This window comes from Peromyscus maniculatus, chromosome 2, assembly GCF_049852395.1.
Source record: "Peromyscus maniculatus bairdii isolate BWxNUB_F1_BW_parent chromosome 2, HU_Pman_BW_mat_3.1, whole genome shotgun sequence".
NCBI lineage: Eukaryota > Metazoa > Chordata > Mammalia > Rodentia > Cricetidae > Peromyscus > Peromyscus maniculatus.
Genome location: NC_134853.1, coordinates 158,354,578 through 158,496,847, shown reverse-complemented (window position 1 = coordinate 158,496,847; position 142,270 = coordinate 158,354,578). Strand labels below are relative to the sequence as shown.

General features: G+C 53.3%; 3 protein-coding genes across 4 annotated transcripts; all 3 read right to left on the bottom strand.

Annotated features, from left to right (window-relative positions):
• Window positions 1-47,170: 47,170 nt before the first annotated feature.
• Tas1r2 (taste 1 receptor member 2) lies at window positions 47,171-62,967 on the bottom strand. Its single transcript, XM_006980918.3, has 6 exons — window positions 62,777-62,967; window positions 60,218-60,518; window positions 56,251-57,027; window positions 54,671-54,880; window positions 49,447-49,570; window positions 47,171-48,099 (listed from the first exon to the last, which is right to left on the bottom strand). The coding sequence occupies exons 1-6, from the start codon at window positions 62,965-62,967 to the stop codon at window positions 47,171-47,173; spliced, it is 2,532 nt and encodes an 843-aa protein (XP_006980980.3).
• Window positions 62,968-68,964: 5,997 nt separating this feature from the next.
• On the bottom strand, window positions 68,965-95,276 carry Aldh4a1 (aldehyde dehydrogenase 4 family member A1). Its single transcript, XM_006980917.4, has 15 exons — window positions 94,930-95,276; window positions 84,382-84,475; window positions 84,199-84,291; window positions 83,345-83,392; window positions 81,837-81,992; window positions 80,312-80,461; window positions 80,160-80,234; window positions 78,952-79,139; window positions 76,634-76,707; window positions 74,983-75,179; window positions 74,719-74,766; window positions 73,748-73,900; window positions 73,038-73,159; window positions 72,414-72,532; window positions 68,965-70,054 (listed from the first exon to the last, which is right to left on the bottom strand). Exons 1-15 carry the CDS (start codon window positions 94,986-94,988, stop codon window positions 69,942-69,944), a joined length of 1,689 nt encoding a protein of 562 aa, XP_006980979.1. The 5' UTR covers window positions 94,989-95,276; the 3' UTR covers window positions 68,965-69,941.
• Window positions 95,277-97,643: 2,367 nt separating this feature from the next.
• On the bottom strand, window positions 97,644-142,009 carry Iffo2 (intermediate filament family orphan 2). 2 transcript variants are annotated; one of them, XM_006980916.4, is made up of 9 exons: window positions 141,066-142,009; window positions 112,394-112,454; window positions 110,557-110,652; window positions 109,205-109,345; window positions 107,834-107,973; window positions 104,483-104,603; window positions 104,276-104,368; window positions 103,287-103,417; window positions 97,644-101,733 (listed from the first exon to the last, which is right to left on the bottom strand). In XM_006980916.4, the coding sequence occupies exons 1-9, from the start codon at window positions 141,713-141,715 to the stop codon at window positions 101,628-101,630; spliced, it is 1,539 nt and encodes a 512-aa protein (XP_006980978.2). In that variant the 5' UTR covers window positions 141,716-142,009; the 3' UTR covers window positions 97,644-101,627. The 2 variants fall into 2 exon arrangements, with proteins under 2 accessions (XP_006980978.2, XP_015854844.2); XM_015999358.3 differs by lacking the exon at window positions 109,205-109,345 and having other exon boundaries at window positions 100,981-101,733; window positions 141,066-141,843.
• Between the last annotated feature and the right edge of the window lie 261 nt (window positions 142,010-142,270).

The window sequence follows — 142,270 nt, the reverse complement described above, 5'->3', positions numbered from 1 at the left end:
TGTCTCTGACCTTGTGTACCGTGGCACACACAACACCCCCACCCCATACACCACACACATCACACAACCGTTACAAGAGCAATCTTGTGACCCACACTACAGAAGGGACAGTGAGAGACGCCCTCAGCCTTCAGAGTTTTGAATCATGAACATAGATGGAATTTTACAAGTTTAAAACAGTTAGGGAAGGCAAAGAATGGACAACCATTGGAAGTACAGCCCTGGAGAGATGGATGGCGCCGTAGTTTAGAACACTTCTTGCTCTTGCAGAGGACCTGGGTTTGATCCCCAATACTCACATGGTGGCTCACAACCATCCCTAAGTTCAGTTCCAGGGGATCAGACACCCCCTTCTGACCTCCACGGGCACAAGGCACACACGGGGTGTGGACAGACAGACATACATGCAGACAAAACATTCAGACACATAAAATAAAAATCCATTTTTGAAATGTTTTTGAATTATAACCCTCTGGGAGTGTGCCAGCTGTGCAAACAGGAGAACAGCCTCCGAGCCATCTCCCTCCATGGTTCTCAGGTATTGCGCCCTCACACCCAGGGCTCTGCTCTGTCAGGATCTGAGAATGGCTGGTTTCCACCATCAGATGGCCTCTTCAGGAAGTCCAAGTTAGTGAGGAGCCTGGAACACTGGGTGGGGAGAGAGAGGCAACATGGATTTTACTGACTCAACAAACCAATGCAAGGCCCTGCGTATTCCAGAGTCGTAACACCGAATGACATAGTCAGTCTCCATCTCAGAGAGCAAACCACCAAACAATAAATACTGAAAGTAGCGACTGCAGCCCAAGCTCAGTCAGGCAAAGAAGTGAAAGACATAAGAAGGGACAGCAAAGCTACCCTGTGTGCCCCCAAGAAGCCTGTGCTCACGTGACAAACTGATGCAAAAGCAGCCACTCCCTAAATTCTCTAAAGAAATTGCGCTGGGCGGTGGTGGTGCACGCCTTTAATCCCAGCACTCGGAGGGGGGGGGGGGTCAGAGGCAGGCAGATCTCTGTGAGTTCGAGGCCAGCCTGGTCTCCAAAGCGAGTTCCAGAAAGGCGCAAAGCTACACAGAGAAACCCTGTCTCGAAAAACCAAAAAAAAAAAAAAAAAAAAAAAGGAATTGCAGACAGAGTAACAGTATGTGCAAAGGTCCTGAGGTGGACTCTCCCAGATGTGAGCTGTGGGGACATTGACAGAGAAGGATCTCAGCAAACCATTTGCTTCCTCAGTCCTTAAATTTCAGCCTGGAAATAGGACAATGGTGGCTACCAAGTCCTGAGGCTCCCGGGGGATCAGGCACCATGCTGAGCCCTTATGAGCCTGCTCATCACTGTTAGTCCATCAGCAATCCTCAAAGTGGTCCCCACCAGTGACGATGGCATTACCTTACAATTGTGTGTCACCCAGTACCCCCAGACTCATTAAATGGGCCACTTTGACTGTGGAGTCCCCCGCTGCCTCCTGGTAACTCTTGTCTCAATTTCAAAGGGAAGAACTAGATATCACTCGGTGATGGCAAGAACCGACCTTAGGCATGGGAACACACACTCAAGGGAGAAAAGGGCTTCACCACCTTGTCTTATTAGAACTGTAATCAAAAGGATGGATTGACGGGAGAGCAATGCTCAGTAAAAGCTCCTCACCCCGCCGCCTGTCGTCTCCTGTGATCTGTGGGCAGCGGACCATTCTCCATCAGCTCCATACCTTCACCGTAGGTAGGGCCTGCAGCCTGAGTCCCTGGCCTCCATCCCTGCCTGCTGACTGTGACCCTGGCTGGGGAGCAGGCTCATTTCTCAAGGGTCTAGCAAGAAGAGCTATCAGACCAAGGAATATCATGGCCACTCGAGAGGACTACAGGGGAGGGAAGGGGACAGTGTGTGTGGGTAGAAGGGAGAATTTACTAAATGACATCCAATAAGCATTTATGTAGTGTTTTCTGTGTTCTGAGAATTTGGGACTCTAAAGAGCTTCAGGTGGGAAACTGAGGTCCAGATAAAGGCTGGCAGATAGAGGAGTAAACCTGGGTTTCTGCCCTCCACACTCTCATGGGAGTGGGGCTCACAGGCTCTGGAGGGGAGCCCTTCCTTCCTCCCTGGAGCCCTCAAGAATAGGTCTCAGTATCCAAATTTTCTAAGTGAGCAGGCTGAGATGACCCACCCAAGCCTGTCTGATGAAGCTCTGCTCTGTGCCCCCTGTGACAAAGGAGACCTCCACAGCTGGACCAGAATTAGCAGTGTGAAGCCTTAGCTGGTTCAGCAGGTGAGGTAAACCTGCCCTCAACCAAGTGCACCTGGCCTTGCCCCCCCCCCGGGGGAGGATAGGCAGTGGCTTCTTGGGCAGGACTACTGACCCTGTACCTCCCATCCGAGTCTGTCCCCCATCCCAGCAACCCCTGTGCTTCCCCTGCCCCCATGGCCCCCGACTGTCACGGATTATCCAGGGGACCCTGGGGACGGGGAAAGGACATCTGGATCCAGTTATGGGGCCTAGCTGGGGGTCGGGGGGGTGGGGTTGCTAAGCCAACAGTGTAGCGGACCTAAATGAGTTTCAGAGCCGCGGCTGTGGCAGCCTGGTGCTGGCGGGTGAGGGGCCCAGGGCCTCAGATCCTGGCGGGCAGGAAGGTGGATAGGGCAAGCACGGGGCCTTCCTGAGCTGCTGGGCCAGGCCGGCTGAAGCAGGATTAGGAAATTAGTTCAGGTGGCCGCACTGGGCAGGGGCTGGTAAAGGTGGCCCCAGGCGGTGGCCCAGCCTGGCTCGGCCTCCACCTCCCTGGGGACACTGGGCACCTGAGGTTAGCAGGAATATGGTTTGGTTTAGGGGCTGACCCCACAGAACAGGACAAATCAAATTCAGCTAGACATTCCAGGCCAGTCGTGCAGCCTAGGTGAGGGCCAAAGACCAGTGTCTCTGGGTAGGTGGATGGGATCTGTTCAGGGCATGTGGGTCCTCACCAAGGGGGCATTTGGGGACTTCATAATATTTAGATTGCTACCCAGAATGTCCTGTAAGGATGGGGGGGCCCCACATGACCCAGCTAGGCTGTCTTTACTCTGTAAGGACACAGGGCAAGAGGAGTGGACAGCAACAGAGTTTTGGGGATTAGACCAGCCTCCTGTGTTCTGAGAATATCTGCTGAAATAGATACTACACAGAGTGGGCACAGGGAGCCTGGAGGAGGGGCTGAGGGTGGAGAGAGGAGGAAGGAGGTGACCTGAGCTGAGGACCTAGAGGATCAGCGGCACCAATGAAGCAGACAGACCATACACTGGGTGGCCACCGGAAGCGGAGGGTTCGCCGGATTCAGAAGGAATAGTCTTTGGATGTCAGGATAAATGGCTCACAATTCATCTCACAGACAGTCCCAAGCCACTTGAGTCTTAGGAGTGGCACTGGTGTGAACCGATTGGGTGTTAGAAGATGGCCAAAGTGACTCTCACAAAATGGGGTGAAGAAGAGATGGAGACAGCTAGCTTAGCAGAGCCCTGGATGAGGAGGACCATGTGAAGGGAAGGGAGGTGAAGTTCTGTAATTACAGACAGCATTTACTGCTGAAAACTTCCAAAGGCCCAGCCTTGTGCTCTCCTCCCTCTCCCCTCATGTGTGTGTGTGTGTGTGTGTGTGTGTGTGTGTGTGTGTGTGTGTGTGTGTGTCTGTGTGTAGTCTCTTTCTGTGTCTCTCTTTCTCTGTGTGTGTGTTCACATGTATGTTGAATGCTCATGACTGCATGTATGTGGGGGGTTGCAGCTGTGTGCTCCCATGTCTGAGGACAGAAGACAACCTCTGGTGTCTTCCTCAGTCACATCTTCACCTTATGTTTTGAGGCAAGGTCTCCCACTGAACCTGCAGCTCACCTAGTAGGACAGCCAGCTAGCCCTGTGATCTCAGCCCCCAGGGTTGGGATTAACAAGCATGTGCTACCATGCCTGGCTTTTTTATGTAGGTTCTGGGGATCCAACTCGGGTCTTCATGCTTGCAAGGCACCATCTCCAAGGCCCCCCAGCCTAGTTCTGAGCATGGGCAGTGTTGCACAGGAAGCGGCATTATTATCCCAAGTAATCAACAGTTTGTTTGTTTGCTTGCTTGCTTGCTTGCTTGCTTGCTTGAGACCAGGTCTCACACTGTAGCCTAGGTTGGACTGGAACTCATTATGTAGCCCAGGCTGACCCCCCAACTTGTGTGTGATCCTTCCTCTTCAGCCACCTGAATGCTGGGATTACAGCTGTAAAACACTACAGCTGGCTAGGAAGAATGTTACAAAGAGATGCCATCTCTCTGAAAACATGGCTCGAATTCTAAACCCATATTACACTAGATGTGTCTATGAAGAAACTAACTACTCAAAAGTATACTCAGGGGCCTTGGAGTTGGAGAGATCCAGGCTCTAACTCAGACCTGCTGTGTGGCCTTAAGCATATAACTTAACCTTCCTGAGCCCCACTTTCTTTATCTACAAAATAGAAATTATATCTTCTCTGGAATACTGTGAGCACTGTATGAAGTAATAAAGGTCTTAGTCCCAAGACTAACACATAGTAGGTGCTCAATACACAATCCTTAGGTTAGAGTCTGGAGACTGACTGGGCGATCAAGTGACATCATGAGGAGCCAGTCAGATCTGAGCTCCTTGGGAGCAGTGTTCCTGTGGATTGGGGTGGTGTTGGCACACCCTCCCGAGGCAGGTGTGGGCCTTCGCTTGTGGGCCTTCACCTCCCCGGACGGCTCCAGATGCTCCAGATGCTCATGCCTTACTCTCTTCAGACTGAGACGAACATTGAAATGATAGTGGTGGTGCCGGGACAGTGACCAGGAGGCTTAGGGAGATGAGAGCCGTGGTGGCCAGTAAGAAGAGAAGACAAGCTAGTCTCATATGACAGTGCACACATGGAAGGTAGAAGCAGGAATCCAAGGCCATCCTCAGCTGAATAGTGAGTTCTAGGCCAGCCTGAGCTACAAGAGACTGTGACCAAAAGTAAACAAACAAAAAAACAGTTGCGGACAGGGGTGAGTCCTCAACTTGAGTTCCCTATACTCATGGCCCATACCGTGTGAAAAGCCCTTTTCTCACACTCTGCTCTAAATCTCAGATGAGTTGCTCTGTTTGCTGCCGCCTGCCCCTGGATGACAGACAAAGATGATGAGGCCCAGAGATACCCAGTGGCTTCACTGAGGACCCTTAGCTATCAGAAGCGCACCCAACTCCAGCCAGCTCCCGCCTGGCTCCAGATTACCTGCCTGTCCCCTAAAGCTACCTCCCAGGTCCCTCTGCTGATGCAGTGGTGCACACCCACCCTGCACTGACCGGGGTAAAATTGTGTGTATTCTGTGGATTTCTAGAAAGACAGGCTGGTAGGCACTGGGCAGAGGACCCCAGGACACCTCTGGCTCGGTAAAGCCCAGGAGGCAGAGGTCTGGACTTTGAGAACTTGCCTCCAAAAGCCTCCCATTTTTGTTTCTTGCTGTGTGTCCTTGGGCAGGTGGCTCAGTTTCTCTGCGTCTCTGGTCCTTTGCCTGGGAGACAGGCTCATGGCTGAGCTACCTCCTAGAGCTCAAGGACAAGTGTTTCAGTGTCACTTAGCATTTGCTGTATGCATTTGATCCGAGGGTCCCTGGCTAGCACCTGGCCTCAGAGTGGACTTCCATGCTGAGGGCCATAAGGCTCTGAAAGGTGGAGGTTCCTAGCTAGGGTAGCAATGTCAGAGTCCGACAACACAGGACCCCAGCCAGGGCCATGGGGTCTTTCTAGGAGTTTCATATGCCCTACCAAGTGCAGCTTCACTGCCTCAGACACTCCACCAAACAGCCCAGGGAGCCCAGAAGCCAAGCTGCGTACTCACTCCAAGCTCCAGACACTAATCTGGCTTACCAGGCACCTTCATTCCCCTGGAGTGTCTGTAACCATGTATGGGTATCCCCTGGGTATTTGCTGAGCTCCTACTGTGTACCAGGCATTGTCCACAGGCCTGGAGATCCATCTGCAAAGTGTCTGCTCAAGGTACCCACAACCCAGGGCAGGGACCAGTGAGAAATGACATGGAGACAAGAGATGTCCCAACACAGCAAGGGGACATGGTGAGGGCCACAAAAAGTCCTAAAAGATCATAGACACCCAGGTTTCAGGGGACAATGATGAAAACTGAACACTGTGGCCTTCAAGCAAGCATGCACTCATCATTCAACAGAGCTGAGCAGAGTCGCAAAGGCAGAGAGGAAATCTGTGGGCGGGAAGTATGTAGAGCTGGCAACTGGGCACATGCCACTCCCAAGACCCATCCACAAAGGGCTGCCAGCTGGGGAGGAGCAGGCATATGCGTGCATACATGCATGCATGTGTGTACATACATGCACATGTGCGCACATGCATAAGCATGGGCATGTGACCAGCCCTGCACTGCGGAGCCTCAGTTTCTTGTTGTAAAGTGGGTCCCAAGTTCCTCATGGGGTAGCTGGCTAAGTCCAAGGAGATGTTCAGTGCAGCCTTGCACCAACCCACTTGGTTGACCACCTGCTGTGTACATGGCTAGATGTACCTACTGGATACATTGTCAAGTGCTAGACACATTGTAAGTGCCTACTGGATACATTGTACAATACCTGCTGGATACACTGTTGAGTGCCTGCTGGTTGCATACTAAAGGCTTACTGAATATACTGCTGAGTGCTTACTGCATACACCAGGGCAGGAACTGGGGACCCTGTCTTTCCCTGACTTTACCATTTCCTCACCATCCTGGGCATCAAGAGTGCCCAGCCCTTGGCCAGCCTAGCAGCCTCAGGGCAGGAAAGGGCAGCGGCTCCTTTAAGGCAGGCCCCAGCTGGGCTGCCTGGATATTGGAGCGGGACCTAGATTAGGTGGCAGAGGCGCAGGGCCCAGGCCAGATGCGCCTGAGCGGGGCCTCATTATGTATTCATGAGCTGTGAGGAAAAGAAATAAAAGGATTCATTATCGCCCAAACTGTTACTAATGACATGTACCTGGAGCCCTCGCACCTCTGGAAATCCAATACGACACAGTCCGAGAGAAAATGCATTCCTGCCCTGGTGCACCGCCACTGCCGGGTCCCCTCCCTGCCCTGCTCATTGCCATTCACTGGGGCGACATTTACAATTCTCCTACCATTATGTCCGACCAGGGCCTCTGAGCCTCTGTCACGACCTGCACATTAGCTGAAAATTGGAAATTCTACAGCGTGGCTGTGGCCATGGAGGGCCGGGGACACAGTGGGGAGCGGGAACCCGGAGGTACACAAGTCGAAGCAAAGGATGAGCATGGGGACCAGAGGAGGAGGGCGACTGTCATCCCCGGCCCACCCCTGGTTAGGTCACCTGCCTCACCAAGTCCATCCTTCCCCCTCCAGGAGAGTCCTCCTCCTGGGGGACTATTTGGGTCCTTTGTTCCCTTCAGAGCTCAGTGGGAATGTTGGCAATAAGCACCACCAGCCTGTCCTGTTTGAGACCCCGGGTGCTTGCAGGTGCATTTAAAAGCACCGTCTCTACCATGCTAGCCGGTTGACCCAGGGGACTCCTTTGCCCAAGGTCAGCTGCAGAACTGGACTTGACCTCGAGCTGCAGTGATTTAAGACCTTCCCAGCCTAAGTGAGGTGTGGTAACTCCAAGCACAGGCCAGGGCCCTCCACAGGGCCACCTTAGCCGCCTCTACCGTGTGTCAATGACAATTTTTCAGTGTAAATAATGTCGCCAAAGTCAGCTTTGTCGGATCAACCAGATAGTCTTTGTAGTTGCTGAATTTGCCAGTCTGAGCTTTATGACTGTCCAAGACACCCCACTGTGGGCCTGGCTCACCTGGGTGAGAAGGGCTGGCGCTCCAGACCAGGGGTTCCTAAGCCCTTAATAATTTGCCTAGCTCTTCCATTCTTTAGATCTTCTTGCAGCCAGATGAGATCATATGACTAAGTCCTGGCCAGTGGAGTGTGAGTAGAAGTGTAAGAAACTCTTACAAGTAATGCTAAAAAAAAAAAAAAAAAAAAAAAAAAAAAAAAAAAAATCACTTCATGTTAGCTGGGTTTTGGGTGAGATGGCAGGAGCTGCTGCAGCCATTTTGAGAGAGAACACACACTGAGAAATGTATAGCTATCACTAGTAGGCCTGGACCTCTGAAGTGGTACTTGGGGATAACAGAACCGAATCAATTAAACCTTCCAGTTCGGGTAAGCCAATGTGTTGTTGGGGTTACTCATTCCAGTAGTTTAGGCTCTACCTTGACTAATGTGTTTCCCATCACCAGCCCCTAGGAAGCTAGGATTTGGCCTCACTGTATCAATACCATCATGTGTTGCCAAGTAGATCTGCAACAAACACTTGTTCAAAATGAATGAGTCGCTCACAGTGGGAGATCCGTTGGTAGTCATTGTTAAGATCAGTTGAAGGCTCCTGAGTTACTGTTATAAGTGTTTACACCTCCATGAGGAGCAGCCATTCACAGCTACTCTTTTTTGTTTTCTTTCTGGTGTCCTGCTCTGCCCTTCTCCCCCAGACAGGGTCTCATAATGGAGCTCTGGCTGCTCTTGAACTCACTATATAGACCAGGCTGGCCTCGAACTCCCAGGGATCCATCTGCCCCTGCCTCCTAAGCATTGGGATTAAATGCATGTATTACTACGACCTGCTTTTATTTGGTGTTTTAAAACAGGGTCTTATGTAGCTCAAGGTGGCCTTGAACTTGCTTTATAACAAGGATGACCTTGAACTCATGCTCCTGCCTCTGACTCCTGAGTGCTGCTGGGCTGACAGGTGTGCAGTGCTGGGATCACACCCAGAGCTTCATGCACACCAGGCAGGCTCTCTCTCAACCGAGCCGCATCCCCGCCCCCTGCTTTCAGATGGGAAATGTCTGCCCGTTCAGAGCTGGTAGGAGGGGCAGGTCTAGATCCTAGATCGCAGCCTGACCCGGGGCCTCTCTCTCGCTCCCTTCTGACAGAGAGACCAGCAACATAGTCCACAGAGCCCATGTCAAGGGTGTTTTAGAAACTGGGGCCTCATCCAGGAGCAAGACAAGCAGAAGCCTGGACCTGTGGGGCCTCCATTCCAGTGTGAGGGAGTCAGGAGTGGACAGCCAGGTGCAATCTCTAGTGATGATAACAGGAGACTGTGGTAGGTTGAGTGTAACTGGCCTCCATAATCTCAGAGAGAGTGGCACTATTAGGAGGTGTGGCTTTGTTGGAATGGATGTGGCCTTGTTGGAGGAGTGCGTCACTGTGGGGGGTGGGTTTTGAGGTTTCCTATGCTCAGGATACCGCCCAGTATCTCAATCAACTTCCTGTTGCCTGCAAGCTGTAGGACTCTCAACTACTCCAGCACCATGTCTGCGTGCACGCTGCTCCCCATCACGATGAGAATGGACTGAACCTCTAAAACTGTAAGCGAGCCACCGCAATTAAATGTTTTCCTTATAAGAGTTGCCATGGAGCCGGGCGGTGGTGGCGCACGCCTTTAATCCCAGCACTCGGGAGGCAGAGCCAGGCGGATCTCTGTGAGTTCGAGGCCAGCCTGGGCTACCAAGTGAGTTCCAGGAAAGGCGCAAAGCTACACAGAGAAACCCTGTCTCGAAAAAACCAAAAAAAAAAAAAAAAAAAAAAAAAAAAAAAAAAAAAAAAAAAGAGTTGCCATGGTCGTGGTGTCTCTTCACAGCAGTAGAAACCCTAAAACAGACTCAACTTCTCCAGAGTCTGAACCAGAAAGTTCAGGCCTTGATACCCACTGAGGTTCCCTCATGGTCATCCCACATTCACGTGAAGAACAGCCAGAGGACAGGTGTGCCCCTGGCCAGAGGCACAGGAGGCCCTATTCCCTTCTATTAGCTTCCCATCATGCCCAGGCCCACACCTCCATCAGGGTGCAAGGCACCGTCTTGATCTGAACGCCTCTTCTGCCCCCTAAGTGCAAGAGGCAGGCTTTTCTTACAGGATTGTCCTCACTGTTGCCACCATGTAGAAGAGCCTGTCCTGTGACATGGAAGGGGAAGAAGAAGGCAGAGACAGCAGAGCATGTGAAGACCCAGGAGTGTTAACTACCCTGTGAGGAAAAACAGATGAGGCCAGTGTGGGGTGAGCTAAGAAAACTCCTACTCAACTGACAACACCCAGTTCATGAAGTCCCTTTCACACAACTTTGAGTCTGCAGAGACCCAGTGAACCTGCTCTACCGGCCTCAACCCAAGAGCATCCTGAGGAGCCAGGAGAGGTGGTTGGGGGTACGTGGCTGTGCTGCCCAGTGGGAGGTTCAGGTTAAAAGTGCATGCTCTCTCTCATTTCTCTCTCTCTCCTTCCATTAATCTTTTTCTCTCTCTCCCTCCCTCCTCTCTCTTTCACCCTCCCTTCCTCCTTCCCCCTCCCCCACTCTCTCTGCCCTGTCTGAGCTTCCCAGAACCTCTACTTGGCTCTGCACCCTTCAGTCTGGACACCCCTCTCCTCTCCTCATCAGCCATCTTCCTTGGCTGTGGATGGGCTGAGTGTCCCGCTTTCCTCCAGGCTGAGACAGGGTCGCCTGCTGTCATCACGTCAGAGGCCCAGGACACTCAGAGGAATTCACAGACGGTCACAGCCACTGTTCTGCCAAGTCATGGCCTCCCAGGGCCTCCAGGCCCCACTGATGACACCAGCCTGTCCTAACACAGGGACGGACTGCAGGTGGAGCACCCTAGGCCAGAGGAGCAGCCTGGTGGGGAGGCCTGACTTACACCTCTGCCCCTGGGGTGGGCAGTGTGATGAAGAGGGGCTGATGCCTGTGGAGCTAAGATTCAGGGAAGTGTCTCCATGCGTGGTCCTGGGAGACAATTCAATTGGCCAGCTCCCCACCTGCCCTTCTCTCTGTATCTTTAACCTAACATGTTATGTGAGCGTGTACGATGTGCCAAGGACCAGGGATGCTGCACATAATAGAAGCAGCCCCTGTGTTTAAGCAAAGGTTACCCCGTATACAGGATGGAGTACCATATTTCAGCAATTAGCTTCACCAGGTGGTCTTCAGATTCCTGCTTCAGGAATCTGAAGCAGTGGGTGAGATGAGGGGGAAAAGACCCAGTGGAGAGCTGGGGCTCTGGGTTCAAGTCCTGGTGCCACCACCAGCCAGCTGCGGTGCTACGCTCTTGCTGGGCTACAGAGCGGTAGTGGCTGTTCTTTGTTCTTCTAGGAATGTCTGATGCAGTCCAGACAGTCCTCAAACCCACTGAGTAGCTGAGGATGACCTTGAACTCCTGATCTTGCCTCTGCCTCTGGAGTGCTGGGATCACAGGTGTGTGTCACCACCCCCTTCACGTTTCTTATGCATTTACTGTGCACCAGGGATGGTGAGCTAGCCAGTCCCTCATGGCCATCCTCACTGCAGGTGAAAAGAACTCCGACAGTTGAGGTCAAAGAACATGCCCAAGGTCGCACAGTAGCAGGTGCTGCAGCTGGGCACAAAACCAGGCAGGAGCCGGCTGGCATCACACCAGCCACCAGCACCTCAGCCCAGAGGATGTGGCCCCTTCCCTTGCCACAAAGTTCACCCAGAGCAAAGTCGGCTGTGGTGGCTCTCAGTCTCGGCCACCTGCTTGGGTTCGTTCGGACATTCCTGATGGACTTGGCTCGTTTGGCTTTGGGGATGCTTGCGTTTGCTGGAGTTTAGACTCAGTACCTGGAGCATGCCAGGCAACCGCCCCCTCCACTCAGCTCCATTCTCAGCCCTGGTTTTTCTTTTGATTAAACTCTCCCTAGCCATCCCAGGCTGGCCTTGAACTCGTGAACCTCCAGCCTTGGCTCCCGAGTGCCGGGATGATAGGTGTGAGTCATGGTGCCTAGCTTGGAAAGTGCTGTGAATACTGGTTTGGACTTTAAGTAAGAGATCATCGCCATGCCTTCCCTGTCAGTTCTTCACAGCAGAGACCACCATAGCAGCTGGGGGAGTTCCTGAAGTGAGCAGCGGGATTCATCACAGGGCTGCGCTACCCCTGTCCTTAATCCCACCAATTTCCAGCTGTCCTTCCTAGACTCCTCTCCTTCCCCGGGCACCATCTGGAGGGTGATGCTTCAATCTCCTGGAGAGGTGACGTGGTGGATGCTCCTTCCTAAGTTGCCATGGTCACTGACTGGCGTAGGTGCAGAAGGGATGAGTTGACTTAGCCGGCAATAGAGCCGGAAGCAGGTGCCACATCCTGCCCAAGCAGGCTTCCTGCCAGATTTCTCTCCTTCTCAGAGTGGCTCCCTTCCTCCAAAGCTTAGGGTTGCAGGCATGAGCAACGGGGACACAGAGGAAGAAGCCACTCGATGATGGTGACCATGGCTTCTGCCTCTGGCCTCCAAGTTTAGCGTTCACATTTGCTTCCCATTCTACCCGGAATGCCCCTCCTTCAGGGCTGCACGGTTTCTTTCTCATTCTTCCTTCGTCACACGGTCTGGAGTGTGTCAGCCCTCTCTGGAAGCCCCCACCCCTTTCCAAACACCCACCACCCAGAGGGACCACCACCAGCTTACCTCCAGCCCCAGGAAGCCCAGGGGGCGGGGCTCTGAACCTGATGTGCACAGCTTAAGATATCAGGCTTCACCATCAGCTCCTGATGCGTCTGCATTGCAACGAGTTTGGGGGAGGGGGACTGTGGCTCAGTTAACAGAGTGCCCGCCTGGCACTCAGGAAGCCCTGGGTTAGATTCCCCGCAAGTATAAATAAGATATGGTGGCATATGCCTGCTATCCCAGGACTCCAGCGTGGAGGCAGGAGGACCAGAAGTTCAGTCATCATCCTGGGCTACATAAGTGAGGTCAACCCTGTCTCAAAATAAATACATGTAAGTCTTCAAAGAATGAAAATAAGTGTCTCCAGGGGCCCCACAGCCCGGACCTCAGGCCTCTCTCGAAGCCGAGGACAGGAGGTTGGTGGACCTTTGGGCCTCTCCATCCCACAGTAGCTGGGACTGCATCTTCCCCTGGTTTGGCCCAGACCGTGGAGCCCTGCAGCCACTGTGTTCTGTCAGCACGGTGGTTCTCCACCTTCCCAATGCTGCGATCCTTTAATACAGTTCTTCATGTTGTGGCGGCTCCGACCCTAACATTATTGTGTTGCTACTTCATCACTGTAATTGTGCTGCTGCTGTAAACCACAAAGTAAATATCTGCTATGCAGACTCTCCGATATGCAACCCCAGGAGGGGTCGTGATGACCCACAGGTTGAGAACTACTGCATTAGCAGCTTCACATTTTGGGGAGGAAGCTGGCAGAGGCCAAGGATGCACTCCCTCTGAAACTGATTCTAATACAAATCACTCAGGCCCTGTCTTAGTTAGGGTTTCTATTGCTGCCATAAAGCACAGCAGCTTCTGGAAGAGAGGGTTTATTTCATCTTACAGCTTGTAGACCATCTGGAAGGGAAGTCAGGGCAGGAACTCAAGGCAGGAACCTGGGGGTAGGAGCTGATACAGAGGCCATGGAAGAGCACTGCTTACTGGCTCGTTCCTCATGGCTTGCTCAGCCTGCTTTCTTACAGAACCCAAGGTCACCAGCCCAACAGTAGCACAGCCACAGTGAGCTGGGCCCTCCCACATCAACCATTAATAAAGAAAATTCCCCCCACAGACTTGCCCACAGGCCAATCTAGTGGAAGCCTTTTCTCATCTGAGATTCGCTCTTTCCAAATAACCATAGCTTGTGTCTAGTTGACATAAAACTAGTCGGCACAGGCCCCATGCCTCCAGCTCCTCACAGACCTTTGCCACCAGCCATGTCCCCTCTGCCTAACTCACATCCTGTAGTGTACATACACCTCCCACGCTGGCTCCTCCCCCTCCAGCTTCCTCCCTTCCCATCCCCAGATCCAGGCAAGCAAGTCTCCCTCCCCTTGCCCTGGGGCTTTCATTGTGCTTTTGCACCATTCACAGACACTTGTCACATGGCTCCTGAGTGACCCATCTATGTCTGTGTCCCCCAAGAGAGACTTTAAGCACCCCTCTGTCACAGTTAGTCATCTCCGGATCTCTGGTGCCTGGAAAGCCGTGCTACTAACAGTGATAATGATGGTGGTAATGAGGATGAGGGTGGTGCTGAGGAAGATGGTGGTGATGATGCTGATGGTGGTGGTGATGATGGTGGTGGTGGCAATGGTGATAATGGTGATGATTGTGGTGATGATGTTGGTGATGGAGTTAGGTGATGATGGTGATGATCATGGTGGTGACAGTGGTGGTGGTGATTAAAAGAATGAGTCAATACTTATCTGCTGAATTTCTCTGTGCCAGGAACTACACTGTATTCTATTTATTTATTTTCACTGTAAGTGTTTGCTTGCATGAGTTTGTGTCTACCGTGTGAGTGCAGGAACTAGAGTTACAGACTATTGTGAGCCACCGCGTGGATGCTAGGAATTGAACCCAGGTCCTCTGGAAGTGCAATAAACACTCTTACCTGCTGAACAATCTCTCTAGCCTAACACTGTATTTTTATGCAAATGTGCCCTTTGCATCTCACAACAACCCTCTAAACAGGAGCTCTACTTATCTTTCATGTATAAGAGGCAAGCAGGGCTTAGAAAGGTCAAGAAAGTTTCCCAAGGCTACAGCAAGCGGATAACAGGACCAGGATTTTAACTCAAAAAGTCTATACCCAAGATCTCATTTTAATAATATCGCATGCCTTCCTGTGAGTCCAAAGAGTTGATCATCACTGAAGAGGTTACAGAAAATCAGGAGGCATGGTAGCAAGATGAATGTCTCCATGGTATAGTGTGAGTTCATGAAGAGGACTGGGAACTGGCCCGACCTTCTGATGCAGGAGAGCCACCTTAGGATTCTTGTCTAGAAAAGTGATGCGGATGAGGGTGTGGTCCAGCCTGCAGTGTTCAGCATGCCACCTTTACCCACTGAGCCATCTTGCTGGCCCAAACATAGTTTACTCTTCCCTTCCTCCCAATAGTGCCTCTCTTTATGAGATGATGGGAGCCAATTACATTCAAACTACCATACCTGGCTTCTGGGAAACATCTATGATGCACTCCAGGCAGGATATTTATCCTGGAGGCAGGATGGCCCTGCAGACACCTGTGCATCAATGTTTGCAGGTACATCATATGTAAGGATCAAACATTGGGGACCACCCCAAGATCCTTCACAGGATAAATGGACTACTATCCAGGGGCCCATCCACACCACGAAATCCCCTCCTCAATAGCCATGAAAAAAAAAAAAAAAAAGACATGGTCATACAAGCAATAGCCTGGGTGAACAGCAAGAGAAACGTGCCAAAGGAAGGAAAGAGGTAAATGCAGAAAGCCTGCCCTCATGCCAACTTCCTTTATGTGCAGGCAATGTGAGCTTGTAACCCCAGTGCCAATGGTGGGGAAGTGGAGACAGGCAGATCCCGGAAGCTCACTGGCCATCTGGTCTAACTGAAATAGCAAGGTTCAGGATCAGTGAGAGACCCTGCCTCAAACAATACAGTGGAGAGCAATCGGAGAAGGCACTTGATGCTAAGGGCCTCCTCTCTCTCTCTCTCTCTCTCTCTCTCTCTCTCTCTCTCTCTCTCTCTCTCTCTCACACACACACACACACACACACACACACACACACACACAATGGGGACTTGGTCTTGGCAGGAACATGTCTGTGACATTACGAACCACATCCAACCATTCATGGGACATTCTTGGTGTCTGTTCAATTGGTCTTTTGTATTTGTTTGTTTTTTGTTTTGTTTTGTTTTGTTTTGTTTTTGTCGACTTGACACAAGCTGGAGTCATCTGGGAAAAGTGACCTCAAGTGAGAAAATACCTCCATCAGCTTGGCTTGTAGGCAAAGCTGTAAGCCATCTTCTTGATTGACAATTGATGTGGGAGGGTCCAGCCCACTGTGGGAGGTGCCATCCCTGGGCAGGGGGTCCTGTGTTGTACAGGAAAGCAAGCTAAGCAAGCCAGGAAGCAGTATTCCTCCAAGACCTCTGCATCAGGTCCTGCCTGGAATTTCTGCCCTGACTTCCCTCAACAATGGGCCACGTGACCTGGGACACATACACCAAATAAACCCTTTCTCCCCAAGTTACTCTTGGCTGTGGCGTTTATCACAGCAACAGGAAACACGCTGAGACACTGTCTCTGGCTCTGATTCTTGGGCAGAAGGATGGCAGCAAAATCTTGAGAACCTGGTGGACCCCAGTGGAATCAGAATCATGCCTCTCTGGGAAAGGCAGCCGCAGAGGACCCAAGGGAACACGCCGTAGCTCATGAGTTCAAAAGACCCCAGAAGACCCTGCCCAGCCCACCGGCTTTCCACAGAGAGAATCAATTTTCAAGGATGTTTCCCAGAAGCAGCCTGTTATTCATCCCGCCCTGGCCGCAGGCCACCTCCTCTCCCAAGCTTCCTACCTCCCACCTCTTGCAGCTGGGTCCTACCACAACTGGGGGGGGGCAGTTGGGACGGGCAGGGATTTCCAGCAACTGAGAGTATTGACACAGCCCCCCTGCACCAGCTGAAGTCCTTGGCAGTGCTACGACAGGGGAGTGCCACACTGGGACCAAAGGAGCCTTTCCCAGGCTTGGGCTTAGAGGAGAGGCATCCCAGCCAAGTGGTCAGATCTGGGAGTGACTTCCTGTCCCCAGGGTGTAAGGTTGTTGCCAGCTTCCCATGCGATCCCACTGTGCACGGACCCAGGAAGCACACTGATCATGGCAGGGAGAGTAGACATTGGGCAAGAGGCAAAAATGTGCCCGTGGGAAATGAGAAAGGTCATGGGGAACAGCACCCTAGGCAGGGGACACCTCGGCTGCCTCTGTCACTGCGGTGCCGTGTGACCCTGGGACAGTCACATCCCTTGTTTGCCTGACAGGTACCACAGCACCACTCATCTTCTCATTGTCCCCTGGGACTGATGTCAGTGGGTGGCAGAGGTAGATAGCAGGGAATGGGCCCGAGCTGAGACAGAGCCCGAGGGGGGACAGGGGCTCAAGGGCAAAGCAGGACCTCTGTGAGAGGCTCCCCTGGAGAGCATCTGAGAGACAAGACACCCCCCAGACCCAGGAAACAGTCATACAGGGCGGGGAGGGGGAGTCCATGACCAAGGATCACAGACCTAGGGGTAGCAGAGCCAACCAGATCACATCCTGAGCCGCGGTAAGCCGGTGTTTGGATCTTTAACGGCAGTGGAAGCCACTGAGGGTGAAGCCAGGACGAGTTCTACACCATGAAGCTTATGAAGCTTCTACCAGTCGAGAACAGCTAGGACTATGTAGCCGGACTGAGGCCCCCAGTCCCCTGCCCCATCCAGCTGCCTTGGTGGACCCCATAGCCCTCAAGGACCCAGTTTTAGAAATGCCAGGGAGGATGCTGAGGGCAATTTTAGGTTCCATGAGAATTCCAGAACTCCTCCGAGCAGGACCATGGCTGACACTAGCTTCCTCACACTTCACGCACACCCTCAGGAGGCAGTGACGAGGGCCTCTGCCCACAGGCTCCTCATCGTATGCAACAGCCCTTACAGAAGAGAGAATGGAGAGTGGGAACCAGCCCCAGCCTCCACCCTATCAACTGACTGTGCCTCTGTCCTCCAGCTAGCCTCTGTCCGCAGCTGCACCCACAGCCACCCAACTCCCCACGTGACCTTCACACTAGGCTTGTCACACCCACCTGAGGCCCCCTCACCTCCTCTTAGTGCGGCCCTGTGGTGGCTACAGCTGTGGCTGAACATTTAAGAAAGCAGGAGCTGTTGGACAGTGACGAGTGCCTTTGGTCCCAGCACTAGGGAGGCAGAGGGCAGGCAGATCCCTGAGAGTTCCAGGACAGCTAGGGCTCGACAGTGAGACCCTGTCTCAAAACAAAGAAAGCAGAAAGCCGGAACTGACTTCCGGAGAACCTGTGGAGGTCAGGCTGCGTGGGGGTTCCCAGTCCAGTGCCTCTCTCTACCTCCTTCCCCTCCCATTGCCTGACCCACCTCAAGCTGAGACCTCTTCATACTGCAAGGACACTACATGCTTCTACTCCCAAGTGGAGGACAGACGGCAGACTTGGCTTATCTGCCATCAGACAAGGAGGGCACAGAGGGATGCACAGCTGTCATCACCAGGGCAGGCAAGAAGAATGCCCTCGGTCTAAAGCCCAGAACATGGGCTCTTATGGTGTTGGTAACAATGGGCAGAACCCCGTCAGCTAAGGCACACCACAAAAGTGTATTCCCTGCCCTGTAGGTCCAAAGTGTGGCACATGGGGAAACCGAGGTTCTAGAATGCTCTAATGAGCTTGAGAAGTCTGTTTGTCTGTCTGTAAAGCCTTGGGTCGTCCAGGCTCACCCCCAAGCTGAGATCACAGTCGGGTGCCATCATTTGCAGCATCCTGGATATACTCTCCATCATTAGTCTACACCTCCTCCAGAAACACAACTAGCGTTTATTTATTGAGCACCTACTGCATACAGGCACTTCTCAGCTTTTATCTCTAACCTTCAGAGCAACCTTGCAGAGCAGGGAACATGGACCTTGAAACTGATTTGAACTTGCCTTCTCCTAGACTCCAAAGTAGGGCCACCCTGCTGCGGGCCGCAGGAATATATCATAAGAACTCAGCTGGTATTGGCAAAGTCACTACCTGGAGGGATCAAGGATTTCCTCCAGAGGAAGCCAAATTCCAAGGAGTTTTTGGTGTTACTTGGCTTGTTATATATCAGCTGTATTCTGTTATGAAAATCATGTGTGCCTTCATAGTTTTCCCAATTGACTTTTCCCTAAGAAGGTGAGTGTGGACTGATCACCCTCTGGACATACACATTCCAGGTATTTGGAGAACAGCCTCAGGAAAGGCTTTCTCTGGAATCAGATATCTCCCTTAGCCACTTTCAAGGACTAGCAGTAATAACAGTCCACATGCAAGTCTCCTGATTTAAGATAAATTCCACAAGGAGACACTGCCTAGGTCAGGTGGACGTTAAGTAATAGTTTTACACAATTTAGCTCAGACCCTCCTTTTCTTACATCCTTATTAACTTTATAGACCCTTAACTCCTTACCTAACCACTTCTAGGAATATTTAGATAACTTTTAGATAACTTTCTGTGCTGACAGCTGTGCTCAGCCAGAACCCCAGTTCAAGCCTCCCTGTAATTATCATCATTGGCAGCATCCGGCCAGGTCCATCCCCGGTTGGAGGAAAGTACCTTATCAGAGATACCTCTGTACTCTCTAAGAACAGACTTAACCATCCAGGCTACCTGTTTGAGAAAGCCTGGCGGATGTGCCAATTAAGCTTTACTTCCTCCTTTCCCAAACCTTACCTCTAGTTCCAGATCTCCCTTTAACTATCACCAGAGGCATCTAGCTGTACACAGGTTGCCTAGTGACTGAGCACACTTTCCCCAACCCTGCAGAAAAAACGGCAGATAGCTTGGACAGATAGGAGCCACAGGAAAAAAGAAGACAGTTTTATTTTCTCCCATTGACCTAGCAACTTATAGATTTTTAACATTTTCTACTAATCACGTTTAAGATTATAGTGGAGTACATAAGATTCATTCTTCTTAGATATTACCCAAATTTAGCCTTTAGTTAATTCATTTCCCCATTGGTCACTCCCCTTTGGGGTTGCAAATGATAATTACCGGTTATTGCCTCTCAATGTGATTCTTATCACCCCTCTGTTTGACCCTCGAAGACTGGTTTTATATACCAGGACTTCCAGGGCACGAGGGATGGAGAAGAGAAAAGAGAATGGAAGAACTAGATGGGTAAGAACTTGAGAGAACAAACTGAGATGGGGAAGAACTAGATTGAAGGGCTAGAAGAGAGGACTAGAGGAATGAGATGGAAGATGAGGAAGAGTCAGATGGGGAAGTACTAGCTGGGTAAGAACAAGATGAAAAGGACCTAGATGAGGCAGAGTTAAGATGAGAGAATTAAGATAGAACTTAGAGGGAGCAGTAGATAAATATAGACAGAAATCAGGCAAGAAAGGAGCTAGGCATGAGAACAGAACTGAAGCTGTATATAAAGGATGTTATGCCAGAGGAATTAAAGCAAGTGGACTATAGAGCTTGGTGTGCTGAGATTCTGTTTCCCGAAAATAGTCCTCACCGTTAGTAGTTCTCTCTCCTGAGCCCCTGGGATGTATAATATTAAGACTGGCCCGCCCGCCCCCCCGTTAATATTATACAAGATTACCCTGCCCCTGTGTGCCATAGACCCCCACCTCCCTGTCTCCCGGATGCCGGAACCCTGATACCCAGAAGAACCATCAGTACCCTGGAACAGTATCCTCAGGCTCCCACCCAGGTTAGAGAGTGGATGAAGCTAGGCTGGGCCCTCCTCCTTCTCGGGGGCCCCAAATGCCCCCCCATCCCTGGCCACCCCAGGGACCAGGCTGCTTGGTGTTTTGGTACCACCACCAACAGCTGCCCTGGCAGCAGGGTTTCATCTTTCCAGACTGGATGGGAGAATTCTGCCCCCCTCCTGAGGTTTTGTTCCCAGCAAAAGACCTTGGCAGGACCCCCATCCTCTGCCTTCCCTGGGACGGATGGCTTCCAGCTGCCCACACCCAGCCTGGGAAAATTCCTCAGAGCTCTGCAGGTCCTTGGATCCTGAAACCTGAGTGGCTCCCTCCATCTGCCCAGCCAGCGAAGGCTCACTCGCTCATCCTGCAGCACCAAGCCTGCCAGATAGATCCCTGAAAGAGGGCAGCGGAAACAAAGGAGGGCTCTAGACGGACAGACAGCCTCTGTCCCTGACCAGTGTGTGCCAGGTCCTGGGCCACAGATGCTAGATGAACCGGAATCACCAACAGCCTGGGGAATTTGGTATTTTACATATAAGGGAAGTCAAGTCTCAGAGACATTCCCACCATTGCTTAGGAACAGAGCTGCACACTGAGTCGGGATGCTATGAGATGAACCACATTTTATCTCTCTATAGCTTACAAATGTGGGAAAACTGAGGCCCAGAGAGGAAAGATGTCTTCACAAAGGACACCACCCGGAATATCAGGGCTGGGTAAGCCTGGGAGGGTCCAACCTTGCCTCTGACCCCTCAGAATGCAATCCAGCCTCGTCTATAATCTTAGCCTCACTATCCGCTCTCATTCCTCCTCCCCTGAGACGCCCATTCTTCATAGACTGCAGACATGACAGTGTCCCTCTGCTGCAAGAACCGTCCCTTGCTGTTCCCCTGCAAGGCTCCATCTCGGTGAGGCAGCCCCCAGGTGTCCCTCTGTCCTGCACCCTACAAGTTTTCCCAAGTAGATACTGTCCTGCCAAGGCTCTGAGCCTTCATCCATGTCTTCCCTCCGGCCCTTGCTCTTCCCCTCACCACTGGGGCTACAATCTGCATGGTCGCTGATGTTAACAGCATGCCTTTAGGATGAAAGCCCTCTGAGGCCAGGGCTGGCTCCCCCCTCTTTGGGACTCCCTGGGGATGCTCTACCTCCTCTGAGAGTGGGGGTGGGGAGCTGGTGTGGCCTCTAGCAGCCCCCCAGTCTCCTCTCAGCTTCACCATCCCTGGTGATGTCAGCCTGGACCAGAATGTGTGCCTGTGGCAGAGGGTCCCAGTCTGCCCCCAGCTGGTCCGCACCGATTCTGCTGAGAGCCTGAAAGCCCAGAGCCTGGCTTAGGAAGAGTGACCACAACAGGTGTCCCCAGCCCCCACCCTGCCCCAGCAGCCTTTCCCACATGTAACCGCCAGCTGGGAAGATGGATGGGCCTACTCCCATCCTCCAGGCTGAGGCTGGGAACCCAGCTCTTGTTCCTGGGCATCAGATCCCTGCCTGTAAAAGGCCATAAAAATGTTCCAGAGCCAGACATGGGATGAGGTCCATTTTTCCAAATCGTGGGAGATTGTTGTTTTGGGGTTTGGTTCTTAAGGGGGAAAAATGAGAAAAGGAGGAGAGAAAGACTGTCCCCTGGCTGTGTGCACAGGCCAGGTGGGTCTCATCCTCCACCTATTGCCTAGTCTCCAGCACCCTGGGCTGGAGCCAAGAGCATCTTCCCAGGCCTCAGCTGAGCATCAGCCAAGTGGATCAATGGGGTATTCAGCTCCATTTGTGAGAAACAAGACCTCAGGCAAGACCCCTGAGGCAGAGGGGAGCAAAAAAAAAATGGTCAGGGGTCGGGCTTCTCCTCAGCTCAGGGGGCAGCTTAGCCAGCACCTAGCTCAACAGTCAATCAGCACAGGACTTGCTCCCCCTCCCCGCCCCCCCTGCAGGATATGGGTACAGCACCCTCTAGAGCACTGGTTCTCAACCTTCCTGATGCTGTGACCCTGTAATACAGTTCCTCATGTTGTGCTGACCCCCAACCATAAAGTTATTTCCATTGTATTTCATAACTGTAATTTTGCTACTGTTAGGAATCATAATGTAAATATCGGTGTTTTCCGATGGTCTTTAGGTGGCCATTGTGAAGGGGTCTTTCGTTCCCAAAGGGGTTGTGATGCACAGTTTGAGAGCGACTGCTCTAGAGAATGGGGACGGTATCACAGCTTGCGCACCGAGTGCAGAGCCTGCCACCTGTCTTGCCACAGTCCTACTGGGCACACGGACTAGGTAGAGCCGCTGTGAACCGGTGGGCTTGGCCTCAGGCTGGAGGGGTAGCTCAGACAGAGGTCTCAGGGCAGTGTGTGATGTGCTCCGCAGAAGAGAAACAGGGAGGGTTAGCACACAGTAGGACCGGAGGAGTTGGCCAACTTCTCTAATGTGGAAACTGAGTCCTTAAATCTGACCAGGAGATGCCTAGTGACCTGTTCCCTGAGAAATTTAGGGCCACTCCTACTTACCCATAGGGAAACTGAGGCGCAGATAGGCCACATGGAGACTTGGCCTCCTTGCCCCCAGAGCTTGGGTCTTCTCTCTCCCTGCCCCGGGAGTCCAGAAAGACAACAGGTAAGGGTCTTAGCCCAAGGGACACTCTGGGAAGGGGTTAGAGGAGGTACCAGGACCTCTGGGATAAAGGAGGAGCCATGTTCTGCCCACTGGGTAGAGAGTCCTATCCAAATCTGAGGCACCTCAGACTTGCCCACCACGTCTCAGGAAGCTGATCTTCTAATGGTCATCCGTGAACCCAACACATCCAGCTGATGATGTGACACCTGTGTCCCCTAAGTCTTCTTACCCAAGGAAGCTATTCCAAGAGTTTTTGTCCATCCCCTAAATGACCCCTGTCACCCAGGGGATGGAAACTCGAGACCCTGGAGCATACATAGCTCCTGTTAAAGCCTCTACCTCACTGGCACCAAGAAGGACTCCAATCCCCTTACAAGAGACCCTCAGTTAAGGGGAGCTCAGCCTCCTGGGCTACCCTGATGCCAAAATGGGCTCCGTTGATTATGCTCATTACTGAATTTGAAGCCTCAAGATAATTTGGGCATGTTGGTATTTTTCTTCTCAGCCAAGAGAGATGGTCAAGTTGAGGCTCCAAGCTCACTCAGCTGCTGAATGGCTACCAGAAAACTGACTCACGCCACAGTCAGTGCTGCGCCCCCCTGCCCCTTCCTAAATGAGACCTTTACCCTGTGGCTGTACCCTCTGGCCTCAACATCTTCTGGAAGACATCCCTGCAGGTAGAGCTGGGGTCATGGCTTCAAGCCAACTCTGTGTGTCTCTGGCCTTCAGCCTGAGCTCTGAGCCTTGCCCACTGGGGGGCAGAGCATCTCCTGCCCTCCAACTCATATTAGCCTTGAAAAGAATCTGAGCCCCAGGGAGGACCATAGACCCATGTCCAAAGCCAGGAGCCATGCTCTCATCTAAGAATGGCAGCAGGAAGTGAACCTCAGTCTAATTCTTGGACTGTCTTGAGCCATGGAGAGTCCTATCTGAGTACTGAGTCCCAGAAAAAAAAAATTCACAGTGCCGGAGAGTGGCATGAGTCTCTAATTATGTGTTAGCTAACCCAGGAGGACTTTAGGGGAGAGACGGTGGGCCACAGCCACCGTGTGAAGGCATGACAGGCATAGGAAGAGAAACAGAAAGCTTCCGGGATTCCCCGGGAGAGGTCAGGAGCCCAGAGACGGAAAGACACCTGCCAGAGGACACCCAGTCACAAACAGGCAGGCCTTGATCCAGAACGTAACCTCTTAGGTTTAGACCAGACTGTCCTCTGAGCTCTGGGCCTTCCTCAAGCTCTTGGGGGACAAAGACTTACCACCTCTCTGGGTAATGTCACTATCACCCCCAAGGCACCCAGCAGGGCAGGTCTGCTGGAGGAGAGCTGTGCCCGAATCTGGTGGAGTGGGACCACGAAGAGTTAAGGCTTTACCTGTCACCTTGATCTCTCTAAGCAGGCAGGACCCCAGGCGGGCTGGGCTTGGGTTTCCTGCCACCCCAGCCTGGCTGGGCTATAAAATACGAGCATGTCTCTCTGCTGATTGATGGCTGAAGGAACCTTGGGAAGAACGGCTGGGGCGAGATCAGGTTTTCAAGTCTCAGTCGTGATATTCTATCCGGGGCCTTCTGGAACTCTCTATGGGCCCATCTCGCTGCAAGCCCTTGAGGAGGCTGGGTGGTGGGGCAGGCCAGGCAGTTGGCCCTCCAGGGCCAAACATAGGCTGAAACTGTCCAGTTCAGTCCAGTCCTCTCCGGAGTTATCGGGGCACTGGCTGGGTGGCTGCCAGCTTAGTTATTCATTTCATGAGTGCCCACCATATGCCAGGCTCCATCCTCAGGGAGCTTCCAGAAAAGTACAACTTTGAGATCCCTATGCCCGCTCCGGGTATGCCGGACTGAAGGCCAGGACGCAAGTGGAGCACTGGTTGAGCAGAGCAGGGTTCTAACCGTACCCCTTCATCAGTCCGGGCCTCATCTCCAAAACGGGCACTGGTACTGCCTTTACCAGGTGCATTCCTGCACAGCTCAATGAAACATGAGTCTAGAACCCTTCACACCGGACTTGGTCTCGGGAAATCAGCTGGACTCTGGAAGACAGCTCGCGACTCCATGTGAATGAACGGAGTTGGTTTACCAGCTTGTGTTAGGGGCTTTCTACGTAATATCTCATTTAATTCCCATCTTGATGATAGGCTCTGGGGAAACTGAGTCTCAGGAATCCTTCCTTTCCTATTGAAGCCCCTAGCCCTTGGTTTTAACCTGGAGAGGAGGGGAGGGGAGGAAAGAGAACCAATCTAGATTTTTCTCTTGGTCCTTGTCGGCAACAGCTCCTAGAAGCCTGCACGCACCTCTCAGTGTCTGGAAAAGCAAGGCCCACAGAGGAGAGCCGTATTCAGACCGTCTGGAAGTCCTGATACCACACCGGCCTCAAGCTAGTCAGGGCTTGAGTTCCAGCTCCCAAGAGCCCTCCCATGGGACACTGACCACCCCCATCATTTGCCTGTGGCCTTTGGTGGCCTCCATCACTCTCTGACTGGGCTTGGGAGCTGCATGTGCAAGGTGAGGCGGGGCCCACCACCACACAGCTGGGCCTTCAGCTCCACTCTCGGAGAGAGCCTAACTTCTTGTCTATTGACCTGAGAAGAGACCTCCTCCTTCCATCCCCACAGGTCACAAGTGTTCACTGTTGACTGCATGCACAATTGTCACAGTGGAGGCCCAGTGTGTACCCCACACCCCCCACAAAGCGACTCTGAGGGCAGAGAGGCCTCACCCTGCAGCTGGCCCTTAGCCCCTCCCCTCTGCTCTCTCTCCTCAGCACCCCCAATCCCCAGCCCTCGCTCTTAATCCCCCCAGAGTGATGAGAAGCAAGTGCTACCGGGGCCAGAGGATCACACAGACCAGGCGAAACTCAAGCCCCCGACATGGCTCCAAGACCCCACGGAATGTCAATGGCAGATTAGACCTCACTGTTCCCAGGATCTGAGAAGGGTGAGCTGGGGCTCCCCACCCATGCTGCCTTCTGCTGGGGTGAGAGATTTGCCTCCTGTCCCCAAATCCTGGAAAACCGGGATTGCTGACCAGGCTCATCTGCTCAAAGGTTCAGAGAGGCTGAGAGGCCTGCCTGAGGTCACGCCCAAGTCTTGGCCCGTGTCAAGGTCAGATCCAGGGCTTCTCGGCTTCCTGTGCAGCCTCCCTATCTCTCTCCAGGGATTTACCCTGGCCATGACCTTGACCAGCTCAACAGGGCTTTGCTTCTTTATTACTTGCGGCTAATACCACAGCGCCTTGAACAGCCTGGATGGATCCATCCCCCACATACCTCACAGTGTTCCCAAACCCTTGTACTCTGCAGCTTGGGGTTCCCTGACTCTTTAAAGGAGGGCCTGGGGGTGTCATACCACAACTGTGGTGGGGGAGGGGTCACACTAAAACTCTTATTTCTGCTCAGAAATGGCACAGTTTGTATGGCCACTCAGAAACCCCCACAGCCCCGGTCTCCCCCTTTTCCTAGCAACCCCCACACAAGCTCCTGGAGTTTGGGACTGGACTTGGAGAAGGCCCTGCCCTTCAATTGGGGAGAAAAACTCCTGAAGGAGACACTGTGCTTGAAAGGCAAGGAGGTGGCATGGGAAGCCTAGGAGCCCTTGGGCAAGACTGCTGTGTGACCTTGGGCAAGCCTGGCCATAGCTGAACCCTGTCCAGCCAACAATTCCCACGTGTCTCCCTGCACACTCTCTTACTCAGAAGCCTCCTGGGGTCCAACCTCAACCCCACTGCTTCCCTCTACTGACTCACTGTCCCCACGATGCTGGGACAGACGCAGGGTCTGGCAGTCTGGGTCCTTCCTCTCCCATTGCCCTCCCTTTCTCCCTGTCACTGGATGTCCCCAGGAAAACAAGGCCCCTCCCTGAACCCACAGTCACCCTCCCCTTGGGCTCAGTGGTGTCCCAACCCATTCATTCCCATCACAGCAATCTTGCAGACATTGATTCTGGAACCATCCAGACCTGGATCTGAATCCATCTGAGTCCAGCTCACCCAAGAGCTGGGTGGCTCCACATACACCAGCCTCTCCTGCTCACCTCCTTCATCTGTAAAATGGGTGTTTCTGAAAACTCACCCTACCTTCCAGCAAACAGCTGTCTTATGGAGGAGTGAATGTGACGCCACAAGCAAAGCCCTACCACGTCAGTGACAGCCACGGGGCTGGCGTTGGTGACAACAGTCGTGGGGCTGACATTGGTCACGGCCACGGGGCTGGCATTGGTGGCCACTGTTGAACTCCCTCATCACAGGTGTCCTGTGACTTTTCCTGAGAGACAATGTCAACCCACATCTGACCCCCCGACAGACGAAAGAAACAAATCTACCCAAACCTAGTTTAGTGAACCAATGAGTTTATTGGGGTGACTTACGGGAGTGTGGGTGTCCCCACAAACGGCTGCAGTATTGAAAAGCCCCACCCTCCAGCAGGGGGAGAGCCCGGGAGGACTACAATGGGTAGCCTCCAGCACAGCCTCCCAGACAGCGCCACCAAAGAGTCTCTTCCTCTTTCACAGTCGCTGCTCATGCAGCCTGGAGAGGGGCGGCAATCTCAGAACTCTCTGGTCTTCAGGAATGTTAGGAGCCTCCCTCCTCTTCCAGGACTGGGTGTTTCAGTTGGAGAGAATGGCTACAGAGTCACAGGCTCCCATTTTGTTCTGTTTCATTTGTTTTTGTTGTTTGGTTATGTTGTTGTTGTTGTTGTTTTTAGAGGCAGGGTTTCTCTGTGTAAACAGCCCTGGCTGTCCTGGAACTCGTCTGTAGACCAGGCTGACCTCGAGCTCAGACATCCACCTGCCTCTGCCTCCCAAGTGCTGGGATTAAAGTTGTGTGCTACCACGCTTGGCTATGGGTTCTCTTCTTCCACCTTTATGTGGCCTCCAGAGACTGAACTCAGGCCATCAGGCTTGTGCAGCGGGTTCTTTTAGTCACTGACCCATCTCATCAGCCCCCACACTTGAGTTTTAAGCACCTCGGAGTGCATGCATGCATGCGTGTGTGCTGTGGAGGTCCGAAGTTGACACCCAGGGTTCTCTGTGTCCCTGACTTCTTTTTCTAGACAGGGTCTCTCACTGAAACTGGAGTAGTGATCGGCTTGTCTGGTTTGCCACTGAGCCCCGTCTGCCACCACTCTCCAGGGCTGGGGTTCCCCATGAGCACCGCCTCGCCTGGCTTTTACGTAGATGCCAGGCTCCAGAGCCAGGTCCTCATGCTCACACAGTGAGCCTTCTCCCACGCAGTCATCTTCCCTAACCCTGTCCTGCACCTGTATTGTCCCATGCCTAGCGTTCCTCTGGTGTCTAGCAAGGAGCCCACATTTGAAGGGATGCGGGCACGGCACAGGTGCCTCCATGTGCACTCATAGTCCCTGTCCACCGGAGCGGAGGATCGCAGAGCTCCAGGGTGCAAGGCCAGCCCAGGAAACCTTCATCCTAAATAGGCAAGCCCAGAAGCAGGACCAGGCCAACTCCCTGCCACCCTGTCTGCTGCTCTCTACCTCCCCATCTCCCACCTTCCAGCTCTGGTCCAGCCAGGGTTAATAGCCACAGCCCCCAGCCTGCAGGAGAAAGTAAGAAGGGGGGGCATCCCCTGAGCAGCCCCACGGCTGGCCAAGCAGCTGTCTCCCCACATCCAGGATTACCAGGCTCCCAGGGGCCCGGGAGGAAGCAGATCACATTCTTGAGGGCCTTATGTCAGGCTGGCTGCTTCCCCCAACACACACAGTCCTCCAATCCCCTCCTAACTCCCCTGCCAAGGCGGCTGGGCAGGCATGGAGCCAGCCAGGCTGGGCACAAACCAGGGCTGGATCAACCTCCCCCCTCTCTCACTTCCTTTGTGTGCAAAACAGGGTCACTCCCACCACAACGGCCTGAGGCAAGAGGTACAGGGCACAGTAGCCACCCTGGCACGCACCCACTTAAGCCTCATAAGAAGCCTCAACTCCATTACCAACTCCATACTGCAGACAGGAAGCTGAGGCTCAGAGAGGGTGAACGGGTAGCCCAAGGTCACACAGCTACCACATGGCATGGCTAAGATTCAAACCCAGGCCTTCTGGCTCTGATGTCAACAGGCTTAATTACACTGGCATATCTGGTTACAGTGGTTAATTTCCTCCCAATTTCCCTGCCCTTGCCTGCTCAGCTTGTGGCTGCTCCATTGAGGTCACCCCAAGTCACGGTCAGGATCCTATAGCAACCTTCCTTGCTTTTTCCGGAACTGCTTCTCTGCCTCTTCTAGCTGTGTGGCTTTGGGGGAAGGCCATGCCCTCTCTGTTTGCCACTCACTTCCTGCACACGGATATCAGAATGGGAGACTCTGGTGCGGAGGCTGTGAGTGGCTATGTCTTATTGGGGCTCCAAGTCCTTAGATAGCCATGCTCCCAGATTCACAGGTCCAAGGTGGGAGGCAGGTTCACTGTAACGTGCAGATGGGAAGGTAGAAAAGACAGCAGGTGATCAGGAAGTGCCCTGAAATACACCTCACCCCTCGGGGACGCATGCCAACCTCTGCCTCATGGTGGGCTCCGCGAGGCTGCCACCAGCTTGCTAAAAGGACCTTCTGGGTGTACTCTTTGGGCTCACCTAAGAGGTGGGAGGGTATCAAGAGCCTTAGAGACCTGGGGAGCCCTTGGGCATTTCTTGGGGGTGGAGGCAGCCCAGGGACACACTGAGGGTCTGGTGAGCCGAGGTTAGACCCGGGGCTGAGACTTAAGACAGGTTTATCTCCCTGTGACGTCAGGTCAACTGTTCTTCAGAAAGTCCTTCTGGGCCCACCCAGCATTGGGAACAGGGTCCCCCAGAGGCCCCACCCTTGGCATCACCCTGGGTACTCTGCCCCACGTGTCCCATGGGGGCTCCCAAATCTCCATGGCATTGTTCTTATATAAACGCAGGCCACAACTGATCACATGCCCCTTCATTCTACGTGTGTGAATTCTTCACTCATGATTCCCACTATCCCCACATTGGCTCAAAAAATTTGGTGACCTAGGCACAGGCCTAGGGTTGGGCATGTATTTCCATAGCGCAGGTGGTAGAGTGCTTGCCTAGCGTACACGGAGCAGAGTTCAGCCGCCAGCACCGCACAGGGTGTGGCGGCAAATGTGTATCATCTCAAGGGATCGGAAGTTCGAGACCACATAGTGAGTTTGGGGCCAGCCTGGGATATGTGAGACCCCAACTTAGAAAGAAAGGAAGAAAGGAAGATCAAAGGTGGGAGAGAGGTGAGGGAAGACGGAAAAAAGAAAACAACCCACGACGGCTGGGTGTTGCCTGACAGATTGAATTCTTAAACCTCGTCGACGTGTGTCATCAGCATCCCTCCATCATCGTCAACTCTCCCTGCAGCCAGAAAGACACCACGACTCTGCTGTCTCCTTCACCTGTGTCATCAAGGCGGCCAGGTGCCACCTCAGCAGTGGCTGCAGCCCCCAGGCCGTCACTCTACTCTGTTGAATGGCAGACCCCCATGTGTATCCAAGCGTCCGGTGGATGGAATGTACTGCGACATCTTGCATCCCCTCACATCATGCTCCCAGTGGGACTTCCAAGAGGGAACAGGAGAGATTCAGCTGAAATCGGAACACAAAGTGGAAGTGGGCTAGGGCAGGAGAGGAATACACTGGGGCTACCGGAAGTGTGGGTAGAGGGCAAAGCATGCCCAGAGGTGCTGAGGGTCTGGAAGCATGATTAGTACAAGAGGACCCAGGGAAGAAGAAAGCGACCAGAAGTCAAAGCAGCCCTCTGAGCCCCATGCAGGGATTGCAATGGAAAGCAGAGCCTACTCCTGTCCTGGAAGTCAGGGTACCAGCAGTCCCATGTGAGGCCCACAGGACGCAGCCTGAAGGACGATGGGGCTGAGGTAATGCTCTAGGTGATCGAGCAAGGAGAATGGATGGCTTTGGCCAGTGCCTGCCTGGCAGAGACACACAGATGCTGGAATGTCAAACCTGTGATCTGCAAGTCTCTCACAGCAGCCACCAAGCACCATGGGCGCACAGCTGGTGGGTAGGGTGGGTGAGCAGGCAGAGGCAGGGGTGGGAGGTGAAAATCACCTAATACGCCGCCCCAGAAGCGCTTGTCCATACAGGGCTGGGGCAGCAGAGCTAGAAGCGGAACTAAGATCTGGGATAGGAGCAGGTTTACGAGCAGTGTTAGGAGTGGGGCCGCATGGAGCAGCCCTGAGCATCCCTGGGATCTTGCTCATGTGTCCCCCAGAGAACAGGAGGGCAGGGAGGGAGGGAAGCTGCATCAGAGATGCAAGGTTGCTTCAACTGACATCACCACAAGCAGAGCAGACAGCAAGGGGTGCGGGGAGCCTCCCAGGGCTGCTCCTTGGAGCACAGTAAAAGGAGGGGGCTGAAGAGAGAAATGTGGCGGGGGAGAGGGAGGTAGCAGAGGAGGTCTTGTGCTAACCCTGACACCCAGCTTGCCTTGTCGCTGGCTGTCCGAAGAAGTCACTTGTCTGTGGAGCAGCTGGAGTGATGCCCTATTCACCCTCTGAGGCTCTGCCTACATTTCAAGAGCTCACCACCCTGGGGCCTCTAGAGAGGGAGACACCACAGTTCAAAGAGGTAAGAGATTGTAGGAGGCTGGGTGAGTACCAGGCGGTCCGCATGAAAGCAATGGTCAGTGCTCCCAGCCCTGAAGAGCTGCTCCCAGCCCTGATGACCTGCTCACAGCCCTGATGACCTGCTCACAGCCCTGATGACCTGCTCACAGCCCTGATGACCTGCTCACAGCCCTGATGACCTGCCCTGGGCTATGCACAATCCATGCATCCCACTGCCCCCCCATCACCTGCCACGCTCGGAGAAGCATCCTTCCACTGCCCAGAGAGGGAAATGGAGGCTTTCAGAAGCACATTTTGATTGATGGCATCTGTCGCTTAAGGGGAGACCTGGCTGTCGACCTTCAGCCTGGACAGAGGGCCTATACTTTAGACTCACCCTGACAAGCACCTCAGTGGCAAAGAGGTCATAGAAGGAGCCTGGGGGCAGGAGTACGCAGAAGGGACAGACCAGAGGGATCTTGTACAGGGACCCAGAGTTCAAGCCATCTTCTCCGTGTAGCAGAGCTGCCTAGACCCCAAACACAGCTGTTTTTCAGAATCCCTGTTGCACACTGGACATTGTCTGCAGAGCCATCAGACCCCCACCCCCCAGAACACTCTCTTAATTGCATCTAGGATCTTTTGTCCATTTGCTTTTTTTTGAGATAGAGTCTCCCTATGTAGTCCAACTGGATGACCTTGAACTCAAGACCCTCCTGCCTTAGCCTCCTGATTGGCAGGTTGAGAGGATGTACCACACCATGCTGGGCTTTATAGTTCAGATCAGATCTGAACCATTTTTGCTGATATTTCCCACCTCCCTGCAACACACACACACACACACACACACACACACACACACACACACACACTTCTTGCTATCCTGAGATCAAATCCCTTATAGTGGGGCCTGGGCCTTGCTGTACCCAGCTCCTGCCTCCCATCCATGGCTCTTTCTGGAAGGAAGGTGTTCTCCCCAGAACTGTGTCTCCATCCCACCTCATCCCACAGACCTCAGCACTAACACCATCCCCCGGACAAGAGTTGTTTTCCCTCTGTCCTCCTGTCTCTCACACATACCAGCCAGCGCTGCTCACCCGGCCCTGGGTAGGATGATCCCCGGCACCGTCCTGTCCCGCCACTGGCTTGAATGAGGTAGAGGTTATTTAAGGGTGGTTCTCAGGGTGGGACTTTCATCCAAGACCCTGACCCACCCTCCTCACTGTGACACCAGCTAATTCCTCCCCACCCAGAGCCTCTGTTTCCCTAACTGTGGGACAAGGGCTTGAGGTATACACAGCACACAAATGTACTAGTGTCGTCCATATCAATAGTGACAAGGCTGTCCTCTGCTGGTTCTAGAAGACTGTTGTGCCTGCCCAATCTGGACAGGGTGTCTAGGCACTGGGTCAGCCTGGAGTGGCCATTCTCCTATGTGGAGGTCAGTGGCAGATCGAACTTGACCTTCACACTGCCCCGTTCCTCAAGCCACTTGTTCTCACATCTTGTTTTTTTTTTTCTTTTAATTATTTTTTTTAATGTGTATGTGTGTGTTTTGCTTACATGTATGTATGTGTACCACATGTATGCAAGAGCCTATGGAGGCCAGGAGAGGTCATCTGATCCCCTGGAACTGGAGTTATAGACAGTTGTGAGCTGCTATATGTATGCTAGAATGGAACCCGAGCCCTCTGCAAGAGCTGTTCTATTCAGCCCTTGTTCTTGGTTCTTGTCATCGCCTTAGCAAAGGGTTGCCAGGGATTTGTGATGAACATACAGAGAGGGGGGGAGAGAGGGAGGGAGGGAGGGAGGGAGGGAGAGAGAGAGAGAGAGAGAGAGAGAGAGAGAGAGAGAATATAAACATAAGTACAAACACACACAAGAAACACATAAACATAAATACAAGTGCACACATAAATTGCATGCATATGCACACATAAACTGCACGCATGTGCACACAGAGGCAGCTACCGACATATTATCTCTCCATGCACCTAAATCACCCACACAGAGGGCCGTGGCAAGAGTGTCCTTACACATCCAAGCCCTCCGTCTCCTGCAGCTACCCATGCACACACACAGACAAGCACAGATGCAGGCACCCGTGTGTTCACACATCCCACCAAATCCAGCACAACTGCCCTGTGTTTATCCCTCCTCTCGACTTCACACACATATCAGGTCTGGCAGATGCCGTGACACCACATGTAAACACACATGTGCTAAGTGAACCTAACCAGGCTGAGCATTTACATGACACTTTAAAAGAGAATGGCTTGTGCGTTCTCCCATGTGTCTCCAAATCGTGTGTGTGTGTGTGTGTGTCCATCCGTCTATCCGTCTGTCCGTCTGTCCATCCATCTGTCTGTTCCAACCCCCACAGAGCCCTTCCAGCTCCCTGGGGAAGGGAACCTGAGAAGTCCAGGAATGAGAGCAACATCGCCATCTGCTGTCAGCTTCTGGGACTGCCCTTCAGGGAACACATGGGGTTCGATGGGTCCTGTGTTTCCCAGGAGACCAAGATGTAACCCTGAGATGTAACCTCAGCGGGGATTGTGGAACTTTCCAGTTCCGTGGCTTTTAATGGGTTTTATCATTAGAGCTCTACTCAAGTTGGGGACCACCTACCCCGGCTGGAGAAACTGAGGCCTAGAGTCCATCGCTGCCTAGAGAAGCAGGTCACAGGATTTCACTCAAAACACATTTCTCAAGTTCTAATTCTGTTCCACATTCTCCGGCTGGTCCTTTCAACAGGCAAGGACTGACTGGCAGGCTCATGTGGCTCAGAGGTTGGCAGCTGGGTGAAGTGGCTTGGAGTTAGGGATGCTCTGGGACAGTGAGAGCCAGCCCAGGCAGATAGTCCATGTTCAGGGCTCCCACCGAACACCTCAGAGACAGCCTGGTCCAACAAGCCTGGAAGGCTTTGTCCTAATTGTCAATGGGAAGGGTTTGGAAACATCGTGAAAACACCCCTCTGGTTGTGTCTCTAAGGGACCTGGGAAGACTCACCCTGAACGTGGATGGCACCAGCCCGTGGGATCCTGGACTGAGCACCTGTGTTCATCTCTCCCTGGGTCCTGGCTGCAGATGTCAAGTGACCAGCAACCTAGCTCCTGCTGCCCTGGTTTCCTCACCCTGAGGGACTGCGCCCTCACTGAACAATGGCCAAATGAAGTCCCCTCCCACCTAAGCCACTTCTTACCGGGTATTTGACCATAGCAACAAGAAAAGTAACTAACACAGCACCCATCTGGCCGACGGGATACTGAGGCAGGAGAGGAGTTGTGATGGGCCCTAACTCGGGAGCCAATTGCCCTGCCCAGAGCTCTCCCCTCCCCCCAACCTGGTTCCCCCCTTCCCTTTGGTTGAGTAAGTAGGAGGGGGTGGGCTGTCAATGGGGGTGAAGATGATCAAAATACATTGTATGCATGTATGAAATTGTGAAGAGGCCGGGCGGTGGCGCCGCATGCCTTTAATCCCAGCACTCGGGAGGCAGAGGCAGGCGGATCTCTGTGAGTTCGAGGCCAGCCTGGGCTACCAAGTGAGTCCCAGGAAAGGCGCAAAGCTACACAGAGAAACCCTGTCTCGAAAAACCAAAAAAAAAAAAAAAAAGAAAAGAAAAGAAATTGTGAAGAGAGAGGAAATACTTGAAAAAAATGAAATTCATATTGGAAACTCATATGTCCACTGGCAAAAAACTTAGGAATAAATAAAAAAATCAACCTGTACAGCAGAGGGACTTCTTTGCACCCATCACAAAAATACTCAGGGCCCCTGGGAAGCTTTCCTTGTGAACAGGTGGTTCCAGAGAGCCTAGGGACCCTGGAGGCCTAAGGGAAAGGGACTTCTGGGCCACAGCCCCACACTGGGCCCGTGCCCAGCCTACCTCCCTGTTTGAACTCAGGGATTCTGGGGGCTCACACGGGCAGGGCTGACTGTCCGTGTCCCCTGGAGTTGCTGTGTGCACTGGGATGTAATAGCCTTCTGGGTGGGTTAGTGCTGCTGTAACAGGGACCCCTTCGCATCGCGTGGAGATACAGAGAGCCTGAGTCTCTAACCCGCAAGAAGGGCCTCACCAGAGCCTGTCCGGGCAGCACCCGTCTCGGACTTGCAGCCCACAGAACTCTGAGGGTAAGAGTCCATTGTCGGTGAACTGTCCACCCCAGTCTGGGGCCTTTCCTTAGAGCAGCCAGCGCGGACGGACACGTGACCTGGTAGTGCCAACCACCTTCAAAGCTGCTTGGAGACCTCGCCGCGCTGGGCGGAGCTTTCTCAGCTGAAGACAGTGAGCTCAGGAAAGTCGTGACCTGCCCCATCTCAGGGCCCCAGCTGTGGATGCACCACAGTTCACACCGGGACACCAGGGTCTGCTGCAAAAACTGGACACTACCACCATTATTATCACCACAGTTATCACAATCACTACCACCACTGTCACCACCGCCATTGTTCCACCATTGCTGTCACCATTATCACCATAACATCACCATCACTATCACCATTACCACCACTGTCACCGTCACCACCACTGTCACCATCATCACCACCACTGTCACCATCATCACCACACTGTCACCATCACTATCACCATCACCGTCACCACCACTGTCACCGTCACCATCACTGTCACCGTTACCATCACCGTCACCGTCACCACCACTGTCACCACCACTGTCACCATCACCACCACTGTCACCATCACTGTCACCATCACCACCACTGTCACCATCACCACCACTGTCCCTGTCACCACCACTGTCCCCGTCACCACCACTGTCCCCGTCACCACCACTGTCCCTGTCACCATCACTGTCACTGTCACCACCACTGTCACCGTCACCACCACTGTCACCATTACACATCACCGTCACCATCACCACCACCTTCACCATCACCATCCCTGTCACCATCACCATCATTGTCACTGTCACCACCACTGTCACCATCACCACCACTGTCACCATTACCACCACTGTCACCATTACCATCACTGTTAGTGTCACTACCACTGTCATCATCATCACCATTTTTATTGTCACCATCCCCACCATTGTCATCATCACCAATGCCACATTCACCTCACCGGTAACAACACCATGTTCAGCGTATCTATGGCTATCACTGTCATGTCACTATGGCCACTAACTTAAACATGTCACCAGCATCTCCACCATGATCCCCTGCCCATCGTGGCTATGGCAGATCTAGGAGGGACTGTACCAAAGACAAAGGGAACCCTTGTGGTGACACCGAACTGGGAAATCAGTGAGCAGATCTGTCCCTTGGGAAGCCTGGTGGCTTTCTTCCTCAGCGGGGAGGCAGGCGTGAAGAAAGAGGGACCCCGGGGCCTGCAGGGTGAGGCAGCAGCTGATGGTGTCCAGGAAGGAGTGCAGAAGGCAAGCGAGCCACCGTACAGGAGCTGGCACGTGTAGGTGTGCTGCGGAATAATCCTCTTGTACGCCGTAAAGATTTGTCACTCGGATGGGTTTAATAAAATGCAGATTGGTCAGTAGCCAGGCAGGAAGTGTCAGTGGGGCGACCAAACTAAGGATGATGGGAAGGAGAAGGGCAGAGTCAGGAGTCACCAGTCAGACACAGAGGGAGCAGGAGATGAATGTGCCATGCTAATAAAGGTACTGCCACATGGCAGGTGTATATAAGTTAACTTAAAATGTAAGAGCTAGTTAGTAATAAGCCTGAGCTATTGGCCGAGCTTTTATAATTAATATAAGCTTCTGTGTGGTAATTTGGGAAGGGGCTGCCAGGTATTTGGGACAGGGTGGTTGGGACAGGAAACATCCACTTACACAGGGGCCATGAGCATTCCACTCTTCAGCATGGCCAAGACCAGCATCATGATAACTACCAGCTTCATGACAACCTACCCCACGGCTACCAACCCCTTGCCACGCCCATCGTGACCCTGCCGTAATAACGCAGAGGTAGTGGTCATCTATCAGCTGGCCTTCCCCTTCTGTCACCAGTGACAGTTCCCAGGGCCTTGGGGAGCGTGAAGGGAAGCAGACCTGGGATGAAGCTGCATGGGCAGGAGGTGACTGGAGGCACCCCTGGGGTCCAGACCTGTAGGGAGGAGCGTGGTACAGGCAGAGGAGCAAGAGGAGCTGAAGACTACGGTTCCTTCTATTGCCCTGCCTTTCTCAGAGGCCAGACACTGCAAGCCAGTGCACTGGGGGAGGGGTGTGAGACAGTAACCTGCAGCCCTCCTGCAGAACCCCAAACTTCGAGTGGTGCACTGCTGGGGCACACTAAACACCCCCCTCCCGCTCTCTCCTACCACTATGTGGCCACTGGCTAAGTCCCGACAATGAGCTGAGAGAAGTTGTGTCTCTATCTTCAGGTCACATTTGGGAAATGAACGGCAGATACTTCCTCTTCTACTCTCCTTTCCACCTGCCCGAATGCAGACGTGATGGTAGGAAATGGAGCAGCCAGCCGGGCGGTGGTGGTGCACATTTTTAATCCCAGCACTCGGGAGGCAGAGCCAGGCGGATCTCTATGAGTTCAAGACTAGCCTGGTCTACAGAGCGAGATCCAGGACAGCCAGGGCTACACAGAGAAACCCTGTCTCAAAAAACAAACAAACAAGAAATGGAGTAGCCACCTTGAATCCAGAAACAGAGTCTCTCTGGTATATATATATATATGTGTGTGTGTGTGTGTGTGTGTGTGTGTGTGTGTATGTACATATATACATACATACATACACACATATGTATACATACATACATACACATATACATACACATATACATACACATATACACACATACATACACATATGTGTGTATGTATATATGTATACATTGTATATATGTATACGTTATATATATATATATATCAGGAGAGAAGCCATACCCAAGAGTCGCTCTCTGAATTACACACACACACACACCAATGTATATGCATGCATATGCACTCACTAACACACATGTACACATGAACATACACAAATACATATACATACATGTGTACAAATAAAAACATTCATACATACATTTTATACACATGTACATATGCACATACAAAATTAATAAGTTAAAAGCTTTAAAATAAAAATAACTGTTCTAGAACAGAGTTAACCTCACTGTAAAACAAAACTTGGACAAGGGGACAGTGTGACTCTCTGAGGAGAGACACTCTTATAGAGGACACTGTGTCTCTGTGAGGAGACACTCTATGAGAGGGACACAGTGACTCTGAGGAAGACACCGATACTGTGAGAAGACACTGTGACTCTAATTTGACACTGTAACTCTGTGGGGGACACTGTGACTCTGTAAGGGACACTGTGACTCTGTAAGGGACACTGTGACTCTGTAAGGGACACTGTGACTCTGTGGGGGACACTGTGACTCTGTAAGGGACACTGTGACTCTGTAAGGGACACTGTGACTCTGTAAGGGACACTGTGACTCTGTAAGGGACACTGTGACTCTGTAAGGGACACTGTGACTCTGTGGGGGACACTGTGACTCTGTGGGGGACACTGTGACTCTCTGTAAGGGACACTGTGACTCTGTAAGGGACACTGACTCTGTAAGGGGACACTGTGACTCTGTAAGGGACACTGACTCTGTAAGGGGACACTGTGACTCTGTAAGGGACACTGTGACTCTGTAAGGGACACTGTGACTCTGTAAGGGACACTGTGACTCTGTAAGGGACACTGTGACTCTGTAAGGGACACTGTGACTCTGTAAGGGACACTGTGACTCTGTAAGGGACACTGTGACTCTGTGGGGGACACTGTGACTCTATAAGGGACACTGTAACTCTGTGGGGGACACTGTGACTCTGTAAGAGACACTGTGACTCTGTAAGGGACACTGTGACTCTGTAAGGGACACTGTGACTCTGTAAGGGACACTCTGACTCTGACTTGACACTGTGACTGTAAGGGACACTGTAACTCTGTAAGGGACACTGTGATTCGGGGGCGGGGGGGACACACTGTAACTCTGTAAGGGACACTGTGACTCTGATTTGATATTGTGACTCTGTAAGGGACACTGTAACTCTGTAAGGGACACTGTGACTCTGTAAGGAGACACTGTGCCTCTGTAAGGGAACACTGTGACTCTGTAAGGAAAACACTGTGACTCAGTGAAGAGACACTGTGACCCTGAGGAGGGACTCTGTGACTCTATGAGTGGACACTGATTCTATAAGGGGGGTGTCTTAGTCATGTTCTATTGCTGTAAAGAGACAACTTCATAAGGCAACTCTTATAAAGAAACTCATTTTAGTTGGGGGCTTGTTTACAGTCTCAGAGGCTTAGTCCATTATCATCATGGTGGGCAGCAAGGCAGCATGGCAACATGGAGTCAGGCATGGCCCTGGAGCAGTAGCTGAGAGCTACATCCTGATCCAAAAGCAGAGAGAGAGAGAGAGAGAGAGAGAGAGAGAGAGAGAGAGAGAGAGAGAGAGAGAGAGATTGGCATGGGCTTTTGAAACCTCAAATCCCACCCCCAGTGACACACCTCCTCCAACAAGGCCACGCCCCCTAGCCCTTCTAATCCTTTCAAACAGTGCCACTCCCTGGTGACCAAGCATTCAAATATTTGAGCCTATGGGGACCGTTCCTATTTAAACCACCACATTCCACTCCCTGACCCCCATAGGCTTGTAGCCATAGCATAATGAAAAATGCATTCAGCCCAACTTCAAAAGTCCCCATAGTCTCTCACAGTCTAACACTATTTAAAATTCCAAAGTTCAAGTTTCTTCAGAGACTCATGCAATCTTTTAACTGTAATCCCCTATAAAATCAAAATCAAAAAGCAGATCAAATACTTCCAACATATAATGGCAGAGGATATACATTACCATTCTAAAAGGGAGGAACGGGATCATAGTGAGGAAATCCTGGACCAAAGCAAGACCCAAAACAAGCAGGACAATTTCACATTCTGCATATTGATGTCTGATGTCAAATAACTCTTCAGATCTCCAACTCCTTTCAGCTTTGTTGACTGCAATATACTTCTCTCTCTTGGACTGGTTCCACATCCAATCTACAGCTTTTCTAGGCAGGTGTCCCACAGCTCTGGCGTCTCCAGCAGTTTGGGGTCTTTAAGACAATCCAGGCTTCACCTTCCCAGCTTCACTCAATGTCCTCTCTAGGCTTTCATGCAGAGACACCCCTGACACTTGCCGGGCCTCAGTGGCTTTCCCTAGCTGCAGAGGGAGATTCCACAATCCCTTTCTTCTATCCTTGACTCTAAAGTCAGAACCAAGTGGCTGAAGCTGCTAAGTTCTGCTTACTGGGGCTGGAATTTGGCCCCCTCATTCAATTACATCTTCATCAGCTTTCTGTTGTCCATGATTTTCTTCATTGCTTAAGATTTTCTTTAATTCCTTTTCACAAGTTGGAAGCTTAGCTGGGTGGACTCTTGTCCTTCGGTTTTATTAAACTTTTCATATCCTTGAGCACTGGATACATTTAGATCGGTTACATTTCCTGGTGTTCCTTTTCTCTTCTAACTGTACACTTTATATTTCTTGGGCCAGATTTCTCCTTTTCATTATATATCTGCATAAGAGTGACCACTAATAACCACAAGATGGAGTCAATATTAGGCTGTCTTGAAATCTCCTCTGCCAACTCCATTAATCCAAAACTCTTCATTTTCACCTCAGACAGATCTTTAGGACAAGGGCATAAAGCAGCCACATTCTTTGCCAAAATATCACAAGAGAGGTCTCTTAGGTACTTACTACTATTCTTAGCCTCTGAAACTTCTTGCCCTGGGACCCCACAGTTTAAATTGTCCTTGGCACTGTCTTCCTTACTCCTCCAACATCAGCACGGTCAGACCTGTCACAGCAATACCTGACTCCTGGTACCAACTTCTGTCTTAGTCATTGTTCTATTGCTATGAAGACACATGACCATGGCCACTCTTATAAAGAAAAATATCTAATTGGGGGCTTATTTACAGTTTCACAGGTTTAGTCCATTATCATCATGGTGGGGAGCATGGTAGCATGAGTGGTGTTGGAACAGTAGCCGAGGGCTACATCCCGATCCAAAGGCAGAGACAGAGACACTGGGTTTGGCATGGGCTTTTGAAACCTCAAAGGCCACCCACAGTGACACACCTCCTCCAACAAGGCCACACCTCCTAATCCTTCTAATCCTTTCAAATAGTGTCACACCCTGGTGACCAAGCACTCAAATATTTGAGCCTATGGGGACCATTCCTATTCAAACCACCACATTCCACTCCCTGGTCCCCATAGGCTTGTAGCCATAGCATAATGAAAAATGCATTCAGTTTACCACAGGAGCCACTGTGACTGTGAGGGGGACACTGTGACTCTGTGAGGGGGACACTGTGACTCTGTGAGGGAGACACTGTGACTCTGTGAGGGAGACACTGTGACTCTGTGAGGGAGACACTGTGACTGTGAGGGACACTGTGACTCTGTGAGGGAGACACTGTGACTCTGTGAGGGAGACACTGTGACTGTGAGGGACACTGTGACTCTGTGAGGGGGACACTGTGACTCTGTGAGGGAACACTATCACTCTGTGAGGGGGACACTGTGACTCTGTGAGGGGGACACTGTGACTCTGTGAGGGGGACACTGTGACTCTGTGAGGGGGACACTGTGACTCTGTGAGGGGGACACTGTGACTCTGTGAGGGAACACTATCACTCTGTGAGGGGGACACTGTGACTCTGTGAGGGGGACACTGTGACTCTGTGAGGGGGACACTGTGACTCTGTGAGGGAACACTATCACTCTGTGAGGGGGACACTGTGACTCTGTGAGGGGGACACTGTGACTCTGTGAGGGAGACACTGTGACTCTGTGAGGGGGACACTGTGACTCTGTGAGGGGGACACTGTGACTCTGTGAGGGGGACACTGTGACTCTGTGAGGGAGACACTGTGACTGTGAGGGACACTGTGACTCTGTGAGGGAGACACTGTGACTCTGTGAGGGGGACACTGTGACTCTGTGAGGACACTGTGACTCTGTGAGGGGGACACTGTGACTGTGAGGACACTGTGACTCTGTGAGGGGGACACTGTGACTCTGTGAGGGGGACACTGTGACTCTGTGAGGGGGACACTGTGACTCTCTACGGAGGCCTCTGTGACAGTGATTTCAGAGGTAATTTCTGCAGGTAAGGACCACACCCAGGCCCATTTTATCTCAGGCATGTAGGGACCTGAGACAGTTTGTCCCCCAGGTATAGATAAAGTGTTCTCTCACAGCGGCCCCTCTGTTTTCTGGTTTCTCAGGTAACAAAGCTGCAGCCGCTTACCCAGAGCCCTTCAAGTCACAGAAACTCTAGGAGCCAATGTCCCCTGCTTCGAATCTGTAGCGCTCCATTCACGATTCCATCAGGGCAGGGCTCGGGGTTCCCTGAAATCTTCGGCAGCCACTGGGCCTCTGTCCTCTCTGAGAGAGCTCCTGTCTCCTCTGGGTTCAAGTCCACGGTCTTGAGCGGCCTTAAGACGCAGCAGCTCCTGTGCCCTCCTTGGCAGCCACGGCTGCCTTTGCCTCGGCTCTTCAGAGCCGTCCACGCTCACACACCTCTTCTTACTTCTGTGCACGAGGGCCTGGTTCTTATTAGCACCCCTCTCCCACGGTGGTCAGATGGGCCTTGGAATCCATCCAGAAAGTGTCAGTGTCCGCAGAGTGTGTTAACAACTTATCTAGTGTGGAACATCAGATTGTTTGATCTGCCAATTAGGCGCCTGGAGCCGCTAACGGGAAGCAGATGGCCTATACATCATCATTGGAAGGAGGACGGCCGGCCACTCCTCTGGTGGAAGTAGACCTGTCTTTGCCTTGCCGCCCTAGACATTCCAATGGGATGTCCCCATCCTAGGAGGACACCCCAGGCAGGAGAGACTCTGACCCTCTTGCTTGTACCCCAAGAACTGGGCAGCACTGGGGATGGGTTGGTCCTAGATGGCTGTTGGCCTGTGGGCTCCCAAGTCCTCTGTGGGACTCTGGCATCTGCTAGACTTCTCTGTGACATCAGCGCAGTGCAACGGGAGGCCTGCAGAACTCGGTGAGCATGCACCAGCATGCTGGGCTGGGTACCAAGCATGCCCCGAGGCTTGGTGTAGCCCAAACCATCCAAAAGCTGCCCTAGACAGCTGCAAACCCAAACCCCAGCTCCCTTCCCCTTCCCTGGATCACCCCTGCATTCAGTCGGCTGATGTGGCCCCAACCCCATGACCATCACCAGCTCCATCAGACCTAGTAGCTGACTCCTCAAGGGTTTCCCAGCCTCGTTCGGCCCTTGAGCTCCATCCCTACAAACCTGCCCTTTTCTCTCAAAGCCCCCTGGACGAAGTCTGAATCGTACTTGTCAGGGACTCCCAGGGGACAGGTATCCTGCTGAAGACCACAGCTGTCCTGTGGGGCATGCGCAGTCCTCACCCACTGTCCACACAGCTGCCTCGCCCCTCCATACTGTCTCTTCCCACGCCTACTTTCCTCTCCTGCTCTCTCCCTCAACCCATCTCACCTCTCTGTCTCTCTCTTCCCCTTGCCTCTCCTCCCTCACTCAGGTTCAGCTCCCTAACTCTGCTCTCTGAGCTGCTGGGTCCCCCTGCCTCGGGGCCTTTGCTCAGGCTGGCTCTCTTCCTGGAGCAGTCCACAGCACCCCTCCCTTCTTTGGCTACCCGCCTCTCATCCTTTTTGAAAGCGTATCTATCTGCCCTGTGTGTGCACGGTGTAGAGGTGGTTCTCTTCTTCCACTACCTGGGTTCGTGGGAGTCACACTCAAGCCATCGGGCCCAGTGCTGCTGCTCATTCCTCAGCCCTCAGCTTGATACACGCTGGCAATGTATCAGGAGCCTTCCTTGGCCTGACAGGGGATCCCTGGAGTCTGCAGGCTAGCCTGGCCTGCCGGGTAAGTTCCAGGGCAGTAAGAGACCATGGCTCCAAGGGAGAAAAAAAAAAAAAAAAAAAAGAACAACACAGGAGGTTGTCCTCTGGCTACTACATGCAGGTGGACAAGCATGCATTTGCACCTGCATACACCATACACATACACCCATCACACCGTACACACACACACACACACACACACACACCATACCCCACACATACACCTACATACAATACACATACACACAACCTACAACACACATCACACACACCCCACACATACACACAACACAAGATACACATAAGCCACATACACACACACACAACACAACACAACACAGCACAATAGTTGTCTAACAATGGAGGGTGTCCTCAGTGACTGGAAGGGAAGAAAGGATTCAGACCCCTCCATTACAGTGACCGTGCAGGATATATGCACTGGGTACCCTCTGAGGTCAGTGAGGTTCTGGGATTTTCTTCACTAATGGTGGTCCTCCAGCGGAACTCAGAAATAAGACCATTAGCTCTTTTTCAACAAAAAAGAAAAAAGAAAAATTAAGCCAAGGCACAGAAGGATGTAAAGAGAAGGAATTAAGAGATTAAAACTCCCTGTGCCCCTACAATCTGGTCCCTCAGGCAAGGGGGACAGATGGGACACAGCCAGGACCAGACCCTACAAATCGTTCCTCGAAAGCTCAGGGCTGATCCAGGCCCCTCTGTCTAGGCTCCAGGCTCTTCTGGGAAGTATGGACAGGATGGAGAAGGAATATCCCACAAAGAACTCTCTTTAAAATAACCACATCCTTAATGTCTGCTGAGAGATTCCATTGTTGCACTAAGAACCATCTAGAAAGTTGGTAAAGCACACTTCGGAGCATTTCCTGAGATGACTGGCATGGCCCTGCGGGTCTGGCATGGTGAAGCATGGAAGAGGGATGCTAGTGTGCATGCCGCGTCATCCTTGAGAGAGTGCTTCCGTTGCAGCAGACATCACCAGACTCTGGATCATTTAACCTTTGAACTTGGATGTGGACCAGCGTTCTCCAGGGGTGCCCAGGCCTTTGGCCTCAGACTGGGACTGCAAAGTTGTCCCTCTCTGTCTGACAGCAAAGCTCCTTCTTTTGCAGCTGTGGGGTCCCCAGCTCTCCTGTCTGCCGGTCACTATAGTGGCCCAGTAGACTCATCTAATAAACGTCCTCTCACCATCGCATACGCATATCCCACAGCTCTGGTTGGCTCCTCTGGGAAATGCTGCCCAATCCGGGGTCTTCCCCTCACCATCTCCAGCCCCTACATGAGACCCAAGCAGAAGACTGTGGGAAGACACAGCTGGACATGGAGCAAGGGGTGCCAGGATGGCTTCCCAGGTGACAGGGCAGAGAGGCAAGGGGCACACTGAGCCTGGAACACTGGCGGGGACACTCAGAAAGGACAAGGCCAGAGACCCAGCGCTGAGCCTCTGTCCTGGGGTCCCAGCTGTCTTTCCTTCCGGTCTGGTTCCCATCTTTCCCCATGCTATCCACACCTGGCCCCACCCCCACACTCCTGTCCTTTAACCCAGGAGGAAACAGCTCCATCCTCCCAACTGCTGGGAAACTTCTCACTCCCTGAGGAGATTTGAAAAGCCTCCACCCATGTCCTCCAGTGGTGACCCTTCCGGAAGCCTGTCCCTCTGTCCTGCCCAAACACCACCACTCCGATGCCTGCACCCTTGTCTGAGATCTGGGTGCCCCTGAGCTGGCTCCTGAGCCCACTCAGGCTCTCTGGAGGACAGTTTGGAACCTCACACTGGAGCACTCTTGTTATATTATAAACCCTTTATCTGCCCCTCCTCAGCCCTCAGAAATCAGGGCATGCCTCCTCACAGCTCTCCGTCTGGACAGGGCATTGATAAGCAAGCTTGCTATGACCTGGAAGACTCCCTTGCAGTTGATATCCAGGCCCCAAACATTGAATTGTAACTCCACTTTTGACTAGTGCCTTTCTGCTCTGGGACTTCCGGCACGTAGCCTAAGTAACATAGTGGAGAATGTTTACACACACACACACACACACACACACACACACACACACACACACACACCACAGAACGAAGTGAAGGCTTATTCTCTTGCAGCCCCGTCATGCTGTCTGTGGTGGTGATCTCTCTTAAGGAAGCTCCTCTTAGGACCCATGGGCTCCCTCCAGGCCCCATCATGGCTGCCATGGCAACCATGCAGTGACTCTCCCCAGAACTCTTCCTGAAGGGTAATTCATCACAGCTCCCTTCTTACCATACCTGTAACATCTTCCATTTCTTCAGCCCCCAAACATCAACATTTGCAACCAGGGTTCCCATTTCAGAGGTGGGCAAGTGTAGGCTCAAGGACAAGTTGGCCTAAGGTCACCCAGCAATGAATGCTCCAACTGGGTCTGTGGGTCTTTCCTCGGGGAACCTCTGAAATCAAGAAGGGACATTGATTTCACCCAAGGAAAGTTTATTCATAAGCAACAATGAAGGACCCATGATGCCTAGCTGTCTGTTAGAACATAGAAGGCCAAACCTGTGCTCCCCAGGAACTGGAAATGAAACACAGAAACAGGAAACATGCTGGAGCCCAAGGTCAGCCTCACAATGACCAGCCTTGAGCAGGCTGGAAGGCATGGGCCACAGCCTGCAGGTGCTCACTGTGACCACCAGATGGCAGCGGTAGGCTTACAAATCAGACTGTACTTGGAGCCCCATAGGTCACCTTGGGTGGCTTCTTCCATAAGTGAGTGGCAAGCTCCAGGCAAGTGAAATAGCTCAGGGCGGGGGGAGGCAGGGGGGAGTGCAGTATGGGTATTTTCAAGTGCTAAGTGGGTAAAAATGTCCAGACTACAGGAATGGCATAGCAACACCAGTGGCAGGCTGGGGTCTCTGCCCCTGAGGCCGGTGGGCAAGGCTAGCTCTTCCTCATGGTGTAGCCCTGGATCATGCTATTGAAGTAAGCTGGAGTGTTGCGCTCTGGGTAGAAAAGGATCATGTAACACTTGGGGCCAAAGTATCCCAAGCTGATGGCCAGGAAGTTGAGCACAGTGACCAGGAGGTCCATGATGGTGACCAGCACTCCATTGTGGACGGACATGAAGGTGCAGAGGGAGATGGAGGAGGTGAAGGAGAAGGTCATGCTGAGGGTGATGAACTTAGCCTCGTTGTAGTTGGTGGGTAATTCCTTGCCCATGTAAGCAAAGCTGAATCCCACCACGGACAGCAGCAAGTCCATGCTGGTGTTGAACAGTAGCCCATTGCGGTAATTAGGGTGACAGGAGAGGATCACGATGTTAGGGTCCTCAGGGTCAGTCCGGCCAATGGGGTTGATGGTGGTGGCCAGCATGTTGGCCGCCACCAGGGCTACCTTGACGGCCGTGATGAAGGCCACAAAGACATAGGGCCCGTGGTAACGCACCCAGAAGCCATAGGCTCGTGGCAAGCGTCTGGCCATCTTGAAGACACATACAATCTGGAAGGAGCGCACGGTGATGCAGGACAGGCAGACGGAGAAGCAGACGGTGAAGAAAGCCTGGCGGCAGAAACATGTGAAGACCGTGGGGCGCCCCACGTACACCGGCACCATCCCAAACGCCAGCAGCAGCGGCACCAGCATCAGGAAGCACATGGGGCCACCAGCGGAGCGCACCATGGGTGTCTGGAAGTGTCTCCAGAAGATGAGCAGAATGGCCAGCGTGCTGAAGAAGCCTAGGGAAGCCAGTAAGGCCACCACGATGGTGGGCGCTTCGTGCCACTCCAGGAAGGCCTGCAGCCGCTTGAAGCAAGTGATGGCGTTCATGTGGGACCACATGGAATCCGGGCAAGGCAAGCAGTTAAACTCATCTGCAAGAACCCACAGGGACTCCCATCAGCTGGATCCCCACCTGTGAGCGGCTGTGTCTTCTGGGCCCTGAACCAGAGGGAGGCAAGGACCCCTGGAACCTGACCTCACAGATAAATGGGACCCAGCTGGGTTAAGTCCCTCTCTCAAAGTCACAGAGCCAGTAAGTTACCAAATAAGGATTCAAACCCCGGTCTCCTTGCTCAGAACCCAAATCAAAGACCACTCTGTCAAGATATCGCCCCCTAGTGGGAGAGGCCTGCAACCACATCCGCAAGGCCCTCATTCTGTTAGCATTTGGGGGGGGGAGTGTTTGCATGGGGCGTGTGTGTGTGTGTGTGTGTGTGTGTGTGTGTGTGTGTGTGTGTGTGTGTGTGTGTGTGTGTGTGTGTGTGTGTGTACACATGGGTATATAGCTAAAAGACAACATCAATATTATTCCTCAAATGTCATCCTCTTCCTTCTTTCCTCTCTCTCTCTCTCTCTCTCTCTCTCTCTCTCTCTCTCTCTCTTTCTTTTTTATTGAGACTAGGTCTCCCACTTGCCTGGAACTCAACAAATCATCTAAACTGACAAGTGAGCCCCAGGGATCCACTTGTCTCAACCTCCCCAGCCCTGGTTCCAAATGCATCATGCCTGGCTCTGTTTCACATGGGTTCTAGGGACCGAACCCGTGTCCTTGTACATGCAAGGTAAGCTCTTTATGAACCGTGTGTCCCCAGCCCCATTGAGAGCTGGACACCGTGGCAGGTACCAGAGATAGAGGGCTCTGGAGACCAGTAAAGCCTGGCTCCTGTCTGCAGGCGGCTGACAGCTGTGACAGACGGCTTAGCAGGAGCCTTCAACAGACTTGACCAGCGCTTAGTCGGGGCCCTGCGTGCCGCTGGGCACACAACAAGTGTTATTATTCAAAGGTGAAATCATCAATTAATTTTTCATCAATGAGGTCATGAGAAAGCTTTACACTCAACCCTGAACTGTGCTACACTGGTGTGAATTTTAACGCTGGGGTCGGTGTTCTAGAGAGAGTGTGTATCAAGTGAGAATTCAGTCAGTGGAACTGGGGGGATGGCTCAGTGGCTCAAGTGCGTGGCACACAGTGTGAGGACTGATCCCGGAGCATCACACACACAGAAACCTGTACTGGGGACTGTGCTTCATGGGAAGCCACAAGAAGCACCAGGCTTGGTCTCTGGCCTCTGGATACTTGCATTCCCTGGGAAGGCCTCAGAGACCCTGGCACAGGGAAGGGACCCCTAAAAACTCCAGGACAGGGTAGGGGTGCTGAGCCATGAACAGAAGCCGAGGTCTGCTGAGGAAGGGCCGAGCAGGGGTGACGGGAGCCGTACCTGCAGAGAGGTTGAGGTAGGTGCCTGGTAAGCAGTTCACGCACTCAAAGCAGCAAGTGTGGAGACCCACGGGCTTTTTCATTTGCCCAGGCTGGCAGCTCTTGGAACACATGGACATGGGGATCTGGAGGAAGAAGACAAGAGACCCCGAGCCCTCTTTCCCCACCCTCTGAGAGGCCAGTGTACCCCCCGCCACCCCCGCACACCTAGCAGGATGCTCCTCGGGACAGGGTAGCCTGGCCCTGTCTGAACTGCTGTTAGAACCGGGTCTTGCAGGACTCTCTTGGCTTGCCTGTCTATGACCTAATCCAACCCATCATCCTCTGGCAAAACACCCAAGGGTTACGACAGAGACTTCCTGGGGATGTAGACAAGATATCGTGCAACCCTGGGGTGCTGGCAGCCATCACACCACCAAGAGGATATCATGGCCAAAGAAAAACCTGATCTTGGTGGGGGAGAAGTGAAAGATATCGAGAGATCCTGGATCTGTCCTCGCCTGAACCACCAAAACCTGTCCCGCTACCCTGCTTTCCTGTCACTTACAGCCAAGGCTCCTGCTTCCCTGTCACTTACAGCCAAGGCTCCTGCTTTCCTGTCCTTCTGAAAAGCAGGGGTCTCAGGTGAACTAGAACACACGGGCAGTGTTCCTGAAGAGCCCAGCACAGAAAGGTCATGAAGCATGGACTGAATGGATGGATTATACACAGGAAACAGTAGGTGTGAGGCTGGTGTGGAAGAGGATGAGGAAGGTGTAGTGTCCGAGCCTGGTGAGGGGAGCCATGTGTGGCTGGAGCATGGTAGAGGGAGGAGACAGTGAAGTACCTCAGGCAGCCACAGCTCTGGGGTGGGTGAGCAGCGGCCAGATCCTGTGGAGATTGTATTTTGTGACCAAGGAAAACCGTCTGTTACAGGCATACACAAGAAGGGGCCAGGGCTCAGACCAGGGAGCCCCAGAAGGACCCCCCAACACCAGAGCCTACCTCTTTTTGTCTCTTTCAAGTCTGAGGTCTCTGCCTTCATGTCCCACTACATGCACATACTTCTTGTACCGGTCATCAGATGGCATTTCTAGGTTAATGTCTGGCCTCCACATGTACATACATACGTACCATGCACCAGCACACATGTGTATGCATACCTGCACACACACAAACTTGGGGCATAAACTGATGCCAGACACTGGTGTACAGCATTGAAGACTGGTATTTTCATGAATTAGATGGAGAGTTTTAAATACCATGGAGAAAGCTAAAAGTGCTACACGGGAGAGCTTCAATGGGGCTTTGAGAAAAACTGGGCATGGCTGGCTTCCAGCTTGATCATGGGAAGCTTGAAGTCCTCACAGTGAGAGGACAGAAGAGCAAACCCGGAATCAGCAACTCAGATCCCCAGAGAACTGGGCTGTGGAGCCCAGCACAGCCTCCAAAGCTGCAGTCAGGTGCATGAAGAGGGTATTCAGGAACACACAGAGTGTTCCACTTACTGGTAGGAGAAATAACCCCAGAGAAAGCAAATTAATAAGAAAACTTACCAAGCAAATGACTGACTGACTGACTGACTGACTGAGGCTGAATCTTTACTCACTCAGATTAAAAAACAAAACTACAAATACATAAAATAAAAGATGGAATCTCAAGAGAAACCCAAAGATATTATAAGAAACCCCAGAAAAGAAGCATGAAAAACATGTAAGCCTTTCGCACAGCAACCACATATAATATAAGTATAAACACATACGCCCCTAACAAGAGAGACTCCAAATACATAAAGCAAGCAAGAAGCAAAGGAAAACAGAGAATGTGTAGTATTTGAAACTGACAGGTGGAAATGTCAACATCATACTTTCAATTAATGCATAGAACTAAACAGAGGATCCACAATGAAGTGGAGAAGTTGACCAATACCATAAAACAACACACTCTACTAGGACACTCTGCCCAGCAGCCGCAGAGCGCGGCATCTTCTCCAATGTGCATGAATCTCCCAGGACGGACACTATCCAGACTTGGCTGCGATGCAAGTTTTAACCAAATTAAAAAGATTGTAATCATGGTAGACATGTTCTCCAAGCACAGAAAAATCAAATGAGATATAAATAAATAAATAAATAAATAAATAAATAAATAAATAAATAAATAAATAAATAACAGAAGGAGGGGCTGGAGAGGCTGCTCGGAGGTTAAGAGCACTGACTGCTCTTGCAGAGAACCCATCCTGGGCTACACAGCGGGACTCTATATAAGAAAACCAAGGGGATTGGAGATGTAGCTCAGTTGGTTGAGATTGCCCAGCATTCGTGAAGCCCTGGGCTTGAACCCAGCACTCCATAACCCAGGGATGGTAGGACATGCCTACAATCCCAAGCACTCAGGAGGTGGAGGCAGAAGGATCACATATTCAGGTTCATTCTCTGTTACACAGTGTATTTGAAACCAGCTTGGGTTAGAGACCCTGTGGACAAGGAAGAGAGGAAGGAAGGAAGGAAGGAAGGAAGGAAGGAAGGAAGGGAGGGAGGGAGGGAGGGAGGGAGGGAGGGAGGGAGGGAGGGAGGGAGGGAGGGGGAGGGAGGGAGGGAGGGAGGGAGGGAGGAAGGAAGGAAGGAAGGAAGGAAGGGAGGGAGGGAGGCAGAGGAAGTGAAGAAGGAAGAAGGGGAGAGGAAAAGGAGGAGGAAGAGCAGGATATGGCCAGATGGTAGAGCTCTTGCTTAACACGTGGAAGACCCTAGGTTTGATCCCCATGACTGTGGAATATACAAACAAACAAATAATAAAGGACCTCAAATCACTGGCTTTCACTAGAGCAGTGGTTCTCAACCTTCCAATTCTGTGACCCTTTAATATAGTTCCTCATGTTGTAGTGACCCCAACCACAACATTATTTCATCGCTACTTCATAATTAAGTTTGCTACTGTTATGAGTCATAATGTAAATATCTGTGTTTTCTGATGGTCTTAGGTGACCCCCCACAAAGGGTTGAGACCCCCAGGTTAAGAACTTCCGCACTAGATTGTAAAAGTCGAGGACTTAGAGTGGTAGGGGTGGGATTCTGGTCCCCAGTGGGGAGACATATCCATAGCAAACCACCTAGTTCCTCTGAGGACCCCCCACCGGCGAATGAGAAGGTCCCAGAAGGAGGGGGCTTGGGTTCTCACAAGAAGCTAGGGCATTCAGGGTAGACTGCCGGATACCTGAGGACAGCCCTATGCCTCTGTCTCGGGGATAACTGCTAAGGTCCATTTACAGCCAGGTGGCTGAGGGCCGAGGACCCTAGGATAGACATTCTCTGAAGTAGTCAACCAGAGCAACCAGCAACCACACGCCAGTGAAAAGGAAAGACCCCAGAATGGAGGTGGAAGAGAGAGATGGTCGCCACCTGTTACTTGCCCACCAAATGCCCCCTTTGCACAGACAGGGCTGCCCAATGCCTTAAAGGCTCGGTGGCCCTCCAGACTCAAGCAGGACAATCTCATGTGGCCATCACTTGCCAGCACCCCGCTCAGCTGCCAGGCTGTGCCTTTCACTCTCTACCATGGGGGTGTGGTGTAAGATGTCCACCTGGAGCTGCTAGGCCCTCAGCCACGTGGGACCTGGAAATACAAGGGCTTAGCACACCACAGAGCAACCTGTGGCCACCAGGAGACGAGATCCAGCCAATCCATGCTGACCATTTCTCTTGCTTGGGACACAGCTTGAAGGCCAGTCCTTAGAAGGTGACGGAAAGATGGCCCTCCAGTGGTTCACAGCAGGGTCTGGCTTGAGGGCATTCCCTCGGACTGGTTTCTCCTCTTCCCTCCTGCATGCTTTTCCAGCTCCCAATCATGACACTTGGGGGCATATCTGTAATCCTGCCTCAGGCTCTACATTTCAAGGGGAACTCAGACTGAAGTAAGACCTATGCTATCTTAATGCCTATGACCTGAATATGTAACCCGATTCCATTACAGGGTCATTGCATATATGATTAAGGAAAAGAAGGGTCCCTCATCGGCGAGGACTATGTTCTTACACAGAGGGGACACGTGGACCCTGACAAGAGCACAAAGACACTGCCAGGTGAAGAAGGCAAAGATCAGAGTGAAGCATCAGCAAGCCAGGGAGAGCCAGGGAGCACCAGCAAGCCAGGGAGAGCCAGCAAGCCGAGGAGAGCCAGGGAGAGCCAGCAAGCCGAGGAGAGCCAGGGAGCACCAGCAAGCCAGGGAGAGCCAGGGAGCACCAACAAGCTGCCAAACACCAGGAGAGAGGCCAAACTGGCTCCTGGCCTCCTCAGGGACCAGCGGCACCTCTCCCTCTTCTTCTGCCTCCAGAACCTGAGACAAAGAACACCCGTGGTTTAAGCTCAAGAAAACAAAGACAAAGACACCAGCCTGGTTGACTCCACAAGCTCAACACTGAATGACTGGCTATGGCTGGAAGGCTATGTAGAGAAAGCCTCGACTACAGACCAGCTGTGTGGACTTAAGGATGTTACACAACCTCTCTGTGCTTTTGGTGTTCTCATCCACACAATGGGGAGAGCGGTAGCCTCGGTCTCTGTGATGCGTAATCCTAACAACTTGATGAAACTTAAAAACTATGGGAATCACCTCTGGGTGTGTCTGAGATGGTGTCTCCTGAAAGGTTTAGCAGAGGAGGGGAGATCCACCCTGGGTTTGGCACTGTGGATGTGGGCACTATCGTCCCATGGGCTGGGGTCCTGGGCTGAATAAAATGGAGGAAGTGAGCTGACCACCAGCCTCCATCTCTCTCTGCTTCCTGTCTGTGGATATCATGTGACCAGCCACCTTGGGCTCCTGCTGCCATCCCTTCCCCACCATGATGGACTGTGTCCTTAGCACGCACGCACACACACACACACACACACACACACACACACACCTACAACTACACCTACACCTCGTGCACCCACCCCGAGCAGAAATAAACCCTTCATTCTTTAAGCTGCTCAGTCATTTGGTGGCAGCATCAAAGAATGTACGTAATCCCATCACCTCACGCTGATATGGAAGTCACATGCACTGCAGCACGGGGCTGTAAGCAGAGTCCCGCCCCCAGTCCCCCATCTGCTGGAGCTAGAGCACCTTAAACTCCATAGTTCTCCGTTGGCAAAGAGGGACAGGACCCCAGGCCCTACACCCCAAACGGAGACCCCACCGGCCATGACTGATGCATCTCTGAGGGCCCTTCTTGACAAGCCCCCAGCCACTGCTACCCTCCAGCTGACCGTGTTGTTGGGGGTGTGCCAGGACACATTGTGGATGTAGGTCATCCTCTGCTTGGTGGGGGAGTAGAAGGCGATGCTTTGGAAGGGATTCTGGCTCAGGTCCCACTGCCACTGGATGATGTCCAAGAACATTGGCATGTCCCCCTGTTGGTCGAAGAAGAGCTGGTTGCCCAGGAGGGTGAAGTTGACATCCCAGAGCTCCCTGAGTAGCTGGAGGGGTCAGAAAGAAGGGAAGCAGAGCTGGCATCAGAGATGGGACCAGACATTTGGGAGTCTACCACCCCTGCACGGGCCTCAACACCTGTCAAATGTGCGTGTCAAGCTCTGGGGGAGCATCGGTCGGCGGGTAGTAGGTAACTTTGGAACCTGGTGTGCCTGGAGCTAGGCCTCATCCCTGCCACACTCCTGAAATTTTGGGCCTCTTGCTCAACCTCTCTGGACTCCAATTTCTTTTCTGCAAAATGGAAGCAGTAGGATCCTGTCTTCTGGACTCTGGAGCCCCATTAGAACCTTAGAATGCGGGCTAGAGAGCTAGCTCAACCGTTAAGAGCACTGAGTGTTCTTCCAGGGACCTGGGTTCAATTCCCAGCACCCATATTGCTGCTCACAACCACCTGTAACTCCAGCTCCAAAGGATCCAACGCCCTCTTCTGGCCTCCATGGGTACTACACACATGTGGTGCACATACATAACACTCATATAAATAAATTAAGAAAAAAAAACTTAGAATAGTAGCAGAGAATATTGCTTTCTCACCTTCCCCTCCCTAAAAGTCACCTGGGGTGTCCCTTGGGGGTTTCCTCCACCGCAAATATCATCTGGAATTTTCCCTGCACTCAGTCCTTCCCATTCTCCCACACCACAGGGTCAGCTCTTTCGGAGGCCATCTCCCCAAACTGGTGCTGGCCAGAATGTGCTCTGAACAGAGCAGCCCAGGCCTGAGTTGCAGTCCTCGCTCTGCCCTTACTTAGTTGGCTTTGTGACTCTGGCTCCCTGTGCCTCAGTCTCCCTAGGTGTGAAAGAAGCATCACGATGCGTCCTAGCGGGCACCTGGCAAGCGGTGCAGCACCGCTCTGAATGGGGACAGGGCTACCAGAGCCTCAGCACTCAAGAGTCAAATCCGGCCGACAGCCAAACACCTTTCAAAGAACTGCGCATTTCAGAACGTAAGTACTTAGAGCAGTGGAACTAAGCTCTGAGGCTATGCGGCAGAGACACGTGGCTGAGACAGAACAAAGCTGTGTTGTTGTGTTGATGTACCCCTCGGGGTATGTGTGTGTATATAGTGTATTTGTCGGGGGGGGGGGGCATGCCTGTGCACCCGCACAGAGCCCAGAGGAGGACATCAAGTGTCCTGCTTTGTCACTGTCCACCTTATTCCCTTGAGACAGCGTCTCTCCCTGAACCTGGAGCTTAGTTGGCAGCTGGCGACCCCAGCAATCCTTCCATCTCTACCCTCCCCAGCACTGGGGTTACGGACACACACACAGCCAAGTCCAGCTTTTTCTTTGCCCGTATCCTGAGTCCCTGAGCACGGCCACGGTGGAGTCGGTCCCTGCAAGGTTAGGTAGGCCCTCACCTTCCATGGGTAGACCACTTCCTTGGTGCAGCGGACCTGGTTGCAGCGCAGGAGCCTGTGCAGGGCGTGGGCCACCGCGTAGACTGCCGAGTACACACTGTAGACCACACGCTCCCCAGAAAGCATCAGGACGTTGCTGTAGGACTCGGTGATGTTCAAACAGGCATCACAGTCCTGGTTGCACGTGGCCCGTGGGCTGGTCTTGTTGGATATGGGTTGCGTTGCCTTGGTGTGGCGCACTCGGAACTCGCTAAAGCCAGGGATGGAGACCCTCTGGATGGTGATGCCCAGGAAGGTGCCCGTGTGGCGCAGCTCTGTAAGGTTGTGCAGAACTGGGTCGATAGACCAGGACTCGGAGGCGATCCACACGAGGCCGGTGAAGTTCCAACGCAGCACCTCCCGGAAGAAGCCGTGCAGGGCCAGCTCTGGCGAGAACACCACCACAACCCGGGCTGTGGTCCGCTGCAGCTTCTCTAGGATGTTGTCCAGTTGGCTCTGCTCCTCGGGCCCCATGCCCTGGCTGGGTTCGGGTGTGGGCAGAACCTCCTGGAAGGCGATGCAGATGTCACCTGTTCTGATCAGACGCTGGCTCAGCAGCTGCCCATTCTCCCGGCCATAGTCATCATTGCTCACCAGTACCACAATCCAGTTCCAGTGAAAGTGAGTCATCAGTTGCACCATGGCCTCGATGTGATGGCTGGCACTGGGCACTGTGCGCAGCATCGCGGGGAAGCGCCGCTTGTCCCGCAGCTCATCAGAGATGGCGCTGTACGTGACCTGCCGGAGTGAGGTATTAGAGGAGGCACTCCACCTGACATCATCGCCCTGGTGACATGTGGGGACACATACATGCCCAGGGATGGGTTTACACCGTCATCATCATGGCCACCTTAGTAAATATGAGACCCTGCTATGCACTATGACTTGTCGGAGTGACCCACATCAGTCTCCTCATCGCCTACTGCCCCTGACAGGGCATCTATTGTGTGTCACATCCTGGCTAGGTGGTACACATCTGTCTCCTTCCCACCACTTAGGAACCCTGACTGAGCTCCTACCGCACATCCTGAGCGCCATTTTTAATCTTCTCAGGGCATCCCAGCCTCACCATTGGCCACATGACCTCCTAGACCCCAGATGAGGCTTTGTTCCCCTCACTGGCTACTCCATCTCTTTTCACGGTTCCTTCCCTCTGCTGTGACCTCATAGTCTCAGTGCACCCCTAAATGCAGGCTCCCAGCCTCGTTTCTCCTCCACCACCCTCGTCTGCCTCCCAACTCTCATTCAGCCTTTTGTGTAAACATTGTTTCAAGCCAGAGACACCATCATCCAGCTCTGGCCAACCTCCCTCCTGAACCTCAGGGGTGGACTTGAAAATGTCCACCTCCCATCTCAAACTTGACCTTTCCAATCCCAATGGCTCTCCTCTGAGTCCATCCAGCGTCTTCCCAGATGTCCATAAGTGTTGGGAGCATAAAGATCTTTTTGTCCATGGATCATCAGAGAAACCAGGAATGTTAATCACATAGGGGTGTCTTCTCAATAGGGGAGATCAAATGAAATATCTCCAGCAAGCTGTGTGGATTTTGTTAACGACTTGACGACCTCTTTGCTATCTGTGGAGGCAAACCTCACCCACCTTTTGCTATAGAGGAAGATCTCACCCAAATCCCCCAGAATGTTTATGCCAGACTCTTCCTCCCTAGCTCCCAGTTAATAGAACCTTAGAGGAGAAGTCCCATGTACTGCTGACCTCTATGCTATCAGTCAGAGACCACACTAGATTCTAGGACTTTTAGCTAGAACCTACTATCATGGTCACAGTAAGCTTTATTGTGAATCTGGGATGGGAATGATTGTTGCCTGAAAACCTTTCCCAAATCATGCTGTGTTTTAAATATGCTGACAATGAACCACCTGGCACCGGACTTCCTGAAGTCTGATCCAGGTTGAGGAAGTCAGTCTACACTGGACTTTCATTCTCATCTCTGCCTGCATGGACACCTGCAGGTCCCTCTCACCTAGGGAATCCATCCCTTCCAGTGTTCAGGCCAAAAGCTTTGGTGGCATCTTTGGCCTTCTGCACACACCACATACTCACCGGCCCGTCTTTTCAGTTGTCCCCTGAGGGTACCCACCCATCGCCGACCTCCCGACTCCATCCCAGCACCATCCTCGTGGCCTCTGCTTCCCCTGCCTCCTATTTTCCTCCAGGCCTTGGCTCCGCTCACCCTGTTCTGTAAGCCCATCAGGTGTCTCTTACCATCACATCTGCCAACCTCTTGGAATGACCTCCTCCCGGCTGCTTGCATAGCTCCCCTAAGCCCTGGAGCCTTTGTCCTGTGGTCAGCAAACCCACCTGATCGGCACGCTGAAAAGTCTCAAGCCTGCTTCTCTCTCCACCCTGGCTACTCTGCCTTTTACCCATAGCGCTCCTGACATTGTGCATCTCTCATTTATCTGTACGTATCCTCTGTGTCTTCCCGTAGGAGACAGACTGCACGCAGGCAGGGATTTGTGCTTGGTTCCCAGGTGTTTCCCCAGCACCCACAACCGTCCCTGGCATACAGTAGGTGCTCAAGGGATGAGCTCAGTCCTGGACCAGACATTGCACATCAAAATGTTAGCACATAGTTAGCACCTACCATGTGTCTGACCCTGCTCTGGGTACTTTACAAGGTAAGAGCCACAGCAGAAAGTCCAGTACTTGCGCCAGCCTACTGTGTGCCAATCTGATCTTTAGTTAGTATTCTACAGCTGTGCTGGACTGGGCGATTTCACCCATGTGGCTGGTGACAGACAGACAGCAGTCAGAGCTTTGCAAGATGGCCGAGAAGGAAAAGGCATTTGCCGCCATGCCCGAGGATGAGCTCACTCTTCCAAGATCCACTTGGTGGAAGGAGAGAATCAGCTTCCACAGACTGTTCTCTGACCTCCACACATGTGCCATAAAATGTGCGTGTATTCTCTCCCCAAAAGCAAATGAAGATGTGACCCAAAACAACTCAAAAGATGCCAGGCGTGGCAGGGCACTCCTTTAGTCTCAGCACTCGAGTGGCAGAGGCAGGTGGATCTCTGTGAGTTTGAAGTGTCAGCCTGATCTACAGAGTGAGCTCTAGGACATCAGGGCTATGTAGAGAGACCCCCATCTCATGCCCCACCCCACCCCCAAATTTAAAATATAAGTGAGACGATCGGCACTTTTTTGGGTGTACATGTGTACGAGTGTGTGTACGTGTGTGTGTGTGTGTGTGTGTGTATGCATGATATGTGTGTGCATGTGTGTATGTACACACATGTGTTGAGCATGTGTGTATGGGTTCATGTGCACATGTATGGAGGCCAGAAGGCAGCGTTAGGTGTCTTCCTCAATTACTGTCCCCCCTGTTTTTGGAGATAAGGCCTCTCCATGAACCTGGAGCTCATAGAGCAAGACTGGCCATTCAGTGAGCTGAGGGAATCCTGTCTCCATCCATCCCCGGCCCCCGGGGCTGGCCCTGGTGTTTTATGTGGGTGCTGAAGATCCAAACCCAGGTCCCCACACTTGCACACTTTACCACCTGAGCCATCTCCCCAGGCCCCGGAGGCACTCCTTGAGGGCCTGCTGTGAGTCAGGTTTTGTGCCAGGCAATTGAGCAAGCTAATTCTGAATACTCTTTAGTTCTCATTCCTGAGAAAGACGCAGTTGGTGGGAAGGATAGCACTGCAGGCCACCTACTGTGTGCTGAAAACTCCTTCATGTTGACCACTTCAACCCACAGAAAGTCCTGGGTGGAGCGTCATCAGCCCACTTTACAGATGGGGAAACTGAGCCTCAGAGGGTGAAGAGATTCACCACAGGCTCCAGTTAGTCAGCCTGCCTCCTGTGCTTGAACTGCTGCCTGCCCCTGCTCATGTTCCTACCATGGCTGACAGGAAAGAGCTCCTCACCCTCTGCCCCTCCCCAGCCACATCTCCCAGGAATCACCTGTGGAATGAGGAAATGGGAGAGGAGGTTGGACACAGTGATGGCAGACTCAGAGTTGTCTGGGCCAATGACAGCCACCACGTGGGGCATATAGTGGCTGTAGTCTTGGAGGATGGGCAGGAATTCGTCATCCTGTGCCAGGAAGTAGAGCCCAGGATGGACATTGTTGGAGTGGTAGCACACATCCACCATCTCGTAGCCAAGCAGCACGCCCGGCAGCAGAGTGCTGCAATTGTTGATCTCCTCCACAGCGAAGCGCATGGCCTGCATGAGGTTGTAGCCCAGCACCTTCATGTCGAACCTGCAGGGCCACACACTGTGAGGGCGGGTCCCCAGGGAGGGGCGGGGCTCACACTGTGAGGGCGGGTCCCCAGGGAGGGGCGGGGCTCACACTGTGAGGGCGGGTCCCCAGGGAGGGGCGGGGCTCACACTGTGAGGGCGGGGCTCACACTGTGAGGGCGGGGCTCACACTGTGAGGGCGGGGCTCACACTGTGAGGGCGGGGCTCACACTGTGAGGGGCGGGTCCCCAGGGAGGGGCGGGGCTCACACTGTGAGGGCAGGGCTCACACTGTGAGGGCGGGTCCCCAGGGAGGGGCGGGGCTCACACTGTGAGGGCGGGTCCCCAGGGAGGGAGGGGCGGGGCTCACACTGTGAGGGCGGGTCCCCAGGGAGGGGCGGGGCTCACACTGTGAGGGCGGGTCCCCAGGGAGGGGCGGGGCTCACACTGTGAGGGCGGGTCCCCAGGGAGGGGAGGGGATACTGATGATGATGATGATGATGATGGTGATGGTGGTGCTGGTGATAATGATGGTTCCCCACACAGGAAAGCTTGACAAGGAGTATTACAGAAGATTCTGGCATTTACCACATCCTTGTCACCACTGTCCCTGTGACCACACTGTGATCTCTACCACTGTCCACCCTTCATTGTCCACACTGATCTCCTCCATCATTGCCATCCCCACCGTCACCACCATCTCTCCCTGTCCCAGCACCACCACTGCCGTCCCTGTTACTGTGATCATCTCCACCACCAACATCACCACACCATTACCATCACCGACAACGACATCACCACCACTGCTACCATCACTACACCAATACCACCGTCAGTAACACCATTACCACGACTACCACTGTTTCTACCACTATGCCATCCCTAACAATAATCACTACCACCATCACCACCACTACCACCACCATCACTATCACTGTTGCTGCTACACCATCACCACTACCACCACCATCACTACCATATGCCACCACTACTACTACACCACTATCACCAATATTACCATCATTACCACCATCACTACCACCATCACTACCATATGCCATGACTACTACTACACCACTATCACCATCAATACTACCATCATTACCATCATCATCATCACTACCACTACATCATCACCAGCATTACTGCCATAACTGCTATCATCACCAACACCATCACCAGCACCACTGCTGTACCATGACCACTACCATCATCACCACCATAAACACCATTATTATAACTACTAACAGTCACTATCAACACCCCCATCTTTAAAACGATACAATAACCATCAACACCACCATTACCAATACTTCTGCCATCACGACTACCGTCACCACCATCACTATAACTACTACAACCACGACCACCTCACCGCCACCATCCTTGTACCCATTTAACTACCACCATTATTGCTGCAGTCAACATTTTCAGTGTTATTACCATGTCGCTGCCACTGGTCCTGCCGATCATTACAGACTCATCATCACCATCATCATCATCACCATCATCATCACCACCATCATCATCACCATCACCATCATCATCACCATCATCATCGCAGGCATCAGAAAACCTAGCACCATGCCCGGTGCCATCACTGCCCCAGCCTCCCCAGCCTCAAGTCCACACAGCATCCTTCTCCTCATTGTTATCTAAGTGGGGAATTCCCAGCATCAACCCTTCGTCAGCCTTTCCCCTCTCCCTCCCTCCCTCTTTCCCATCTCCCACAATGTTCCACCTCCTGAGCAAGGTCAGGATGGCTCCCATCTCTAAATGGTGCTGTCACCCCAAATGGCTCACGGAGGGAGAAGGAGGACTCTCCAAGCCTGGAGCACTCCCTGTCTCTCTAGCCACAACCTTGGAAACTGCAAAGCACCCTTCAGTGTCCGGTGTCTGAACCCAATACTCAAACACCACCACACAGAGCCTGGCATCTAGACAAGGCTTTGACATGATCTGACTGGGGCTCCCACAGGCAGTGGAGGATGGCTTTGGTGGTGACCCTGTGAGCTTAAACATCCTGCCCTTCCAGGGATGTAACATAGGGGCACTCCAGATCTCAGGATTACAAACACAACTGCTTGAAATTTCAGCAACACAGACCGTGCAGGGGGTGGGGGGCACTGGAGACTAGCAGGCTGGGTCTAGGATTGGGGGGTTGGCAAGGAATGAGGAGAAGCATTCTGGGCCCTGGCCCGGCCTTCTGAGGACTCTGCTTTCCCTGACCCTGACTCCATGCCCACCCCGCCACCACCCACAGCTTCATATGGAGACTCACTCATTGCACTTGGGCACCTGCAGGTAACTGAGGTGGGAGATGCTCTTCACGTTGGCGTGGAGAGAAAAGAGGCCACCCAGGAGGTAGTCCCCAGCCAGGTGGAAGTCGGAGTTCTCTATCAGCTGGACTGGCTTAGCCAGAACATGTAGTAGGAGAAACAGCAAGTGGAGTGTCCTTGCCTGGGGCCCCATGACAGCGAAGTCACGCTTTAGGAGATGCCCCTACCTCGCCGCCGAGCCTGCCACCCCATACTGAGATTTGCACAGACATTTACATAGTGACGGTCCTGCCTGGGGACAGGTGGACAGCCGTAAGGGCTCTGGGGAAGGAACGGACACTGGGGCAGGATACGGTTCTGGGGCCCAGTGGGGCCTGCACGCCACGGGAGGACAAGGCGTCTTCGTGATGTGGCCACACCCAGCCTGAGCTCATACCGGTGTGGCCCCTGGCTGTGAAGGTGACAGCCAAGGTGGACATGCAAAGCAGATAGAGAAGGCAGGGGGATGGCCATGGGCACAGTGAGCCCAGCCTGGCCCACTGGTTTGGTGTCCCCTTTGGCACACGAAGAGAAGAAGTAGGCGTACCAGTTGGCATGCCCGATGGACAGAAGGGGCTGGGGTAGGAACCAATGGCTGCCTTTCCCCACGCCTCCCGCTCTGCGCCCTCACGACCCTCATACCCTTTCTTGTCTCTTCAGTTCTGGTCTCCGCCCCTACCCTCCTCCTGGACACACTGGTGCTGCGCTAGCTTAGGGTGCAGAGGTGTGGACCTTCCTCTAGGCAGGGTCCACAGTCTACCTTGTTTGGACGCTGGGCAGGGACTACTGGAGAGGTCTGCACTGGTTGCCCACAGGCTGGGCATGGGATGTTAGAAGACATCTCTAGAGTGGCTGGGTATGGTGGTGTAGGGCTGGCATCCAACACTCAGGTGGAGCCTTGGCCATACAGGGCGCTGGTTGTTAGATTTCGTCAACTTGACACCAGCTACAGTCATCTGGGAAGAGGGACCTCAACCGTGGAATTGCCTCCATCACACTGGCCTGGGGGCAGACCTCTAGAGGGGTTTTCTTGATTAATGGTAGATGTGGGAGGGCTCAGCTCACGGTAGGAGATGCTACCCCTCAGCAGGGGTTCCTGGATGGTGTGACAGCAAACTGAGTGAGCCTCGGGTAGCAAGGCAGTAAGCATCATTCCTCCACAGCCTCCACTTCAGCTCCTGCCCCCCAGGTGACTGCCCTAACGCCCCTCCACGACGGACTACAACCTACAAGCCGAAAAGAATCGTTTCCTTCCTCCAAGTTGCTTTAGGTCCATATTTTATCACAGCAACAGAAAGCTAAACAGGACAGGGAGTTTGGGGCCAGCCTGGGCTACCTGAGACCTCAAAAAAAAGAATCTGAAGAGGTAGTGAGTGGGGCACTCTGTAGACCTGGGATGCTTCCTGCATAGGGATGAGAGCATCACTCCCCTCCTCACCTCTAAGCATCTTCCCTGCTCCCCCAACCCCGTTTCTCATCCGTGAAAGGTAGCTACGCCCACTGCCGTCACAGGCTGCCATGGCCTAGACTAACTGGCGGGATCATGGGGCCCATAAAACAGCCTCCAGGACAGATACTGAGGCTGAACGGTCCTCACTCACCAAGCATCACGTGCTGCAGGCTGCCACCCCAGAACTTTGTCTCTCAAATGTTTCATTTGGTCCCCAGCTACTGAGAAGTGTCAGACTTGAAGGGTCAGGGCTGAGACTCCACCCTGGGCAAGAAGCTGCAGAGGGGTCCTGTGGCTTAACATCCAGGGATGTAAATTGAAGCTTGGCTGTTCCCTCTTGTATCCTGTCACCCACCTGTCCTTCAGTGTCCTCATCAGGGAAATGGGTGGGATAGGATACACTCGATGAGCTACAATGAAGGGTGAGATCAAAGTATTTTTTACTAATTAACTTACAGTGTGTGTGCGCGTGCGTGCTAGGGTGAATGATGGAGGTCAGAGGACAAGTTGCAGGAGTGGGTTCTTGCCATCCACCATAAAACTCAGGTTGGTGGCGAGTGCCTTTACCCTCTGAACCATCTTGCCAGCCCAAGGCTCAGTTCTCCAATGCCAGGCACAGAGCCTGTGCTCTAAACCGGCCTCGGCTCTCTGCACCCTGGGATGACGGAGACACTGGACTGACGCATGGACTAAGGAAATGAAGACAGGGCTGGCTGAAGGGAGCAGGTGTGGACCCTGCCATTTCCTCTGCCCCATCCTGCTGAAGCTCCGGGTCACAGCATCCAGGAGGGAGCAGATGGTCCCTCATTTCCTTAGAACATATGCTTGAGTGACTGTGTGCAGCGGCGGCGGCAGGGACGTCCGGCCACAGTCAAATGGTCCCTGTCCAGGCTCAGGGCTGCGGCTGGGGCCCTGGCCACAGCAGGGAAATGAAGGGGCTCTGTGGGTGACCGCAGACATGGGGACTGACAGTATTGACCATGCAAAGCCTCAGGAACCCAAATGGGGAGCGTGGCCTTGAGACCAACAGCCCCAAGCCTAAGGGACCACCGATGGCCTTGAGTCCCTGCAGTTAAAAAGGAGACATCATGGGAGGGTCATCTAGAGACAGTGACAGAAGAGCCCAGAAGCCAGTGACCTGATGGAGAAGACTGCCAGGAATACAGACTTGGCATCAAATCTGCCTTCCCCTGTCCCCACCACCTCTGACCTCTACAATGGCCTGCTATGGTCACTGGGAGAGAGGATTTTCCAGAGGGCTGGGGTAGGGCTCAGTGGTCGAGCACTTGCCTGTCATGTGCTAGAGTCCAGGGTCCATCTTCAGAACTGTAAAAGCTTCTCGGTATGCCCCTGAGTAATTGGCACCATTCATTCAAAAACATAAAGAGCTAAAAATGCCATCCTTCCCTTCTGTGAGTCACAGCCAGGGTATCCATGTTACTTCCACCTAGAAGGGAGCTACTGTGGCCAATCAGCTCGAACCCAGAGCTTTGCACATGGGCAGGGTCCCTCACTGGCTCCTTCCAGCAGGAATCAGCAGCTGCTCTGAGGGTTAGCAGAATGGGTCTCCCCAAGGAGGTACATACAACACTGAGTGTGAACACAGGAGTATAGCAGAGACATATCTGGGTTCACCTCCCAGCAACACCACTCTCCTGGTGTGGTGGTTTGAAAGAAAATGGCCCCCAAAGGGAGTGGCACTACTAGCCGGCATGGCTTTGTTGGGGTAGCTATGGCCTTGTTAGAGGAAGTGTGTCACTGTGGGGGCGGGCTTTGAGGTCTCATACATGCTCAAGATTGTGGTGGTATTGTGTTCCCCGAAATATTGTCCACTCTAATAAACTTATCTGGAGTCAGAGACAGAACAGCCACAATATTAAACATAGAGAATAGGCAGTGGTAGCACACGCCTTTAATCCTAGTATTCCAGAGGCAGAAATCCATCTGGATCTCTGTGAGTTCAAGACCACATTGGAAACAGTCAGGCATGGTGACACACGCCTTTAATCCCAGGGAGTGATGGCAGAAAGTGGAAAGGTATATAAGGCGTGAAGACCAGGAACTAGAAGCATTTTGGCTGGTTAAGCTTTCAGGCTTTGGAGCAGCAGTTCAGCTGAGAACCATTCGGATGAGGACTCAGAGGCTTCCAGTCTGAGGAAACAGGATCAGCTGAGGAATTGGCAAGGTGAGGTAGCTATGGCTTGTTCTGCTTCTCTGATCTTCCAGCATTCACCCCAATACAAGGCCTCAGGTTTGATTTTATTAATAAGACCTTCTAAGATTCCTGCTACACAAGATACCACCCAGTGAGACAGACCACTTCCTTTTGCCTACAAGATGTAGGACTCTCAGCTACTTCTCCAGCACCATGTCTGCCTGCAAACCCCCCCCCCCCATCCCACCATGATGAACCTGGACTGAACCTCTGAAACTGTAAGCCAGCCACCTCAATTCAATGTTTTCTTCGTAAGAGTTTCCATGGTCATGCTGTGTGGTGATATTATGTTCCCCAATATATTGTGCACCCTAATAAACTTATCTGGGGTCAGAGAACAGAACACCACTAGATATAGAGGCCAGAAAATGGTGGCACACACACCTTTAATTCTAGCATTCTGAAGGCAGAGATCCGTCTGGATCTCTGAGTTCAAAGTCACACTGGAAACAGTCAGGCATGGTGACACATGCCTTTAATCCCAGGAAGTGATGGCAGGAAGCAGAAAGGTATATAAGGCATGAGGACCAGGAACTAGAGCTGGTTAAGCTTTTAGGCTTTTAGCAGCAGTTCAGCTGAGATTCATTCCAGATGAGGACTGAGAGGCTTCCAGTCTGAGGAAACAGGATCAGCTGAGAAGTTGGCAAGGTAAGTTTAGCTGTGGCTTGTTCTGTTTCTTTGATCTTTCAGTGTTTACCCCAATACCTGGCTCCCTAGTTTGTTTTTATTAATAAGACTTTTTAAGAATCGTGCTACAATGGTCTCTTCATAGCAATAGAAACCCTAACAAAGACAGCTGGGAAGTACTCTGTCAGCTCTGCCTGTTTCCCCATCTGTAAAAAAGGAGTGAGGCTATACTTGCTAGTGGGGGATGAGAGTACAGAGACACATGGAGTCCTTGATATATGTATTAGCCAAGGTTTTCCAGGAACACAGAATCCATGGGGTACAGAAAGGGGAAAGAGGAAGATATGTATGAGGAGACAGATGGAGGGAGGGTGAGAAGGCCTGGGAAGAACTATCTACAGAGGGTAGTCTACTGGTAGTCTACTGAGCCTGGGTGAGCTCATCCACTATTCTATTTCAGCACTGAACTGATCAGACAAGGCCCATTCACACTATGAAGAATCTGCTGTGCTTCCTAAAGCCAGGCATGGAGTGCTGTAAACCCAGCACTCGGGAGGCTGAGGCATCCGGCATCCGGATTCGAGACTAATCTGGACTACACAGCAAGACCACTTCTCAAAATAAACACACTGGGGCTGGAAAGATGGCTCAGTGGTTAGAGTGCTCACTGCCCTGCCAGACAGCTAGAGTTCGGATTTGAGCACCCACTTTGCACAGCTCAGAGATGCCTCTAACGCCAGTCCCAACTGTTTTAATCGCCCCTTCTGGCCTCTCTGGGCACCAGTACACACGTGCATACATAACAAGCACACAAACACACATAATAAAAATGTAAAAGCCCACTAATTTAAATCTTACTTTCATCCAAAAGACACTGTCACAGAAACTTCCACAATGGTTGACTAGGTCTCTGGGGACTACGGCCCAGCAAGATGAACACAAAATTAACCACCACCACAGCACACTGTGTTAGAACACTGGGTAAACAGGTAACATATCTGAGCACTTGTCTTATGCTGTCCGGAATCTTCATGGAGCGGCTCACTTGACCCTCTGTATACACAAGGGAACCCACCATTTTAGAGCTGGAAAGATGGAAGGTAGGGGAATTTACATAATTTTCTGGCGATCACCTTGGCGGGAGACAGAAAGCCATGATCTAAATCCAGATTTTAGACCAGGCTCCAGGGTCACTACTACCTCCTATGGTGGTATTGTGTTCCCCCAAAATATTGTGCACCCTAATAAATTTATCTGGGGTCAGAATAGACAGCCACTAGATACAGAGGCTAGAAAATGGTGGCACTCACTTCCTTAATCTTAGCATTCCAGAGACAGAAATCCTTCGATCTCTGGGAGTTCAAGGCCACATTGGAAACAGCCAGGCATGGTGACTCACGCCTTTAATCCCAAGAAGCGAGCCTTTAATCCCAGGGAGTGATGGCAGATAGCAGAAAGGTATATAAGGCATGAAGACCAGGAACTAGAAGCATTTGGCTGGTTAAGCTTTCAGGCTTTGGAGCAGCAGTTCAGCTGAGATTCATTCTGGATGAGGACTCAGAGGCTTCCAGTCTGAGGAAACAGGATCAGCTGAGGAACTGGCGAGGTGAGGTGGCTGCAGCCTGTTCTGTCTCTCTGATCTTCCAGCGTTCACCCCAATACAAGGCTCCAGGTTTGATTTTTATTAATAAGACTCTTTAAGATTCATGCTACAACCTCCAGCAGGGACTCCCCAGCCTCAGAGCCCCCTTATACCACCAAGGGCATCCAACTGCACCACATGACAAGATGCTGGCCATGAATTAGATTCGGAAAGAGAAGCTAGCCAGCCCCTCACCTCCCTCCACAACCACCACAACTTTGATTTGGCAGCTAGTGTTTTATTGGGTGACAATAAGTGCACCCCACCCCCTCACAGTATAGAACCAACGGAATTGGGAGCCATGCTCCCTAGGAGACACGTAGACTCTGAAAGGAAGCAGAGCTCAGAGCTGGCCTGGTACTGGTATCTGCCCCCAAGTGTGGACCGTGGTGACCTGGGGTGGCCCCTTGGGGACAGCCACATCAGCTGTATGTGGATCCCTTGGCAAATGTCCTTGAAGGGGAACTCTGCAGGCTCTCAAGCTACTAAAAATAACACTTGATTATCCAGGACCCAAGTAGGAACTCACCCTGGCCACCACTGATCTGGTTGCTCTAACAAGAGTATGGAATGGAAGCCCACCTCAAGGTTTCCCAGGTGACCACCACTGCTCACTCCCAGCAGATGGCCAGGAGAGATGAAGGCTCAGGGCCACCCGGGCATCCTAGAGAAGGCACATGGGTCTAAGGCATACAGCTGGGCACAAGTACCTGCAGGAGCAACTAGCAGACCGAGGGGCAAAGCTAGCTGGTACCGCTGCAGCCCCCTGACTGAGATCCTATCTCACTGGATATGTGGAGGGGCCGAGGTCAGGAATCTGAGGGATGAGGCTGCGGGGCACCAGAGCTGTCTCCTTTCCCCACTGGATCCCAAGAGTGTCTCTCTCTGTTCTCCGAGTCTCTGAGCCAAGGGGCCTTGGATAAGGAGAGTAAAGCAGCCAGGGGGAGAGCCAGCCAGGCACCAGGGTGTTCCGGAGCAGATGAGATTTCTGGGTGAATTGGCTTTTCCTTCCCAGTATGACCCAAAGCCAAAGCCTGGTCACCTGACACCAGGGGAAGAGGGTTCAGGATATAGCTCAATGGCCAGGACAGGGTCAAGCTCAGCTGTAAAGTGTCCAGGAGGAGCTGGTGGGGAGCCTGGGGTCAGTGCAGAGATGTCAGTCATCTGGATGGACAGACAGGTGCTGAGCAGAGCTCACTGCATGTAGGAGTATCGCCAGTCCCCCAGGGGCTGATGAGTTTCCTTGATGACCTGGGGCGATGTCCAGCGCAGGATGTAGTGGGGGCCTCCTGGCTTGTCATTGGTTCCTGTGGGAAAGAGAATGCACAATGGTTCTTGGCAGGTAGGGGGCTGGGGGAGTGAATGGGGCAGCACAGGGGTGAATGATGGCTCTGTCTACAATGCACCCTGCTGAATGCACCCTGCTGAGAAGCAGAAACTAAACACATTCAGAGTCTGCTGAGCATATTAGGGCCAAGTGTGCATGGCCAGAGGGTAAGTGTGCATGACCAGAGGGCAGGGGAGAGGCCGAGGCCCACAGTACCAAAGAGATAAAATACCAATCAAAAGCAACACTGCCCAGCCAAGCTGCTCTTTAGAAATCAAGGAGAGATGGACAGTCCAAGACAGGAATTAAAACACAATACTTGAGTGAATCATGTGAGCATAAAGGAAGTCGGTAAGAGAGGAAGAAAGAATAAGCAAGCCTTACTTATCAGTAATTACATTAAATGTAAATGGGTTAAATTCTGCAATTAAAAGTCATAGTGAGTGAATGGATTTAAAAAACCAAGACCCAGGCTGGACAGAGAGCTCTTCTTCATCTTCTAGAGGACCAGAGTTTAGTTCCCAGGCCTACACAAAGCAGGTCACAACCTCTAGCAACTCCAGCTCCTGGGGATCTGACATCATCACCTGGATTCTCTGAGTATTTACATACATGTGGCCTATTACTCATACACATACATATAATTTTTTAGTTATTTTTTTTTAAAAGATGCTGGGCCAGGTGCGGTGGTGCACACCTTTAATTCCAGCACTTGGGGGGCTGAGGCAGGTGGATCTATGTGAGTTCAAGACCAGCCTGGTCTATCTACATAGCATGTTCTAGGCCAAATTTTTTGAGACAGGGTCTCACTTTGCAGCCTTGGTTGGCCTGGAACTCATGGAGATCTACTTGCCTTTGCCTTCCAAGAGCTGGCATTAAAGTATGTGCCATCTTACCCAGCTAAAAAAGTTTACTTATTCTTAAGTAAAAAATAAGCAAGACCCAATTATATGTGGTTTACAAGAAACACACTTCACCCCTGAGGACACAGGAAGAAGATATAAACAGATCTCAAAGCTGCACAGGAGCAGCTCACAGCAAATAAAGTAGACTCTAAACTAAAACTGGGGGGGCAGGGGAAGGTGGGGGGGAGCAGGGGAAGGCAGGGGGCAGGGGAAGGTGGGGGGCAGGGGAAGGTGGGGGGCAGGGGAAGGCGGGGGGGCAGGGGAAGGTGGGGGACAGGGGAAGGTGGGGGGGCAGGGGAAGGTGGGGGGGCAGGGGAAGGTGGGGGGCAGGGGAAGGTTGGGGGGAGCAGGGGAAGGTGGGGGGGCAGGGGAAGGCGGGGGGCAGGGGAAGGCAGGGGGGAGCAGGGGAAGGCGGGGGGGGGGAAGCAGGGGAAGGCGGGGGGGAGCAGGGGAAGGTGGGGGGAGCAGGGGAAGGTGGGGGGAGCAGGGGAAGGTGTGGGGGCAGGGGAAGGAGGGGGGAGCAGGGGAAGGCGGGGGGCAGGGGAAGGCGGGGGGCAGGGGAAGGCGGGGGGGCAGGGGAAGGCGGGGGGGCAGGGAAAGGTGGGGGGCAGGGGAAGGTGGGGGGGCAGGGGAAGGTGGGGGGGCAGGGAAAGGTGGGGGGAAGCAGGGGAAGGTGTGGGGAGCAGGGGAAGGCGAGGGGGGGCCAGGGGAAGGCGGGGGGGGGGCAAGGGAAGGTGAGAAAGTCAAGGACAGAAAATAGCAGCTGTAAATACATAGGCAACCAATATCAGAATGCCAAAACATAGAAAGCAAATATTAATAGACAAAGAGAAAGGGAGTCTCCAATATAACAGCAGAAACTGTAAAAACTCCACTCCCAGCAAAGGGCAGAACATTCAGAAAGGAAGTCAGCAAAGAAACTAGTCACACACACACCACACACACACACACACACACACATACACACACACACACACACACACACACACACACGCACACGCACACGCACACGCACACGCACATACACAGAGAGGGGGGCGGGCTGCCTTAAATGCTACATGCTGTTTACCTGGGTAGAAACATCACATTCTTATTAACATGTGTTCTGGCCCTGGCTGCCACTAGTGGGCAGCAGCCCCTGACAATGCACTGCCTGCCCATCCAGAGCTTCTCCAACTATGACCTAGACAGCATTGAACCTGGGTGACCTTAAGCCTGGTGGTAGAAGTGTGGGCATTAAAGCTAACATTCACAACCCTCCCCCATGCCTCAATTTCCTTCCCCGTACAATCGAAGAATGGCCTCCTGGCTCCGGAAGCTCCTGAAAACATTCTGTATTTGAACACTCACACACCCCCAACAGTCATTCTGTTCCTAGTGGCAGCCTTGAGGCACTGACCTATGGCCTCTGACCCAGACTCGCCTCCCACTCACCAGAGGCCCGGGCACCCCCGAAGGGCTGCTGGCCCACCACAGACCCAGTGGACTTGTCGTTGATGTAGAAGTTGCCAGCAGCATTTCTCAGCATCCTCGTGGCCTCCTGGACGATTGCCCTAGGAGACAGGACAGTGATCAGAGGGGCGGCCAGCCCCAGGTCTGGCCTCCAACCCCTCAGGCAGCCCTGACTGGCTTCCCAGCTAAGCAAGCAGCCGTAGTAGAAACAGGACCCTGGCCAGCTGCTAGAGTGGGCGCTGGACAAGTTAGTCTCCAAGGCTCAGCTTCTCCCCTGAGAAGGGGATCAGCTCACCTGCCTCCTGGGGCCACTGGGAGGCCTGGATGGAGAGCATAGAGGGTCAGGCCACAGCTGCGGGAGCAATGTGAGCAGGGGTCCCAGTCCAACTGGGCCATTTCACGGAAACTTAGCTAACACCCAGATCCCCATGCTTTCCTCTTGGGCTCCAATCCCAGTACTTCTCTCTCAGGGGCAGACACGGTGGCTTACAGGGCCGAGGAGAAAGGAAAATGCAGAGAGTGGAGGTTAGGGTGAGCAGAACTGCATCTGGGAGGCAGGGGGATGCCATTGAGCTGGCAGGGACAGCATCTCTCAGGGCCACTCACTTATCCTGGGCGAACACTGCCCCCGTGAGGCCATAGCTGGTGGTGCTGTCGACCAGCTGCAGCGTCTCTCTGTACTTGTTATCCGGGTACACATACACCGTCAGCACAGGACCGAAGATCTCCTGGGAGACGAGGGAGGGGTTAGTCACTACGATGTCCCCATCTGGCCATCCTCTCCACCATCCCAGGCCTCAGGCCACACAGCCGCCCTGAGCGGAGGCAGAGACGGGCGGATTCCTCCAGGTTCCCTCTGTCTCTGCGTGCCTGGCTTCCTGACCATTTGGCAAAAGTTCCAGAACTTTCCGGCCTCCCTGCCATGCCCTCACCTGGACAGTGGAGCAGTCGGGCCCTGAGGAGCAGGAGGCTCACTCAGCAGCAAGTGCTAAGGCATCTCCCTCCTCAGGGCCCCTCCCCCAGCAAGGGGCTGGGGCTTTCCCTGGATCTCAGGCACCAGCCACAGCCACACAGGGAGCCAGGGAGCCCACAGCTGCCATAGTCCCATGGTGGCTGTGGTAGCTGTGGCAATGGAGTACCAGGCCACAGCCAGTGCTGGCAGTGACAAGGATGGAGTCTTGGACAGGCCTGAAGCTCAAGACCCAGGTCTGTTCACTCTGTAGCCATTCCGGCCAGCCACCCCTCCTCACCCATGACACCAGACAGCGTCAGAACCCCGCGTGACGCCATGCCCAAGGACAGCTCACTGCAGTCACCTCCTTCATGATGGGTTCCTGAGGGTCCTTGCTCTCGACGATGCACGGCTCCACGTAGTAACCCACCGACTCGTTGCACTGGCCCCCTGCCAGGACACTGAGGCTGGGCGAGGAACGCGCATGCTCCAGCCACTTCTTGATGCGTGCAAAGGCCTAGGGCAGGTGAGCAGGATGGTGTCAAAGACAGCTGTCCCTCACACTCACCCCAAAACACCTCTGCCTAAAGGGCCTGAGTTCTGAGAAGGGGGACAGGGTTGGAGGCACTCAGGGTAAGAGTAAGGCCCGGCTAACCTGCCAAATGGTCAGGAAGCCAGGCATGCAGAGACCAGAGGGAACCTGGAGGGGCTGGGACACAGAAAAGGGTACCTGCTTGTGTTATATATGTGTGTATGTAGCATGTGTCCATGTCTTGAGAGAGAGAGAGAGTGTGTGTGTGTGGTATGTATATAAGTGCACGTGTGTGGTATGTATGTGTGTGCTGTGTATGTGAGTGTGTATGTTATGTATGTGAGATCTCTGTGTATGTATATAAGAGTGTTACATAGTGTGTGTGCATGCTCATGTGTGGTAAAACCACAGAGCTCCTTACATATAAACACATGCTGAGATAAACATATGGAAAGGTACATATATAGCTATGTATTTACATTTAAGCACATGATATGTGCACGTGACTACAGAGATGTGTCTTCAAGGCGTTTACACTCTGGTTCCAGAGCTGTGATCTCAAGTGCACATATGTGGGCCTGCCTGTGTGTGTGTGCATGAGTGTGTGCACATCAATACACTTTAGGGGCGTGCTGAGCCTGGCTCAGGGGTGTGCAGACAAAAGCAATTTCCGGCATGGATGATCCCGTCCTCTTCCAGGCCAGGGAGGCATGTGTGGTTACAAACCACCCCGACGAACCTGCCCCTCTCCGTCCTAGCCCTGGGCCCAGCACCCCCAGATTGTGCTGTGCCCCACCCCTTACCTTGGCATCAATCACTGCAGAGAAGAAGGTCCCAAAGTCCTCTACAGGCTGGGGACAAGGGAGGGAGAGATGAGACACCACGGGCCAGAGACAAAGGGAGTCCCTTCCCCACAGCCCACCCCACGTGCACAGAGCCCCAAGGGAAGGACCCTGCCTCAAAGAGCCAGAGAGAGCCCCAGGGAAGGACCGGGCACTCAAAGAGCTGGAGACAGCGGCAGCCAATCTCATCAGCCACCTGCTGGGCGCAGCGGAGGTGCCACTCACGTCGCCCACTTTGATCCTGCTGTGTTCTTCCAGCAGCCGCCCTTTGATCTGTGGCCACAGAGACTGTGGCACGTAGAGGCGCGAGCAGGCTGAGCACTTCTGGCCACCATACTCGAAGGCTGAGCGCACCGTCCCGCTCACCACGCTGTCCACATCGGCCGAGCTGTGCACGAAATGGAAATTCTTCCCGCCACACTCTACAGAGCACAGGGTGTGGACATGAATGGAGGTTGCTGGCTGCAGCCCAAGCCACCACCCACACTGGTCCACGGCCCCACATTCAGCAGACAATGAGAGGAAGCAATTAGAACAGAGAGGAGCAAGGGGAGCCATGAGCCAGGCCTGCCCCACTCCCCAGAAGATGAAGCAAGGCCGGGGAAGGGAACAGGAGAGCAGAGGGCATTGGAACCCACTCCCCATCACGGATGAGAAAACCAAATGGCCAACATGAGGCAGGAGTACATCAAGCCAAGCTCCCCAGAGCCCAGGCTTTCCTGAAACCTCCCAGGGAAGCCCACCTATTCCCTTAGGGAAGACCTTCAGACTGTCACAGCACCTTCCAGCCTCAGTTTACCTGCTCAGTTACGACAGCAACCAAAAGCACACACCCCCTGCCAGGTGCTGGAAGAAGCACCCTGAGCTGTCTCTCCACGTCCCAAGGACTACCCCCATTGTTGCCCTCCCATCTCAGAGATGAGTAAACCGAGGCAAAGTGATGAAGCCATTGGCTCCAGTTTGGGCCATGGCCTTGAGAGGGAAGGGCCACCCTCCCCTGCAGGGTCCACCTTTCATCTCACAAAGGCAAGGACTAAGGACATGGGAGCTGGGAACGTCAAATGCTACAGCCAGCCCGGGCACACCACCAGAGGCCAGCCAGCGCAGGAAGGGCCTTACCAGGGGTCCCACCTCACACTAGGGGTTAGGAGGTTAGACCACCAGCTCCAGCTTCCACTGTCGAGTGTGCCCCAGACGGACCTTCTCTGGTGGTCTCAGCACTTTCCCAAAGTGGGTTATACAAAACGCTTGTCCCATAGAGACTTTGCAAAATGGGGTTCCGTGGCCCGGGGAGTTTGGGAAACACCGCACGGCCGGTTATGTTTTCCAAGTACATAAATGGAGCACTAAAGGCTCCGAGAACCCTGCAGAAGACGACTCCACTGCCTTTGCTTTACACGACAACGACGCATGTCACGTGTGTGTGGCCACAGAATGGTTTCTCAGGAGTTATCACTGTCAAGGTGAGGAGGTCCTGCTACCCTCTCAGCCTTCTCTCGTCCCCCTACACACACACACACACACACACACACACGCACGCACGCACGCACGCACGCACGCACGCACGCACACACACACACACCAGGCTCCTTCCTCCCCTGCTCAGACCCCTGCCATCCACCGCAGCATCCCCGGGCCAGGTGTGCTAACGACTAACACACGCCTCAGAGGAACGCAGCTTTCAGCTCCACACACAGGCATGTTTAGGGGCTTCCGGATCACACGGGGCTCCCGAGGGGGCCCCTGCAGAGGCAGGTCGAGAAGTCTCCAATATTGGTTCCCAGCAATCCTGGCCACCCCCACTCTGATCTCCTGCCCTCTCATAAGAGCCCGGGGAAGAGGGGAGCCCTGGACGCGTGTGAGGGGCGGCGCTCACCTCCGGCCAGGCGCGGGAAGGTCCGGTAATGGTCCAGATTCTGGGCCACCTGCTTCCACAGGTGTTTGAAAGTGCTAGAAGCAAAGAGGTGTGTCAAGCAGCCTCCCCAGGAAGAGGCTAAAAGACCTGGGGTGGGGAGGGGGGGGTCATCGTAGAACCGGAGGAACTAAGTGGGTGGTGGCAGCTGTGACGGGGCTTGGGAGCACAGTGGCGCGTAGGCCCAGATGTGCAAACAGACAGTGCTGGCCCTGGCTCTGCCACAGGGCTGTGTGATCTTGGGCTCGTGACTTGCTGTCTCTGAGCCTTCAATTCTGCACCTAGTGACAAGGACCCTCCACGGGCATGGATGCCAGTATGAGTCGGGACTTAGGATCACGCTGGGCACACCGCCGCGCCTGACAAGGAATACACACCCCTGTGGCTATGAGGGGCATCCTGACCCAGTGCCTGGCCCTGACGGACCAAACCAACGACTCAGGCTGTGCCCTGACCTGCCGCCCCAGAGACGCCGCCTCCTCCCCAGGCTTCACTGTGACCAACCTCAACACCACAAAACAATAAAAATGCTAATCACCCAGCCACAGTAGCTAACGGTAATTTATGACTTTCCCACCTTCGGCCCAGCAGCTTGCCAGAGCGTGGCAAACGGGGGGGGGGGGGGGGGGGGGGGGGGGACGACGACGACACAACACAGGCCCACTCCGCCTGCTAACAGGCAGAGACCCGAGCACTGGCAGAGCAGGCCTCTGGGGAAAAGACCTCCTCAGCAGTCCTGAAGCTGCCACCCACACCAGCGATCCAGGCGGGGAAGGTGCAGAGAAGCCACTCTGGTAGGTACCCCACAGCAAGAGCTGCAGACGTAAAATGGGACCACCTGGCTGTCCCAGTCACCTCTACCCGGATGCCCAGAAGACTCCTCGGCTGATGACCGGCACATGACTCAACTTCCCCAAGCCTGTACTCCTGACAGCGTCTATCCTGGTCAACCATGCCCTCTCTGTCAAGGCCAGAAGGTCTTGGACCCAGACCCCAGCCCTGCAGACTGCCTGCGGCTCACTACGCTGCTCTGCCCTAGGTTCTGACATCCCTGCCTGGTCCATGGCCATTATCCCCATCCCTGCAGCCCACAACCTCCTGAGCAGGCCTTCTGGAACAGCTCCAGCCGGTTCCTAGGACAGAGTACAGTTGCAAGGGCCGGGACAACCAGCCATGGGCTGACCCGGGATATACAGACCAAGGGCCTGGGGTGGGACTGGGGGGAACCTACAAAGTGTTGTCCACATCCATGAGACACACAAGCCCAGGGGACCAGAGCACACACACAATATGGATTTTTACAATAAAACAGTCCCAGCTAGACATGGCTGGGCCATGGCTATTAGGAATCCAAGAAAAAAAAAAAAACAAAAAACCCAGGCACTCCCCAGGTCCAGTGGGCAACCCCAGCCTGAAACAGAACCATGCTTACACCCTTCCCTACAACCTTCTACGTCCCCTGCCTCCTTCAGCGTGCAGCCCAGACGCTTCTGAAGATACAAAAGGCTCCTAGGAGCCACTGGGCTAAATCTGAGAGGTGGGACCAAGAGAGGCGGGGTGGGGGACGGTGCGCAGGGGACCCCACTGTTCACTTATTCCCAGCTGTGGCACAGAATCCTGTGCTGCTGAGTCAGCGAGCAGGTGACTGGTGCAGACTACCCAGCCCCCCCCACACCTCCACCCCCCAAGGCCCAAGGGACAGGCCTTGCAGCACATCATAGGCTTAGCCTACAAGCCCCCTTGGTGCCCTTCCCCTTCCTATAACCCTGTTCCTACTTCCTCACCTCTGCCTAGCCAATCTTTCACCCGGGTGCCTTCTCCAAGAAGCAGGACACGTATCTCCTGTTTCCAGCTCGCCCAAACATGTCCTCCATGGTAGAGGCTGCTTTCAGGCATAGGCCGTGCTTCCCAGCCCACACAGCTCCCCCCTTTCCCATCCTTCCAAACACTCAGCAAGATAGGGACCAACGCCAGGTGGTGGTGCCTTTAATTCCAGCATCTGGGAGGCAGAGGCAGCGGATCTCGGTTGAGTTCGAAGTCAGCCTGGTCTACAGAGCGAGATCCACAACAGCCAGGACTGTTACATAGAGAAACCCTGACTCGAAAAGACCAAAACAAAAAAACTCTCATTTGACAGGTTAAAAAAAAATAACTAGATTGAGAGAGGCTGATCACACAGAGAAAGTGGGCAAGATCAGCGTGTGACCTCTGGGTTCACAGCCCCAGATAGCGGCGCCGTTTCCCTACACCACTGTGCCCCGCCCCACGCCCCAGGGACTTACGGCACACTGCCTGTGAAGTTGATGCCACAGAGGTGCTCTGAGCTGGTGACTGTGTCCCCAAATGTTGGCCCATCAGCTGGCACAAACTGGATTATGTTGGGGGGCAAGCCAGCCTCCCGGAGGATGCGGTAGACCGCATAGCTAGCCAGCATGGCAGTGTCGCTGGGCTTCCACAGGACCACGTTGCCCTGCCAAAAAAGGTGTGAACATGACTCACAAGGCAGTAGGACACCAACCATACCAACCATGTACCCCACTGTGCCGGACAGCATGGTCACCCTCACCTGGAACCACGCTACACCCCACGTCCCCCACCTCAGCCCACTCATGTCACATCTGCACCGTTTCTAGAGGACCCTGTCATGGAGGCCCCAAGTTTCGCCTCTGACTCTAGCCTGGGTTCCCTTTCCCTGCAAGCCTGGGCCGAATCCCGCCCTCACTCCAGGCTAGGGCTGTTCTCAGTGTCTCTGGGCCCCTCCTGGGTGCGGCTGGGCAAGTATTCACAGATGTTCTGCACGTGTGCTGGCCCAGAGCACGTGCAGCATCACAGGCACCAGCAGGGCCCATTTGCTGATGCACGAGGTTGTCCCTGTGTATGCACATGAGATGCACATGGGGAGCCATACCCCGCGAACACCAGCTCTCCTCCGGCCCAGCCTGCTGAGGACTGGCCTGTATCCCCCACATCAGCCTGGGAGCTCGTGGTACTGGCACCTTCACTCAACAAATTCCTATCTGTCCCATTGTTTACCAGCCTTGACAAGTCAGTCCCTCCCGTACATCTCAGGTGTCGCCTGGCAAAGAGGCACAGGGGCAGCCACTTCTCTCACTGTTTTTTTTTTTAGTTAAATGACATCATCAGCACAGTGTCAATGGCTGCCACACACGTGAGCACTCCAGGTCAACACCACCGTCAGCGGCCGTTGGACCCGTGGCTCACTCTCGCCTGGACCTGCCTGGTGTCTCGCACGTCTCACTCAATACTGGAAGCCTGACGACACGCACCCCCGCCACACATACATCATTGCTTCTGTTGGACAGAGGAGGAAACTGTGCCCCTGAGCTTTCGAACTTGGGGTCTGCTCGGGTCTCCCACAAACGGACACGGCTGTGCTGGAACCCAGAGCGTATTCTCGGCCACAGCTACCACTGTCTGTGTTCGTTGGAGATCTGGGGCATGACTGACGGCCTGGTCCCCGGCTCCTCACCATCAGGGCCGGGGCGCCTGCCAGGTTGCCTCCGATTGCGGTGAAATTGAAGGGTGAGATGGCCGCCACGAAGCCCTGAGGAGGAGGGAGAGGGTGAGGCAGAGCTCAAGGCTCCCAGCAGCCCCTGTGGCCCGCTGCCTGCCCTGCCGTACCTCCAGCCCCCGGTACACCACGCGGTTGGTGCTGGGTGTCACGCTGATGGGCTGCTCCCCCTCCAGCTCCACGGCAAACTTGGCGTTGAATCGGAAGAAGTCGATGAGCTCCGCTGCAGCATCGATCTCCGCTTGGATCACGGTCTTTCCCTGTTAGGAGGGTGGCCTGGGTTCAGGGACAGCACACAGGCCAGAGCCAGCCTCCAGAAGGGAACAGAAACCTTCAGTGGGCTGACCAGGCCTGGTCTTGGGACTGAGGAGGGAAAGGACCTGATTCTCAGGCATCCGAACCTCTTCCATCAAACAGACTAACGTACACGGGACCGGAAAAGCATCCGCTGACCATCCTGCGGAGCTACACAGCTCATAATTCTTGACATGCGATTAGAGTGTGGCGCCTAGGAGGCTAAGACCTGCAGAGTGCTACCTAGAATCCCGTGAATCTCAAGACAAATGTGACAGCCCACACCATCTATCTTCCTGATAATCTCACGCATAGCACAAATTCAACACTGCAAAGGTGGGGAGCTGTCATCCCGCCTCCGTGCAGCAGAGGGCGCTCTCACCACAGACAGGTGAGCAGGTGGGACTCATCATGCTAGAATTAAGGCCAGAGGTTGCTTTAGCAGAACTCTTGGAGGAGGCCAAACTGTGTCTTTCTCCCTGGCTCCTTCCTCAGTGCAGGGCACTGCTCACTTGAAAAGCCCATTTCTCAAACTGCACTTCTCAGGAGACTCCTTTGACAACTTAAAGACGAAGTTCAAGCAAGACAGATTCGCCAGGCAGTCAATATACACGTAACACCCGGCCACTACCTGAGCGTTAACTGTAACTGACGAGGAGCAGAACACTCCTGAATGGAATAGAACGGCCCTTCTTGGGCTTGGAATGCCAGGTAACCCCATAGAGGTCAGGATGGAGCCCGACCAGATAGTCAGGGTCCATTCTAGGCAGTGGGCACTGGACAGAGCTAGAGGAGGCCTGGGCTTCCCACAGACTCCTGCTGAGTTCAAACTCCATCATGGGGAGAGGGGGAGAGGGGCCCCAGGTATAGGATGAGAACCTAGGAGAGAGACCCTGGGGGTCCCTGAGTCAGGGGCAACTTTGTGGGTGTTTAAAAAATCCCTCTGAGGGCTGCGGGGAGATTGGCAGCAGCAGGGTCCAACCGGCAGCTTGGTGAGCCCGGTGTCCAGGATGGCTATGCACACGGTCTGACATATTTGTAGATGGCAGTGCCGTAGGGCAAAGTCAGAAGGCTAGCCACCTCTAGTAGAGTGACTGATAAGCCTGAAGTGACAAAGGCTTGGCCCAGAGTAGGGGGACAGGAATGGAGGGGAGGTGACGGGCCCACAGCAGGACACATGGGCTCAGCACAATCCTCCCAGTGCGGTGACCTATGCTACATCCCCACTCCGAGGGATGTTTCTGGAGCACACCTCCAAGCCTCCAGCAGCTCCTGGCACACAGAGGCTCAGCTAATGTCTAGTGACAGGAATGGAGCCTGACTGGGCCTGTCAATCCTCACCTGTCCCACCATGGTCTTGGCAAGGACCTCAGCCCTTCGTGGCCCGCTCAGCATATCTGCCGCCTTCAGGAAGATCTGGGCCCGGTCTGCCACAGGCTTCAGGTCCCACTCTTTTCTGGCGGCCAAGGCAGCTTCAATGGCTTTGTTGAGCAAGGCCTGGAGAGCGGGGGAGAGGGGTAAAGGGCTGCCTTCTGCCTTACACAGCAGGAAGAGCCCCAGGGCACAGAGGAGGGACCGGAAAGACTCCAGCTACCAGCAGAAGCCCCCCCCCCCAGTCCCATCCACACTGCTAGAGACAGCCTGTCCCGCAGTCATTCTGAGGTCTTAGGCTCCTGCCAGCTGAGTTAGCTGCTAAAAAAGAAAGTTCCTGCCCCACTTTCTCCCATGGTCTAACTAAGGAGGTACCACATCCTTCAGAGGGCTCCAGCCTTGCCGTCAGCACCACAGCTTGGCACACATACTAGCTGCCGGTGGCCCAGACCCCACCGGCCCTCATTACCACATGGCGCCTGCCATCAGCCCCTCCCATGGGCCCTCTCTCTCACTCTCTGCCTGACTGTCTATCTGTGTGTCCAACTGCTCTGACTCAGTCTTACAGAATCTACCTGTTAGGATCCTGTACATGCGCAGCTCGGGGTCTTGTGTCTTACGTCATCGGGGGCACTGGCGACTACGTGGTCACACAATCTGTGCCTTAAAAAGCCAGCCGCAGACTCCCACCCTCTCTCTCTGCTCTGTTTTCTCTCTCTGTTCCCTGCTCTCTGTTCTGCTCCCGCCATCTCTCCCTCCCTCCAGGCCTGGCTCCCCTTTCTCTCCCCACCCTTTCCCTTCTAAGAAAGCTCTCTGTAACTCTGATAGTCATGGCCATGGTTTGTGACTTGTCCACTAGTAACCAGCACCACCAACCATGCTGTTTATCTTTGACTACCCACCCCCTGACCCCCAACAGATCTCCCCATGTCTGCTTGAAGCAGTGGGCATGTTAGTGGGGTGTGGGGCATTTACCCACCACCCCCACAGCTTCCCAGAGTTTTCTTGAGTGTGATCAGCAGGAAATATTAGATAGAAGGATTTATAGCGGAGAATCTTGCGGAGATAAACAGATAGAAAATAAAGGACAGCCTCAAGAGGGCCTGGAACCTATTCCAACGGGCCCCGACTGTCTCTGGCCCAGGGTTTTTATAGAGATGCCAAGGGGTAGAGCAAAAGACCTCCTCCCCCAGCACAGCCAAGTGCAGACCATCTCAGACACCTGCACTCAGGCCGGTGGTCCTGATCATCCTCTATTCGGACCTGCTGGGTAAAGCCACGAGGAACCCGAGAACGGGCTCCCACAGTAGGGGATGTTTTGTGCTGTTCCCACTCTGAGCAACACAGCTGAAGTTTGGCTTGAGTTAACTTGTACATGACTGGTACGTGATTCAGTCCAAAGACTCCCCAGGATCAGGGAGAGAGGTAGTGGGGTACACCCACAATTGGCAGGGCAGCCATGGTCACCAGGGACTCACCTTGTCCGCATAACAGAACTTGGCCACCTTGTGTCCATGGTTAAAGGGCTGAAAGAAAAAGCGGGGAGCATCGTGGTTCATGAGTAAGGCCAAGACCACAGACCACTCTGCCTGCCTTTCAGGGAAAGCTAGCCTCTGTGTTCAGTCAGACATGCCTGAATCCCAGCTCATCCACCCGTGGCACTAAGACCACAGCTCCCTCCTCCTCCCCGGCTCTCCATGCCTGGAAGCTGTGCACCAGCCTCGGTTAGAAGTTCTTCCAACAGGCCCGCGAGACGGCTCGGCAGGTAAAGGTGCTTGCCACTCAGGCTCAGTGACCTGAGTTCAGTCCCAGGACCCACGTAAGGGGGGGAAGGAGAGAGCTGACTCCGCCGAGTTGCCCTCTGACCTCCACAGGTACCCTGTGCTCAGAGTCACAAGGCTAAGGGGGCAGGCCGAGAAAGGTAGGTTGGCTCTTTCAAACTGGATGCAGCACACAGTGCTCTTGGAGTCCTATGGACATGGACTCATTGGCCAAAAGGCCAGCCCTTCACTCCCCTGCCCCAGACTGGGCGATCTGTGAGTCTCTGGCTTCGCTGAGGTGGACACTGGATTCTGCAGGGCTGAACCCAGATCTCCCTCCCTCCCTCTCCTCCCCCCACCCCCAGCTTGCAACTGACCCATAGGAAGAAACCACCAGGAACACACACACACTCACTCACTCTTCCCAGGCTCCTTGCTGGGGACATGACTCAGGAGTGGGCCGGGCATGGTACCCTTTGTTCTAGTTTTAGGCATCTAAGGAATTCAAAGCCTGGGAGGGGACGATGACTCTTCCAGGCAGAGACCACGGCTCCTGCCCCTATCAGACCTACCGACAGCTGGTATTGCACATTGGACGTCCACACCTCCTCGTCCCCGACAACACACGGGATGGCTTCTGTCTGGCCCTTCAGGTCCTTCAGAGCCTGGGGAGAGGGACAGAAATGCGGATGGGAACTTCTTGTCTCCCTTTGTTCCATGCCCCCACACACCCTGGGGACACACCACCCTGTTACCTTCTGAAGAGCATCCCGCTCGGGGCTGCCCTGAGTGAATGCTAAGATGGGTTCATTGGCCACCTTGAGAGAGGAGGTGTGCCTCCAACGCAGCCTGGAAACAAGCATGGGGGGAGGGGATGATAGGTCAGCAGCCATCATGCTAGTCCCTCTATCTTCACAGGTGGTCCCGGACTGACCCACAGGGCTGATATCAAAGCAAATCCAAGGCCGGGGGAGAAATCATAACGCCACCACTGTGTGTCCCGTCACATGACTTGCCTGCTCTGAGTCTGTTTCTACAGTTACTGAATGGCAATAAGCCACCAAACCCACACCGTTACTTGAAGTCAATTTTGTATATGTTGAAGGCCACTGTCCCTTCTTTCATGGAATTCACCCTAGAGAATCAGGTTTCTCTACACTGAACAGGTAGCCTGTGAGAGCTGTCTCTCAAGGTGAGCCAGAGAGACGCCCTCAGCAGAAAGCTGGCATTCAGGTGAGCAAGAGCATCACATATAGACCATGAACTTGGAGGCCTGGCCTGAGTGCTGGGCACAGCAACACTGGTCTAGGGAAGCTAGCTGATTATTGACCTCCACCTCCGTTCTTGTGTGCAGGTGCCAAGTAGGGCAGATGGAGGGGATCAGAGCCAGCATTCGGGGTCCATCATTCCAGAGCTAAAGGCCCAGCTCTTCCACTTCCCAGACACATTCCTCAGACCTCAGTTTCTTCTGTAAACGAGGACAACTCAGAGGACATCTTAATGCTGGCAACATTCACAGAGCCCAGGCCCCAGACCAGGCCTCACCAGCTGCCCCTGACAGAATAAGTCATCCAGGTATTTTCATAAGGAAAATGACTGGCTGAAGTTGAAATTAGAAGGAACCTGAATTTGAGTCCAGACAAAGCCAGGCACCATGTGCAAGATGCTGGGGAAAGCCACCACATGATTGGCTGGGTGATCTGAGGGGACAGTCCAGAAAGCTGGGGAGTGCCGTGGGCTGGGTGTTGCTGGGAAATGAGAGGGACGATACAGTTGGGCAGAAAAGCCACCCCTCTACAAGTGCCAGTCTGTGGGTGCCTGGACTGTGCTTAGACAAAATGAAGCGCTCTCTGAGCTTCATTCTGTCTGGGTCAGTGGGATGCTGTTGGCTGGGCCTCCATCAGCGTAACCATGCTCGGCAGGACAGAGTGGTCAGGCGGAGGGAGTGGGGGGGACACGTTGATTCGCCTTTTTTCACGGGAAGGAATGTGAGGGCCCAGGGGTCACTGGAAGGAGAAAACAAACCCATGTGGGGTGGGTGTGGCCCTGAGGCCACATTCCAGGAGGAAGGAAGAGTAGACAGGCGGGATAGAGGCAGAGAGAGGCCTATAGGGTTGGGGACAAGGAAGAGGGTCACGTGCTGGCAAGCTCTGGAAGAGGAGGGAGGGTGAGCATCGAGCTAGAGGGGGAGGGTGTCCGTCCCCCCCACACACAGTCATAACCCCAGGCCACGTCACATTCCTTCCTCCCACCCTTGTCTGTCTGGTCAAGGAAGAGCAGGTAGGATGGAGAGGCCGTCTCAGAGGCTACCCAATCCTGCCCTCATGTTCCAGTACAAAACAGCGAGGCCCATCTCCTAGGGTTACTATGGAGACTGGACGGCTGAAAGAAGGCAAAGCTAGAGAAGTCCACCACGTCCCCTCCTCCTGCAGTCCTGGGAACAGGAGAGAGGGGACAGAAATTCCTAGGGACTGACAATGGAGTGATAAAAATCTCCCCGTGGTTCCTTAGCTGGATGTGGACTGAGTCCAGCAGGGCTCCAGGCCTCACCCTACCACCCCTCATGGCGGACACGTCCATTTCTGGAAGCAGATAATCCAAAGTCAAAACTCCTGTCCACCAAGATCCCTCTTGGCCAGCACAATCCATCTACTCTCTCAGAACACCACAGTGTACCTTCAAGCTCACCTCCAGGCCGCCAGTCATTCCTTACCCACTGGCTCTGGACAGACAGACCAAGGCCCAGGACTTTCCAAAGCCCCACACACACACCAGGATCACATTCAGGTGGGGAAAAGTCAGCACAGACTGTAAGGATTATGTTCTTAATTATGTCACCAGCCTGTGACGGTGTCCCAGCCTAAAATGCGGGCGTGCTCTCTGTGTCCTCTCTCCTTCTGTATTCTCCCCCCTCCGCGTGGTCTCCCTCTCCCTCCCTCTCCCTCCCCCTTTCTCTCCCAATAAAGCTCTAGAAAGGTGACCATGGCTTGTGACTCTTGCATCACTGATCATCCAGCACTCTCCTCCGTGGGCGGCGGCTAGCCACCAGCGCCGCTGCTTAACCAACACGTACCCCACCCACACCAGGCCTCTCTTGACCCTGCTACCCCACAAAAGTGTTGCCAGAAACAGATCCCCCCGCCCTCCTCCCGCCTTCCCCAGGCAGAGGCCCACTGTGACGGCAGGCTCCCGGGGCCTTTCTCTGGCCCTGGAAAGTCTCCAGGCCCCGGAGAGACTAGTTCAAAGATCAAGTTGAACGTGAGTGAAGTGTGGCCAAAACCAACAGGCTTCTCTTCCAACAGGCGCTCTCTCTTTTCAGCTGGCGGTCCGTCCGGGTTTAACGGGCACCCTCCACTAGCTTAGATGAAGATGGAGGTGGACCACACTGCACAGGACTCAGGGCCTCTAGGACAGTGGTTCTCAACCTTCCTAACGCAGCGACCCTCTAATATAGTTCCTCACGTGGTGACCCCGCCAACCATAAAAATATTTTTCTTGTTACTTCATAACTGTAATTTTGCTACTGTTATGAATCATAATGTAAATATTTTTTTGGAGATGGAGGTTTGTCGAAAGGGGTCACGACCCACATGTTGAGAGCCACTGCTCTCTAAGAGGATTCCCCAAGGACTTTCTAGGCTGGATGGTTATCTTCATTCATTCATGCAGTCAGCACACTTACCCCACAGCAACAACACAGAGTTAATCCACCCACCCAGTTTATTCTCCACACATTTTTAGGACTCAACAAGGTGCCCGGCTCCGGATGTAGACTTGATCCCACTCTCAATCCTCCCTCTGGCACCAACTCAGGTTTTCTAGCAAGCTGGGACAGCATCCCCCCACCCCCACCCTGGGACCTGCCGCCAGGGCCTGAGCCAGTAAGAGGTTCTCCTCAGCTCAAGCTTCAGAGCCCATGTCCCCTCCCCGCTAGAGGCAGGAGATGTCAGGGGTTCCGAGAAGAGTGTGTGCCAGCCAACTCAGCACTCTTTGGGGGAGGAGATGGGGAGGTAGAGGGCACAGGCTCCACCCTGTCCAAGGTTCAAAGTGCCATCAGCTCTCATCAGCCACGTCTCCACCATCTCCAGGCCGCTCGTGCCATAACCAAAGCTACACAATCCTGTCCCACCAGCACCGGGGACCTGCTCTGAGAAATACACACCTAAACAACCTAGTCATTGTGGATGCACCATAGAACACCCCCCACAGAAACCTCACACATGCAAGCCACTCCAGAGGGGCTTCTTTCTTTCTTTCTTTCTTTCTTTCTTTCTTTCTTTCTTTCTTTCTTTCTTTCTTTCTTTCTTTCTTAGATTTATTTATTATGTATACAGTATTCTGCCTACATGCATGCTTGTAGGCCAGAAGAGGGCACCAGATCTCATTACGGATGGTTGTGAGCCACCATGTGGTTGCTGGGAATTGAACTCAGGACCTCTGGAAGAACAGCCAGTGCTCTTAACAGCTGAGCCATCTCTCCAGCCCCAAAATTTAAGCAGTGTGCTTTTTTTGTTTTGTTTTGTTTTTCAAGACAGGGTTTCTCTGTGTAGCTTTACGTCTTTCCTGGAACTCACTCTGTAGTCCAAGCTGGCCTTGAACTCACAGAGATCTGCCTGTCTCTGCCTCCTGAGTACTGGGATTAAAGGCATGCACCACCACTGCCTGGCCTTTTTAAAGATTTATTTATTTATTAATTTATTATGTATACAATGTACTGCCTGCATGTATCCCTGCAGGCCAGAAGAGGGCACCAGATCTCATTACAGATGTGAGCCACCATGTGGTTGCTGGGAATTGAACTCAGGACCTCTGGAAGAGCAGTCAGTGCTCTTAACCTCTCAGCCATCTCTTCAGCCCCAAGAGGGGCCTTTTTCAACTGGGGGATGCTGTAAAGAGGACATGTACAACACAGTCATGCTGCAATATGGCTCGCTGTTTTACAGGCAGCAAACATCCTTATTTTATTTTATTTTATTTTATCTTGAGACAGGGTCTCACTGTGTAGCTCCAAACTCACTATGTGAAAGAAGATGACCTTGAACCTCCTAAAGAGCAGGCTGGGATTCCAGGTATGCATCTTCATACTGGGTTTATAAAGAGCTGGGGACAGAAGTCAGAGCCTCACACGTTAGGCACACACAGGCTCTGTTATGAAGCCCCAGTCCTCCGGGATAATTACAGAGGACCACTACTGGATGAGTGAGGTCCGTGACTGTCTTCACGGCACAGTGAGGACCATATTTTACTTATTTATTTCTAATGTGTCACGGCCCACGTGTGAAGATCAGAAAACACTTGTCTCCTTCCATCACGTGGGTCCTGAGAACCAAACACAGGTTGTCAGCTTGGCACCAAGCGCCTTCACCTGCTAAGTCAGCTTGCAGGCCCAAGACCCAGATTCTCACATGAATACCGAATCAAGGGAGACTCAACCTAAAACCACTTCTAAAATGAAGATTCTGGACCCTCAGGAGTCCTCAGGTTCATTCCCCACCACCACAACCCTGCAGAACCTCAGCTGTCCTACCCTTTCCTCAGATCTCCCCACTATGCTTGGATGCCTCTCACAGGTGGACACCCCCTGCCCCCCGCTGCCTGAAGGGGGTTCCTCTCCCATTATCTCCGAGCCAAGCAGGGGGTTCGCAAGGGATCCTGGGCATCTCCTGCTTAAAGCAAGCAGCAAGGCCCCCGAAGCAGCCTGTATCCACTCCACGAGTCCCAGCGCGAAAGAAACACCACCAGAGAAAAAGCTCGGAAAGCACCGGACCTCTGGGACTGAACTCGCCCTGGACTCTCCTGCCAGCTAAACACCAGGTCAAGAAGAAAGCAAAGGGAGCTGTCTTGCTTCCTCCGGCCTCCTGTTTTCCAGCTGTAATCTGGGGCCTGATAAGGCAAATCCCCTTATCACTCAATTAGGTGTAATCAGGGTAGCAATGGAGGCTCCTGGGGAGGGGAAAGTACAGGGCCCAGGGTGGGGCAGGCTACAGGAGCCTTTATGCCTGATGCCATAGAAGACAGTACAGATCGTCCCCTGAGCTCTGAGTGCCGAGCACTGAGCTGAGTGAGGTGGAGATACTGCCCTTGTGCCGTTTATTTCTATTGCTGTGATAAAATACTCTGACGAAAAGCAACTTAGGAGGAAAGGTTATTGATGCTAGCTCACAACCCAGGTCTGTCACTGTGGGGAAGTCAGAGGCAGGCGCTTGAGACGGCTGGTCACATAGCATCCACAGTCAAGAGTGGAGGGAACACATATACACTCAATTGCAGGTGCTCAGCTCAGGATCTCCTGCCTAGGGAATGGCGCCACCCACACTGGGCTGGGTCTTTTCACGATTAACTTAATTAAAACATTCCCCGCCCCCAGCCCCAGGCCAAACCAAAGTAGATAGTCTCTCACTAAGACCCTCTTCCCAGGTGTTTTCAGGTTGTGTCAAGTTGATAAAACTGAGCATCATGGGCACGGGTACCATCCATCTCACTTAGTCACCCTCCAAACGCAGTAGGTTGCACTACGGCCTTTTTTTATAGAAGAGTAAACCATTTACTCCTTTGCAGCTCATGGTCATAGCTCATCTGTAATGGAGCATACTTACGGCTCTTTTTGTCCTGGAACTTGCTTTGTAGACCAGGCTGGCCTTGAACTCAGAGATCTACCTGCCTCTGCTTCCTAAGCACAGGGATCAATGGTACACACCACCACATCTAGCCTGGAGGACTCTCTTGCTGTCCTGCTATCCTTGGTATTTCTGTCAGGGCTGACCACTGTGGAAGAGAGGTGGGTCACCATATTGCAGCAATCCTGAGTTTTCGGGGAGCTGGGCACGTGTCAAACCACTCAGCATCTATGAACTCCTTCAACCCCCAAGACAAGGCCTACTAATGAAATTAACTACAATCCCAGTTACTCCAAGGCTGGGGCAGGAGGATTGCAAATTCAAAGCCAGCCTGGGCAACTTGGCAAGACTCTGTCTCAAAATAAAGGTTAAAAGGGGGCTGGATATTCAGCCCCATGATAAAGCACTTGCCTTACACACAAGGTCACTACACTGTAAGGAAAAAAAAAATCCCCAAAGACAAGACACCCCGTGAGTCAGCTACTGCTATTTTCCACATGACAAAAGAGAAGCCAAGTCACCTGCCCAGGGCCACAGAGCTGCTTACAGGTGGGCCAGGGTCCAAGCTGCACTCTGTCCTGGGCCATTCTAACAACAACAGGTTCAACCCCTACTGTGTGCCAGGTGCAGAGTGTTTGTTTCCAGGTGCCAGTGCCAGCCAATTTGAACAATGTCAGAAGCATTACAAGGACCTCAAGTTCCATCTAGGCCTCTGCTGTGGAACGATCTTTTTGTACACTGTGAATATTTGTTGTTTACATTGGTTTAATAAAGGGCTAAATGGCCAATAGCTAAGCAGGTAGAGATTAGGCAGGACTTTCAAACAAAAAAAGAATGCTGGGAATAAAAGGGGGACACAGCCAGACACAGAGGAAGCAGGAGATGAACATGCTGTGATGAAAAAATGTACCACCACATGGTAGAGCATAGATAAGAAATATGGGTTAGTTTAAGTTATAAGAGTTAGTTAGTAACAAGCCTAAGCTTTTGGCCGAGCATTTAGAATTAAGAATAAGTCTCTATGTGGTTATTTGGGAGCCAGCTGGTGGGACAGAGCTGACCAGCAGTCATAACAACAACAACAACAAGAAAAAAAAAAACCCACCTACAGTCCTCCACAGTATTTAGAGGACACACCAAGCACCACACCTGCACACTTGGGTCCTTGTCATTGCCTGTGACCAGGCTGTTAGCAGGACACCGAGGCAGAGTGCTGGATGAGGTTGGGAACACCTCACCTGCAGGGCTCTGAGATGCGCTCAGGAACAAGGAAAAAGTCAGTACCCGACAACATAACCAGTGCCCACGCATGACAAAAACAATGTGTAGATGGGCCAAGAATACCCAGTAACAATGGCAGGGTACAGGGGCTGGCGGCCTGAAACAGCCCTGTGATGCACAGGAAGACTCCCTGAAGGGTCTGGCACAAAGGCAAATAAGGGACAGAAATGAACATTCATTATAAGTCGACGATACACCTGGCTAGCTCTTGGTGCATGCTGGGCAGGTACTCCACTAACGAGTCACTTCCCAGACCCCTCCTCTCCCCCAGATTCACCTTTTACAAGGCTTGTCTTCCGCAGCCCCTGGGCAGCCTGTAATGTATAAGTTTGCTCTCCTCATTTCACAGATTAAACAACTGAGGCCGGTAGAAATGAAGGAAAACTTGTCGAGGGTCTTGAGCTAGTGAACATCAGGCTTCCCATCGGCCTGTTGCCTGTCCGCCTTGACCTTGACCTCTGCCCTTTGTGGTGGTATTGTGTTCCCCGAAATATTGTGCACCCTAATAAACTTATCTGGGGTCAGAGACAGAACAGCCACAATATTAAACATAAAGGATAGGCAGTGGTAGCACACGCCTTTAATCCTAGCATTCCAGAGGCAGAAATCCATGTGTTCAAGGATACAGCCAAGCATGGTGACTCACGCCTTTAATCCCAAAAAGCGAGCCTTTAATCCCAGGGAGTGGTGGTAGAAAGCAGAAAGGTATATAAGGACCAGAAACTAGAAACATTTTAGCTGGTTAAGCTTTCAGGCTTTGGAGCAGCAGTTCAGCTGAGAGCCATTGGGATGAGGACACAGAAGCTTCCAGGCTGAGGAAACAGAATCAGATGAGAACTGGCAAGGTGAGGTAGCTGCGGCTTGTTCTGCTTCTCTGATCTTCCAGCATTTCACCCGAATAACTGGCCTCAGGTTTGATTTTATTAATAAGACCCTTTAAGATTCATGCTGCAGCCCTTTTCTGTGTTCACTTTCTCATCTGTGGCCTTAGTGATACATCTCTGCACAGAATCTGTGAAACATGCGAGGTACATATCTACATGTAAATTTGCATCTGTGGATGTGCACACGTGTACACAACGCCTCCCTGGGGATGGGACTCAGGTGTGGTGATATGTTGTGTACTCTAATAAAGCTTGCCTTGAGGATCAGAGGACAGAGCCAGGCCCTAGATTAGACACAGAGGCCAGACAGTGGTGGCACACACCCTTATCCTATCACTCGGGAGGCAGATTTCATAAAGGGAGGAATTAGTTAAAAGAAAGTCTTTTCCCACATTAAAAAAATGGGAAACATTTAGACAATTGAGAGAATTTGGTCTCTGTTTGATAATACAACTGACAGTCTGAAAATGGAACAATTAAATGAGAGGATAATTAATGTAGATGGGGTTTATGTAATGTCAATTATAAATATTGTTTGATCATTTATCATTTAAAAAGTTGGTTAATGTGACTACCAAGGTGAAAGCTTTAGAAGAACTTGTTAAAACAGTTCATATAGAAATTCAGACCCAGACAGAGGAATTTAAAGGTGAACCAATCTCAGCATTGCATTTTACAGTTACAGAGAAACAGCCTAAGGCTTTCAAACAGCCACCTTGAGCAGCGTTTTCACAGCTGTCCTAGGATTATGTCTCTCAACCAGTGACAACAAGAAAACCTCTGAAGATTGTTCCTGTCATGACTGAAGAAGCCACCGGCACCAGAGGCACGGGCTGGAAGTGCTCCTAAGCATTCTGCAGGGCAGAGCAGCCCCCGAGTACCTGCCCCAAAGGTGAGTGAATAAACGCTGCTGATGTGGAGAAACCCATCTGGGCATCCCGCCAGGCCAGCCGCACTGTAAAAGCAGGCAGCGGGAGCCGGAGAACTGGTTGCAAAATCCTCTTCCCACCCGCTCAAGAGGCCTCGCGCTGAAGAGCGGGGATCTGGCTCCAGACCAACTGTTACTCCAGTTACATCTGCCTGAACAGGCAGAGAGTCCCCGGCTGCACATGGGGACAGAACAAGCTCCTCGGCTCAGCGTGGGGTCCATCCTACTTGTTAGCTTGCTAAATGATACCGCTGTCTGGAACCATTTCATAACATGGACTGCTTCCTATGGGCGATCAGAGGGTCTTTGTGGTCTCAATGCAGATGTCGAAGGACTGGAGTCTCCACACACTCCAATCCCATGTCCTCTTCCTGCCAACTCCCCACCAGGACGTACAGAAGAGCTGAAACTCACCCCTATCATCTCACAGGGGCTAGGGAAAGGGTCACCGATTAACTCAGAGAGGTCACAATTCAGTGGAGGAAGACACAGTGAGTCACAGGCCACAGAGCAGCAAATAGGAACTAAGGTCGGGGTGGGCGGGTGCTGTGTCAGTGTAAAAGGGAGACAGAAACACAACCCCCAAGCCCAACAGGCTGAGAGCCCCAATGGGGGTAGGATCTTGCAACAGGTCACGGAGGGCACTGAGGTTCTGGCTGAACGGCAGTGTGCGGATCTGAAGAGCAGCTCTGCCCTGGAACCTGTCAGTTTTCTCATTTCTTCTAATGACTTCATTACTTCTACACCTCATGAGAAGTCTGACCTAAAGTGGCAGTCCTGACAGTCCTAACCAGACACCTGTTCTAGAGACAGCTGTAGCCCTGGCTACATAAACCAAATTGACCAGGCCTTCAACCCTCAGAGATCAGTCCGCCTCTGCCTCCTAAGGGCTAACCAAACACCTTTGTTGTTGTTGTTTCTGTTTTTCGAGACAGTTTCTCTGTGTAGTCCTGGAAACTCGATTTGTAGACCAGGCTGGCCTCGAACTCAGAGATTCACCTGCCTCTGTCTCCCCAGTGCTAGAATTAAAGGTGTGCGCCACCACCGCCCAGCAGGAACTTAATGAATTTATTCAAATCTCAAAATAAGCCATAAGCCACTCAGAACCCCACCAGCATCACACACTATAAAAGTCATTACGGCACCCACCGAAAAACAAAAGCCCAATATTAAACTGAAAAGAGAGTGGGACAGAGCGGCCCCCGGGAGCATCAGGGGGCTCCAGAACCTGAACTCAGGGACGTCCCAGGACTGGGAGAATCAACAAATTTGAAATATCCATCATTAGGAGGAAGAGGAGGTAGGAAGGGGGCGTGGACATAGTCTGGGCACCACAACGGACCGCAGGAGTCATCTGGGGGCGCGGAGTCCTTGGCTAAGTAAAAGTGACCATCTAGGGAGACCCAGGAAGGCTAAGGAAGGGACGCAGAGTCTCCACGGGAGAGTGGCTGTGCAGGATGCGACCCTCGAGTTTAGGGGAGACTTGGGGACCTGGGAGAGGGTGGCTTTCCCAGGGTGGCTGCAGCCCGGAGCACACGCAGGGAGGGAGTCGCCCGCCGCTCTAAGGGCTCCGGCAGCAAGGGGTTCACTCACCCAGCGCTCCTCCAGAAGTGGGAAAGCATGGCTCGGCGCAGGGTGGGCAGGAAGAGCATCGAGTAAGGTCTGAGGATCCCGTGAGCCTGTTGAAAGCTCCGAGTCCGCCCTGCAAGCTTGGACTAGTCAAACCCGGAGTGCACCACCTCTGCGGGAGGCTCAGTATCACCCGGTCCAATTGCCTCGGGGTCTCTCTGCGGGTACCCCCTCCTGTCAATAAACAGCAGTCTTACTTAGTGTTCTAAAGGCCACTGTGGACTGCGAGGCAGGGGAACCCGGCAGAAATGCCCTGAAATAGATGCTCTTTTCTCCTCTCTTCCTCTCCTTATGGTATGACCCAAGGAGAGAGGGCGTGAGCCTCATCGACCAATCACAGTCACACGTGAAAGCCTCCGAGCCAATCAGCTGGACCGGCAAGTTGCATACTTCTTAGGTCGGGCTGGAGAGTTGCAGGAGCCAATGACAGATCCTGCACGGAGCACGTGCTCAGTGGTAGATGGGACCAGGTCCTTGGGACAGGTGCAGCAGGGGTCCCATCCTTTGCTGCTGGAAGGCTGGCCACCTGCGGGCCACCACTCTGCTGGAGCCCGCGGGGCCATACTAAAGCCAGCTCCTCCTCGCCACCCTGGGGGCTGCCGCCCTGCATGGAGCCTGATCTGCCCTCCGCCTCCCAGCCTGGCGCAGGGCCAGCCAGCTGCCTGCCTGCTTCCTTCCAGACTGGGATCATTATGAGATAAAACCATAGCGGGCCTGTGCTTAGTGTTTCTCTCTCTCTCTCTCTCTCTCTCTCTCTCTCTCTCTCTCTCTCTCTCTCTCTCTCTCTCTCTCCCTCCCTCCCTCCCTCCCTCCCTCCCTCCCTCCCTCCCTCCCTCCCTCTCTCTCTCTCTCTCTCCCTCTCTCTCCCTCTCTCTCCTTTCCTTTCCTCCTTTTCTTTTTCTTTCTTCCCTTTTCCCAAAGCCTCTAGCCACAAAAAACAGTTTTTTCTCTCTGTGTCCCTCTGCCCACCTGGAAAAAATTATCAGTTTTCTGCATGAGAAGTTGTTTGATGAATATTCGAATATATTAAAACTGCTTCTGAGCCAGGCGGTGGTGGCACACACCTGTAATCCCAGCACTTAGGAGGCAGAGGCAGCCAGATCTCTGTATATTCAAGGCCAGCCTGGTCTACAGAGCTAGTTCCAGGACAGCCGGGGCTACACAGAGAACCCCTGTCTCAAACCACCCCCACCCCACCCCAAAAAAACTGCTTCTGAAGCCCTCTGTTAGGATAATGCCTGAGGGAACTACTATATTCCCAAGATACCAATATGTGTTTTCTTTCTTTTGTTTAAGATTTATTTATTATGTATACAATGTTCTGTTTTCATGTATCTCCACAGGCCAGAAGAGGGCACCAGATCTCATTACAGATGGTAATGAGAGGGAGCCAGATCTCATAACAGTTGGTAGTGAGCCACCATGTGGGTGCTGGGAATCGAACTCAGGACCTCTGGAAGAACAGCCAGTGTTGTTAAACTCTGAGCCATCTCTCCAGCCTATGTTTTCCTTATTCTAATAACGAGTTTCTATGTCTCTGGCAGTGTGACCAGGGCATTTACTGTAAGGTCACTTCTATCCAATTCTAGTTTGATATCACACTGGGCAAATTAGCCTCTGTCTTAGTTAGAGTTACTATTGCTGTGATGAAACACCATGACCAAAAGCAAGTTGGGGAGAAAAGGGTTTGTTTGGATTACACTTCCACATTGCAGTTCATCATTGAAGGAAGTCAGAGTACAATCCTGGAGGCAGGAGCTGATGCAGAGGCCATGGAGGGGTGCTGCTTACTGGCTTGCTCAGCCTGCTTTCTTATAGAACCCAGGACCACCAGCCCAGGGGTGGCACTACCCACAATGGGCTGGACCTTACACTTCAATTGAGAAAACACCCTACAGGCTTGCCCACAGCCTGATCTTTTGGAGGCATTTACTCAATTTTGGCTCCCTCCTCTCAGATGCCTCTTGTTTGTGTCAAGGTGACATAAAAACTATCCAGTGTAGCCCCTCTGGGCCTCAGTTTCCTCTTCTGTGGAATAGGATAAGGGCCACCTCAAACAGCCCTGTCACCTTGGACTTCTCCTTTTCCTCCCAGTTCCATCATTTGAGATGCGCTGGGAGATCTGAGCCAAGAACATTGAGTAGGAAAAGAGCACTACATAAATGTGAGCAAGGAGCAGTGTCTCTTCACCCCGAAAAGACAGTTCTCAGTGGAGGGGTGTCACTTTTGAACATGGCCATTAAACAAAAGTAACTAGAACAGTGGACGGTATCAAACCCAGAGCCATTAAATAAAAGTAACTAGAACAGTGAACAGTACCAAACCCAGAGCCATTAAATAAAAGTAACTAGAACAGTGGACAGTATCAAACCCAGAGCCATTAAATAAAAGTAACTAAAAACAGTGGATAGTATCAAATCCAGAGCCCAGCTGGTGCTTCTTGAAGATGCTCTGGGGAAGTTTGTGAAATGGGGACTTTGTAGCTGGTGGGGCCTCAGCTTCAGACGGGACAGTGCCAATTAGCCTGGGACCTCTATCTCCTTCTGGGAGATCTTACTGTGAGATGCAAACAGGTAGTGTGTGAGCTCCGTATCTTATCACTCATTGGTTAATGTGTTTGCTTTAGTCTTCTGACCCCTCCCACAATCACCACGACAAAAAGAAGCACACACCGTCTGTTCTAAGACATTTTACTTTATTCAAAAGAAGCTGATATACAGGATATAAAGGGCACGGTATTTACAACAGTACAGTAAACAGGTTGGCTTTATGGTAGGGTCAGTAGTCTTTTAGTGAGTACAAACCCCTCCCGGGGATTGATTTTCAGACCCAGCTGACAGACACAGCAACCGTGGGATAGGGTGGGGCTAAAAACCAGGTAGATGCTACAATGTGCATAAAGGGGTCATTGTGGGGAGTTCACCCCATTTCTTTGAGAGCTTGGGGGTGGGGCGGGAAAGGCGAGGGGTTCACCTAAGGCTCACACACAGCCCACACTGAGCCTGGAAATCTTCACACATGGAAAATCCCCTCCCAGAGACAGTGTATGGCTTTGCTCAGACCCCTCCCCATCGCTCCCTGCGGGTGGTTACCCTTCCAAAGCCTAGCTGGGGGTCCCAGAGGGAGGACCCAGGTCGGAGGCAATCCTCCAGAGCCCGGCTCCTTCGTCCAGGGAACAAAGACACAAGCTCGACCTTGGCCTGGAGTAGACACAGCCAGGGCTGAGCGCTCAGCATCTTGGGTCCTTCTGTGCCTACTTCAGCTGCCTGACAACCCCAGACACCGTAAGCCCCAGGCCCTGAAGAAGTCCTGTGTTCCCCAAGCCCACGGGGCTTCCCAGCTCTGACCCCGCCCCCCTCCCAGCTGAGTGGGAGCAGAGAGGAGCTGGGGAAACGAACCAGAACCTACCTCGGAAGCACCCCTCCCCCACCTCAGTTTCCTGCAGTTCACTTGCCTGGCCCCACCCCCACCCGTGGCCCCCCACTCCCAGCTCTCTTTCAAGACTTCCAAGGAGCTGAGGGCTGAGGAAAGAAAGAAGCCACTTCTGCCCCCGCTGTGTACAGCGAAGACAGAAGGCAGGGTGACAATGACACACCCCGAGCCAAAGAGCATGGTGGCATCTCATCCACAGCAAAGTGCTGGGCCACCACGACTGCCTACCCTAGATTAAAAACCTTTTCCTTTCATAAAAATAGAGTCTCTTGCTTTATAAATAGAATACATTTAGCTTAAGTTACACCTTACCTGATCCCTTAGCCCACCCCCCTCTCCTCCCGCCCCAAAGTCAAAGTGGTTTGACTCTCCATAGGTCATCTGAGCTCCACCCCCAGAGCAGAGTCCACGGTGGACAGGCCTTCCAGACACACGGCCACAGGGAGACAAAACTTCTTCCCAGTCGTTCTCATTTGGAGGAGTGTGAGGGGTGTGTGTGTGTGTGTGTGTGTGTGTGTGTGTGTGTGTGTGTGTGTGTTTCACGATCAACCAGGGACCCGAAAGGATGCTGCTGTCTCCCTGCTGTGCCTGTGTATGTGGCCCCCAAACGAGGAGCGTGACCAAGGGCCAGCCGGAGAGCCCATCTGAGAAGCCCTGAAACCCCAGTGTCAATATGACACCAGGCTCAGAAATAGAAAACTCAAAAGGAAGTATGTACATGTTTACAAGGGTGGACGCGTTTGCCCAGACTGCGCAGGCGCTGCCCCCAGTGAGCGGTGGGGTCTTTCTTGGCAAGCTGTGGGCTCACAGTGAGGGGACAAGCAGGGCCCACTGGCAACGAACTGAAAGAGAGAGAGAGGAGAGAGAGAGAGGAGGCCAGGCCCAGACCCCAGAACCAGCCCAGGAGGCATGACCACCATTCCCTGGCTCTTCTCCCATCATCCTCCTGCCTCGGAACCTCAGTCCCCAGGGGAAAGCAGACTTCGAAAGCCAGCAGGAAGGAACATGCTGGAGCCTGCCTTTCTCATACGTCCTAGACAAATGACCTATGTATACAGTTGGGAAAACAAAAATAACAACACAGGACACCAACTTCCAGGGTTACCTTTGTCACCCCAAACGTTGATACTGTAACTTACTGTCTTAACTCTAGAGATATGTGTCACCACACCACCACCCTGGAGAACATCTAAGGGCCAGCTTCTACTCTGCCTGCCAGGCTCTCCCCAGCCTCAGCCGAGGAGACCTATGGGGGCAGCCATCTTCCTGCCCTCATGGAAACGGAAATCTTTACAGCAGCTAAGGTCCAGACCCATCTGGTTCTGATTCCCTTTGGTTAAAATAAAAACAAAATATCAATAACACAATAGTAATAACCAGAAGCATATGAACCCTGTAACCTTTGAAAGAAGGATCGGTGAAAAGGGGGAGGGGAGGGGCTGTGTCGTCCCTCCAAGTACCTGCCAGAAGGGACTGTTGGGCCATCCAGAGATGATAAGTGAATCCTTGCAGCCAGGCTGCACAGAGACCAGTGGGATGCACCCCACCCCCCATCATGGAAAACACACATGGGAAAGGCCACCAAATTCTGATAAATTACGTTAAGAAGTCGCCAACAGATACATCCTCTCTCTTCTCTATACATACATTGCCTATTATATACACTGGTTCTAAATGCCAAACAGATGGGGCCACTCACAGAGAGGACACAAAGATGCAGAGGAGAATCGGGGTACCACCACGGCTCCAGCCCAGAGTCCCCTGCCCTTCAACACACAGGCCTCAGAGGGCCATGGGTTCTGGTCCCTGGGTACATTTTGTTCCTTTGACCTCCAGAGGGAGCTCCTGGGTCAACAAAAACAACACAGGCCATCAAAACCACTAGAGTGGACACAAAAATAAGAACAAATAAAATAAAAATTAAACCTGATTGCTAGGTGAGTTCCCATCTGAGACTAGATGGATGGTCTATCTTATGATCCCTTAACTCAGGCCCCTTGGAGCTTTGGGGAAACACTGGCTCAGAGTGACTCCCCAAGAGTCCAGCCAAGCGAGTATGGAAAAGCCTAGAAACAAGAATGAGGATGGTCCTCACTTGCGGGTGCTACTCCGGCTACCACCAGCCTGCCAGGAGCCTCACCACCTCCCTCCCCTTCCCTCACAAGGCTTTCTTCCAGCCAGAGGGACAAAGGAAGACCAAGATGGCGCCATGGCGGACGGAGTGGGTACCAGCGGCCTGGCCCGTTCATACTTTCTCACAGAGAAATTACAACTGTGGAGCCCGGCAGGTGGCTGGAGAGACGGGAAAGAACATCAAGTCACCAGGACAATAAAAGACCACCACCCCACCCACCCCACCCCACAGAGGTCCCCAAGAAAGCCAACAGTCCAGTGGGCCAGCTGACAGAATGCAGGCCTCACCAGAGGTCTGAATGGAACCACCCCCAAATCCACCGCTCACCCTCAGAGGCTATGAGGGCTTCATGCTAACCTTGGCCTCCCTCCCAGTTCCCAGGAGTCTGAGAGAGGGCCTGCCTTCCCCCACTGATATAAGGCAAGCTGCTTTTTTGTTTTTGTTTTTTTGCATAGTTTAAACAGTGAGGCTCTACCTTCCCCCACAGTGCCTTGCCCCCAACACATCACCACTAGAGCCAAAAGAAAAAGAAAAACATTGGTCTCCCCTCCCGGCAGGCAGGCATTCCATCGGCCTCTCTCTCCTTCAGTGGGTGAGAAAGAACTAAGGAGTCCTCCTCACCCAGGTCTGGAGTAAATGGCCCCCTTCCTCTGGAAGGCAGATTCCCCCCAAGTGGCCACCGACTTGAATCCAGTCAGGGCCAGGACAGAGGGAGGGAGGGCAAAGCTCACGGTCAATCAGAGGAGCAGGAGGGAGGGACAAAACCAAGAGATACCACACCCAGGCCCCACCCTCGCCTTAGAGTTTTGTATAAAAAACACCTGCTAGGAAGAATTCTTTGGAGCTCAAAGTGGCTCAGCGTAAGGGAGAAGAAGGCACAGTTGCATCGTCGCACACAAGTCTGCATTTGTGATGTGGAGGACGGTAGAAAATCGACAGCACCATTCCGTGGGCGAGTGGTGGGCGGTGGAGGAAGGAAGGAAGCAGCGGTCCCGCTGGGCCTCCAGAGGAGGAAGGACAGCAGTCTGTGTGGCTCAGCGAGGAGAGGAGCCTGGGCCTCACCACCAAGACCACCAGTTGCCCAGGGCCTCCATTATCAGCTGACCATGGGCTCCACATCTGCCTCCCGCTCCAGGTCATCCTGGATCTCATCTGTACTTCCTGAGTCGCTACTGGCCACAGAGCTGGGGGACGGTGAATTCCTGAAAAGCATGGAAGGAGGAGACTTTCAGTGAGCAGCTGGGGTCCCCTGACATCCCAGGAACTCGGGGCAGTCACACCTGTAAAAACACACCCTAGGGGGCTGGGTGAGCGGATCACTGTCTAATGTGCACACGGCCCTAGGTTCCACCCCTGGCAAAACCAAACAAGAACCAAACAGGATCTACACATACAGAGACTACACACACTGGAGGAAACAGCCCCGGGTTTCAGTCTGCCCAAGGCGGTCTCTGGCAAGCAGTTCCACTTGCCTATAACAGTGGGTTCTAGAGGATTCCATGAGCTAAAGGTTGGACAGGTGAAGCCGACCTCTGCTACCCACTACGCTTCCCTTACAGCCACTGCTCCCTCATACACAGTGACAACAGGAAAGGAAGCTGAGCTTTGGGCCAAGCGTTCCCATCCTGTGTCTGTCCCCCCAACAGGGTTGCAGATCCTGAGGGGGGTCGGCCTCTGCATTCCACACCTGATGCGTACAGACCCGTTGGGGGCAGAGTTGGAAGATGAGAAAGGGGAAGGACACAATGGGAGCCTAGTCAGCAGCAGTGAGGTGTGCCCTGCCCGCTCTGGCTTTCCAGTCATCAGACCCTGTGCTGGGTAGTTTTTTTTTTTTTTTTTTTTTTTTTTTTGGCACCTTGACACAAGCCAAAGTCATCTGGGAAGAGGGGACCTGTTCAGAAAATGGCTCCACCAGATTGACCTGTAGGCAAGTCTATGGGGGCGTTTCATTTTCTTTTTTTTTTTTTTTTTTTTGGTTTTTCGAGACAGGGTTTCTCTGTGTAGCTTTGCGCCTTTCCTGGGACTCACTTGGTAGCCCAGGCTGGCCTCGAACTCACAGAGATCCGCCTGGCTCTGCCTCCCGAGTGCTGGGATTAAAGGCGTGCGCCACCACCGCCCGGCTCATTTTCTTAATTAATGAATGATGTGAGAGAGAGAACAGCGCACTGGGGGTGGGGGGTGGGGGGTGATGCCAACCCTGGGCAGGTGGATGGAATACAAAGGCAGGCTGAACAAGCCAGGGAACAGCGTCACTCCGTGGCCTTTGCCTCAGTTCCTGATCCCAGGTTCCTACCCTGACTTCCCTCAACAGTGGACTGTGATGTGGAAGTGAAACCCTTTCCTCCCCAATTTGCTTTTGGGCATACTGTTTTATCACAGCAATAAGCTAACTCAGATGGTCTTGCACACAGGGTGCCTTTGACAACTATCTGTTGAGCCAATGCTTTTTGTTGTTGTTGTTGTTTATTTGATTTGTTTTTAACAGCTCTGTGAGATTAGGTACGTAAATCACCTAGCACCGAGTGGAATGCTTATACTGAGGGCTTAGGTGGATGGATGGATGGATAGATGGATGGATGGGTGGATGGGTGGATGGATGGATGGGTGGGTGGATGGATAAATGGATGGATGGATGCATGGATGGAAGGAAGAATAGACAAATGGTCAGGAAGTGAAAATGTAGTGAAGGGGCATGATGCAGCCCCAGAATGTCTAAGGCCCCCACCACGGAAGCCTAGAGGAGCAGGGGCCGCACCTGTCTGCAGAGCCTTTGATGAGCCGACGGCAGGTCTCCATCTGCACGTCCAGGCCTCGCTTCATGCTGCACATCTCCATATACTCATGCAGATGTCGGTTCATGTCGCTCTTGGCTGTGGCCAGCTCCAGCTGGAAGGAGTCAATGCGGAACAAAGGTGGTGAGGGGACCTTTGAACCTCACGTTAGCAGCAGCAGCAACCACCCTCCTCCACCCAGGCCACCCCTGGCGCCAGCCAAGCCACCCCTGGACACTGTGCTCTCAAGGCTCTGCCTTGTGGGTATCACCCTTCCTTATCCTCTGCACATGGATCAATATTCTTTAGACATGCTTCAGTCAAAGGGGGAATGGTTGCTTAGCAACCCCAGAGTCAGTCTGTCCGGCTCAGCCCCCACTGATTCAGGGGACTTCCCTGTACTCAGCATCTCTGGCTATGGGCAGGAACAGAAAGCCCTTCATGTTTCTGAGCCTTCTCCTGTACTGTTACACCTGCTCCTCCAGGGAGGAGGGAGGAGGACTCGAGGCTTCTCCTTCTCCAACAGAAAGAGCACTAACTCTTGTATAGCACACTGGCCCGAATATTGCTTCCTGACTTGGAAACAGTGGGAAAGTGACTTGGCCTCTTTGGACATTATTCTTCCACTGTATGGGCACCCAGTCCCTACAGCCAAGGAGGAGGTGAGGATAACCCGGAACAACCAGAGCTGACTTCCGAGTGATGCCAAATGATGCTAGGTGTTGGCTAAACCTGTTATGGGCACTCTCCTGCCTCAGCCTCTTTAGGGGAGGCAGGAATCACTGCCAGACTTCACAGATTAGGAAACCAATACCCTAATAAGGACAAGCTTGCAATGCCAGGCTCCTGACTCCTGACCCCTTGCTTGTGCCATTTTGTAAGCCTGCATTTCCACGGACACTTGATCACCCAGGATCTCAACTATGCGGCCCCCAGGAGACTCGGTTGCAGGCTCCATGGCCCGAGCTCTTACCTCGATCTGCCCTATCGTCTCCTGGTACTCCTTGTCTCTCGTCTTGAAGAAGGACTCAGTCTCATGGATCAAGTTGCCCAAGTTTTCTTCTTGCTGGGGAGACAGAGGGGACAGTTTAGCTGGGGAGCAGGCTGCATGAAAAGGGCAAAACTGGGGGCTCATGGGAAAGAGGCGCCCCCCCCCCCAGAAGGTGGGTCTTGGGCTCACCTCGCCCTGCAGGTCAATGGTCGGGTTACAGTTGGTAAAATCCTCCCATAGCAGCAGCGTGTCTTCATTCTCTTCCCAAGTCAGACTGTCACAGTCGTCATCGAAATCAAAGGTCTCCCGCCTATGGGTGACATCAGAAGGCATGACTGAATGGAAGCCAGTCATGGGTGTGTGTACAGAGGACAGAACGCAGCACCTTCCCTGGTGAATGTGTGCCCATGAGGTGGGTCTCAAAAAGGAGGGGGTGGCAGCCAAAGCCAATTGTCTTATGCAAAAAGAGCTTTAGCCTTTCAAAATACAGAACGTTTCTGTACAATTAGAAGTCTGGTTTTAGGTCAAAAGTAGTGTGGTGCGTGTCTATAATCCCAGAATTTGGGAGGACGAAGCAGGAGGGTCAAATTCAAGGCCAGCCCAGGCTACACGTGAGTTCATATCAGCTTGAGCTATGGTATATAACCTTGTGTCACCCACACACACACCCCGGCCCCCAAGGCTAGCGAAATGACTAGGTAGTGAAAACATTGCTCTTGCAGAAGACTGGAAATCAGTCCCCAGTGCCCACATGGCGGCTTAAAACTGACTGTTGACACTGGTTCCAGGGGCCCTGCCTGATACCCTCTTCTGGACTCTACAGGCACTACATGTTCAGGATGCCCAGGCAAGACACACATAAAGAAATCAAATCTGTTTTTAAATCTCCTCAGAATCAATCAATCAATCAATCAATCAATCAATCTCTCCTCCTCCTCCTCCTCCTCCTCCCCCCCACTCCTTTAGACATGCTTCTGGTCAAAAGAGGGGTTGCTCCCACCCCATGTTGAGCATGCAAATCCAACCATACTCCTCACATTTTGCAGATGAGGAGACCACGGCTAAGAAGGAACCGCATTTGCTCAAAGCCACCAATAGTGTGTAGCAGGGGCACTTTAATCCTAGCACTTAGGAGGCAGAGGAAGAAGGATCTTCAGGAGTTCAAGGCCAGCCTAGTCTATGCAGCAGGTTCTAGCCCAGTCAGGGCTACATAGAGCGACCCTGTCTCAAAAGAAAGCAAACAAACAAACAAATCCTGGGATTCCAGGCTTGTGCCGCCATGTCCGGCTGCGCTTACAGTGGCACAGGAGGGGTCTGCAGACTTCCATTCCGGGCTCTCCCAGTGTCCATGCTTCCCCTTTCTCCATTCTCTCCTGACTCTTCTAGAGCTCTGCTCTACATCATTCATCAAAGTTATTAGTTGGGGGCCAACCGGCAGCGACACAGAGGGAATTCTGATAAAAAGCTTCCTGCAGCGCCCCCTAGAGGTAGGCCAGGCTGGTTCCCTTGCCCCAAAGCAATTCTTGTAGGAGCCTGTAGGTGGCGCCCGTGAGTCAGGAAATAAGCTTGGGGTTGGCTATTGGAGAAGGAGGCGATTCTGAGCCCCTGGGGTCCACCCATTAGTACATCACATAGTCCACTACTGACTTCACTTCCTTTCCAGCGTCTGAGGTCTGAAGGAAAGCCCCGCGGAGGGATGGCTCCCCAGAACAGACAGGAAGATGGATGAGAGCAGAGACGGAAAGAGCCCCCACCCCTCCCAGGGACTTTGGAAGGCGGCTGAAATTCCTCTCAGCCTTGGTCTGAAGCCCAAGCCACTGATTTGGATCAAAACAAACAAGGTTCTGACCCGGGTGCGTCATTCAGAAGCCTCACTGGGACTGGCTGGGGCTGGATCGTGGGCTCAAGGAGCTATCGGGTGGGAAGGAGACGCTACTGCATCGGTCATTAACACCAGCCAGAGCAACAGGAGAGGGCTAGAGAGAGATCAGAGTTCTTTTCTTAACTTAGACGACTTTAAAGCCAGACCAATCTAATTAGACACTGAACCTGTCAACACTGCAGTGTCCACCACACGGGGGATCTCGTCTCCATTGCTCACAGCTGAAGGCAATTTCTACACACAAGCAGCCCTTGCCAAAGGCACTCCCAGTTCAGCTCTCTGGATGGGTACCTCCGCACTGCACCTCATTTCTGACCAACTTGACGATTCCCTAGGGACTTCATGAAATACTTCAGGTAATTGATTTCTTCTGAGGAGAAGAAATTATTCAACAAAATGAAGGCGATTTGGGGTGTCTGAGCATCTAAGAGTGTCTTAGGCTCAGGAATTCCCAGAGTAACCTTGGGGAAACCCAGACCCAAGCCACATTTCTTTTCCCAAGCCTAGAGATGCAGCTCCATTGAGGGCGCTTGCCTATCATGCATGGGAGGGCCTGGTTTTGGTCTCCAGCACCGCAGAAACCAGGCATGGGTCCTGGTATTCATGGAGGCAGGGAGATCAGAAGTTCAAGGTCATTCTAGACTACATAGAAAACTTGAGGCTAGCCTGGGCTACATGAGCCCGCATCTTAAAACCAAAACCAAAAAAGGTGGGAGTTGGGGGACACCCTCTTGTCAGGAGGTGAGAGCACGTATCTGGAGGAGACTCGAGTTGAGAGATGAACCAAGAGTTGAGGGGTGTCCTTGGTACTGTCAATAGCAAATGTCTAGCCTCATCTCGGTTCTATTTGAAGGGAGGTGTCAGGTATCAGGTGAGGAACTCCCAACTCCACCCTGCCCGTCCTCCCTGAGTACCTAGCTAAGTCAAAGAGGGACCAGTCAGGGACAGTGACGCAGCAGACAGTAGACGGGCGTCTCTTCCAAGCAGGAAGGTGGCTAAGGGAACAGCACTGAACCATGTAGGCGGGCTTGGCCCTGCCCTACTGTGTGCTCCTGAAGTGCTTCCCCCTTGGGGAGCTCAAAGAGCTGGTGGCCTGAGCTTTGGATGGTGCCCGCCGTGGCAGAGTGCAGGTGCCTGAGAGCATGGGGCTCCCAGCCCCGCCCTTGACTCACCCAGCGTCCTCTTCCAATCCCACCTTGGGGTACCGTATGGATTCGAGTTAAAACTGGATCAGGTTTCAGAACAAAGCACCAAATAAGCCAAGGCCACAGTGCTACCCCAGCCCCAGGACAATATATTCAACGGGTTCTGGTGCACCAGATCTAGGGTTTGGTAAGGGAGTCCTGAATGGTGGCATGTGTCAATTTCTTGTAATGACAAAGTCTAAGCTACCAATGTGACATCACTGAGCCTGCACATAGACAGAACACATGCACGCTCGCGCGCGCGCACACACACACACACACACACACACACACACACACACACACACACGACACCCAAGATTAATCACTGGCTTTCATGCACCCACACTTGCACACACATAATCATATACACACACACACACAGAATCCAAACCCTTCCAAAACACATCACATCTGGGGCTCTTCTCAGCCAGCCACTGAAACGTCCCCTGGCTGGGTAATCTAGGCACTCACAGCTGGTTAAACATGCGCTTCATCTCATCCGTGATGTTCATGGAGCCGACCTCCTCATCTGAGAACCGATTCACCTCCCCATCCTGCTCGGAGATGTCATCATCTGAAGCCACCTTACGATCTTTCTTCTTAGGGACCACCTGGACAGGGAAGGAAGAGAGCAAGGTAACTGGGGTGCTTGGCTGGAGTGGAGAGCAGAGGTGAGCCTGGAAGGGAACCAGTGTCCCCAGGAGTGGAAGGAGCATGGCCAGGGCCAGCCACCACTGCAGGGAGCTGCGTAGATGTTCTAAGAAGCAGGGCAGCGTTAGCAGGAAGCGTGAGGCACGAGGCATGCAGGGTGGAGAACGGAGACACAGGGACCAAGTCCTGCCCGGGGAGGCCTAGTGATGGGCCAGCTCAGCTCGCCCATCACCAGAAAAGCAGCCCCGTGATTTGGAACAATGGTAGGCCAGACCGGGGTACCATCACCTGGGATGTCTCAAAGCCAGCCAGAGAAACCAAGAAACCCTGACAAAGCTCAAAATAGCTGCATGCTTTCAGAACCTTCCTCTCCCATGCAGAGGCACGGAGGGTTCACCAAGCAGACAAGACCCGAGCAAAGGACTGCACAGCTCCCTGCAGGGATCAGGCCCTCAGGAGGCAGCAAGAAGGCGTGAGATGGAGAAAGGACGGGGAGGAGCCGACCTCTCTCAACCATGTCCAGAGCCGCACACGGAAAGCAACAACACACTGCTCTGCCCTGGGCTCAAGCACAAGCCAAACTATGACCCAAAACTGCTGAGAATGACGCGTGCCCTCTGTCAGCAGGACCACACCCAGGCCCTCTCCAGAACTGCCCGTTGGTGCCAACCGACCGACCGACCGCCTTCTCTCTTGCATGGGAAACCAGGGGAGGGGGGTGCATGTACAGAACCCTTTGGGAGAGTAAGAACTAGGCAAAATCCAATAGCTTCTCTTGGGACCCCTGAGGGCCAGTTGTCAGGGCTCCCCATCTCCTGGCCAGGCCCCCTCACTACGGGAACAATGCAGAGTCTCAGAGAAAGAGGCTATGTGAGAAATGGTGGGCACAGGGTAAGCATGAGGAAATGGCCTGGAGAGCCAGGAGATCTGGGTTCCAGCCCGGCTCTACCATGTCCTTTCTTGGTACATCCTACCATCCCCCAAGGCCTCAGTCTCCTCAGCTGTAAACTACAAATCCCCAAGTTTGTGTCTCCCTAAGGGAGTTCAGAGGGTCAGGTGACTGACTACCTCAGGATGAGGTGAGGTGAGCGAAATGTGGGGGGGAAAGAGGCGTCGACAGGTTGTGGTGGAGGTCAGGGCTGCTCTAAGAGGTTGGGGTGGGGACTGGTGAGAGGGGCCGGCCCTGGTCACCTGGAAGATCTTGGACACGTCTTCCGAGTTCCGCTGCTGTGCGACATCGCACAGCTTAGCCGTGATATCGATCCGGCGGCAGATGTCCATGTCCACCTTCATAGCCTTTTCTTGGATCTTTGTGTCCAGGTCTGTCATGGGCTGCAGGGAGGACAGCAGGGGTCACGTGAGCGAGGGACGGAGCAAGCAGGAGGGGCCATCAGAGGAAGAGGGAGCACCCTGGGGGTGGGGGGGGGAGTGTTGAGCCTTTCCTGGAGGTGGAAGGTTGGTCAGCACTGCTCAGGGGAGGAAGGGAGGGACATGGGGACTTGGGGAGGGAAGATGTGAGGCTGTGTGTGCTGGTCCCCCTCAGGGCTGCAGGGCACAGCAATGTTGGTTTAGTGGGAGCAGAGGACAAGCAAGAGCATGGAGACTGTTGAGAGGCACCTTCCGAGGCTGGGGTGTCACTCAGTGAGCGAGCACGTCCCCTAAGAAGGCCACGGCCGTTGGCTTAATTCCCCAGCACACACACACACAAAAGTGTACAGATCCCCTCCTGTTCCCACCCTCACGCCCCACTGTCCCCCATAACACGCCTGCCTCAGTAGTTCTCTCTCTCTCTCTAGGTTCCTGCCACAGGTGACAGCAGGGGTCATATAGAAAGAGCAGGGGTCCCCTCCGCACCCAAGTGAAGGGAGACAGGTGGCCTCCACCTGGGTCCAACCGCTTCTCCTAACCACACTCAACTCCATGTCCCTGAAAGCCGGGAGCTGAGCCAGGCTGTGACCACATTCAGGCTCCTTCTCCTTCGGATGGGCTCTCCTGGCAGACTGCCCACTGCCTGAAGATGGCAAGAAACTCAAGGTCCGAGACTCAAGGAGGCCTCCACGGCTAACAGCTGTTTCCACCCATGGTCGGTCACTCAGCAGGGCCCCAGATGGCCAAGAAGACGCACACACCAGCCACCCCCAACCTAACAAGGACACCCTACAGGAGAGTGGACTCCCTGAGCCTGAAGTCCCGTGGGTTGGCACAGCCAAGTCCATTTGGTCGCCTGTGCTCGGCAGACACCAAGGTCGCCACACGGCGAGCTGGGGAGAGTCGAGCAGCACATACAGACGTCAGGGGCCCGAGGAGGAGGAGGAGGAGGAGGGCGATGGGTTAAGCAGCGGTTAAAGCCTCTATTCGGACATAGGGAAGCGATGTGGGGAGGGCGGGGAGGCGCCTGGTCCCCGATGTATCCCTCATCGGAACAAACCAGCCAGCCACGACTGTAACTATAAAGCCGAGCTCGAGCCTCGGAGTGAATGAAGCGTTTGGCATGATGGGAAAAGGGAGGTCTTGATGCCTAGGGTGACGGCCACGCCACTTACGTCACTCATGAGCCCTTTGAACACCACCAGCTCAGCTTTGAGCCGTTCGATTTTCTCGTTCATCTCCTCCTGGATGGCCTCGGCTTCTTGCGCTGCCTGCAGACGGATGAAGACAGGCAGGCTTTAAAGGGGGAGGAGAGGATGGGCAGACACCTGGGTCCAGTGTCTTACTAAGCTAAACATCTGCATCCCTCAGCCTGGCCTGACTGCTCCCAACTTCCTGGGGGTCATTTATGGCAAAGAAAAAACGAGTAGCTATCAGGAGCAAAGGGTAGGTTAAGGCCAGCAGGCTCCCCAGCACTTAAAAAACACAAGGTCAACCAACCCCAGTCCACCAGGTGCCAATGACCGACCAGCTTTGGCCTTGAAAATGATAACTTCATGTCTGTTGTTCTAACACAGGCATTTGAAGGTGTTGACCGGATGTGGGCATGTTTGTACAGAAAAATCTGGGAGGTCACACAAAACTGATGAACCAGAAGGAAGAACAGATATTATTACAGATAATTTTGATCTTTTGTGATTTTATGGACTTTTCCAACATCTGACTGTGAATATGTTGTAAAATATTTTATTATAAAGAAAAAGGGGACATTTGTCTCTTTCCTGTACTTTTTCTCTGAGACTAAACTCCCTCTGTAGCTGAGGGTGACCTTAAACTTCTTTCATTGTTGTTCATCTGTTTTTCAAGAGTTTCTCTGGGATCCCTGGCTGTCTTGAAATTTGCTCTGTAGACCAGGCTAGCCTCAGCCTCAGAGATCCGCCTGCCTCTGCCTCCCACGTGCTGGGATTAAACGTGTCTGACAACATCCCCAGCTCAACCTTGAACCGATCCTCCTGGCCCTACTTCCCAAATGCTGGGGTTACGGGTGTGCACCGCACACTCTTTAGAGTGGGGACCTAGGTCTTTGTACATGCTGGACAAGCATCCTACTAACTGAGCTGTGTATCTCACTGTCTTAGAAAATAAATATTGCAAACGTCTGAAAGTGATTTGAATTTTTAACTAATTCTAAAAATAATTAATTCTAACTTTTAATATTTTCTTCCATGCTAGATAGAGATCAAACTTGGAGCTATGCATAAGATAGGGAAAGTGCTCAGCCACTGAGACACACCTCCAGTCCAACTTTAAAAACAAATTGGTTTGGTTTTGTTGAATCAGGGTCTCATGAAACCAAGCTGCCTGGAACTCACTATGCAGCCCAGGCTGACCTTAAATTCCTCATCCTCCTGCCTCCGCCTCCCAAGTAATTATAGGTGTGAGCCACCACAGCCAGCTGTAAAAAAAAAAAAATTAAGCTAACTCTGCATTGCCGTCTCACAGTGTTGCTGGTCTTGACCCATGTGACAGAGGAAGAACGGAAAACAGGCTGAAGATCAAGTGTGCTGCTCAGGGTTCCCGGGAAGTATGTGAGTGGCGCAGCCCTGAATTCAGAGTAGCCAGAGAAAGCAACAAGGGGAATGTCCTCAGGTCTGTCCCAGAGCCTGCTTGGGCTGGGGGCTGGCAGGCGATGTGTCCCCAGGTCTCTCCAAGGCATGGGTCCTAATTTGCGGAACTTGCAGTTGGAAGGTCAAAGGGACCTGAAGATCACCTAGCCCAGTGGCACTTGGAGGTTGAGAGGCAGGAGAGGGAAGCAGCTGGCCCCAGCATCCAGGAAGACCCGACTTCCCGAGCCCTGTGCCTGAGCTCCTCTGCCCTGTAAGGCTTGGCCCAGGAGGCCCAGGAGAGTGATCAGGGCAGGGACTAGACTAGGACTCTTCAGCCAGCTTTAGCCATCATGGCCCCACAGCTAACCTGCAAACCTCTCTGGCTGGGGACTCTGCAGACTCTTACCTCCTGCAGTGTGTCCACCATGGTCTGGAGGTTCATACGCTTGGCCAGCTCTTCCTCCCATCTGCAACACCAAGAAGGACACATGGTCAGACCACCTCCTCCTGCCAGTCCCCCCAACCCCCGTTCCCACCCTCATCATCCACACAGGGCAGGGAAGGTGCCTGGGAAAATCTGCCTGCCAAACACGACCTCTCAGCCTAGAGTAAGGGGAGCAACAGGACAGTGAGCGGGCCGCTGCTCACAAGGCCGGGCGGGTGGCAAATGCCACCTCTGAGGCACAAGCATGGTACTATGGGACACAGATGGGAAGGACCACGGCCTATCCCACGCAGACCGTGAAGGGCTGTACAGGTGCTGCTGGTCCAGCTGTAGGCTTTCGGCCTCTTCCCTGTAGGAAGCAAATTTCCATGCTACACACTATTATCAGATGGGTTATGTGTTCTGCAGCACACCGTACAGGCTACACACATTGCCTGTGCAGGTTTTAGAGCCTTACAGATGTGGAGACTAGCTCAGTCGGTTAAAGATCTTGCCCAAAGGCACACACCTAATCCATGGGTAGGTCTAGCCCTCCCTGCTCCAGTGTTTCTTGGATGCCAGACCCTGAGAACTTTGTGCATATTGTTTCGTTCACACACCCGCTGGTTGAAGCCGAAGAGGAAAAGACAGGGGCTAAGCACGCAGGTAATGTGGGCCCCAACATTAACCATGCAATGGGGGGGGACACTAACAAAGGTAACAGCACAGCTTCCCTCTAGAGAGGTCTACATGATGCAGCTCAGGCCTCCAGTAGTGCGTGGGATGGATGCCACCATTTTCACCATGTCACAGCCATTAAGCACAGCTGACAGACCCTTCCCAATATTCAGTAAGGACAGGGAGCCAGGACTCGGTCTCCAAGACTGAGCACCTCACTAAGATCCCCTCCCTACCCGGAGGAGCTGGCAGCCTGTGCCTGACCTCCTCCGCCTTGGGACAAACAGACAGGCTTCTGTCTTTCCTCACTCGGCGCTACCCTCCCTACATGGTCGCTGAGCAAGGAGGTCTGAATCTCTTAAGAAGCTGTGGGGCCAGGCTAAAAATAGGCCAGAGGGAAGGACTGGATGAAGGGCTGGTTACATCACCGGCTTTTGGAAACAAGAGAAAATGGATACTGTTTGCACACACAGAGGAAAATTCCTCCTCTTTCCACACAAGTCAGCCCTGCCGGGCTCCCAGGAGACGTGAATCCACTTCCGCCTTAACCAGTGACACGGCAGGGTCCATATCTGCCCTAAGTTCAAGTCTGGAACTACAGAGCACAGAGGACTCGGAAGGGATCTCAGGGCTTCACCTGAATGGAACTATCTCCCTAGATGCCCCCCACTCCTGAACACAGAGAGAAACTGAGACCTAGGCTGCATTTGTTCAAGGTTACACAGTATGTCATGGATGAAGCTGAATCTAGAGCCAGGCCACCTCTCATGGAGGCATGTAGGGCTATCGAGAAGGGCAGGAATGCCAGGCTACCCTCACCGCTGCTAGCAACCCAGGGTATTCGGGGCTTCCCTCGAGGGAGGTGAAGGCCCAGGACACAGGTCAGGGCTGAATCATCGCTCCTGGCCACATTGCTCTGATGGGGGAGGACAGAGAAGGCGCAAGGGAGAGTGTGTGGTGCTGGCGGCAGTCCAGCTTCTGGGGTCAGGCCCTCTCATGCCAACGACAGGAGCAACCAAGCAAAGCCTGAAGGAGAGAGAATGGCACACCCCTGGTCCTCCCCACACCGCTGGTCCTCCCCACACCCCTGATCCTCCTCACACCCCTGATCCTCCTCACATCCCTGGTCCTCCCCACAACCCTGGAATGCAGCAGAATACCCTTAACCTTTCCTCCAATTGTCCATCTAGCCAGAAGTCAGGCTTACCCACATCACCCATGCATGCCTTTGGGTCTCCAGACAGGAACAGCAGCTGTTTATTGACAGATGTCGACAGAGTCTCACATACAGGACTCATTCTCTCATACATACATCGGCTTTCACATGAATTACTAATCCTCTCGGGTTTTTATCCAAAACTACTTTGCAGATGAAGGAGCTGGGGTTCAGAGAGATGAAGTAACTTTTCTGAAGTCACACAGCTGGTAATAGGGAACTGGGACACAATCCTCACTCAGCCTAGATCCTGCAGGTGAATCACGCAGTCATCTTATCCCCACACAAAACCCATCCCAGCAAGTCTACACGAGGCAGACAGCTCCCGGTGGTGCCAGCCTGCAGATGGCCCTCTGTGCGTCCACGCTATCAGTGCCTCGACCTCCCTGCTCCCCTCCCTCCCACCCCAAGCCCTGCGCCCACTTCCATCATGTTTCCCAGGCTACACCCCAAGGGTGGGTTTGCACAAATGATTTCAGAGGCCTTTTATTTCCAAAGCTGGGGAAGGTGTGCAGCTGCCTTTCTGCCCCCCAGGAGATGAGTGACAGACCCTGAATGTGGACAGCAGGTGGCCGCACAGACTGGGCCCACTGCCCCAAAGAGATGTCCCTCCCAGGGGTGGCAGAGGAAAATCTGGCTCAGCTGGCTAATATGCTGACAATGCAGACAATCTCTGCCCTTCAGCCGCTAGCTGCCTGCACTATTAAAGGATAGACAGGTGGTCCATCTTCCCTAGGACCCAGCTTCACCAAAATCTGGTCAACGGCGTGGCTGGCTGAGGTTTCTGCACCTGTTTCCAGCACCATCCAAGCCCTGTCTGGAGCTGCCCACAGAGGGAGCCTTAGCCAGGGAGGGGACCTGCAAACAAGGGACAAAGAAGCAGGAAGGCACCGGACTGCCTGCCACCAGGAGGGGACACGCACTTAAAAGCTTCGGGCCAGGGGCTTGGTGGACACACTTTCCCGAAAGCCTTTGTCCCCAAACTCCTAGCAGGGTGCAGCTCCGAGCTGGACAAAGTGGCTGGGGTCACCTTCAAGAGGCCACCTGTGGGGCAGAAGGGTGGATGTTTCTATGCTGACACTCAGTCCGTCCAACATCTCTCAGGCGTGGGATGGGAGAACTGGAGAGGAGGGTGCGTTAATCCCCCAAGGACTATCCCCACGTTGAAGATGAAGAGGAGGGCTGGGCCTCTAGGTAAGTGTTAGCCTGTTCTTCCCTCCTCCTCTGCCTCCTGGAATCTTCTCCCTTCTCCCACACTGTCCCAAGTGTCATCTTCTCTCCACTGATCCTTTTCGGAAAAAAAAAACTCCACAGATCTTAGGCAGCCAGACCCAGGGACGAGGATAGGTCCTCCCAGGCAGCCTGGATGGGCATCACGTGCATGGCTCACAGCTCTCCCCTAAGGGACCCAGGCCCATGAGGCGAGGGAGAGTGATGGGAAGGGAGGCCACCTCTCCCTCTTCACCATGCCACGGTCTGAGGGCACCACCTCACCTTCCCTGAGCACCCTGGGCCCCGGCTAAATGAAGCGAGGAGGCATAAAAAAGGAAATGAGCTCTCTGGCCTGGGGGTGGGGCGCGAAGGGAGAGCTGGGTCTAAAGCCGGAGGCCAGCCTCCCTACTCCTTCTCAGTAAGGAGGGGGATGGTCATTGAATGGAATGGGAGTCAATTCTCTTTCACCATGAGGGGTCCTGGGATTGAACTCAGGCTTGGTGGCAACCGCCTTTACCTGCTGAGCCATCTTGCTGACCCTTACTGAATGAAATGGGATGGATGCGTGGATTAGATGCGTGGATGAGAAGATGAATAGGTGGGTGGGTTGGTGGGTGGATGGGAAGATGAATGGGAAGGTGGATGAATGAGAGGAAGGATGAATGGGAGGGGTGGATGAATGAACTGACCCTCACTCAGGCCCCTTCCTCCAGCCTGAGCCCTGCCCCAGAATCTTATCTTTGTTTCCCAGCCTGGGGAATCCACAGCCAAATTCCCACACAGCCAGGCTCTCTCTGTGTCCTCTAGGCTCCCGTACCCCTCCTGGGGGAGGGGCGTGCACATCCCAGACAGGAAGCTGAAGGAGAAAGAGGAACCTCTTCCCCTCCCACTGCTCACAACCCTTCCAAGCCGGGAGGGGGGGCAGGGACATCAGGACAATCAATGCAGGGAGAGGAAATGACTCCACAAAGTGACCCAGCCAGCCTCTGAGAGCGGGCCCCGCCACCACCTAAGCGGAAGAGGCACATGTGGGAGACCGGCAGCTGAAGGGGGAGGCGGCAGCCCCGTCACTGCCAGATGTGGTCTCTCAGCATTCCTGAAGAGCCAGTGCTAGGACCACGTGACAATGAGAAATCTCAGCTGGCCACTGCGGGGAGGAGGGGACGGCGGCTTTAAAGCAAGCCCAGTCCTGGCTGCCTGAACCAGGGCCAGTGGCTCCCCCTCCTCCATCAGCTCAAAATGACACACAGACGCAGGAAGGAGCCCACGAAGCCTGGCTACGGAGGAGAGGCGGAAACCCAAGCTGAAGGCGCTGGCAGAGGGGCTGACTCATGGGGCTTTCATATCCTGAGCAGTCAGAGAAAGGCTCAGTGGCCCCGGGAAGAAAGTGGGTGCAGCCCCTGCAGATAACTAGAACACCAGAGACAGCCTGGGGCCCGTGGGGAGCCAGTCCTGGAGCCCCCAGGCTGCAGAGACAGAAGTAGCATGGCAGAAATGAAGACATTCTGAAAATGAGACATCTGTGTCCCTCAATCCGACGTTCAGACTACAGAAACAATGGACGCCAAGAAATGGCAATTTCCCCAGGAATCTCACAATGGAACAAGGAAAAGACCAAGGCCAGAGCGGGGACCTTGGCTCCTGGAAAAGGATTCCACACAGATCTGTCAGAGCACCTTACAGGACTATAGTGAAGCCAGACAATGATGGGCCCTGATGGGCAGGACCACACTCTGTCCAGGACTCCACGCTCCAACCCATGGCCCCCTGTTTAAAGAGTTAACCTCACTTCAGGACCCCAAGAGGGACTTGAGGGGGTCAGTGGATCCTTGTCCCTCTTCCCAATGTGACCACACTGAATACATCTCCCTTCTTCATACTATTAATTTAATTAGCTTCTCAAGGATGGGTGGCTGAACGTGGCTTCTTGAGATACAGTCTGTGGCTCCCATTTGGTAACATTTCACCTCCCGCCCCTACATTCCCCAGCTGTGAGATCCTGGGCAAGCCAGCCCATCACCCTCTCTGGTGTTGGTTTCCCACCAGGGAGGTGGAAAACATCTCATTTCTGAGAACAGTTGTGGGGACCACTCTGCATGAAGAGGAGGAGGGTGAAAGCCCCAAGGCCCAGCCCTGAATCAAGGCAGAGCATCATCACCCCCAGCAGCTCATCTCAGTCTGGCTCCAAGAGCAGGCCAGGCAGACAGGGGAGCAGGCGGGAGCCTCGGGGTACCAGGAGGAAGCGGCAAGAATGGTCCCGCCTGGAAGCAGGCACACCCAGGCTGTCTCACTCAGGTGACAGGAAACAAGCGCAGGTGAGGCTGGGCTGGGGCCATCAGTGGAAAACTTCATTCCGGGCCAAGCGTGGGCCTGGGCCTGGCCCTGGGTGGGGGTGGATGGCAGCCTCCTTCCCTATGGTCTGCCTATGACTTCTCTGCTCCACCCTACTCATGCAGATGAGTTCACCCCGCTGTCCTGCGGCAGGGCCAGGTACAGACAGACAAGGGGCTCCCAAGCAGAGTGGAGGCCCAGCCAGATGCCCTTCCGTGCTAGACAGGGTCTTCAGCAGAGACCAACCAGGGAGCCCTGGGCTGGACAACCCAAGGTTGGCTCTCCTGGTAAGACCCAGAGCTTCAACAGCTTCCCTGCATGCTCCAAAGGGGCTCGCTAACCTTGACTGAGTCTGGGTCCTCACTCCACACCACCCCCTTCTGTATACAGCCTTTCTGTGTTTGCAGCAGAATACAGAAATAATGGGGAGGTGGGGGCTGGGGTACAATGACAGAACCCAGCACCACCAACCACCAGCCCGTGCCCCAGGAGCTAAAGGCTGAGCCACAAACCATGAGCCATTTCCCTCTTCCCCTCCTGGCTTCCTCTTCCCTAGACTGTGAGGACATATTCTTCCTTGAAGATGACAACCAGGGACCTCAAGCTACCCTCCAGTAGGGAGTCCTGCCCTCCCATGCTCCCATCCACCTGTGCGTGTCCTGGCCTTCTGGGTACTGCTCCACCTTCCCATCTCTACGGTCTGGATCCTGAGGAAGAGATGCTGCCACACAGACATGCCCACTAGGGCTGCCCAGCTGTACTCTGCCGCCCAGAAGGAAACACAAATTAAATGCCAGCTGATTGTCTCCACGGAGGAGGTATTAATTTAATGTGAACACTTAACCCAGGCAGCCGATCCCATTACAGACGGGCGGTAATAGCTGGAGCGGGCCGTAGCCCAGACAACAGGCTGGTGATGGGCTGGGTTTTACGGAACCCTCCACACCCAGCACAGCCCTCCACTAGACACATAGGTCTATTCACAGCCTGAACCATCCCACAAGGCTGCTGGGAAGAGGGTAGGCAAAGTTACAAGCCACAGAGAAGTTCTCTGTGCAGGGGAGGTACAGAGCCAGGAGTCAGGAGTCCTGGGTTCTGGCTGTGGCTAATCCACTGCATAATCTGAGCAAGTCTCATCTCGACCCCGGGCCTCGGCCCACTTATCTGTAATAGCATCATCAAGAATCCGGGAATGTAGCTCAGTTGGCAGAGTGCTTACCTAGCACTCATGAGAACCTCAGTTTTTTTTCCTCTCGCACAACATAAACCAGGTATGGCAGTGCGCTCCAGGGTGGAGGCAGGAAGAGCGTAAGTTCAAAGTCAGCCTTGACTACATAAGGAAGGCAAAGCTAGTCTAGGCTACATGAGACGCTGTCAAAGAGGAAGGGGAGTCTCTCTGGACATTGCAACCACAGTGCTCTTTGCATACTCTGGCCATGGCCCTAGGTGACAGGCAGTACTGTCCTGGATAGTGCCCAGCTCAGATGCCTGTCCTCAAAGGGTGCCCCCAAACCTCCTCTGCCTAGTTGCAAGCAAGGGACGGGGTGGTAGCACGCACAGGCTCATTCCTATGTCTCGTTCTTCCACAACATTTCCTATGCCACTTGCTACAAGTTGCTAGGGTCTTTTGTTTTTTTTTTTTTTTTTTTTTTGTTTGTTTGTTTGTTCCTGTCCAAGAACTTGCTTTGTAGATGAGGCTGGCCTCGAACTCACAGAGGTCCTCCTGCCTCTGCCTCCCAAGTGCTGGGATTAAAGGCATGGGCCACCACTGCCCAGTGATGCTCAGATCTTACAGGACCAAAGATTGTGGCCATTACCTGTCTGCCAGTGATCAAGAACAGCTTCCGAAGGGCAGCTGCTGGCCTCTGGACTGTCTGTGCAGAGCCAGTGGGTCTTGGGAAGAACAGAGACAAAGTACAACAACTGACCGCCCCCTCCTTTGAACCCTGAGTGGTCAGCAATGTACAAGAATTTCTGAGTCTGTCTGGCCTCTGCTCTATCCAGTTGTGTGATTTTTTTTTCTTTTCTTTTCTTTTTTTTTTTTGGTTTTTTTGAAACAGGGTTTCTCTGTGTAGCCTTGACTGTCCTGGAACTCACTCTGTAGACCAGACGGGCTTCAAACTCAAGAGATCTGCCTGCCTCTGCCTCCTGAGTGCTGGGATAAGAGGTGTGTGCCACCGCCACCAGCAGCTCGGTTGTGTGATCTTAGGCAAATCTCTTACCTCTCAGCATGACAGCATGAGGTTAAATTGGGTTAATTCTCATCACCCACCAGAGCAAGCAGGAACAATGTCTGTGGTCCCTGGACAAACATCTACAACCACCAATGGTTATGTAATGAACCCCAAAGTCTCAGAGTCAGCTGGGACATTAGCCCTGAAGGGCAAACCAACAAGTATATGGAGAGAAGAGGAAGGGACCTAGAGCCTGAGCATCCTGGATCTAATCTAATTGCTTTTGAGCAAGTTACCTACCTGCTCTGGACATCAATGCTATTTGCAACTACACCATGGCATACTAAATGCAAGGAGCCCAGAATAGGGCCATGGACATGTAGACCACTCCTCAGCCTTTGCCTCAGGACCCCCTCATGACAGTCACTCAGACTGGGAACATATTTCAGCAACACTGTAAGTGACAGGCCAGATGGCATCCAGACTATGTTGCCCCCAAGTTCCCAGCTGCATAATCATTGGCAATAGCCATGACAGTGAACTAAGTGTCACTCACCTGGGTGGGGGACCAGCTTTACACAGGGATGGGCAGCAGAGGAAAAGAAGCCAGGCACTGATGCCACCCAACGTCCCGTGGACAAACATCTGCATCTGCCTACCATGCCCACAACGCACCCCAAGAACAGGCTCTGCCCAGTCCTTTGAGGTCTGTCCCCACCAGAACCAACATGCCAGCCAGTGAAATGGAAGGGGGCATCAGGCATAAGGTATTTCAGAGTGTCTACATGGCTGGGCATGGTGGCACTCACCTTTAGTCCCAGCACCCTCAAGGCAGAGGCAGGCAGATCTCTGTGAGTTCGAGGTCAGCCTGGTCTACATAGCAGCTCCAGAAAAGCAAGGGCCTGTCTCTGTCTCAAAAAAAGTAACCTCTTGGATCCTTGTTGGATCTTTGGGCAAAGTGGGCCCCAGAGGGGCATGGCCATCTGCCCCTGTGCCAAGCTGAGGTTCTGTTGTCCAGTGGCCCTGTTTGTCCCTGGGACCCATTAGTAAAAAAAACCAAAAACACAACAACAACAAAAACACTTTGAGGTGGCAGCTACAGGATGCTCACAATCCCACAGTCTTGAGTAGCATGCTAGGCTGTCGATGCAGGGCAGCCAGTGCTGGGTGGCCAATGTTGGGCAACCCGTGCTTAAAATGCATGAGTGAGTCCGTTACCACCCCACGCCATCCCCAACACCTCTGAGCCAGGCATCACAACCCCCACGTTACAGACAAGAACACTGAGGCTCAGACCAAAGCCCGGGCCATGCACCTCCTCAGCCTCGGTGATAAGACTGGTGCTCCGGGCTCCACAAAACGCTACCCTCGTGCCCTGGCACACTGCTCGGAAAATCTTCAGGGCCACGGTGCCAGGGTGGATACCCAGGTGTGCATACAGAGTCAAGATCACTGACTTGGACGAGGGCTCTTCAGCCATGTTCTTTGCTCAGGAACTCACTTCTCAGGGCCCAGATCCTTTCTGAATCAATACCTCAGTCAACTGCTATCTCCACTGTTAAACTGACCAGCAGGGGATGGTGAGAGAACAAAACACGGGCCTTCAAGGTGGACAGAACAGGATTCAGACCTCGATATTCCAGGTCACCTGGTTCCTGGGCTAATGACTTCCTCTCCCCAGGTCTCCCTGGAAAGGGATTAAGGTTCTCACGGGGCCTGGGTTGCTTCTCTCAAGACGCTGTTATAGAAGGATGAGCCTGGTTCCTCCCTGCCCCCGCCTCCTGCCTTCCCGGGCAATCATTCAACACAACCCCTCCATGATGCCATCCACCATGATATAACACAGCCGGCGTCATGCTCTTCCATCTTCCAGTCTCCAAAACTGCAGGCGAAGCCAAACTCCTTGAGTTACCTGGTCTCGGGTGTTTTGTATGAACAGTGGAAAACAAACTGATGCACTCTTCCTCGGAATCCCTTTACTTTTGAATGATGTCACATATATTTAGTTAGAACCACTTAATTTTAAGAAAACAAAACCACCTGCTAATTCCCCCCACACACACTGATTGAAACTGCAGGAGTGTTTTACAATGAGTGGACAAGGGGGGCGAAAATTTGGGCCAAAAAAAAAAATAGTTCAACAGCCCCCCCACAAGTCCTCTTTCCTGAAAGTGTCTGCTAACAGACCCCACATCTTCACCGGCTCATCTGACCAGATCGGCTGGTGGGTGAGGCACCATGCACTAAGGGTCCTCCGATGCCATTCCGGTGTCCTAGTGATCAAGGTCACGCTGCATAGAACATGTCTGTACACTCACATTCACGCGCTGGCCCCGGTAGCTCCGCACTGGTTGCTATGGCTAAAGGCAGACTCTGAAAAGGCCTTTGTAACCCCCAAAGTGCTGCGTGTGACGAGGCTGCTTGCTTGTGGGTCACAGCAGCTGAGTAAGGTTGTAGTCCACACCACAGGCTCCTGGTTGCCCAGGGCTCTGAGAAAAAGCGAGATCCCAATCCTGTCCCTAGCTCCTGCTATCCCATCACTGCTGACCCCACTCACCTCTGATTTTTACATGTTTTGGTTTCTGTCTAGAAGGTTCCACACATACACACCCCTTTGTTATTTCTTTCTCTTTTTATCTAATACCAACTCAGAACTCAGCTTATACACCACCTCCTCTAGGAAGCCTCCTCTGCCTCCTACAGGGGTCAGGGTCAAGGCCCCTGCTTGACATGGTTTTGAGTCACTGGGATCAGAGGATTTCTGTTACCTGCATGTCTCAGATAACTCAGCATTTACACTATCAGGCTTATCTAAAGGTCACAGTTGCAACTCAGTGTCCAGCCCAGGACCTAGCACACAGCAGTCACGTAAGTGTTCATTCACCAGAGAAAAAGAGCCTATGGGTTGTCGCCTTCAGGCCTGTTCCCGAGAGGTCCAGTCCATGGCTCTGATTCCCTGTGGCCTTGGGCATGGCTTCCCATCAGTTGCTCCAATCTCCACAGTCCAGGACAGCTCCACCATTCTCTCCTGTCCACCTGAAGGCCCGAGCCTAGCCAGCTCTGGAAAGGCTGGGGGCACAGCTGTCTATCTGCAGGACACTGACTCAGGTGCCTGGGCCTGGCCAAGCCCTCAATGACTTTCCCCTCCATGCCCCCAGTGTCAGAAGCCAGCAGAGGATCTGAGCACCACGCCTCCGGGTACCCAGGCCCAGAAGCAGGAGGTTCCAGGGGCCTGTGTCCAGCAGGGTGAGGGCCCCACCCAGGGATATGTTTACAGCCTTGAGAAAAGCAACCCCCAAGGCTATTCTGGAAAGCTAATGTGCACCTTGGGTCTCGCCACTGTTTATTGCCAGTGGCTGAGTAGCAACAGGTGAATGTGGGGCAGAGTGCGGCAGAAGCTCGGGGGAGCCATGTCACTGCCTCAGACCCCGAGTTTATCATCATCTGAGGCTCGCACCAGGCCCTGCAGCCTTGAGTCAGGTCACCTCCCCAGGCCTCAGTCTCCTGATCTGTAAAGTGGGAGAGCCCCCACCTGGATTAAATGAGAATGGCCAAGCACAAAGTGGCCCTCCAGGAGGGTCAGAGAAAAGCCTGGAATACAGGACACCGTGGGGTCCGAGGGGACACTGAGTGTCCAGCCATTCTTCAGGGGGAAGCTCAGAGGCGGGGAGGACATGCCAGGCCAAGTGTGCTTCAGGCCATGCCGCTGACAAGGGAAAGACATTTCTGAGCCTTCTCCAGGAAGACAGAAGAGTGAGAGGGACCCGCCAATTACCCATGGGGTTGATGCAACCGCAGAGGGATTGCAGCAGGGCGTGCCTGCGTGCGTCTTCCCGCCCTCACCCTAACTGGCTGGGAAGGCAGGCTCCAGGCTGTGTTGGGACGGGTAATTAGACTGGGCTAGCCCAAACAGGGAGAGGGGCCGAGTGACTCAACACCCATCAACCTCAACCTGGGAGACTTGTTTCTTAGGAGCAAATGCGGGTTGCCATGGCAACCCTGGCACTCAGTCGGGTGAACCTGGGGAAGACAGAGGTAGATAATGGGCACCCCACCCCAATCCATGCAGGGTCGCTGCCACCTGTCTATGAGACCCTGATCTACCTGCCGCAGTCAGTTCCCCGAGGACGGAGGGTATGGATTAGAGAGAAGAGTCCCAGAGAATCTTCTGCGACGTCATGGTCCCTGGGACAGTATCTTTTTGGAGTCTCCCATGTCCTTATCTGCATCTGGCTGGTGGGGAAACTGAGGCTCACAGGGTCACATAATCACACTGGTTCACATCATGACTGGTGAGCATGCACGAGGCACTGGTGGCTCACTGAGGCCTCACAGATGCTTTATGAGGCAGAATGGCCACTGTGCTTACTCTAAAGACAGAAGATGATGGCCAGGAAGCAGAGTAACTGCCAGGGTCACAGAGCTGGGGAGTGGAGGAGCCAGGACTGGACTCCCGAGGGCTCCGAGGCACGTGCCCGCGACCGGCAGACTTCCCTGTTTCTGTCTGCCCTGTGACAGCACTAAGGCTGGATCTGAACCTGGGTCTCTCTGATCCCAAAGCCTGGACCAGTTTTCTTGGGCCAGGTGATTTACCAAAAGGGAGAAGGATGAGGAGTGTGTGCCTCAGTTTCCCCAAGATCAGAAACCAGCATCAGGTTACTCACTAACTAAAATTTTGAACACAGAGTGCTAAGGGTTCCACTCTGGACTGCCAGGCCCCGGGTGGCCCTGGGTGGTTCCTATCACAGCACAGAGAGAGTCCTCCACGTGCTGTCCAGGGCAAGTCAGCAAGGCCACCCGCCCCACCGTGCAGCACCAATAGCTCCCCTCTCCGCCCAATTTGCATGTGTGTGTGTGTGTGTGTGTGTGTGTGTGTGTGTGTGTGCATGTACATATGTATGTGTGTATGTGGAAGCCATAAGTCACTCGTTAGATGCTGTCCACCTCTTTTTCTTTTCTCTTTGTCTTTATCTTTGGAGACAGCCTCTCTCGCTAAAAACAGGGGGGGGGGGGGCATTTAGGGTAGGCTGGCTGGCCAGCAAGCCCCAAGGATCCCCTTGTCTCCTCCTGCCTAGCTCTGGGATTACAAGCACATGCCACCCTGTTCAGTGTTTTTATGTGGGTTCCAGGGCTTGAACTCACGTCCCTATATTCACAAGGCGAGTACTTGATTGACTGAGCTATCTCCACTTGAGACTTGCTCTGAGACTGGCTCCTCCAGCTTCGTGACCCCCAGCTTGGACTCAGCCAAACAGCCAAAGGGAGAAGTTCCAATACAGAAAAACAAGGATTCTACGTTGTGGCAGGAATGAGACCATGTGTGTCTGTCCCCTACCTCTACCCCAAATGCTTTGACATCAGACAAACCAGCAAGGCTGACCCAACTCAGTCAACCTCCAGCCAGTGATCTAGCCAAAGTGAATTCATTTCTCTGAGCCTCAGTCTCCTTATCTGTAAAATGGCGGTAACAACCTTGGCTTGTGAGGATGTGGCCAGGGACAGCTGATGGCTTTTGAGAGAACTGTCACAGGCCCTGGGTAGGTACCAGAGCGCAGTGAGCCATGCCCTCCTCTTGTTCTCATAGTTCCTGCTCCCTGACGCGGGGACACTGTCTGGTACCCTGAGTTCCAGTTACCAGGCACACAGTAGGCCCTCAAGTTATGCTCACTAGGTAAATAAGCCTCTGAGCAGGAGCCTAGCATGGATGCATGCCCCGCCTTGCCTACACTGACTCACTGTGTGACCCTGGGCCTGTCCCTCCACCTCTCCCAGCCCATCTTTACAGGAAGCTCAGACTCTGTCACTTTGAAGACACCATACAGCAGCTAACCCAGGCATCAGGGAGAGTGGCCAGAGGCCAGCCTGCTGGCTATGAGTCCTTCCCAAGTGGCCTAGACTCATAGGAACAGACAGTGAGGAGTCAACTTGCCCATAGATTCACAAAGGCAGCAGACAGGTCTTCTCCTGGTGACTTTGCCTTGGGACAGATGGGACACAGTATGGCATCTGTCGGCCAGATGGCCTAGCTGGCCTGAGGGGCCAGGACACCAGCTGGGAACTTAGGCCTGGAAGGCAGAACTGCTTAACCCCTTCCTGCCCAGCCACAGGATGCATATCCTGACCTTAGTCACCAGTAAACTCTTGGACTTTCTGGCCACCCACCTAGGGTGAGAATCTGAGGGGTCTCCCTGGGGCCCAGTGAGGGTCTAGGGTGGAACCTCGAGCCTCTTGACACACACAGGAGGTGACAGTAGCCCTGGAGCATCAGGGGTCTGTGGAGGCGCCTGTGGAGCTACAAGGCACTGGCTTCTTCCCTTCTGGGATACCAGTCCAGAACAGCCCACCCCAAACCCCCAGCCACCACCCTCAAGCTGGGAATCCTGGGCTCTGTCCAAAAAGAAACACAGCCACTGGTGAATGCAGGCACCCAACTCTGCTGTGAACGGCCATAGCCAAGTGGCACAGCCTCTCTGGGCCTCAGTTTCCATGCCAAGAAGGGTGGGCCTGGGCCAGACAGACATGCCAGTTCTATCTCAGAGCAATGCCTGAGTCCAGAGGAAGGAGTATGCCTTCCTCTCAAGACCCAGCAGGATCCTGAAGCCCAGGCAGGGCCTCCTGCAGAGCGTGCCCCGACTGGTGTCTGAGTCAAGGCAGGGCCCTCAGGACGGCAGCAAAGGATACAGGAGGGGAGAGGGGGGGAGAGGGGGGGGATGAGACGGGCATGAGCTGCCTCGAGTACCACCGGCAGTGATGCTCAAACCACCAAACAAAAGGAATGAAGCATTCGGGACTGTGTCCAGAGATCAGAAAGCACTTCCCAGTGGAAAAGGCTGCTGGAAGGCATCAGTAAATCAGGAAGTGCATCCAGTTCTGAGTGTGAACTCTGAGCAGGATTTTCAGTGTTTCTAGCCTCTGGGTAAAAGGACCAAATGACCTCTGGACTGCTCCAGCATGGAAAAGATGGCCCTCCGGAGCACCGCTAACTGGATGTTCAGGTTGAGGAAGGCATCTTGGAGCTGGTTAATCTGGGCTCCAGCCCGGGGCTGTTTTCTGGTGTCTCTAGATGTGTCTCAAAACAGAGGCCAACCATCAAAGGACCGGAGGGAAAGGGGGCAAGTTAAGGCAGCTGCCAGCTAAGGTGACAGCTGCCTGTCACCCCAGCAGAAAGGGAGACCCAGGGCTGGACTGAATGCTGGCTCTGCCATGAATTCACTGGGTAAGCTGGATAGTCACTGACCTCTCCCTGGGAAAAAGGGGAGAGGGGGACTCAATAACCTTCAAGGTTTCTTCTTGCTCTGATATGACAGACACTGGAAAGGCCCCCAGTTCACACAGAGTTGTCCTCAAAGCTCAAGCTGAAGAACAAACACAGGAATCCAGAGGGGCTCGGGGGAGAGAGGAAGGGAGGAAGGATGGGTGGATGAAAGATAGACAGATGGATGGGTGGGTGGGTGGATGGATGGATGGATGATGGATGGATGGATGGATGGACAGATGATGGATAGATGGGTAGGTGGATGGACAGATGGGTGGGTGGATGGATGATGGATAAGTGAGTAGATAGATGGATGAATAGTGGATGATTGGATAGATAGATGGATGAACAGATGGATGAATGGACAGAAAGAAGGAAATAGGGGTGGATGTATGGATACTGAAAAAGAGGAGCAGAGATCCTAAGTGTCCCCTGGAATGACTACTTACACCTACCCACAAGGCCCCCTGGAATCATTTCCAGTAACTATAGATCTTCCAGTAATCAATCCCCTTCTTTAACATGTACATACGTGTGAGTACACCCACACACACAGAGACCAACACATGCCACACACATTCCAATTCGGAATCTCAAAAAGGGAGTCTTTCAGCTCTTGTGCCTGCTGGAAGCTGAGTTCTGCCTGCACTGTTCTTTCCCTGGGGTCCCCGACTTTTTAAACACAGTGCCAAAGTTGGAGGTGAGATGTGGCTTGATGGGAGATGAACCTGAGGTAATCCTTGAAGCTAATGATACTCAAGCCCACACGCCCCTGCCGGCTCTGCTATTCTCTGGCTAAGACGAGTACTCAGTTGTTTTATTTCCAAGACCTAGTTTTTCCATCTGTGCAATGGGCGAGAGCCCAGCTACCTCCTAGGAGCATGATGGTGCTAGGGAGAGTGCATCTGAAGGGGCGCGTGGCCGCCTGCTCCTGGGAAGTGAACAAAATGGAGTGATGGATCTGAGGACGGGAAGGCCTCTGAGGGTTCCTGGGCCCAGCCCTGCTTCTCCTCCACCTGGCCTCCCACCTGGAGTGAGATTCCTGGGCTCAGTTCACCCAGAGCTACAAAGCAGCCTTTGTCTGGGAAGAAACTCTAAACCACAGCCCTGACGTCAGCGCTGGAAAACAACACCCAGCCAGTCTTCAATGTCACCCCTTTGCCAAGGCCTGGGAAAGGCCTTCCTAAGGTCCCAGGAGGCCACCTGCCTGACCCCCAGGGGCCTAGAAGGAACCCTGTAATCGGACTCCTGCCTCTCAACCCCAGGGAGAGGGCAAGGAACGTGAGCCCATTTCTCAGCCTGGTAGAGTGAGCTGAGAATGGAGAGTCCTCTGGGAAAACAGTTTGCTTGCCCTCACAGCCAGCCCTCAGGCCAACAGGGCTGCTTTCACAGCCACACATCGTAAGATCCCTGGGGAGGCAGGGACAGAGACACTCGCCCATTCCTGCCACCTGGTAGCCATGACCTGTGCCCTGAATGCCAAGCCATGCCCTCTCTCCTGGTCACCCTGTGGACAGAACTAGAGAGGAGAGAGGACATGACCTCCTCTTCGCGGGCCGTGCTAAGGAGAGGAAATATCAGAACACAAAAGGCTAGTCTGCCTTGGGAGCAGGAGGAAGTAGACCAGCTCCCACTGTGTGGGGGCTGGGGAGGGCCAAGGACAGAGTCTTGCTAAGGGCCAGCATTGCTTAGCATGTAGCACACACCATGCCACAGAACCCTGCGACAACCTAAGTCTAAGGAGTCACTCCCAATTCCCCAGACAGAAAGACAGAGGCTGCCAGGGTGGGGGGCAGTGAGGTGAACCCCTCACTTAAGTCAGGGCTCCCGCTCTGCATGAAAGGCTAACTCACAGGCCAACGGTGACCCCAAAGAAGACAGACCAGAGCAGTGTCTCTAAGTCCCCACAGTTTAATGGTGCCTTAAGGCTCAGGAAGGAACCACCTGCCAGTTGGAAGACCTTGAACTTGGCGCTAGGTGAATGTGGCCTCTGCCAGTCACCGCCTGCAGAACTCAGACCTCCACCGCCCCGGTCAAGTTAAGTCACGGTATATTATCTCTAAAGACAGGTGTAGCCCCACTGCCAAGAACAGCAAGATGCTCAGAGCAAGAGTCTACAATGACTAAAGCATCTCCCATGAGGCACGCGCCCCCAGGCAGAAAGAAGGGGGTCTCTGAAGACTTGGTTTTGCAGGGTCAGAAAGTTCAACCTACTTCCCAAGATACAATTCTGGTGTCTCCCTTAGAGGACAGCGGGGAGAAGGCCCAGCACTCAGGCCCGGGCCCCTGTGGGTCTCTCCACCCCACTTCATTCAAGAGGAAACAGAGGCACAGAAAACAATGCCACTGTGCATGTGACAGGCAGAACAGGATGGGGGATCAGTCAGTACCCCCAAGACCCCAAAGTGAGGCTGAGTCTGGTTCAAGGTTATAAGCAGATGAGCCCTGTGGGTGACCTCCGATGTCTGTTCTGCAGGTTGAGAGATCAAGTCCCACCAGCAGTACCATCAACCTAGACATCTGCTCAGAGGCCCAGGGAGGCAACTCCACCCCTCCTCATACCATCCTTGATCCCCCATCAATGCCTCGAGCTGCTGGGTGTTTTCCAAACTCCACCTTCAAGCCTTACATTGGCTGCCCCCGGGGGTCTTAACTCAAAGAGCTGAGGTGGAGCCCAGGTCCAGCCCTTCCCTGTGTGAAGAGAACTCAAGGTAGCTGTTCCACAGGGACACTAGTGAGGCAAAGAGAAAACACTGAGAGACAACTCTCTGGTCTTTCTTAAAAGACAGCAGGCACCCCTACTAGGGACGCCTGCAGCTCAGTTGGCAGAGTACTTCCCAACATGCATGTGGCCCTGGGTTCGAATCCAGCACCATATAAACCAGGTGTGATGGTGTATGTCTATGATCTCAGGACCTGAGAGGTGTCAGCAGAGGATCAGGAGTTCAAGGTCGGTCATTGTCGGCTACATAGACTTGGACAGCACCATGGGCTACATGAGGCCCCAACTTACAGAGAGAGAGAGAGAGAGAGAGAGAGAGAGGGAGGGAGGGAGGGAGGGAGGGAGGGAGGGAGGGAGGGAGGGAGGAAGGAAGGAAGGAAGGAAGGAAGGAAGGAAGGAAGGAAGGAAGGAAGGAAGGAAGGAAGGAAGGAAGACAGCAGGCACCTGTCTGGTGATGGCAGGGGAAGGATTTTGCTGGAAGGAAGAGGTGAGTAACTGGACCATGAAGAGTTCCTGGAGCCGCGTGGACATGGGAATAGACACAAGCATCACAAGATGTAAAGTGGTCCCTATTCCCACTGCGTATGAGCTTAGGTCCCGAGGCCAGCAATGACCTCTAAGATCTGGAGGCCAGTGTCCTCTACCCTGGCACTATATAACACCACAGCCCATTGCACAAGATCCCAGAGGGGAGGGGGGTTGACCTTGAGGGCTCAGAGGATACACGGAGGCTCTGGACACATGCTTGAACGGCACATGTGCGCGCACACACAAACACACACACACACACACACACACACACACACACACACACACACACACACACACTCCTTCCCCAATCCTCAGCAGCAAGAGCTGCCCCTCAGCCTGCCATCCGGTTAAGGAGTACAGAACAAAAGCCCCATCCTTACTCAGTGATGCCTGGGGGGGGGGGGAGGGCAGGAACAGAAGCCATGTACAACGGAGAACCGGAACTGGAAAGAGCAGGCAAGACGATGAGAACGGGGACTTGGAAGCCAAGAGCATGGAAGACCACGAGAGGGACTAAAACCAAGAAAAGCTTTGAAGACTAGACCAAGGAGCGGACCCAGCTTGTGGCCCTGGCCTCAGTCTCCCTTCCAGGCCTCAGCCCATGCTGCTCTCCTTGGTTAAGAGCCCTCTCCTCTGCAGTTTCTCACCCTGCCCCTTCAAAAATATAACCCAAGTGCTGCCTCCTCCAGGGAGCCTTCCTTGACTGGCCCTACACAGTGCTGGGGTGATTCCTGGGATCCTGGGCCTGGTGGCACCCCAGGACTTCACCGGTGCCTAAGTCAGAGTTCCAGGACTTCATGACTTTGAAAAACTTCCACTTTGCCCTGACTCTGACAGGATGGCCTTTGGCCCAGTATCACAGTGGGCCAGGGCAGAAAGGGGGTTCCCAGTAGTCCCTCAGAAGCTGTGTTGTCCTTGCTCAGAAAGACTCCTGAATGCCAGGGGATTTCACAAGGTCCACTTAGACCAGCAGATCTTCCCTCTCCCCCAAGACAGCCAATAGGTGGCAGGGAGCCAAGAACTGCCTTGAATAAACGGAATAATAAAAATGACCAGCTAAGAGGGTGGAAGGCAATGTGTCCACTGCAGGAGTCTCTTCCCACCGAGCGACAGATGGGCAGGGCAGGGACTGGGCAAACCTGCACATCTCCAGTCGGAACACACACAGTGTGAGCGCAGACACATCTCTCTGGTGGTTCAATCCTGCCAATCAGAGCCACTCAAAGGGGCAACGCACGCTGCCACTCTGGGCCCACCAAGTTCATTTCTCCGGCCTCAGCCTCGATTGAAGATCCAGAGCATCAGTGACGGCCCGAGGGCTTGAGCGCCATCATCTCATGGCTCCTCGTTCAGCCCACCCCGTCTTTGTGACCAGCCATATTTCCCAGGTAAAGAAAAGGAGACTGAGCGGCAAAGACTCTACCAAGGTCCCACGACCGATGAGCAGTGTGAGCATGGGCAGGCTCTCATTCCCCAGATGGGCTCTGTACACGCTCCACTCCAAGCAGCCTCCTTCAGCAGCTTTGCAAGGCCAAGAGGGAGGAGCAGTGTTTCACGGAGCCTGGGGTATCCCCGGTGGCACTGGAAGTCAGAGGAGGCCCTGTGTGGGATCCGGCACTTTCACAAGGCACCCCCTTAGCATCACTACAGCTCTCCACATAGCCTCCTGAGGTCAGATTGCTCACCCTTTTCACAGGAGGGAAAGCTGAGGCTTGGAACAGGAGAGCTCTTTGCTGTGGGCTCCCTTCTCTGAGCACAGTGTAGGATAAAGGTTGGATTGAGAGGATTAAATCTCACCTAGTCCAGTTTCCTCAAAGGTTCAGTTTCAGTACCTCTAAAATGGGCTGAGGATGGTACCCACCTCCTAGGGTTGGAGTGAGGTTCTGTGAATTGGATGTGTGTGACCCTCTCTGAATGGGGCCTGGTAATGGATGAATGCTGCATAAATATTTGTTTATGAAATTAACTAAGAAATATTGATCAGGTTCCTATGCATGGGCATTGTTTGACAGGCACGTGGCACATGGCAGTGTCATATGGCTCTGCCACGCGCCAAGACACATGTCTACCCCAGACTCCGAGCTCCAGAAGCAGAGGCTGTCTGTTCCCTGGTTCTCAGGTGAAGCATGTGGCATGTGCTCAGTGGTGGCCATGAGGATGACAGAACACTGATGTCTCAGACAATCACATTCAGACAATCACACTCAACAGGCTCACGGTCCCCGGCAAGAGACAAGAGAAGACGGTGACCACTTCTTGATGGCCAGGAAAAGTTCATAGTGCTGCCCAGAAGCAAAAAAGTTAGGGGTCCCCAGCTCCCATGCTGCCCCCAAAATGTTCCCTGTTCCTTCCTGCTTGTTGTGAACAGATAAGACTTTCAAGTCATTGTCCTAGGGACACCTGGGAACTAGGGACAACAGGAGTATTCACTGGGAGCCTGGGGTGCACAGTCAGCCTGACTTCAATATGCACTGAGGGGCTGGATGGCCTGTAGGGTGGCTCAGCGTCTCAGCTGCCTGGCGCTGCCAGTGACTAATTTGCTACCTAAGAAATCACTGCTGCAAAGTGACAGCGGGAAGTCTTCACAGCCCAGGCTCCGCCTTCTGTGCAGCCACCCGCCATGGTAATATTGTGACAGGCACTGGAGAAGACCTTGCTCCCGGGCCAATCCTGCCTCCTCACCTGGGACAACCTTTGTCAGCTTCCAGGGGTATGGAGTAAGTTCACATCAGGGCAGAAGCTCAGAGCTTGGCGTCTGCAGGACGAGTAGAGGGGCTCCTGGGCGACCTGGGGAGGTTCTCGCACCTAGGCAAGTCATCTGACCAGCCCCTCCTCCTTTTGGGACAGTTCCACCATGAATCCCAGGCTGGCCACGAACTCACTAATGAACTGTGTAGCCCAAACTGGCCTCAAACTGTCAGCAATGCTCCTGTCTCAGCCTCCCAAGAGCTGATAGCGAGACAGACTGAGGTGGAAGGGAGAGAACGGCCCTCATCAAATCCAGACCCTCCAGGAAAGTCACAAGGAGAGCACAGTGTTCATGGGCATGGGCAAGCCCCCGTCTCCCATTCCCAGGCGGGCAAGGTGAAGCTCCCCCACCCCTAGGCAGGTCTGTCCAAGGATTTGACTCTACAGGGCTCAGGTAGCCCACACCACCAGCTAGGGGGCTCAGCCAGGCTACAGCCCTCCCGAGGACCAGGTGCTTGGCTGGCTTTATGCTGGGTGACAGCTCTTCTTGTACCAGGGACTGTGAGCAACCACATCCTGTCCTGGTAGCAAGCACCGGTCCCTTGACATGAATGGGAGGGTGCTCCCCTGACATGGCTAACCATTGCTCACCAGCCAGCCTGCCATCTGGCCTCAGACCTTCCTTCCCTGAACCTCCCAGGATGGTGGACCCAAAAGTGTGCGTAACTCCGAAACTCCTTCCCAGTTCCCAAGTAGGCACTCAGTGCTCAGCCTCTGCCTGCAGAGCCAGCCCAGCTCCCATACCACCCTGCAAACTCTTCCCACATAGCACTGCCTCATATACATAACTTCCTATAGCCAGGTAAGCCCACTGGCTCCTCCTACATCCTGAGCACAGAGCTTAGCTTCCCTGATTGATCAAGCTGATTGATTCTGGTTTTTTGAAACAAGCTTCCATTGTAGTCCTGGCTGTTCTGGAACCTACTCTGTAGCCCAGGCTGGTCTCAAATGCATGGAGATCTTTCTGCCTCAGCCTCCCTAGCACTGGGGTGACAGATGTGTGGCACCACAATGGGCAACCTTCCAATTCTAATGACGGGGAAACTGAGATTGGAAGAGGTTCAGCGTCTAGCCCAGGCTCACACAGCTTTTCACTGTTGTTCTAGGCCTGGGCATCATGCCAGCTCATGGAGTTGCTGCACTGAGACTGAAGCCGGGTCTTCTGACTCCAGATGCTGACCCTTTGTCCCAGTATGCCAGACCCCTAGATGCCGACCGAGTCTGCACACACACCCCTGGATGCTTAGTAGCACACAGCAGCCAGACTTGTAGTCCTCCCAGGCTGCACAAATATTTACTCAATGTGGACTCCGGCCGGGCTGGCTGAGCTCTGTGAACACCAGAAGAAAGCTGGGAGCAGCGGAACTCAAGCGCATTGGGGAGCAGACACATCCTGGACAATTAGGGTTCAGAGTGTGGGGACTACAGGGGGGGAGGAACTGAGGTCTCAGGAACACTGTGGGCTCACACCCTCACTCCTGAGTGCAGAGGACAGAGGGCTGTCCTGTCTCAGGCCTCCAGCCATCTGTGACACGGAACTACACAGAATGCCAACCTGGCTTCCTCTCCCCGATGCCAACAAAGAGTCCCACCCTCCGGGGTCTGATACCCAGCGGGGTTCAGATCAGTTCTGCTGGAAGCCACGGAGTCTGGTTGCAGCAAAGGACGCATGCACGATTCTGCTCTCCCCTTCCGTGTCCTTCAGCAGCTACGTTACAGGACACATGTGGAGAGTCAAGCTGCAGACCCAAAGCCAGAGACCAGGTGCTCGCGCGCATGTGTGAGTGCGTTTGTGCACGGTGCATAGCGGCTGGGGGTGGGGCGGGTAGGCATGCATCCGGTGGGGCCGGCGAGAGCCTCGCCTGCATTCCTCTGGGAAGGAAAGAATCTTCAGAGTCAGCTGTCCCCGCTCTCTCTTCTTTTCTGAGACCTTCCTCCCTCCCCTCCCTCTGGCTCAAGGCTCCGAGAGTCCTTCCCAAATCTGTCCCCAGGGAGATGCCTAGCTGGCCAAGAGACTCGGTAACCCGGTTCTCCAGTGAACTGAGGTCCTAGAAGTGGGTGTGGGGGTGTGGGTGTGGATTCCTTTAAGACAAAGGGCTAGTGGGGGTATGGGGAGTTCCGGAGGCACAAATCACCACTGAGAATGGCCAGACTGCCCTTCGGCAGGACAAAGAGGCGGCCCGGTTTCCCTCCACCCCCAGCACCATCTCTGGCGCCTTCCATGGGACACAGAGAGAAGCAGTGTGTCCTGAAATGGATTTGTTGGGCAGCCCAGGGCTGTGCCCAGAAGGCCCCATAAATTAAGGGAACAGACTTTGTGAGCTCCAGTGAAGGACATCCTCAGAGCTTCCCAAGCCATGGAGGCTTTCACAGAACTCAGTTACTCCTTCCCAGCATTCCTCTGTACAGAGCGGCAAGCTCAGAGAGGCCTAGAGACGTGCCCATGGTCATACAGAATGGCAGAGTCAGGATTCGAACCTTTTCCCACCGTCCTAGGCCTCATTCAGAAATCAAAATTAAAAACCTCTATTGTTGGGAGCTTCAGAAATTAAAGAAGTGTCAGTGGCCTGGGGACAATCTTCTGAGGCAGCCTTTGGGGCTTGGGGCATTCAGGGGCCAGCACCCACCTGCTGGAGGGCCTCCCTGGGGCATGCTGGGAAAGGCAGGGACACTCCAGCTGCCCACTTCACATCCCTTTTTGGAGACCTCCATTCCAGCTCTAAGAGCCCAGCCGCTTCTGTCTCGCAGTCTGAAATAGCTGTGTCAAAAGACAGATTCTGAAAACAGCCACATGGGAAGGTGACAAGAAAGCCTTTGAGAAGCCCCTGCTGGGGACAGATGTGGGCAATCACATCAGAGTTAGGCTGAGAGTAAGCGACACTTAGAAGAGCTGCCCAAAGCCACCTGTGGATGGCAAGCCTCCCCAGGCCTCAGTTTCCCCACCTCTGACATGAAAATACACAGCTGAATTGGTGATTTCATTTTCTTTTGTCAAAATCGAGCCTGTCTCCACACAGACTATCCTTTAGAATCACGGAAAAGGAGCCCGTGGTTGGATGTGTCAAATTCCAGGGGCTCAGCCTCCCAGTGTGCCCAGAACCACCCATGAGGTACCTTACTATGGGTTCCAGGGATCTGAAGAGCCCGCTTGAAATCCACCAAGACAATGGACAACACAGGTCCCTCAGACCCTCCAACAGCCCTCCACTCTCCCCAGACACCAAGGACAAAGCCAGCCAGGAGCATATAGACCCTGCCTGTCCACAGCATCGAGGGAAGAAAGTTAGTCACCCTTTAATCACACCGGGCCTACCACGCTACGGGGGCTTTGGACTTGGGACAGTAGAGAGTCACCCCGCCCCGCGCGCAGCTGGCTGCCTCTGCCAGTAATTGTAACTTCCTGGAACAGCCGTGACAACTTCCCTGATGCAGCCAGTGGGACCTACACAAAACTTCTTGACAGCCACAAAGTAATGCAGCCTCCTCCTGTAAACAAGAGGAGGAACCATGGAAACACGCCATGGTATGGATCCTGGTCATCCGAAGTAGAGACAGGAAACAGAATGCCCAGAACATAGGAGGAACAATAAACACAAAGTCTCTGAGAAGACAAAAAGATCAGCCATGACACAGACCCAGGGACCACCCAAGGGAGTCGGGGTCTCTTGGAGGCCAGTTCAGAAAACACATGCATTTAAAGTTCAGATAATTTGCCAGGATTCTCCCCGGGGAAAGCCCCCAAGTCGCAAACTCAGAACAAGAGATCTTGGTGGCACAGGGTGGTGACAGAAAGAAGTGTTTGTTTTGGTTTCCAGATCAACGCTTCACAACTTTGCCCTCTATACAGTCTCGGTGACCACACTTCCTACTCGGTAAAGAGCAGGTTGGGCTGAAGGGAAACCAGAGAAGAGCAGGGTGGGGGAGCAGGGATGGGGGTAGGGGGGTGAGGAGGGGCCAGGGCCAGAAGCTCTGCTTTGGGTTAGTACTGCTGATGGTACACCACGTCACACAGCACTCAGGTGACTTAAAGCTTGGAACACAAGACTATGTAAGGTGAAGGGACGGACGAACAGGGTCTACCCCTCCGTGTATGTGATTTAGCAATGATGAGGGATGCTCTACAGATATATGCAAGTACAACATGAAGAACTCCTAAAACACCATCTATATGAAAGAAGCCAGATTCGGAAGACTACACATCGTGAGATCTCGTTTCTGAGTCATCCAGAAAAAAGTATATAGGCAGAGACACCAAGCAGGTTGGGGAGTTGATTGCAAATAGACAGGAAAGAATCTGGAGGGGGGGTGGATTCAAATGTTCTAAAACTAGACCCTGGAGATGGGTACACTGCTTCAAATTTTCTTTTAAAAAAAAATCATTGCTGTACTTAAATTGGGTGGCTTTAAGATGGACCAATTCTACCTCAGCCAACCAGGAAACTACAGGTGCAGGTGAAAAGAAACCAGTCATGAGGAGGAACCACAAAGGCCTGCAGCTTAAAAAAAAAAATGGCTATTCCATTTTACAACTAGAGCAGGAGCCTCTGAAGTCCTCCGGATTTGTGCCAGAGAACACTGAGGTCTTCCCCTCTCCAGCCAGGACCTCTCTGGTGCTCAACACTGGGTTTCCACACTAGACACCCCAGGATGCTATGATGCCTTTGGCAGTCTACAGACCAGACAGGCAAACACCATGGTCTCATCTCCTACACTGAGACCTCTTAATAGTCAAAGTACCAGAGGTAGGCTGGCAACTCAGATACATTCACTTATTGCAACCCATTTTCCCCTGCACTCTGGGCAAGTGATCTGTCGTGGAGTTCCAACCCCAGCACAGATGCAGATTCACATACTGACAAGCTTAGGCAGCCCCTCTCAGATCACGTAGCCCAGAGGTTTTGGGTTGTTTTTTGTTTTGGCTTTTGATTTTTCGAGGCAGAGTCCTGGAACTCTTTGTATAGAACAGGCTGGCCTCAAACTCACAGAGATCTATTTGCCTCTGCCTCCCGAGTGCTGAGACTAAATTCTAGGTTCAGATGGGGGAGGGGGGCTATTAGCAGAAAATCAAAAGTATCTTGTCACACTTGGGTACGCCGTTACTATCAGAAACTGTGTAAGCAGCCTGCTTAGTCAGCTCGCGATATTCTCCAAAGAAAGAGGCTTTAACTTGAAGCCAACCATTAAAAAGTGAGCATGCTGGGCTGGAGAGATGGCTCAGCGGCTAGGAGCACTGGCTGCTCTTGTAGAGGACCTGGATTCAGTTCCCAGCACCCGCATGGCAGCTCACAACCGCCTGTAACTCCACTTCCAGGGAATTCCTCCTCTTTTCACCGGCACCAGACATGCACGGGATGCCCACATATACATGCAGGTAAGACACTCATCCACACACTCACTAAACAAATAAATTAAATAAATAAATAAATCTTGGAAAAAATTCGCATGCTGGTGGAATCAGGTACATTGACATCAATGTAAAGCAAGAGCACTTTGATTTTTCGAGACAGGGTTTCTCTGTGTAGCTTTGGAACGTGTCCTGGATCTCTCTCTGTAGACCAGGCTGGCCTCGAATTCACAGAGATCCGCCTGCCTCTGCCTCCTTAGTGCTGGGACTGAAAGCCTGCGCCATCACCGCCCGGCTAGATGTATTTGGGTTTTTAACACAGTTATTTATGTGTATCTGTGTGTACTGTGTGGGCATACATGCCTGTGCAAATGTGTGGAGGTCAGAGAACAATTTGCAGGAGTAGGCTCTCTCCATTCACCATGTGGGTCCCAGGGATTGAACTATGGTCGTCAGGCTTGGCAGCAAGCACCTCTACCTGCTGAGCCATCTCACAGGCCCTTGCTGTATTTTTATTAACTACCCAAGGAGCTTTCCCCAAAGCATCACCAAGGAAGCCCAGGGATTCAAGGAGCACAGCTGTTGGCCAACCACCTTGCTTGACAGGTAGGGAAACCGAGGCCTGAGCAAGGCAGAATATTCACTTTGGAAAACTCCAAAGCTTTGAATCAACTTCGGAGAAGACAGGTCTTTGCAATTCATCTGACAATGAAGAAAAGAAAGGAAGGTGTACCTGAGCCTCCCAGAAAGGCGGGAAGAAAGATGCCTACACCTCACCTGTCTCAGCAGGGCTGGCTCATTCCAGGACAGTGCCAGAAGCTGACATCACACCCCACACCCTGGGTGCAACCTGAACAGCTCATTGCTCAATGCCAGCCCATCTCCCTCTAAGCCTGGGCACAGTCTTTCCGTCACCTTAGCAGCCAGGGCCAAAAAGCACACACACAATTAAACAAATACAGCGCAAGCCTGTGTCATGGCTACACTGCCCAGGGTGGCAGGCAGGAGGACCAGCCCAACCCTCCTCCTCCAGTTTCACCATCGAAGGCAACCGTCTCTTTCCCTAGACCGCCCTGATGGGAATGACCACCAAGGGCAGAGGGTGCCCCCACTATGAACAGCACAGGACATTCCTAAGGCCAGAGAGAAAAGCATCCCCCAGTAAGCCAGGCCCTGCATGTACAACAGGGACTCCAGGCATGTCTACACTCTGCTTATCACAGGTAATGACATCTACTTGATTATTTCACACCTTCCAACAGGAGCCTCATCCCACACTACCCTGGAGCACTGGCTGGAGTTTTCTATTTCCATTTCCCTGAGGAGTGCACAGGCTTCCAAGTACCTGACAATCTCCCTCCCCTGCAGGTGATGGGAGCTAGCCCCGGACTTCTTCCCAGTCAGTAGACATTCAGCAGCAGGTAAGAAAGGAGACCCAGGCCCAGCTTCCAGGGAGACTGTAGGAACGGAAGGAATGGCCCCACTCCCCTAAGAGTCAGGAAAGCAGAGTTACACACTCCTGAGATAGGAGCCTAAGACCAGAGGGCCCCTCCCCCACGCAGACCTGAGAACCACACACACAGACCCTCTTTCTCTCTCCCTCCCTGTGTCAGAAAGCTGAGCAGACAGTATTGTTAGCCAGGCTGCAGGAAGAAAGCAGTGCCAGTATTGCAATCAGGGAATCTGGACTTCAGGGAGCACACTGACCATCTTGCAGGCAGTCTGCCCCTGACCTCCAGCTGGACCCATGATCTGGGTCCACCCAATAGTCTAACCCATGGGCATCTCTCCCCTGGGGGACCTCAATAATCTTGGAGACTTGGAAGAATGTGAAGAAAAGGATGAATTTTCTTAAAGGCCGGTGGCTGGTTCTGATTCTGCAGCCCAGGGATCTGGGCCTTACAGACCTGGAACAAAACATCCAACCCTGGGGCCCTGGGGACAGACAGATCCATCCATCTTCTCACATGAGCTCATTAAATTCAAGGACAAAAAAAAAAAAATGACAATGTGCTAGTTGAGAGTTTTTCTTTACACCTGCTATGGGAAGGGAATCTATACCACCAACATCTCTGGGTAAATACCTAGCCTGGGAGACACACCAGCCAGGACTCCCATCAATGGATCAAATCTTGACTTTCACCACGGATTAGCCAAGGCGCCTTGGGCAAGTCACTTAGTACCTCTTCACCTCAGTTTCCTCGTCTGCAATATGGGGACAAGACTGCCTCACACCGCATTGTCATGTGGACAGAATGAGATCACCACAAGTCCGCTGGTTATTACGTCCCTGGGAAACAATGTGCCTGGCCCCGAGGGTCGGCGCCCAGGTATCCTGCGCAAGGCCCTGCGTTCATGCGAATCCTCCCCGCAGCTCGTAGCCCACCTGCCAGGCCCTGCTGTCCCATCCCAGGAGCGACGGAGGAGGGGCGCATCCACTCACCTCCGTTTGTACTCGTCACGCTCGCGCTTCACCTTGGCCAGCACGTTGTAGAGTGCGCGGATCTCTGGCGTGATGGTGTCTATCTGCACACCCACGCCGTCCGGGTGTACCCACGACACGCCGGGGCCCTGCACTGTCTCCACGCCGCCGCCGCCCGTGCGCCGCACCTGCGTGTAGCTCCATATGGTCCCGGGCAGGCGACCGTAGTGCTGCGGGTGCGAGCCGCCGCCGGGGGGCAGGCCGCCCAGGGCCACCGCGTTGGCGTTGACGCCGGTGGCCGCGCCGAGGGCCTGCCCGCCGCCCGCAGCCGGCGGCCGCAGCAGTTCGGGCCCGGTCTGCACGGCCTGCTCGCGGGAGAAGGTCTTGTAGCGCAGCCGCCGCTCGCGCTCGCTTTGCTGCTGCTCCAGCTGCTTCTCCAGGAGCCGGTTGCGCCGCTCCAGCTCGTGCACTTTGGCCAAGAAGCAGCGGAAGCGCACGTTGAGCCCCTTGAGGAGGTGGATGTTGGAGCCCAGATCGTCCCGCAGTGCCGCCGTTACAGGCGAGGGCCCCGGCCCGGCCCCACCACCACCGCCACCGCCTGCACAGCCTCCGCCCCCCGGCGGGCAGCCGAAAGCCAAGGCCATCTCCCCGAACAGCAGCGAGTTGACCATGCGCCGGCTGCGCGGCTCAGGGCCCCGGGCCCGTGGCTCCAGATGGGGCTCCAGCTCGGGGCCGGGTTCCCGGCGTGGCCGGGCCAGGGCGGGCGCGGGCTCCAGCGCGGCCGGGGTGGTGCCAGGTACACGCCAGATGCAGCTCCGCAGCGCCGGAAGAGAGAGCGGGACGAGCCGGAGGTCGCTGTGACTGCGTGGGGCTGGCGAGGGGCTCGGTGCCTGCGCCGCGACTGTCAGAGCTGCTGTGGACCGGCCGCAGTAGCGGCGCGCAGAGGACTCTCGGCCGGCGCTGCCCCCTCTGCGACGGGCCCCGCCCTCTGCAGGCACAGACCACGCCCCCAGGGCCCGCCCTCTGCAGACACAGACCACACCCCCTGCCTGGCAGACCTCTGCAGGCAAAGGCCACGCCCCTCCCTGGCCCGCCCTCTATAGGCGGAGGCCCTGCCCCCTTGCCTGGACCGCCCTCTGCGGGCATAGACCACGCCCCCTCCACCCAATGCAGCGATTTCACCCGCTGAGACGCTGCTCCCAGGCCCTGCAGCCCCGGCCACGCCC

Bases quoted from the DNA above. Each gene is read 5' to 3' on its own strand.
- Tas1r2 (XM_006980918.3), bottom strand. From the start codon at position 62,967: ATGGGGCCCCAGGCAAGGACACTCCACTTGCTGTTTCTCCTACTACAT. The intron at 57,028-60,217 runs GTGATTCCTGGG...TCACTCCGGCAG, and splicing joins CCCATTTCCTCATTCCACAG to GTCACGTACAGCGCCATCTC. The intron at 54,881-56,250 runs GTGAGGGCCTAC...TGACCCCTCCAG, and splicing joins AAGTGGTCTACCCATGGAAG to CTACTCAGGGAGCTCTGGGA.
- Aldh4a1 (XM_006980917.4), bottom strand. From the start codon at position 94,988: ATGCTCTTCCTGCCCACCCTGCGCCGAGCCATGCTTTCCCACTTCTGG. The intron at 76,708-78,951 runs GTAAGTCCCTGG...CTTTGCTTCTAG, and splicing joins AACTTCACAGGCAGTGTGCC to CACTTTCAAACACCTGTGGA. The intron at 73,160-73,747 runs GTGACTGCAGTG...CTCGTCTCCCAG, and splicing joins AGGAACCCATCATGAAGGAG to GAGATCTTCGGTCCTGTGCT.
- Iffo2 (XM_006980916.4), bottom strand. From the start codon at position 141,715: ATGGTCAACTCGCTGCTGTTCGGGGAGATGGCCTTGGCTTTCGGCTGC. The intron at 109,346-110,556 runs GTAAGTGGCGTG...TCCTCCCTGCAG, and splicing joins TCAAAGGGCTCATGAGTGAC to CCCATGACAGACCTGGACAC. The intron at 104,369-104,482 runs GTGAGCCCAAGA...CTGTCTCCCCAG, and splicing joins CCATTGACCTGCAGGGCGAG to CAAGAAGAAAACTTGGGCAA.